General features: G+C 35.4%; 2 long non-coding RNA genes and 1 pseudogene across 3 annotated transcripts; 1 reads left to right on the forward strand and 2 right to left on the reverse strand.

Moving 5' to 3' along the window:
- Positions 1-16,847: 16,847 nt before the first annotated feature.
- Positions 16,848-116,425, forward strand: LOC309659034. The gene is made up of 3 exons (XR_014262527.1): positions 16,848-23,816; positions 23,851-26,389; positions 113,389-116,425. It is a non-coding gene; the product is annotated as an uncharacterized lncRNA (long non-coding RNA).
- LOC309659070 lies at positions 23,608-33,812 on the reverse strand. The gene is made up of 2 exons (XR_014262565.1): positions 33,756-33,812; positions 23,608-33,443 (listed from the first exon to the last, which is right to left on the reverse strand). It is a non-coding gene; the product is annotated as an uncharacterized lncRNA (long non-coding RNA).
- On the reverse strand, positions 48,214-52,881 carry LOC309659006 (non-histone chromosomal protein HMG-14 pseudogene; annotated as a pseudogene). The gene has a single exon. The product of its transcript is annotated as a non-histone chromosomal protein HMG-14 pseudogene (transcript).
- Positions 116,426-144,179: the final 27,754 nt, after the last annotated feature.

Raw genomic sequence — 144,179 nt, forward strand, 5'->3', positions numbered from 1 at the left:
TGCAGAACTGATCCCTTCACATTCATTGTAAAATGAATGGCTGTTTCCAAATCTAGGTATAACTATGCTAATTTTAGATACTTCAAGTTGCAGTTTTCAGAGTGGTGTTTGTCATACTGAAATATTAAAAATCTATCTAAGAACTGTAGTCACTCAAAGATTTTCTAATTTGTCATTATTCTCAACCAAGCACAAGTTACATGAAAATATTAATTACAGCAAGAATTATTTTTTCTGAAATTAAAGCAAAGAACCCAGTTTAATGGAAATATAAAACAAAAATATTAATTATGTTTTTATTATTCATCCAAATACCACCAGAATACCCCCACATGTATAATAATCTTTAAATTCACTTGTTTAGAATATTTTACCAAGTTTAATTCATAATAAAACCATAGGTATTAAAAGATTATTTTGACATTTATAGATTGTCCAGAAAGAAGGATAAAACGTGTTTTACTTAAAATCTGTGGCTTAATTCATAACTCTTAAAGATTTAGATACATAAGTTTCTATGCTTAGGTTTTTGCCCAAGGCTCTGCAAATTCTAAAGGTAAACCTGCCTTATATCTTAGTTTCCTTAGTAAGAGTGGTGAGTTTGATATTCTCTATCTGTATCATATATGTTTTTTGTATTCATAAAAAGAAGAAAATTACCCCTGGCCTTTCCTGGAAGGGCCAACCGACTCAGGGCTTCAAGCTTCTCATGGACTTAGTAGAATTTTGGTTAGTGCCAACTAGGTAATGATGATTAAACTCTCTTAATCTTGAACATTTCTGGTTCTGCAAAACACAATCATGCAGTTAATTGGAAAAAGATTGCCTCTAACATTTTTTTTTCCTGGAAATATGATGGTAAACATTTTCTGTCTTGATATTTTTATCTACTTTGGAATAATCTCAGATCTATTTCTTTAAGTCCATTAAGTAGTCTCAAATCATTTGCTGCATTTGAGTTATTTCAGGTACAATAAACAAACTCAGCTTCAGATCTCTGCCCCATACTATGCCTGCTAATAATCACTACATGTAGAACAAAGTATGATCTCACTTCAAAGGGTAATGACAAGGACTTTTACACCTCAGGTATGTGTAAAAGAAAGATTTAAATGGGGTGTTTTCTATCAGAGACTGCGTCTCATTCTCCAGCTTCCAATTCTGGAAACAAACAAATAATCAATGAGATTTTCTTCTTTGTTCAAAGTTACTGGATCCTCCTGGGATATAGTTGCGTAGTTTTACTATCAAGCAAAATGCAGGAATAAGCCATTTTCTTTGAGTATGTCGATAGAGAAATAACTAACTTCTCATTGTGGAATAGCTTCAGGACTCTTGACACAGAGGGAATTTTCTGATTTGCTGCCGAGAACAGCATCTGAATACATCTTAATACCCACTGAATGGATCCAGTAGTTGCAGATGTTTCCATTTTTATTATTTGAATTTTTTAATATCATTAAGAGACTACAAGTATTTTTTTCTTGTTGTTTGAGATTATTGCACTGCTCTGATGATTGAAATCACTTGCACTTCAGCCTTTACTCATGTAAATATTCTATGGAGACAGAGGAAGGCACTTGCTGTCGATGTCTTATTGCTCAATTATGAAGCACAGAAAATGCTCCTGTGTGGGTAGTGCAAGAACAAAATGGGCTCATACATAATAAATCAGGACACAGGCCCTACTCATGTTGGTAGAATTCACGTACAAAACACAATCATGCATTTATTTTTTCTTTACAGAATCTGAATGAAACTTTGAAAATGAGAAAATATATATTGGTACTGAAACACTGATAGATGTATCACTTTGTAAAATACAGCTTAAATTAACAATTATGTTCACTGAAGACTCATTAAGAAAGAGATGAAGAGAAAAAATAAAGATGAATTCATATCTCACTTTAATTACATTAAACTACATCACAAATATGACCAGACTCTTAATATCAGAGCTATAATCTTCTAAAATCAAAAATTTTGCCTTGCAGACTTCCTACTAGAAAAGTTCTGGAATGGAATACAATCATCTTTCAATGAGGTCTTCTCATGAACTCATATAAAGTCTTATTTATTACCTTATTTTTGCCTGTTTGACCTGAAGCAACTTCGAAGAGAACAATTTCAGCTGATTTTTTTTTTTTTCCTATCATGCTCAAAGAGATAATGAAAGCCTTTTTTTCAGTCATGCAACTTACTGGAGACCTGCAGGTTTTTTGATCTGAACAAAATTAAGCCTGGCCTAAACTGAATTATAAGCTAGAAACTCGGGAATCCTTTATTCAAGTTATCAGTTTCTTTGCTGACACTTCCACCAGTATTCAAATATTATGTTCAACTGTCTGTACTGATAATCAGCATTTTTTCCCCATAGTCGTCGTCAGGATCATGTCTATTTTTTGTTCGTTTGTTTGTTTATTATTGACTGTTCTATCTAATACAATGTAAGCTCAATGTCTTTCTGTTCATACCAAAATCATAGCACTTGGCACAGTGCCTGGCAGTGATACATTGAATAAAGTGAGTAAACAAATAGGATTGTTAAAGCTACAATAATATTTCCTTAATTTTCAACACTTTCATTATACTAAGATTTATAGCTATGTTTCACTTGAGAGAATGAATCCAGAGTTGATTTTTTGACACTGTTCCTTGGTCTTAGGCTTTTCTATGTATTTACAGTTGGGTTGTTTCAAGGCTTAGGCATTTTATGAGGGGAAGTTCTCCCTGGCACTGCATGATAATGAGACTGCATGGGGAGCATAGGTTTTTCCTGCTTACTAAGAGAGTATCTCCTTTTATATTGATGAAAGCTGATGAAATACTAGAAATGTTTCTATTTCTTAGAGTTTGGAAGCATGAGAACTTGAGAGGAGATTTTCATTTATAAACTGAAGCTTTCATGTTCCACACAAACAAAGCATAAATGATGTTAATCAGTGATGACAGTACATCCCCTACCACTGAGAGGATATTCCACATGAGAAGGAATTTGCTCTGACTCTTGTGATGTACCACTATATTCAGCTCATCTATCCCATTCGATAAACTCAACTTTATCCTTGGATCAGGCTAGACCATTAAAAAGCTTTGGATTTATATTGCACCGTTTGAGACTTTCATCTAATTGCTTTTATCAAATTGAGTTCTGGTTTTATGCTACCAGCTAACACTGAAGGGTGTGAAAAAAAGTAAATACTGTCAACTAGTAATTAGGTCTATTGTGGAGATGTTGTTGAGAATACCCTGCAGTGTCTTTTTCCCTATCCTGAGAAAAAATACACTGCAGGGTCTTTTTACCTCCCATCCCCCCATCCAATAGCGCTGGTACCTCCTTTGTTCTCCTACAGTATGCTATATTAATTTCCATCTTATCATTGATAAAGACACTTTAATAAAACTTTTCCACCAAGTCTTTCTTTCTCTGTCTCTAGACTATAAACTCGTTGAAGGCAGAGGTTAAATTTTTGTGTGTCTCTTAAAATCAAGAAACTTTGTGTAACTCCTGGCATATTATGCATATTCAATGTGTTTGTCATATGAATACTGGGTGGATGAATGAACGAATGCATTATTAAATACTACAGAGTCTGTGTTAAGCATTACAGATTTACAAAAATGAAACTAGAGAGTAGATGATTGATTGCCCATGCTGTGCTTCCTCTTTCAGTCTGTGGAGTATACTATATGAAAATCATAAGAACTATGGAATGCTGCTAAATATACTATGTCATATATTGAAAGAACAAATGTATCTGCCTAATTTCCAAATTTAAAACATGAAATAAAAACTGTATTTGTGAATATATACATGCTGAAGTGTTCAGTTGTTATAAAGATGCCAAAATTCATGTAAATGTAGACAGAATCCACCTATTACTAAGGTTGTTTTGATTTCTTGGGGCCTCACCACCATCATATTTTTTTTAATTAATTTGAAATAATCATTAGGAATGATGCTTTGACACATGTCACTGAACAAAAATTTAGGGCTTTGAAACTCAAATTAAATATTTGGGGTAAGGTCAATCCTTAGGTAGAAAGAAATGATACACATAAGTAGACCTAAATTTTTCATTCTATAGATAACTTATCTGTATTCAATTATTCTGATTTCCAGCGCTTTCCAGTTCTTCTGTTTCCAGATTCGAACGAGTAGATGAGACCATCAATAAGTAATTTTTCAAGAAATTTTTATTTTGGGACTTCCCTGATGGTCCAGTGGTTAAGACTCCACACTTCCATTGCAGGAGGCATGGGTTTGATCCCTGGTTGGGGAAGTAAGATCCTGCATGGTGCAGAAAAAAAAAAAAAAAGAAAAAAAATTTATTTTAAAAGCATTCCAGGAAGACACTGGAATGAACTTAATACTTACTGTATGCTGGAAAACATAAAATTACCTTTCATTTGAATTTATACTTTTGTTCTAATAAATGTGATTTTTATAGCTTTCAACATATGTAATTTTCAGACTCCTTTAGTATAACCAACACTCTGTATATGGCAGCTCTTTAATCATGAAATTATATAATCTTACATTATTCTATATTAAAGGGATCTTATGAATCACTCTAGTCTAACCCCCTTCATTAATATTGATTTATGTCCCAGATAATTAAAGCAACTGGCCAAATCTTTCAAAGATTTTATAGTTTTGACAAAAAAAAAAGTAAATTCCTAGCCATGGATAAATGCCTTAATTTTGCTCATATGATAATACATTAATCCATTCTTCATTCATACGGTAGTATATTAATAAAATTGCATCAACTGTATAAATCAAATGATCAATATATAATTGGGACAATAGGAGGAAGGATAATAAAGTACTGTTCTCACTAATACAGGATTTATAGAATTGACAATTTATATTAATATATGAAAGGTACCTATGTAGTGGCTCTCCATTTTGTCAGGATTAGGTTGTTCAGTCTTTCTTTTCACATGTTCTTTGAAAATTGAAAAATCTAGGAAATGTGATTAAAACTGTCAGTAACTATTAAGCACACACTGAAACATTATTTTGGATAATAAATTAAGTAATTACAATAAGTATAATTAAAGAAGTTAATAGATTAGAGGATTAATGCCTATATAAGATACTTGAAACTGGAAACCAATTATATAGACTAGCTCCCCAGTATTAGTGATGGTCTTATATTTCCAAGTATATTTTTCTTTTATTCCTTAGACCTATTAGGGCCATTGCAATTATGTTAAAGAAGGAAATGAGTGTAAAATTCATATAGTTTAAAATTTTGTGTTTAAAAATATCATTTTTAAGCAGTAAAATATTAGAACTAATAAACAAATTCAACAAAGTTACAGGACACAAAATTTACACACAAGTCAGTTGCATTGCTATACAATCATAGTGAACAGTCTGGAAGGAAAATTAAGAAAACAATTCTATTTACAATAATATGAGAAAGAATAAAATACTTTAGGAATAAATGTAACCAAGGAGATGAAAGACTTGTACACTGAACTAGAAAAATTACTGAAAGAAAGAAGACATCCCTTGTTGCGTAGATTGGAAGACTTAATATTGTTGATAGTACTCAAAGTGATCTACAGATTCAATTCACATGGAGTCTAAAGAGACCAAAATAGCCACAACAGTTTTGAAAAAGAAAAAGTTGGAGGACTCAAACTTCCTGGTTTCAAAAAAAACTACAAACCAACAGTAATCAAAGCAGTATGGTACTGGCATAAAGACAGACAAATCAATCAAAAGAATATAATAGAGAGTCCAGAAATAAGCTCATATTTTATATATAATATATATATAATCATATATATATATATATATATATATATATATATATATGACTTTCAACAAGGATGCCAAGATCACTTAACAGGGAAAGGACAATCTCTTCAAAAAACTCTTGTTGGAGAAAACCAGACCTCCACATGCAAAAGAATGAAGATGGACCCTTATCTTATAACCATATACAAAAATTAACTCAAACTGAAATAAGACCTAAGTGTAACAGCTAAAACTATAAAAATCCTAGGAGAAAGCATGGGGGAAACCTTTGTAACATTGGACTTGGCAATGATTTCTTGGATATGACACAAAAAGTATAGGCAACAAAAGCAAACATAGACAAATGGGACTATATCAAACTTAAAAACGTGTGCTTGAAAGGATACAAAAAATAGAAAAGACAACCTATGGAATGAGATAAAATACTTGCAAATTATATATCTGAGAAGAAGTAAATATCCAGAATATATAAGGAACTACAACTCAAGAAAAAATCAAATAATTGGATTAAAAATGGTTAACTGGTCTGCACAGATATTTCTCCAAAGATGTACACTAATGGTCAACAAGCGTATGAAAAGATGGTCAACAAGCGTATGAAAAGATGCTCAACATCACTAATCATCAGAGAGATGCAAATCAAAACCACGAAAAGATATCACTTCATGTGCATTAGGATGGCTAGATATCAAAAAACAGAAAATAACAAGTGTTGACAAGGATGTGGGGAAATCGGAATGCTTGTGTACTATTGGTGATACTGTAAAATGGTGCAACTGCTGTGGAAAATAGTATGGAGGTTATTCAAAGAAAGAAAATGAGAGCTATGTATGGTGTAGCAATCCCACTTCTGGGTATATAGCCAAAAGCATTTTTGACATCTGGGTTTTGAAGAGATACTTGTACTCCCATGGTTACAGCAGCACTATTCATAATCACTAAGATGCAGAAGCAACTCAAATGTCCAATGATGGATGAATGAATAAACACAATGTGGTATATATACACAATGGAATATTATTCAGATGTAAAAAGGAGAGAAAACCTGTCACATGCTACAACAGGATGAACCTTCAGACGTTTTAAGTGAAACAAGCCATTCACAAAATGACAGGGTATTATTCCACTTACCTGAGTTATCTAAAGTGGTCAAATTCATAGAAGCAGGAAGTAAAATGTTGGTTACTAAAGGCTAAGGGGAAGAAGAAACGGAGAGTTGTTTATTGGATATAGTTTCAGATTTATAAGATGAAGTTCTGGAGCTCTGTTTCAAAACAGTGTGAGTATATGTAACACTACTGGGCTGTACACTAAAAAGGGATGATGGTAAATTTTCTTATGTTTTTTACCATAATTTTAAGAATTATTTTTATACATAAACCCTCTACACATTTCCCCCTTAATTCAAAATCACTGTTTTCTTGAAATATCCAATAATTAATATGCAATGAAAATAATGATTCACCCTGTATATACACATCACAGTGTAAAATATATGGCACAAAGCTTAACATCTGAAGAAAACTCAAATAGGAAAGAAATAAGTGCATCATAAATTTTGTATCGTATACGTTGAGGTTCCAAAAGTCTTTTTACAGTATGTTCAGTTGCTTAGAAAAATCACTGAAAGAGTCCTTAGCCTTTTTGTTTCACATGCAAAATAGAAATGGCTAATATCTGGAAACATGATGAAATTATAAAAGTAATGTGAAAAGCATAGAGAAGTAACTTAATTTTACACATACATGCACATAAAAGTTTTTTAAAAATCAGCATCAGGTACACGAAATAAAATTGTAAATGGAAAAATAGGTAGCAAATTTGTTAAATGGGCTGTATCAAATTTGCCAAGAAAAAATATTTATAAATTCCTATTTCAAACTTCAAATTGTATGAATATCAGTTTCCTGGAAGTAATTCGAAATTTGTTATTTAAAGGTTGACAGACTTTTAGAAATCCTTAACTTTCTTCCTGAGAAGGATTTTATAACAGGGAACTCTAAAAACAATGAATTCTGAAAATATAGACAATGAAAGAAAATTTAAAACGTGGTATTTAAAACCATACTTTCTCTGACCTCCCACCTTTCTAATGCTTATTGACAAGAATCAAAGCTCATTTAACAGCATTTAAAACCTCCTTTCACATTCTGGCCATTTAAGAAAAATGTTTTTTTTTTCCATTTGCAAATGGATTTCATGTACAATCTGTGCTATGAAACTTTTTAAAATAAAAGTGAAACCTCTAATAGATAGTCCATAATGAAGGTCATTGCTTCTAAGAAAATCTTTCTTATTTTTAATCTCCCAGCATGAGCTCCCTGTTAGATGACTCAGTTAGTGCTAATTCTTATCAATACATTGAATTGCCTCATGTTCATCCAGTTTTCTTGTATCTTTGTCCATTTATTTTCTATAGAACAAAAATAAACTTTTGAACTAGGTGGAAGTCACACCATATTTTTGGTAATCTATTTCTTTTTTTTTCTTATTTTTTTTTTTTTTACTGGAATATAGTTGATTTACAATGTTGTGTTAGTTTCTGCTGTACAGCAGAGTGAGTCAGTTATACATATACAGTATGTACACTCTTTTTTAGATTCTTTCCCATAAAGGTCATTAGAGTATTGAATAGAGTTCCCTGTGGTATGGAGTAGGTTCTTATAAGTTAGCTATTTTATATATAGTAGTGTGTATATGTCAATCCCAATCTTCCAATTTATCCTTCCCCCCACCTTCCCCCTTGGTAACCATACGTTTGTTTTCTACACCTGTGACTCAATTTCTTTTTTGTAAATAGGTTCAATTTGTACCGATTTTTTAGTTTCCAAATATAAGCAATATCATATGATATTTGTCTTTCTCTGTCTGACTTCCCTCAGTATGAAAATCTCTAGGTCCATCCATGTTGCTGCAAATGGCATTATTTTGTTTTTTTTATGGCTGAGTGATATTCCATTGAATGTACGTAACCACATCTTCTTTATCCATTCCTCTGTCGATGGACATTTAGTTTGCTTCCATGTCTTGGCTATTGTAAACAGTGCTTCAGTGAACATTAGGGTGCATGTATCCTTTCAAATTATGGTTTTCTGCAGATATATGCCCAGGAGTGGGATTGCTGGATCATATGTTGGCTCTATTTTTAGATTTTTAAGGAACATCTATACTGTTCTCCATAGTGGCTCTGTCAATTTACATTCCCACCAACAGTGTAGGAGGGTTCCCTTATTTCCACACCCTCTCCAGCATTTCTTGTTTGTAGATTTTTTGATAATGGCCATTCTGACCGGAGTGAGGTGATATCTCATTGTAGTTTTCATTTGCATTTCTTTAATAATTAGTGACGTTGAGCATATTTTCATGTGCCTCTTGGCCATCTGTATGTCTTCTTTAGAGAAATGTCTATTTAGGTCTTCTGCCCATTTTTTGATTGGGGTGTTTTGTTCTTTTTTTTTTCATATTGAGCTGCATGAGCTGTTTGTATGTTTTGGAGATTAATTCTTTGTCGGTCACTTTGTTTGCAAATATTTTCTCCCATTATGTGGGTTTTCTTTCCACTTTGTTGATGGTTTCCTTTGCTGTGCAAAAGCCTTTAAGTTGAATTAGGTCCCATGTGTTTATTTTTGTTTTTATTTCCATTACTTTTGTAGGTGGATCAAAAAAGATGTTGCTGCGATTTATGTCTCTTCAATTTCTTACCTTTATTTTTATTTATTTATTTTTTAACATTGTTATTGGAGTATAATTGCTTTGCAATGGTGTGTTAGTTTCTGCTGTATGACAAAGTGAATTGGCTATATGTATACATATACACCCATATCCCCTCCCTCTTGCATCTCCCTCCCACCCTCCCTATCCCACCCTTCTAGGTGGACACAAAGCACCAAGCTGATCTCCCTGTGCTATGCAGCTCCTTCCCACTAGCTATCTATTACGCATTTGATAGTGTATATATGTTCATGCCACTCTCTCACTTCATCCCAGCTTACCCTTCCCCCTCCCCGTGTCCTCAAGTCCATTCTCTACATCTGTATCTCTATTCCTGTCCTGGCCCTAGGTTCTTCATAACCTTTTTTTTTTTTTTTTCAGATTCCATATATATGTGTTAGCATACGGTATTTGTTTTTCTCTTTCTGACATACTTCACTCTGTATGACAGACTCTAGGTTCATCCACCTCACTACAAATAACACACTTTCATTTCCTTTTATGGCTGAGTAATATTCCATTGTATATATGGGTGACATCTTCTTTATCCATTCATCTGTCAATGGACACTTAGTTGCTTCAGTGTCCTGAGTATTGTAAATAGAGATGCAATGAATATTGTGGTACATGACTCTTTTTGAATTATGGTTTTCTCAGGGTATATGCCCAGTAGTGGGATTACTGGGTCGTATGGTAGTTCTATTTTTAGTTTTCAAAGGAACCTCTGTACTGTTCTCCATAGTGGCTGCATCAATTTACATTCCCACCAACCGTGCAAGAGGGTTCCCTTTTCTACACACCCTCTCCAGCATTTATTCTTTGTAGATTTTTTGATGATGTCCATTCTGACCAGTGTGAGGTGATACCTCATTGTAGTTTTGATTTGCATTGCTCTAATGATTAGTGATGTTGAGTATCCTTTCATGTGTTTGTTGGCAATCTGTATATCTTCCTTGGAGAAATGTCGATTAGGTCTTCTGCCCAATTTTTGATTGGGTTATTTGTTTTTTTTGATATTGAGCTGCATGAGCTACTTGTATATTTTGGAGATTAATCCTTTGTCACTTGCTTCATTTGCAAATATTTTCTCCCATTCTGAGGGTTGTCTTTTTGTCTTGTTTATGGTTTCATTTACTGTGCAAAAGCTTTTAAGTTTCATTAGGTCCCATTTCTTTATTTGTGTTTTTATTTCCATTTCTTTAGGAGGTGGGTCAAAAAGGATCTTGCTGTGATTTATGTCATAAGTGTTCTTCCTATGTTTTCCTCTAAGAGTTTTATAGTGTCACAACTTACATTTAAGTCTTTAATCCATTTTGAGTATATTTTTTGTATGGTGTTAGGAAGTGTTCTAATTTCATTCTTTTACATGTAGCTGTCCAGTTTTACCAGCACCACTTATTGAAGAGGCTGTCTTTTCTCCATTGTATATTCTTGCCTCCTTTATCATAGATAAGTTGACCATATGTGCATGGGTTTTTCTCTATGCTTTCTATCCTGTTCCATTGATCTATATTTCTGTTTTTGTGCCAGTACAATACTGTCTTGATTACTGTCGCTTTGTAGTATAGTCTGAAGTCCGGGAGCCTGATTCCTCCAGCTCCATTGTTCTTTCTCAAGATTGCTTTGGCTATTTGGGGTCTTTTGTGTTTCCATACAAATTTTGAAATTTTTTGTTCTAGCTCTGTGAAAAATGCCATTGGTAATTTGATAGGGATTGCATTGAATCTGTAGATTGCTTTGGGTTGTATTGTCATGTTCACAATGTTGATTCTTCCAATCCAAGAACATGGTATATCTCTCCATCTGTTTGTATCATCTTTAATTTCTTTCATCAATGTCTTATAATTTTCTGCATACAGGCCTTTGTCTCCTTAGGTAGGTTTATTCCTAGGTATTTTATTCTTTTTGTTGCAGTGGTAAATGGGAGTGTTTCCTTAATTTCATTAATTTCTCTAATGATTTTTCATCATTAGTGTATAGGAATGCAAGAGATTTCTGTGCATTAATTTTGTATCCTGCTACTTTATTGAATTCCTTGAATAGCTCTAATAGTTTTCTGGTAACATCTTTAGGATTCTCTATGTATAGTATCATGTCATCTGAAACAGTGACAGTTTTACATCTTCTTTTCCAATTTGGATTCCTTTTATTTCTTTTTTCTTCTCTGATTGCTGCAGCTAAAACTTCCAAAACTATGTTGAATAATAGTGGTGGGAGTGGGCAACCTTTTCTTGTTCCTGATCTTAGTGGAAATGGTTTCAGTTTTTCACCATTGAGAATGATGTTGGCTGTGGGTTTGTCATATACGGCCTTTATTATGTTGCAGTAAGTTCCTTCTATGCCTACTTTCTGGAGGGTTTTTTTTTTTTTTGTCATAAATGGGTGTTGAATTTTGTTGAAAGCTTTCTCTGCATCTATTGAGATTATCATATGGTTTTTATCCTTCAATTTGTTAATATAGTGTATCACATTGATGATTTGCCTATATTGAAGAATGCTTGCATTCCTGGGATAAACCCCACTTGATCATGGTGTGTGATCCTTTTAATGTGCTGTTGGATTCTGTTTGCTAGTATTTTGTTGAGGATTTTTGCATCTGTGTTCATCAGTGATATTGGCCTGCAGTTTTCTTTTTTTGTGACATCTTTGTCTGGTTTTGGTATCAGGGTGATGGTGGCCTCATCGAATGAGTTTGGGAGTGTTCCTCCCTCTGCTATATTTTGGAAGAGTTTGAGAAGTATAGGTGTTAGCTCTTCTCTGAATATTTGACGTAATTTGCCTGTGAAGCCATCTGGTCCTGGGCTTTTGTTGTTGGAAGATTTTTAATCACAGTTTAATTTTCAGTGCTTATGATTGGTCTGTTTATATTTTCTGTTTCTTCCTGTTTCAGTCTTGGAAGGTTGTGCTTTTCTAAGAATTTGTCCATTTCTTCCAGGTTGTCCGTTATATTGGCATATAGTTGCTTGTAGGAATCTCTCATGATCCTTTGTATTGCTGCAGTGTCAGTTGTTACTTCTCCTTTTTCATTTCTAATTCTGTTGATTTGAGTTTTCTCCTTTTTTTTCTTGATGTGTCTGGCTAATGGTTTATCAATTTTGTTTATCTTCTCAAAGAACCAGCTTTTGGTTTTATTGATCTTTTCTATTATTTCCTTCATTTCTTTTTCATTTATTTCTGATCTGATCTTTATCATTTCTTTCCATCTGCTAACTTTGGGGGTTTTTTATTCTTCTTTCTCTAATTGCTTTAGGTGTAAGCTTAGGAGGTTTATTTGAGATTTTTCTTGTTACTTGACTTAGGATTCTTTTGCTATAAACATCCCTCTTAGAACTGCTTTTGCTGCATCCCGTAGGCTTTGGGTCATTGTGTTTTCATTGTCATTTGTTTCTAGGTATTTTTTTATTTCCCTGTTGATTTCTTCAGTGATCTCTTGGTTATTTAGTAATGTATTGTTTAGCCTTAGTGTGTTTGCATTTTTTACACATTTTTCCCTGTAATTGACATCTAGTCTCATACCGTTGTGGTCGGAAAAGATACTTAATACGATTTCAATTTTCTTAAATTTACCAAGGCTTGATTTATGGCCCAAGATATTATCTATCCTGGAGAATGTTCCATGAGCACTTGCAAAGAAAGTGTATTCTGTTTTTTTTGGTTGGAATGTCCTTTATATATCAATTAAGTCCATCTTGTTTAATGTATCTTTTTTTTTTTTTTAAAGAAAGAAGGTTGTTCTTTTCCACTTTATTTTTATTATTTTTTTAATTAAGTAATTTATTTATTTATTTTTGGCTGTGCTGTGTCTTCGTTTCTGTGCGAGGGCCTTCTCTAGTTGTGGCAAGCAGGGGCCACTCTTCATCGCGGTGCATGGGCTTCTCACTATCGCGGCCTCTGCTTGTTGCGGAGCACAGGCTCCAGACGCGCAGGCTCAGTAGTTGTGGCTCATGGGCCTAGTTGCTTCGTGGCATGTGGGATCTTCCCAGACCAGGGCTTGAACCTGTGTCCCCTGCATTAGCAGGCAGATTCTCAACCACTGCGCCACCAGGGAAGCCCCTAATGTATCTTTTAAAGCTTGTGTTTCCTTATTTATTTTCATTTTGTATAATCTGTCCATTGGTGCAAATGGGGTGTTAAAGTCCCCTACTATTATTGTGTTACCATCGATTTCCCCTTTTATGGCTGTTAGCATTTGCCTTATGTATTGAGGTGCTCCTATGTTGGGTGCATAAATATTTACAATTGTTATATCTTCTTCTTGGTTTGATCCCTTGATTGTTATGAAGTGTCCCTCTTTGTCTCTTGTAATAGTCTTTATTTTAAAGTCTATTTTGTCTGATATGAGAATCGCTACTCCAGCTTTCTTTTGATTTCCAGTTGCATGGAATATTTTTTTCTATCCCTTCACTTTCCTACTATATGTGTCCCTATGTCTGAAGTGGGTCTCTTGTAGACAGCAGGTATATGGGTCTTGTTTTTGTATCCATTCAGCCAGTCTATGACTTTTGGTTAGAGCATTAAATCCATTTACATTTAAGGTAATCATCAATTATATATGTTCCTATTACCATTTTCTTAATTGTTTGGGTTTGTTATTGTAGGTATTTTCCATCTTTTGTGTTTCCTGCCTAGAGAAGTTCCTTTAGCATTTGTTGTATAGCTGGTTTGGTGGTGCTGAATTCTCTTAGCTTTTGCTTGTTTCTAAAGGTTTTAGTTTCTCCACTGAATTTGAATGAGATCCATGCTGGGTAGAGTAAACTTGATTGTAGGTTTTTCCCTTTCTTCACTTTAAATATGTCCTGCCACTCCTGGCTTGCAGAGTTTCTGATGAAATATCAGCTGTTAACCTTATGGGGATTCCCTTATATGTTATTTGTTGTTTTTCCCTTGCTGCTTTTAATATTTTTTCTTTGTATTTAATTTTTGGTAGTTTGATTTATATGTGTGTGGTGTGTTTCTCCTTGGATTTATCCTATATGGGACTCCCTGCACTTCTTGGACTTGATTGACTATTTCCTTTCCCATATTAAGAAAGTTTTCAACTATAATCTCTTCAAATATTTTCTCCATCCTTTTGTTTTTCTCTTCTTCTGGGACCCCTATAATTCGAATGTTGGTGTGTTTAATGGTTCCCAGAGGTCTCTGAGACCTCCCTCAATTGTTTTCATTCTTCTTTCTTTATTCTGCTCTGTGGTAGTTATTTCCACTATTTTATCTATCAGGTTACTTATCCATTCTTCTGCCTCAGTTATTCTGCTCTTGGTTACTTCTAGAGAATTTTTAATTTCATTTATTGTGTTGTTCATCATTGTTTGTTTGCTCTTTAGTTCTTCTAGGTCCTTGTTAAACGTTTATTGTATTTTCTCCATTCTATTTAAATGATTTTGCATCATCTTTACTATCATTACTCTGCATTCTTTTTCAGGTAGACTGCCTATTTCCTCTACCTTAGTTTGGTCTGGTGGGTTTTACGTTGCTCCTTCATCTGCTGTGTATTTCTCTGTTTTCTCATTTAGGTTAACTTACTGTTTTTGGCAGGTGGAGTTTGGGGTCTCATTTTCGCAGGCTGGGAGTTCATAGTTCCCATTGTTTTTGGTGTCTCCCCCCAGTGGGTCAGGTTGTTTCTGTGAGCTGTGTAGGCTTCCTGGGGGAGGGGACTGGTGCCTGTGTTCTGGTGGATGAGGGTGGAACTTGTCTTTCTGGTGGGCAGGACTGCATCCAGTGGTGTGTTTTGGGGTGTCTGTGGACTTATTATGGTTTTAACCACCCTCTCTGCTAATGGGTTGTGTTGTGTTCCTGTCTTGCTAGTTGTTTGGCATGGGGTATCCAGCACTGGAGCTTGCTGGTCGCTGAGTGGAGCTGGGTCTTAGTATTGAGATGGAGCTCTCTGGGAGAGCTCTGGCAGATTGATATTACATGGAGCCAGGAGGTCTCTAGGGGACCAATGTTCTGAACTCAGCTCTCCCACTCAGAGGCTCAAGCCTGACACCAGGCCAGAGCACTAAGACCCTGTCAGTCACATGGCTCAGAGGAAAAGGGAGAAAAAAAAAATGAAAATGAAAAAAAATTAAATAAATTTATTAAAATAAAAAATACTAAAATTAAAATAATTGAAAAGTAATTTAAAAAAGAAAAGAAAGAAGAGAGCAACCAAACCAATAAACACATCCAGCGATGATAACAAGCACTAAAAACTGTACTAAAAAAACAAAAGGAAAAGAAAAAAAAAAAAAATGGACAGAACCCTAGGACAAATGGTAAAAGCAAACCTATACAGACAATGTCAGACAAAGAAGTATACATATACACACTCACAAAAAAGGAAAATTATATATATATATATATATATATATATATAAAGTAAAAATGGAAGAGAGCAACCATATCAATAAACAAATCTACCAATGATAATAAGCTCTAAATACTAAACTGGGATAAACATAAAACCAGAAACAAATTAGATGCAGAAAGCAAACGCTAAGTCTACAGTTGTTCCCAAAGTCCACCGCCTCAATTTTGGGATGATCCGTTGTCTATTCAGGTATTCCAGAGATACAGCATACATCAAGTTGTTTGTGGAGGTTTAATCTGCTGCTCCTAATGCTGCTGGAAGAAATTTCCCTTTCTCTTCTTTGTTCGCACAGCTCCTGGGGTTCAACTTTGGATTTGGCCCTGCCTCTGCATATAGGTCGCCTGAGGGCAACTTTTCTTCTCTCAGACAGGACGGGGTTAAAGGAACAGCTGATTAGGGGGCTGTAGCTCACTCAGGCCAGGGGGAGGGAGGGGTACAGCATGCAGCGTAAGCCTGCATCGGCAGAGGTTTGTGTGATGTTGCAACAGCCTGAGGCACACCATGTGTTCTCCCGGGGAAGTTGTCCCTGGATCAGGGGACCCTGGCCGTGGCAGGCTGCACAGGCTCCCGGGAGGGGTGGTGTGGAGAGTGACCTGTGCTTGCACACAGGCTTCTTGGTGGCTGCAGCAGCTTTAGCGTCTCATGCCCATCTCTGGTGTCTGCACTGATAGCCACGGCTCGCACCCGTCTCTGGAGCTCATTTAGGCGGTGCTCTGAATCCCCTCTCCTCACGCACCCTGAAAAAATGGTCTCTTGCCCCTTAGGCAGTTCCAGACTTTTTCCCGACTCCCTCCCCCTAGCCGACTAGCCCCCTTCAGGCTGTGTTCATGCAGCCAACCCCTGTCCTCTCCTTGGGATCTGACCTCCGAAGCCCGAGCCTCAGCTCCCAGCCGCCACCTGCCCTGGTGGGTGAGCAGACAAGCCTCTCGGGCTGGTGAGTGCTGCTTGGCACCGATACTGTGTGCGGGAATCTCTCTACTTTGCCCTCTGCACTCCTGTTGCTGTGCTCTCCTCCGTGGCTCTGAAGCTCCCCCCGTGCCACCCACTGTCTCTGCCAATGAAGGGGATTCCTAGTGTGTGGAAAATTTTCTTCCTTCACGGTTCCCTCCCAGAGGTGCAGGTCCCATCTCTATTCTTTTGTCTCTGTTTTTTCTTTTTTCTTTTGCCCTACCCAGATACATAGGGAGTTTCTTTCCTTTTGGGAAGTCTGAGGTCTTCTGCCAGTGTTCAGTAGTTGTTCTGTAGGAGTTATTCCACATGTAGATGTATTTTTGATGTATTTGTGGGGAGGAAGGTGATCTCCACATCTTACTCCTCTGCCATCTTGAAGGTCCCCCTTGATTTCTTACTTTTAGAGTAAAGTTTATCTTCAGGACTCAGTTACTTATAAAGTTTTGTAGGGAAAGAAATCGATATTGTAAGAAAGAAATAAGCCAGGGCACCTGAATAAAGGTTGCAAAAGAACTCTCACCTCCTAGAGCTCTGTCTTTCCTATATTCTCAGAATGCAAAGTTAAGGAATGCAAATTTTCCTCCTGATTAATTAGTTATTCCCTCAAGAGATGCTTAAAGCAGTCCTTTACCTCCATTACCAAGTCATTAGAGGGAATTTATAATTCCCAGGCCTTTAGATAATAAGCCACAGGCCACTTAAAGGTACTACTAAGAGTAGAAGTTTGGCATCAGAATATTCAGTCATAGATGGTAAATGGAATGTCCACTGTCTACTGCATCTTAGATACAGAGATTAAATCTCTGTCTCAAATTTGTCTCCACATCTCTTAAACTATTTTTTGTTCTACAAAGTTTATTTTGTTCTGCAGCATTTGAAGCTTCTGAAGGGATTGATACTTTCTCATTTTCTGGGGAGGAAAAGTGATACAGATTGCTTTGTAAATGAAGACTCATCCTGTTATTGTCTACAGTTTGTGTAGTCATGTTAGATTATACAGCATTGTGTTGTGGGCTCCTTATTAATTATGATGCTTCCTGCTGCCATGCTGATTCATTTTTTCTGATGGCTTCACTATGGGAAGCACAGTTTCTTTTAAAGAAGCCCATCACAATGCAAGCAGCTCATTAACTTCAGCCTTCCTCCCAGTTTCCTATGACAAGCTGAAGAACCTTCTCTAACTAACTTTAGAAAGAGATAATAAAGTTTTATTTCCCTTTCACAGCATCTCAAGGGCAGTTTAGCATGTTCTCTTCCTCCAGACAGAATTTTGAACAGAAGCAGAGGGAATCAGACTTTATTTTTTAATGTTCTGGATGTCACTAAATTAGAAGTTACTGTAAATGGCAACTCCTTATACTTAGTAGTTTCCATATTTTATTTAAAAAAATGGTATATCTTTGCATGTTATTTGCTTCAGAGAGAAAAAATAAATGAAATTATCAGGACTATCTTTCCAGATTCAAGTTCTGTGACTGTTTTTCTTTAGTTTTCTTTTGTTTTTGTTTGCTAGCAAGGAAGAGAGTATTTGCCTAATGTGAAACCCTTCAAGTATGAATATTCTTTAATTCTCTCAAATTCCAAATATCCACCATTAGATGTTCTTTCTTTTGGTTTGTCTCTCCAGGCATTTTCTAACACTGCAAATATCTTTGGAAGCAGGTACATATCTGGGTGATTTAGTGAATACACTTTATTCAGTCAGAATAGGCTATGTTTTGCTGTAATAATAGACATCCCCTAAAATCTCACTGCCTAAACACACACAAACATGTGTTTCTGTCTCTTGCTACAAGTCTGATGTGGGTTGGCAGATGGCTTTAGCCATCATGTTCATTTAGGGATGGAAGCTGAAGGAAACTCCATCTCCTCATGTATTTTTCCATGACTGATGGAGCAGGAAAAAGAAAGATATTGAACACTGCCTTTCAAAATTCCTCCAAGGAGTGGCACATGCCACTACTCACAGTTGGTCAGCCAAAGTGAGTCCCATGACCATTTATAACTTTAAAAAGGTGGAAAGGTATCTTCCTACCCAGAAGGAGAAGGAAAAGCACATTTGTAAACAGCCCCAATGATCAACAGTACACTGTTGTAAATTGTTCCTTATACCCTTATACCACATTCTGGCTGATGGCTAGTGGGGTGAGAACTGGAAATTTGAATGCCTTTGGAGCATAAAAAGCAAACCTAGGAGGCACAGCAGAAACATGGGGCTAGGCACCTATCTCATATGCAGAAGCAATATTCCAGCTCACCAACCTTTGGTGTTCTTCACTAAATATGGTAATCCTCAACCTAGGTAAATTTTCTGAATAATAAAGTGTAATGCACTATTTCAATAAGATACCTGTATACAATCAATACATAATAAATGCCATTTATAAGGCTTTTTAAACCGGACCTTTCTTGAGAAGTAACACTATAAACTGTTGATGATGAAATCGTTGGAAACTCCTGACCTACAGTATAAGATTTAGTGTTCCCTAGAAACACAGGCTGTGTCTTACATCTCTCTGTGTCTCCATTTGCTAAGTTACAGCTGACAATATTCATTGTAGAGGGTACAAAAAATACTGCGGGAACTAAGTAGCCTAAGTTTCTGTCCTTGCCTGACTACTTACTTGCTGAGTAACTATGAACGAGTAGCTATTGCTTTTGCCTACTTAGCATCCATCTCTCCTTCTGTTAACAGTGTCATAATTCCCCACCCCCAGCTCTTGGATGACCCCTAACACTTATTCAGTCTCTGTGATTCCATTGGAGTTGCATCTCCCAGCTTCTGGGATAACACATATCTCACCTTATAACCCACCCCTGTGGTCACAGTGATTGTTTCAGAAAGGGATACATATGCAACATTTTCCATGGGAGATTTTTTTTAACCATTAGGAAAGAAAAGTTCTATTTTTATCTATGGCTGCTGAAAGAATATGATGCAAATCTGAAGGGTTTGGCTGCCATATTACCCCCAAAAGGGAACATCTATCTGAGAAAGGAGGCAACACAGAAAAACTCTAAACTGAATGGTAGAAACCAAGAGATGGAGAATATATGAGTAATAGATAGACTAAAGTGATTGAGTGAGCCCTGCATGATTTGACTTTGTGCTTTCAATTATAGGACACTATTCATGTCCTTTTTATTATACCTAGTTAGAGTTAAGGTGTTTGAAATACCAAGCATCATGACAAATTAACCTTCCTGAGCCTGCTTCTAAATGTATAAGATGAAGTATTGCCATAATATGTGGATTTCCCTAAAATAACTATACATCCTTAAAAGTGCTATATACAGTAGATTTGTGGATGAAGATTATAAATCCAGTTTGTTAGAAATGTTGGGTTTGAGACATCTGTGAGTTGGGTATCCTTGTCTGCAGCTCAGGAAATAAGTACTGGAGGGGGATAGAGATTTGGGAGTCATCAGCAGAGAAATGGTAATCAAAGCCAAGGTGATAAATAAAAGTACCCTGTCAGAGTGTGTGTATACTAAAAGGTGAAGAAGGGAATACTGTATAGTTTAAATTTGGTAGAATGTAAACCACAGTGGGGCCTGGGACAAAGATAAGTTTGATCTAAGGTTGGCAAGGAAATGCAATGGCCAGTTTATATATGACCCAGACCTGGTGTGAGTTGCTAAGGAACTTATCGTTTATCACTTAGGCAAATAAATGGGAGTCAATCCAGGGTTTCAAGCCAGAGACAAAATAGCATTTTGACTTTTATTAAGATCACTCTTGTGGAAGAAGAGACAATGGATTATAGGTGGAAGTGAATGATGTCAGAATTACTAATTGATTATTCCAATTCTTTAAGCAAAAGATAATGAAGACCTGAATTAAGGTAATGGCAATGAGAATTAAGATGAGGATAAGGTTGGAATGAGATTTAAGAGAGAGAATCTTACACTATTAAAGGTATTTGAGGGCTAAGGGAGAGAAGAAAATTCAGTATAAAGATTTTTACTAGAATAATTGAGAGAAAAGTAACAATTCAATTAAGAGACAATAAAAAATGAGTAGGTTGGAAGCAAATTTCAGTTTTGAGCAGGGTGATCTTAAGACCTGAAACCAAGAGAATTTAGAGTTGATTTGTTAACAAATAGGTAGTAAAACCCCTGAGATGAATAAAAAAGCCTAAGAGGTGTTAGAAGATGACAAAATGATGAACTCTAAGGCTGAATCCCTAGAAACAGCCAGGCTCTGAGAACACTTAAGAATAAAAGAACATAAAAGTAGAAGGTGAAACCAAAGGATCTGAATGCCCCCCAAAAAAGGGAGAGTATCAAGTATGAGGTAGTGGCTGGTTGGCCACTGTCTATCTAGATCCTCAGTAAGATTTAAATTGGGAAAAATTTAAGGAACCAAGCATTAACTTATAATGCAGGTCATCTTTAAGATAATGATACCATTCTCAAGTACAGTTTACTCACTGTGCATAAATTTCTTTAAAATTTTAATTAAATCTGCCTATCGATGAGAAAGGGCTGTAATTCTATAAACTATGAGATTTTATATCACATTTCTCTAAGATATCACTCAAATTTTCAATCCTCGTGAAAGCCCCTGCTTGCTCTTCTGCCCACTGGATGTTAAATGTCCCTTTACCTGGGTTCTTAGAACCCTCTGTGCATACCTTCTTCACACTTAAGCTCTTGATTTTAATCACTGGCTATATTATTTTACATTTCTAACAAATCGCGAAGTCATTGAGGATACGATTTCTTTTCTTTCTCCATCCATTCATGGCCCTATGCTCCTGGCCTAGCTGAGAAGAATGCTTATAGAATGCGTCACCCTAATATCTACCATTCCTTTTCTAAGTGTGGTGTCCATTAACCTACCAGTCCGTTAGAAGACCAAAATTTCCTATTTCTGACATATTAGCTCTCTGATGCGTTCCATGTCATAAGTCGTTCCCACCACTTATAATGGCCACTAGTCTTCATGTTGTAGACCACTGAATAGCTCAACACTCTTTCTTCCATTGAGCCCTGAAGAAAACTGGATGGAGCAGAAGCAAGCCATTTTATCATGTCAAATTTCACAAGACCAGTGATTGAACTGCAATTCAAATGTATTATTATTCATTAATAATACATAGAACTACAATATAAGAGGAACTAGGTAGAAATTCTAGTTAACTTAAACTTTTCCTAGTACTGCATAAAGGTAGAAAAAATTTTCTTTTATTGAACTGTAGTTAACTTACAATGTTGTGTTAGTTTCAGATGTACAGAAAAGTGATTCAGTTAAACATTTATATTGTTTTTCATATTCTTTTTCATTATAAGTTATTACAAGATATTGAATATTGTTCCCTGTGCTATACAGTAAATCCTAGTTGTTTAATCTATTTTAAATATAATGGTATTTATCTGTTAATCCCGTACTCCTAATTTATGCCTCCCCACCCTTTCCACTTTGTTAACCATAAGTTTGTTTTCTATGTCTGTGAGTCTGTTTTGGTTTGTAAATAAGTTCATTTGTATTATTTTTTAGATTCATATAAGTGATATCATGTAATATTTGTCTTTGACTTACTTTACTTAGTGTGATGATCTCTAGGTCCATCCATATTGCTGCAAATAGAATATTCCATTCATTTTTATGGCTGAGTAATATTCCATTGTATATGTTTACCACATCGTCTTTATCCATTCATCTCTTGATGGACATTTAGGTTGCTTCCATGTCTTGGCTATTGTAAATAGTGCTGCTATGAACATTGGGGTGCATATATCTTTTCAAATTAACGTTTTCTCCAGATATGTACCCAGGAGTGGTATTGCTGGATCATACATAACTCTATTTTTAGTTTTTTAAAGAACCTCCATACTGTTCTCCATAGTGTCTGTACCAATTGACATTCCTACCAATGGTGTAGGAGGGTTCTCTTTTCTCCACACCCTCTCCAGCATTTATTATTTGTAGCCTTTTTGATGATGGCCATTCTGACCAGTGTGAAGTGTTACCTCATTGTAGTTTTGATTTGTATTTCTCTAATAATTAGTGATGTTGAGCATCTTTTCATGTGCCTCTGGGCCATCTGTATGTCCTCTTTGGAAAAATGTCTGTTTAGGTCTTCTGCCCATTTCTGATTAGGTTGTTTGGGTTTTTTTGATATTGAGTTATATGAGCTGTTTGCTAGGAGATTAAGCCCTTGTCAGTTGCATTGTTTGCAAATATTTTCTCCCCGTCCATAGGTTGACTTTTCATTTTGTTTATGGTTTCCTTTGCTGTGCAAAAGCTTATACATTTGATTAGGTCCCATTTGTTTATTTTTGCTTTTATTTCTATTGCCTTGGGAGAGTGACCTAAGAAAACATTGATATGATTTATATCAAAATATTTTGCCTATATTCTCTTCTAAGAGTTGTATGGTGTCATGTCTTATGTTTAAGGCTTTAAGCCATTTTGAGTTTATTTTTGGGTATGGTATGGTATGGTATCTTTGTGTATTTTTGTGTATGGTATGAGTGTTCTAATTTCATTGATTTACATGAGGCTGTCCAGCTTTCCCAACACCACTTGCTGAAGAGACTATCTTTTCTCTGTTGTATATTCTTGCCTCCTTTGTCAAAGATGAATTGACCATGGGTGTGTGGGTTTATTTCTGGGCTCTCTATTCTGTTTCATTTATCTACATGTCTGTTTTTGTGCCAGTACCACACTGTTTTGTTTTCTGCAGCTTTATAGTATTGTCTGAAGTCTGGGAGGGTTATACCTCCTGCTTTGTTCTTTTTCCTCAGGATTGCATTTGGCAATTCTGGGTCTTCTGTGGTTCCATATAAATTTTAGGATTATTCTAGTTCTGTGAAAAATGTCATGGATAATTTGATAGGTATCACATTAAATCCATAGATTACTTTGAGTAGTGTGGTCATTTTAACAATATTAATTCATTCAATCCAAAAGCATGGGGTATCTTTCCATTTTCTTGAATCATCTTCACTTTTCTTTATTAATGTTTTATAGCATATAGGTCTTTCACCTCCTTGGTTAGGTTTATTCCTAACCTTGGTTAGGTTTATTCCTTGGTTAGCTTTATTCCTTGGTTAGCTTTATTTCCTCCTTGGTTAGGTTTATTATATTTTTTGATGTGATTTTTAAATGGGATTGGTTTTTGATTTTTGTTTTACTTTCTCTTTCTGATATTTCATTGTTAGTATAAAGAAATGCAAAGATTTCTGTATATTAATCTTTTATCCTGCTACCTTGCTGAATTCATTTATTAGTTCTAATAAAGTTAAGAAAATTTAAGACAAGACCTTCACAAGAAGAATGGACCTTATGTATTCTCAATTCCTTAGGTCTGCATGCCTCTACTGATGTACCTGTCTCTTCAAATTTCTTTGTCCAGTAGAATACATGTCTACCTTATTCACAGGAATAATATCTTGGGTTTCTCCTGAATCTGCATCCTAGGCCACCACCTGGAATTCAGCCAGATGGTAAGTTGTATATCCCTCTAATCATCTCTCACATTCCAGGGAGATTTTAGGCTGTGAACAAGCAGAAAGTAGGATCTCAGATTCTTGTTCAGTTTTTCCACCAATGAGTGTCATGAGTCACTGATTTTGTTACCTGGTAAATAATTTACACTCTCCAAAACACTGAATTATTTTCTTCTGAGACATCACAATCTAATTTCATTTTTTAAGGATATTTTTCACATTAACAAAACTCTGGACAGGTCATTATACAAAAAGGAGTGTGAATGGCTTCTTGTCTACTCTACCTAGCACTTTAACATTTAATGCCTATGCTATTTATTGGCCATTTCCTCATCAAAATCTATTCCAATTAAATTATTTTGATTCAGGATCTTGCAATAATGTGGAGACAGTTTGACAAATATGACCCCTGAGAATGAATGAATGAATGGATCTTTTTTATATGAGATGCATCTTATCACATTAAATAATTCTTATATACCTACATCCACTGTTCTTTTAGAGGTTGCATGTGATATTGGCACACCTATAACTCATTTAGCTGTAAGTACTCTGTCTCTAATAAAACTGGATTTGGCTCCTTATAGAAAATGATTTAATGGGAGGGGACAGTTATTACACATGAAAGCACACTTGCCTGCTGGGATTAAGTATTTAAAAAGATGAGGCAACTGTAAATGTTTACATGTTTACATTTAAATGTTTACATTTACCATGAAATATTTTCCCAGCCCTAAGGACACAAGAGCTTTATGTTTAATGTTTTAGTCCAGTGTAACAGATAATTTCAAAAGAAGTTGTTTTTTTTTGTTTTTTGTTTGTTTTTTTACTTCAGTAACTTCATATTTATTATTACCATCATTGCATCAACTATTAACTACAAGACAGAAACCTAGGATTTATCCATGGCTCTTTGCTTTCCTTTCCACCCTTGTCTATCATTATGTCCAGTCTGTTTTATTTTTTTAATGTCTCTAGAATTGGTAACCACCTTCATCATCACTGGTCTACTTAATTTCATGCCCTTATTAATGACACCTGAATTATTATGATATACTATTAACTGGCCTCCTTGTTTCTGATCTTATACATTTCAAGGCATTTTTCATACAACCTGATATTACTCTCATATAAATCCTTTAATTGCTTACTGTTGCCTTATGAATAAAATCTAAACTCTTCATTATCTGTAGCAATCCTTTAGTCCCCACCTTTGACCTTGTTCTCCAGCCTACCAACTATGTGCAGTTGTCACACTCCTGTGTCTTTACAAACACTGTTTTGTCTGGTTGACTCAGGCTCATCCTTCCTCTATACTTGGCTGACTTTCTCAATCTTCAAGACAGTTCAGCATCATTCTCATTGAGAAGGTGTATCAGACCTCCTCCTTGGTCCTTCCCCAGTATTCTGCATTGGCCTCTGTCTTAGTTCTTCCACCAATATTGTAATTACCTATTTACTCCTCGATATATGCAGTAGAACCTTTAGAGCACTAGAGTTATGTCCTATTCCCCATATAGCAGAGAAGTAGATATTCAAAAATGCTTATGCATGAATTCATGAGTTAAAGAATGAATACTTTTTAAACATTTTTTTTGTTTTCTTTTAATTTATCAATGCTAAGACGATGGAACATTTGTTTTAATCCATTTAAATATTCCTTCTCACTGGAAGATATCTATGAAGATCTTTATTTGAGGAAAAGACAGCAGAAGAATACAGAGTAGATAAAATTTCCCTAATTTTATGATGCTTCCTAATATGTTTGTATATCATTCTGAATTCATCTTTCCATGAACATCCATATGGAAGTTTAAACCTTGTCCAAGATTTCTATAAATTGCTAGAGGGACCTATATTCTCTTAATGACGTCAAGTTCAAATGTCTCCTTCTGCCTCAAAAAGGTTGTGTATTACATCTCTGTCTTGAGAGTTCTGTCTTTGTTTCATTCTTTGTGTAAATTTTAAGCTTTGTCTCAATTTCTTTTTTTTTTAATAAAAAGCAAGTTTCTTTTTTTTTTAATTTTTAAAAATTAATTAATTTATTTATTTATGACTGTGTTGGGTCTTCGTTTCTGTGCGAGGGCTTTCTCTAGTTGTGGCGAATGGGGGCCACTCTTCATCACGGTGCGCGGGCCTCTCTTGTTGTGGAGCACAGGCTCCAGACGCGCAGGCTCAGTAATTGTGGCTCACGGGCCCAGCTGCTCCACGGCATGTGGGATCTTCCCAGACCAGGGCTCGAACCTGTGTCCCCTGCATTAGCAGGCAGACTCTCAACCACTGCACCACCAGGGAAGCCCTGTCTCAATTTCTTAAAAAGCTTAGATTCACAGGGCATTTGTGAATAGAACAGACTTCAGTGAAGTTATTTTTATTTTCAGGGGAGGTGGTGGAGAAGAGGGATCATAAGAATGTTTTTGTTTTTTAAGAAAACATATCAATGCAGATTGTAAACAAGCCTCATATGAGTTCCTTCAGCCATCCCTCCACTATAAATATTTATTCTTTAGTTCATTTCGCTCTAGATTGTTGCTCCATCTTCATGTCATTTCGCTAACTCATTTCTTCTGTCATTTCTATTCTGTAAATTACCCAGGAATTCAAATTATTTTCTTTGCATTTTTCAGAGTAATTAATCTTTCTCTAGTTCCTACTGCTAAACTATTTTCAAAACACACTTTTGCATATTTAAATCCATTGTGAATCTCTGTAGGAGAATGGGGATTTTCATTAAACAAAGTCCACCCTTGCCTTAACTAAGTTTCAACGTAAGAAAACTACCCTAGCTGTGCTACGCAGAGAGGGATTTAATATAGGAAATCAGGTACTTACACAATCTTTGGAAAGAATGGAGAAATGGGCCTTAGACTGAGCCTTAGGAATGACTGAGAACTCTACAGCACTAGCACACCAGGGAAACTACATTGACTTAAGCTTCCAAACTACAACCATAGCAATAACAACATATTCTTACCTAAAGTAAGAAATTATGTATCACCAAATAAAAGCATTCACCATTTCCCCAAAATGGGCTACACAAAGTACCAATAGTAAATTTATTCATTTCTGACTGATGTCCATCCCTCTTCTGTTCACAATAATGCCTTTATATCATATTACTTAGAGTAAATAATTAATTTAATGACTCTACACATACAGTATATAAAGCCACTGGAGGGGGAGGAGAAAAGTTGTTAAACATATAAATATTGGAAGGAGCAAGGAAGGAAAAATACAAAGCAAAGGTGAAGACAGCAAGAAACAGAACATCGTTATAAGTAAAAGTCCTCATGTTTGAAAATGGTCTTGAGGGCACAGCCAGAATCGCCATATATAACATTCATCTTCTACCCCTTTGCTGTTCCCTTCACCTGCATCTAGAACCTCAACTGATCAAGGTTCTCTACATGATAGTCTACCAACTTGTTTATTCTGAAGAAGAATGAGCGCTTGGTATCTTTCCAGTTTGTTAATTCTCTAGAAGTATGAGCACTTGGTATCACTACATTGTGATAGTCTTGCATTAAATTTGTCACTGACTGTGGACACATGAGAGATTTCCTAGAGAACTAACTGCTCAAGAAATATACATTATACTCCTCCCTGCTCCCATATGTAGCAGTAATGGTATTTTCCTCTGATGGTTAGAAGCAATCACCCCACCGTGACACTACTACTTTTAAAAAAAATCAATCTGTGGATTGAGAAGCATAGGAAAGTCCAAAAGACCAGATAGAACAATTGTTGTTACCTCTTTGAACTCACTCTGACCTTGAATACTAACACCACTAATGCAGAAAACCTCTAAATCACAGAGACAGAAAGTAACAATTTTGTGAATAAATTATTAGGTGTAATAGTATGACGGGACATAGTCACATTCCCCTAAGAATTGCAGATTACTTATCTACCTCAGCTATCCTTATGGATATAATCATTCTGATTTTGTTTCCTGTTGAATACCTATTACAAAAATTACATGCACAACTCCCCTGCTGGTTAAGTTGCTATTTGTCTTCTAACATTCTAGAGTCTCCCATGCACATTGAAACAGAGATGCCTATTTCAGTGGTAGCATTGTTTACCCTCATCCCTGGCGGATAGAGGACAGACACTATGGTGCTATTCAGGGATGCTAGTGCACCCCTCACCAGTGTATTTTTTTAGTGCATTGGCAAAATAATTGTCCTTTTTACCTTCTCAGGAAATAAATAGGCAATGGAACCATTGAACCCCTTCATTCACACTAAACATATGAAGTTTTAGGTTCTCAAATCCATTTATTATAACCATAGTTAGTGTTTTTTTTCATTTTTATTTTTCTGTTATAGAAGCATAGTTGCTGTACAATATTATGAGTTTCAGGTGTACAATATAGTGGTTCACACTTTTTAAAGATTATACTCCATTTATAGTTATTTTAAAATATTGGCTATATTGCCCATTTTGTATAATATATCCTTATATCTCGTTTTATACCTAATAGTTTTTAATAGTCTTAATTCTCTACCCCTGTATTGTACCTCCCTCCTTCCCTCTCCCCACTGGTAACCACTAGTTCGTTCTCTATATCTGTGAGACTGCTTCTTTTTTGTTACATCCACTGGTTGGTTGGTTGTATTTTTTTGATTCCATATATAAGTGATATCATATAGTACTTGTCTTTCTCTGTCTGACTTATTTCACTTAGCATGATGGCATCCAAGTCCATCTTGCTGAAAATGGCAAAATTTCATTTCTTTTATGGCTCAATAGTGTTCCATTGTGTGTGTGTGTGTGTGTGTGTGTGTTATAATCACATCTTCTTTATGCATTCATCTGTTGGTGGGCATTAGGTTGCTTCCATACCTTGGCAATCGTAAATAATGCTGCAGTGAACATTGGGGTGCATATATCTTTTCAAATTTGTGTTCCTGTTTTTTTCGGATATATACCTGGGAGTGGAATTGCTGGGTCATATGGTAGTTCTATTTTTAGCTTTTTCAGAAACCTCCATACTGTTTTCCATAGTGGGTACACCAATTTACATTCCCACCAACAGTGTACAAGGGTTCCTCTTTCTCCACATCCTTGCCAACATTTGTTACTTGTCTTCTTTTTGATGATAGCCATTCTGACAAGCCATAGTTAGGTTTAAATTTCAGTTAACCTATGAACCGAAGTTACAACTACTACAGGCTGCTCTAGCCACATCTTGAAATCTAGATTTTCTGGTAATGTTATCTATGTAGATACATTAGATTAAACCCAACATTATGTTCCTTTTTCCCTAGTGCCTCATTCTTAGGATCTATTCCCACACATGTTCTCCAGCATTCTACTAATATATTACAGTCTTACAACAACTCTTTGGATGTTTAAGCCTTTGGTTCTTTAATCATGCTAGTATCTGATTTTAGTTTAAAATATGGAAGAAATGGGATATAGTACAGAAAGAGCATTTAGGAAAATGGAATTTGTTTACAACCTAATTATGTCAGGTATAATCATTTTGGGACCTTTAGACAAGTGAGGCCCAGCCTCAAAAGATTGGAGGCCTGAGGGATAGAGAGTGAGAGGCTGCTTCTGCCTGCCAAAGAATTCACTGGTTTTGAAATATCAGACTGTATATATTCATCTTAATTTACCCAATGTTTCATTCATTTCATTTCTGAGAGCTTCAGTCATTTCCCAGTTAATACATTAAGTTTTACATAGGAAACCTGGGAAGAATATGAATTAAATTTGTGTCTGATTTCCAGCTACATCAGTTTCTGTGACTATAGAGATAAGAGATTACATTAGTATAGTCACAGTAGCTCCTTGGACCTCTGTGTATTTCTCAAGCCAAGAATTTAAACCCCAGCCAGGACATTTTCTTTCTGTAGGTTTCCAGGGCCATCAAAAGTTGCCTGCCCATCCCACAGCACTTGTAAACACCATTCCTACTCTAATGATCTGTTGCAACAGCCACTTGGTTCACCAATGCTTTGTCTTTAATAGGCACTTCATTCCGGGTGACTACTTCATTCCGGGTAAGATAATCTAAGAAACTCATCAGCCTTCTTATGCTGTGGACTTCCGGTATAGTGTACCATTTTCCCACGAAAAGCAGCTCAACACTATTTGTTGCTAGAAAATATTTAGTACCAAGCACTAAATCAGTCAGGTTTAGTAAAGAAAATAGGAAATACTTTATGTATTTTAAAGGGGAGACAGATTTAATGTAGGAGTTGGGTATTTACAAATGTATCAGAAGGGCTGGAAAAAATGAGTTCTAGCCTGAGTTTCACACTAACCACCTCAACCCTTTTTAAGACAGGTAGGTATTTTAAGAACAGGATTTCTCTCCCCACCACTGAGTTGCATATTTTAACATATCCCAAATTGTGACACATCACTTCTGAAAGGTTGTTATTAAGTTGATGGTGTCTTAGAGTCATAGAAATGTGTCATTTATCATCTAGTCATCACTTAATTTCCATTCTGTCCTCAACGAGGCTGTATTAAGTGGCATTCATCTTGGTTTCTCGAGTAGCCAGTTTGGTTAACTTCTCCATCCGAGGCACAGCCTTAACCTTCTTAGTCTTCAAATGACCTGTTAATTTAGGCTTTTACCTTTCAACCTCTTATCAGACTCTATTCCACATTTATATTAATGTAGAAATTAAAGAAGAATTCTTTAAATATTCTCCAAGTACAGTTTCATTTTGATGTTGATGAAAGTGTAAGGTTAAATTTTAATTATGAAATATCAGATGACCTTTGTTTACCTCTAAAATATATAAATCTTATTATATTAGGCTTTAGGATTTTCACTTGTACTGTGAATTTCTGATGTAGATGTTATTTTAATAGCTGTTTCCAAGTAAAAGGCATATCAGTATAGAAAAAAATCTAAAACTTTGTTAAGATAATTAGACAAAGGATATGAATGGGCAAGTACATGCAGCAAGGAAGGATAATAAGGAAACTGTTCTTTGATCATAATGTTCCTTATTTGGAAGTCTTCAATAGATCCCATTGTTTAAGTGTTTTGGAAGGAACTTGAAGCTGTAGGCAGAAGAGTCAATCTCAGATGCTGAAAGTGCTGCCTCAGGAGGGTCATAAAATTTCTCCAACCACCACATTCTTCTTCATTAAAAATGGCAATAGAAATATCAACTCTGAGTTGTGTTATGAAATGCAATAAAATGGTTGTAGAAGCTGACATCATGGTGTCTAGTAAGCTTAGGAATACAGAATACCTCTGTTCTCCTAACCCGTTTATATTTCTAATACACATCCCTAAAGGTAGGGAAGAAAACAAATAAGTATTTCCTGCTGATATGAGCAAGATATTTAATGTTGGTGAATTCTAAAAGTGGTGTATATATTTGTTGAAAAACCTCATTTCCCTGTGATGTACTTTTTGTTTGTGCTTACACAGTATGCATTTAAAATTCTACAAACAATAACAAGGGACAAAGGACAGAGGTAATATTGCTTTAAAATTTGCTTCTTGACATTTTTCCATTAATAAACAGGGTGAAGCCCACAACTTTCAAAAGACTGACGTGGACATCTCCTTTCTATGCAAATTTATATCATGAAAGAATGATTGGCTTAGGTTTCCCACTGTGCAACAAATTTGTTAAGTGGAACATATTGAAAATATCATGGCATTTCCCACAGACATAGGACTTGTAAATCAGCTTGCAAATTATAATGCGATCACAAAGAATCATTTGGAAATGATTGACTGAAGATTAGAGGACCAAGTGTGAAGTGATGGGCAGAAACTAAGTGCCAGCTAAGACTCAAGTAAATGACACACACAGAGACCCTGAGCAATAATTTTTAATATTATCCTATTTCTGTATTATCCTGAGAAAGGATCTGTGCCATGCACTGTCCTAATGGTTTACGTATATTAACTCATTTAATCCTTACAATAACACTGTGAAATAGGTGCTATTGCTCCCTGTTTTTAACATGGAGAAACTATAGCATAGATAGATCTGTGGTGATTTCATGTATTTACTTACTCACTTCCTTACCCTTTGCCTAGATTGATAGTTCCTCAAATTTAATTCTGTTCCTTTTGAGTTCAACTATATTTGGGGGAATTCATTAATAAAATACTGATCCATTGAGGAGTAACAGGTATATCTATTGATTTTTTTATGTACACTAGTTGTATTTCCCTAATCATTTCTTTATTACGGACTCTTATTTTTCATTCCTATTTTAATTTTGTCTTCCTTTTTCTTGAATTTTGAGTTAATTTCCCAGAAAATGAAAAGTCTTACATAAAATTTTTAATAAGGAAAGCATTCTTTTTTTTGTCAGCAAAATGAAGTGGCTCAGAGTACTGGCCATGTAGATAGAATACCTGGAATTTAATCTTCACACCAACATTTAGTTGTGTGATGTGTGATCCTGAGCAGGTTGTTGGCCTCTCTGTACTTCAGTTTCTTTATCTGGTAAAATGAGATTTTAGGAATTATATGTAACAAGCCATGCAGAGTACCAATTGCTGAACATATTTTATGTTGCCTTTGCTGCCATTGTTTGGGGAAAGATAGTCATTTTACTAATTCAGAGAGTGGCCTGGTTAAAAGAATTACAGAGAATATAACTGTACCTTTTGAAGGTCTGTAGATAAAAGGTGAGTGTGTGTGAGAGAGAGAGAACTGAGTCTACTGAAGTAGACTGGTCATATATAAAGAAAAGATTCTGAATAATTACAAAGCTCTAATTATTGAATAGGCTTCCTCACAAATTTATTGAGTTTTTATTAACAGAGTTAGTCAAGCAGGATCCAATTACCACTTTCTGGTGATTTTGCTGAAGGGAGTCATGCACGTAAGAGGGTTGGACTCAATGATCTCCATGATCCATTTGAATTAAAAGATTCTGTGAATTAAATACACATAGTAACCAACTGTTCTACCAAAAAATTCAGTGTCTCTGGCTCTTCTCTCTTTTATCACGCATTAAATCAGAGATGCAAGCTCCCTCCAGGCAGACTGTCATTACCTCTTCTGAATCGAGTTAGGAGATGAACCCTCAGCTCTTGAGAGTTGGAGTCCAGTGTCATAGCTCCTTTGCAGTGGGGGCCACCCTGACTACCACTTGTGAATCTGGCTTTCACAGAATGATAAACCCAGTGGCTGTGCATTTATTTACTTGGTGATAAAATTAGAAATTTTAGTAATTATTGTATGTCAATTACATCTCAATAAATATGTAAAAAAAAAATCCTGGGGCTTCCCTGGTGGCGCAGTGGTTGAGAATCTGCCTGCCAATGCAGGGGACACGGGTTCGAGCCCTGGTCTGGGAAGATCCCACATGCCACGGAGCAACTGGGCCCGTGAGCCACAATTACTGAGCCTGCGCGTCTGGAGCCTGTGCTCTGCAACAAGAGAGGCCGCGATGGTGAGAGGCCCGCGCACCGCGATGGAGAGTGTCCCCACTTGCCACAACTAGAGAAAGCCCTCACACAGAAACGAAGACTCAACACAGTCATAAATAAATAAATAAAAGAACGTGAATTTCTTAAAAAAAAAAAAAAAATCCTGGAACAGCAAAAAAAAAAAAAAAAAAAACATGGTGTGAATAGAACCTTTTTGGGTGTCTTTGAGTGTGAGCTTATCAAGCACAGTGTATTGTCATGAGCATTAAAATGCCTAAGCCCATGCCAGGAGCAGAGGGTCTGAGATTCATGGCAGGTGGGGCAACATTGAGAGGTATAAAAGAGAATTTGGTCCTTGGATGAAGAGAAGGGAATAAGGTGTCTCATAGTGCTGATTTGGGCAGCTAAAAAGCAGCATAAAGGAAGGGGACCACTGAGGAATGGAATAACACATGGGACAGTGTGGGCATGGGAGACAAGGCAAGAAGAGGAAGAAAAGGGGGGAAACTATGCAAAAGGTCCACAGTAATTCCAAACTCGTGTTTCTATTCTTTTGTCCTGGATCACTCTAACAACAAGAGATAATATCCTTCACACTTTCTGAAATGACTCCTGGAAGAGAGGTATATAGGCATTGGAACTGTACTTATATAATCCGTCTAAAGATGGAGTACACTTTTGAGCGAAAAGCTGGAGAAATTTTAATCTGTAATCTATTTTTACCACCAGACTATGGCCCAGTGTTTAGATTTATAGCTGTTGTAGCTGTCATAACTCCTTGTAAATGTATTGACTCTCAACATAAAAGAGAAGAATCTAAAATGATAACGTTTGAACCTCATATGGGAATGGCCATATCATTCAGTTTATTCAGCTCAATAGTGTCAAGTTATTGTCTTTAACTAGGAGACAGACCTGCTTAAGTTATGTCTTAGTAAAGTGTGTTATTGGTCATTTCTTAAAATACAGCAGATGTTAAGCAGCATAAAAGTTAAAACGTCAGGAAATTGAGATTCTATTTAAATAGAGAAACTAAGATCAGTTTCAAGCAGGATGTTTATAACACTCATTCTGCTGTAATATGGCCATGGACGCCCCCTTTATAGTAGGTGTTCCAAAGCAGTTCCTCATGTAAGCTACATCTGTGGGTCCATCAAAGTCCTGTGGGTCTTGTTTTATGAAATTTCCTAACCTCTTCCAACCTCCTTCCCCTCCTGCTCCCAGCAGTGTACCCAGAGCCTCCTCCTATAGAAGTTCTGTTACTCTAAAAAAAAGTTACTCTTTTGAGTGGGGTAATTTTAAGTTGGCTCAAACCTGGTTTCCTTTCAAACCATCCACCTAACCCAATGGAAAATCACAGAGTGGAAGTACAGGCTGTTCCACTTTTGCTGCTTTCTCTCTTTTCCTTCCTGTTAAGAACTACTCCAGGCAGCCTTGGACTTCCAGAATTTTTCAGGCAAAATGTGTCAGTCTCAACACTCTCATATATCCCCCAGCCTCCAAGTTTTCAGTAATTCTTCCACTGTGCCCCAGTCCGGTGGGAGCCCAGGGATATGCCTTTGCATGTCAGCTTTATGGAAAGCATGAAGCCAATCTCATCTGACTGGCACTGGCAGCCTTACTCATTGATTCTTTTGGAGCCTCCCTCTCACTGCCCTCCACCCTCTGCTAGATGTGTTTTCCTGAAACACAACACTAGCTACCATGCCTACAAAACAGTCCTCCTAAGTGCCCCCTACTTTAGTGAAATGTCTTCTCAGGTTCATTTTATAGACTGGCTTGGTTATTGAGTATAAGGATAACAGGTTTGGCGATGTCCTAATAAACTTAGAAGAATCATCTGGCAATCCTATGGAGCTGTCTTTAGAATAATGGTCTTTAGAATAAGTATTCCAAGAATAATATGTCCTGCTTTCCTTACTTTTGGTTCTTTAGAGAAATCATGAGAAAACAGGGGGAAAAAAAGAAGACGCTTTTGGCATCATGTTCCAAGTGCTTTATACTATTATTTAGGATTTTTTTCTCTATCAGTTTCTCATAATCATATGAGACAGTGTTGAGAAATACATTGTTTTATTCATCTAAAATGTTCATTAAAAAATAAGTAAATGTTTTGTCATAGCCCCATTTTTCTATGTAAAGTAGAATAACCAGAATTATGAAAATAGAAAGGTGTGACTTGGTCATGACGGAGGATTCATGGAAGTCAATAAGGGAAACCCTAGGGAAAAAGAATAAGCACAATGATAGCAAATGATATGATTTTACCCTCTGCATGAATAGTAGCCAATCTTAAGAGAATGAATGTGATGTTAGGTACTGGAAACCACTAAGTGTGTAATAGAATCCTGTACTAGATTGAAAACATAGCTGCATTATTTTATGGCTTCTCTCATGAAGAGATGATATCTGTATCTCCACCCTTTAAATCCAGGCTTGTGTTGTGACTTGCTTTGACCAACTGCATGTGGTATAAGGGGCACTGCTGAGTTTCAGGAATGCTGCTCTGAGACCTCTATGTAAGGAAGACAGTCTAGCCTACAGGACGATAAGAGACCATGTGGAGGAGACACGAGGTACCCTAGCCAGCAGGCAGTGTTAACTGTCAGACATGTTCACATGAGTGAATCTAGACAAAACCAAAAAACAAACTGCCAAGCAACACATAGAATCATACATAATCACACATATTTCCATACATATAAATAATACCTACCAATGTACATCAGAAGATGTATATCAGAATACTGCCTCAAGACATTAGGCAATCAGAACCAGCCTATATGGATTTAAAGTTAGTGGTGGTTCGGGAGGAGCATGGTTTGGGTTCTTTGGACCAACATCATAATCACTGACCCTGGTGCTATAACAAAGTCAGAGACCTTCTTATGTGACTCACAATTCTGAAGGAGACAATCTTCAGAAGACAGAATGAGTGGTTCTCCTAATATCATGACATATATATTTCATTTGATCACCCATTTATACATTTGCCAAATTTGTGTACTAGATACTTTTCCTATCTATGGGCTTAACTGTCTAGTGAGGAGGCAGATATTTAAGTCAAACAAAGTGCAGTATTGTGCAAGTGTTATGCAAGAGTTGGACAGAGTGCCAAGTAAGCCTGGAAAAGGGGTTATTAAACTCTAGGACATTAAATAATGCTTGCAGAAATGTGGTATTTAAGGTTACTTTTAAAGGATGATTATGACCTTAGTCAGTCCATGCTCGTGGGGGACATTAATTAGCCATGCTCGTGGGGGACATTAATTAGGTTAAGTCTATTTGACATAGAATCCACACATCTGACCTTATTTTATTATGTTTTTCTTCACTGTCAGACTAAATATATGTTTCCATAGCATAGATTTCTGGCCAAAATCCTATTCAGATGTCTTGGCCTAAGACTTAGTAAATCCTGTGAACTTTAGATAACACAAAAAACTACTAAAACACTAAATCTGAACATTTAATGTATATTACCGTATTGATGTATCTTTATGCTTTCCACTGAAAGAGATCAAATATCTGTATCTTTTTTTCATGAAAGATTACTCATGATAGCTTAGCAGGCTCAAGATATAAACTGTAGGTCTGCTCTTAAGTAACACATATTTATTATGTCGGTCTCAAAATAGCTAGATCAATTTTACTTTACTAATTGCCCTAACATCACGTATTTGCCTAGACGTTTTAACTCAGGTAGAAGTAAGCAGAAAAACATTTTTAAATGATGTAAGCTTAGATCCACAGAAATTATTTAGTTATAGGAACTCATTTGTTATTTATAGTTTAAAGTATTTGGGAACATTTTATATTCATTTACTTTAAATGTACTCAACTTCACCAAAAGTGATTTATTTTCAGGTTTTAATTAAAACTTTCCATTATAAAATCCTCTAAAATATTCTAAAACTTCTCTTTACTAGGAATCAGTGAGCAAGGCCAGTACATATATTCAGATCCTCAACCTTATATTGTCATGCCCCATTAACAACTTCAGAGCGCTCACTGAATTTTTTAAAATTGTTTCAGAACACTTTTTTTATATTAATCAACCTGTCCCTCAAGCAGATCATTCAAATTACTCATACAAGTCAAAAATGATCTTCTACGTTAGAGGCAGTAAGTACATAAGAAACATTTGCCATCCTTTGAATGCAAACTGTTTTTAAGTTCAATAAATGATTATGATTCTCTTCTTCCAATTATAGGATTTATAAGCTGAATTGTTTTTCCCTCTTCACCCACTTGCATTTTCTTTTTTCCTTTTTCTGTATTTCATCCTTCTGTCTCTTAATGCACACATGCATGCACATGCACATTATTAGGTTTAAATTTTAGAATTATCTTTGTTTTAGTCTTTTACCTTATAAAATTGTAATATATTTTAAATACATTTAATAGAATGTATGTATACTTACAAAATCACATTAAGACACAAATTTGACTTGGAATCCAATATTCTAATTTTCATATTAGAAAACATAGTCTGTTAAATGCCAGCAGCATCAAGCCATTTTACATAGAAATTTAGCACTATTAACTTTGAGAATATTCTAAAACAAAAACAAGCTGAAATACTCCATGTATGAGGAGCTGAGAATTTGAAGCTATGTTAATCCCAATATATATTACATATGTAACATATATATAACTATATATAAGTGTGTACTTATTACATTAATATATAATACATATACATGGCTATAACATACAGTATATATATTACATATGTAATGCATATATATGACTATATATAATTATATATAACCACATGTAGTTATGTATGTATTATGATGAGAGGAGAGTGTCTAAAAATTAAGAAAATGCTAAAAATTATTAGCAGTGCATATTTAGGCTGGCTGTATCTCAAAACTCTTCTTAAGTTTCAGCTCCAGTAAATGTAGTGCCATCTCTTCACACCTGTGCCCCTACCAAATGACCATGTCTGATTTTGTATTTAAAAAACTGAAGCAAAACTAAAAAAAAAAAAAAAAAAAAAAAAAAAAAAGCTAATAGAAAACTCTGTGACATACTGGCTTTAATATGCAAAGTGAGATGGTTATAGCCTATTTAGAATACTTTAGTATTAGACATCTCCTAAGATTGCTCTTTCATCTTCCATCTTTCATCCTTAATACTTTTGGTCAAACCAGGCCTGTCATTTCTATCATCTCTTACTTTTATTTCCCTTCTGGGAATTAATCTTTCTTCTTCCAGCTACAGGCCAAAGCCCAATTGTACTTACTATGCACATTCACCTTATGAAGATTCTAAATCATTATTTACATATTTCCAGATTATTACACTAGTGACTTCACCAGTGACCCAAATGATACAGTTAGTAGGAAAAGGTTAAAAAAAGTCAATAACAGGATATTTTGTTTTTGTTAAAGTTGAAACTTTTAAAAAACACTTTCTTTTATTTGTAGTCTTTTTTTTTAGCCATTTTTTTCATGTCTATTTAACTTGCAGATTTATTACGCATAAAACATATTCTAGCAAACCAGTGTTGTTTTAGCGGACAAAAAATACTGAGATCAGATATTTCCCCACTTCTAACACCACTAATTATGGTTAGGAAATGTGGGAGGAAGCAGTGATTTTCATCCTCCAAACACATTTTATTTACTCATTGGGACTAACCATGAGGTTCCTAAATTTCATATCAAAAGAAATTGCTTCCTAGGTCTCCTGTAGGCAATTTCTTTTAGAGAGGAAATTCTTTTTTGTTTTAAGATATAAACATTTACTATTATAATATCATGGGGTGGCTCAAGCTTTCTATTACTTATTTTTGAACATGAAGAAGAAAACTCTGGGTGGAGAAAGGAAAAGGAAAGGCTAAAATTTCCTTCTCTTCAGCTATAAATTACAGAAATAAATTCACTACGTAACAAGGAATACTATATTATTCCTGTAAGTATTTAACATTTTCCAAAGAACGTACATAAAAAGAAAACCAGAGAGTTACACTCTTAACTACATGGCTGGAACTCTAATGCTTTAAACCAAGAAGAGGAGCATTAAAATTACTGTCACTTGCAGATTATCTTGATAGCAATAACCATTATTATTGTCAACAGTTTAAATACAAAATGAGCCATAATCTAAAACCTTCTAATAATGGAAGCTATAGTGCCCCAAGCAAAAAGCACTCAGCAAAGCATCACTAGTTAAACACGTGCTCTCAGCACAACTCTGTGAAACATCAAGAATAATTGCATCCGATTCCTATTTATTATGCTTATAAATGTAGCTCTCTACACATTGTACTCATTATAGCCACGTGCTGTAGCTTAAATAATAGGTAAGGAACATAGCAAGAGACTTAATTTTCACAGATCATAATAATTATACACTTTCTGTTGATACCTGATCCACTAATTAACCATCAAAATTGCAGATCAATGTCTGCTGCCTGGATTATTTTGATACCTTCTCTTGGCATGTTCCTGTCAGGACGAAAACAAAACATCAACAAACCTCAAAGGAAACAACTTTTCAGGTGTTTTGAGTTGCCATTTAATAGTTCCCTATAGCTTCAGAGAAAGGAAATTACAGTAGACTGTGACTGTTTTTTGAAGAAAAATGAAGGAGAAGGGGACAGAAAGTGAGTGAAAAGGGGAGGGAGAGAAGAGGAAGGAAGAGAAAAAAAGAGGGAAAAAAAATCCTATTATTACATTGCTATGCCATAAATATTTGCAAGATATGTCTTCTATTTTTTTTAATGCTCTCCTGTCATTCAAAGACTTATTTTATTTTCCTCCTTCATTGATTTTGATCAGTCACTGACCATCAGGGCAATGACAAAATTTAATAGTTTCCAATCTATACATTTATACATATCAGTGTAGTAACTGGGTTACTGTCTATAGAACAGTATGATTTCAAACCAGTGTTCTCAACTGGCTGTTAAGTTGTGCTGAAGGTCTGATGAAGGAAAGGGAAGCCTAGAGGGGTTTATCATTAAATAGACACGTTATTTAACAACTGCAGAAAATCAACTGGTTTCCCTAAACTCAAACCTTAGTAAAAGAAAAAGAAATAACAGATCTCTCAAGACTGTGCTTACTATATTTTTTTTTAAATTTTAAGGATGTAGATTGATTTCAATCTTTTTATTCCTTCTTTACCCTCCCTTCTTTAATATTACAAAATCAATGCCATTTGGCTTTCCTTGCCTCTCTTTCCATGATTTCACATATTTACATTTAGTATAAATTGAGGAAGAATGTGTTCCCAGAGATGTTTCAATTTTAAAGCTTTTTAAAATTACCTGAGTAATAGGAATTGCCTTGTTCCACAATGTCAAAATTTAGGCAGGAGAGATGGATGTATTTTAGGTAGTCACATGTCTTTCCTGTGATTCCTGAATTCCTATCATAAAGGCAACCACTTTCCAATGGAAGTTCACTCACTCATCAGCAGTAATCATAGAAGTATTCTCCATATCGGGGTTTATTCTTCACCCAGGAGAAAAATCATCACTAACCCAATATCCACAAAGGCTCAGTAATGTTGTATGGAGATGGGCATTAGAACCCCTAAGAATATGAGGTGGGATATTTGTTAGAACAGTGCTGTGTCATAATGCAGAAAAGTAAAAGGATGGCAAAGAGTGAGCCATCTTTTCTCACTAAGAAAGTTGTAAGCAAATGAAAGGAGGCCTTATGCAGCTAACATCAAGGATATACCTCCCGAAATTATTTTATGTATGCCTTCCTCACCTGTGCCCCAAGTGGCAGGAATAGTGGCCTTGCTGTTAAAATAAATGATAACTTCAGTATCACACACACACACACACACAAATTTACAAAGAAAAAAATGACAAGGGAGTAGTATTTGCCTTATCTGCTTCAGAAATGTTCATATTAAAAATTCAGAAACTAATATAATCTGTACATTATTCTATTTCTATAAATTCACAGAATATGTTGCTGAATTCATAGAATAGGTTTGTCTCTACTGAAAAAAGTCTGTTTATAAAAGAGCTATTAAATACTAGAATGCTTAGATAACCTGATTACTTACATTATATTTTCTCCCCACTTGGGAACTGCAGGAATCACACTCAGCTCTGTACTATTGGGCAGTGATAAAGTGCTCAGTGCTATAATGTCTATAGAATACCATGGACTATCATCATCATTATCTAAATATTTAATCTCTGTGACACACTGTGAAAACCTCTAAGAAAATAAGTGAACCAGAAAGATTTTTATTGTATACCAAAAACTAAAGCATACCATCAATATTTTAAACTATGGAAAGAAATTAGACAAGTTGAAAAAGCAGCATAATCTCAATAAACAAGCTCAAAATAAACAGCTACTATATAATGCACCTGATAAAATGCCAGTGTTCTTTAGATTGCAGAATAAGTAAATAAGATAAATAAAACAGTCACTTCCTTTGTTAAGGAATAAATTTATGGCCATTATATTGATAAGCTTATAATGTTGGTTAAGGTGCCATTATCCAAGCCATAGAAAATGACATTTCTTCTTAAGTATTTTTACTGTTGATCTATTTTCTGACATTTAAAAAAAGGTGTCCAATTGGGAAATTACATGAGAACAGATCATTTTAGAATTTTTCCACAGAAAAAAAATTTTTCCCCAAGTATTAAATTCTAATTCAATTATAAATTAATAAAACCGAATTACTGAAGACAAGTAAATTTGACATGCATTTTATTCTACTACAATTGGTTGCCAGTTTTCATTATATTTGAATGCAGCTCACTGTAGAAATTTCATTAAAATTAAATTTTAAAGGAGAAAAATATGCATGCTCAGCCTTTGAGTTTTATTATTTACTTCTCAAGAGAACCTTCTTTCATGTACGTCTAGACCAAAACTTTGCTAAAAGTAGGGCTTTTTTAAAATAGCTTAGATTTAAATAAAGAATTTATTGAATAGTTTAAAGATAAATCTCATTAGACATTAAAACTATTCACCATGACTTTTTCTTGTCATACATATTATTTTTGTGATTCTTGATTATTTAAACATACAATCCCTATGTACTTTTGAAACAGTGCCACTAGGGTTGTAAATAATAGTCAAAGGCAGAACATACTGAATGTAAGAGAATCCAATTTCATATTTTTGTCCCAGACAGTTGTAGCAAGACCGTATTTAGATTAAGGCAATTTCTTTTTCTACTCTGATGCACACAACCTTTTAAAATGCCTGCAATAGAGCTACAGTCTTCAATATGAATTGCAAATGACCTTTTAAGGCTTTACACTATTGCTTATATGTCTTAAGCCATTGCAAAGTTTCACAATAGGGAAACTTTTTGCTTTCCAATGTTCTTTACATTTATATTCATGTATTACTTTGAATATCTAATATTCACGTATGCACATGTTCATTGCCTTTTAAGAAGGTAAACATGGAAACAAACTACAAAGTATTCTTCAGTGACTTGGATGCCCAACAGAATCCTCTAACTCTGAAAATGACCCCATGAGGTCTCCTGAGAACATCACAGCCAGATGCCTACATCACAGTAGCAACTGGGAGACAGAGAGCCTAGTTAGCACCTGCCCAGTTGTAATTAATAGACAAACTCATCTGCTTCGATTAGGATTCAAGAAATAATGTGTCTTATCATAGGCAGAACAGAATATAAAATTTGAACAGCTAAAAGGAACACTTTTTCCTCTTTCCAATAACCAAAAATGAAAGGCATTTTTAAAAGTTGCATAGAAACGTTTATAGATACAGTAAATACATGTGAATGCTCTTTGATAGTATTTTAATATCTAAGTATCAAGAGGAAGACTACAAAGTATTTCCACCCATTATAACTATTAATACCTAGATTAAATAAAGCAGTCATCCCATTAATTGAAAAAATTTTTAAAACACTGTAATTTCTGTATATTGATCTAAAAACATTGTGTATTACATGTGTGATGCTAAATCCAAAAAAAGGAAACACGCAAGTCTTGTTAAATATTTTATGATGTCATTTTATTTCAGTTAAATTTGCCAGTTCTGGAGAATTTTATTTTAAAATATTAGTGATCTGACCATTTTAGTAGGTTGTAATAAAGAAGCTGACAGAATACAAAAATTGGAGGTGCTGGAATTAGGAAAAATATTTTTATAACAGTAGAAAACACTATACTCACCACTGATGTAAACATTTTAAGTATATTGTCTCATTTATTACAACAGCCCTATAAGAGAAGTACTGTTATTATCCTTTCCCTTTTAGAGATGAGGATTCTGATACTAATAAAGGTTATATAACAGTTCTCATGGTTAACACATTTGCAGCATGAGTATTTGAATTCAGGCAGCCTGGTACCAGAATCCATGCTCTTAACCTCTACACCACATTCATCCTGAAAAAGGTCATGTAAAAGCATACAAGGAAAAATAAAAGGGGCGGGGAATCGAGGCCCCTGGATGAGACTGTAATAGGCAGAAGAGTGACCACTTCTCTTTGGAGAAGAGATAAGAAATGATTAAGTGATGATACGCAGACACTGTGGAGGGGTTTCTGATTGTTGGGATTGATGAAAGCATGACCTCAATTATCTATGAGAAAATTATTTTTGGTTTGAAAAAAGAATAAGAAAGATGGAGAACCCACAGACCCTGATTCCACACCTAAGTACTGTCAGAAAAGATTTGAAAGAGCCGCTATGGAGAATACAATTGGGAGAAAACAAGAAATAAATAAAAGAATAGCTAGGACGTAGTGAGGACTTACTTGGAGCTGGTAAACAAGATGTAATAGTGAAAGGGCAGTAAGGAAATACGTGTGACTTCCCAGCACCAAAGTGCTGGGGGTGACCAACCATTAAAAAGGCAGATATTTGATTAAGAGTGTTTTAAAATTTTTTTAAATCAATGATTTTAATAGTTAAAATAGACTTTATTAATATGTGATAATGGGGGACATAAAATGAGATCTTGGAATCTGAGTCTTTTTGAAAGAATGATGGGGAATTTTAGTCAAAGAACTTGACCCATCAAAGTGCACCATTTGCCATCAGTGTGAATGATACACAGATACTAAGACAATAAGGAAGAAAGGGAAAAGGGAAACCCAAGTGCTACAGTGAGGTAGGTAGAGGGCACTGCAGACGTTAAGAAAACCGGTGATGCACATGTGGAGAAAGCTGTGATGTTCATGCTCTAAAATGTAGTCTTACTCCGTGGTAGAAGCTGGGACCTCACAAACAATCCTTTGCGTAACTAAGAAAACAGAGCAGTGAGCTGGAAACTCAGGCCGTAAGAGATTAACCCTCTCTTGGGACAGTCCTGTGGGGAAGTGCTATTTTGGAAGAGATTGTGGATTTCAGACAAGGGAATGTGATGAAATAGATGATGGGAGGACTATTTCTAGAAAAGAAATGTCATTCTCCAAGGGTAGGAGGTGAAGTGGGGAGAGTTTGCTCATGTATGATAACAGGTTCCCTGGTTTACAGCAGAGAAAAGGGGTAAAGAGACTCATCACAGAAGAAATGACAGTTCAGGGAAAAGAGCGAAGGACTAGAATTGTGCCAAAGGGCAAGTATAGCCAGTAGTGAACAAGCACAACTAGAGGTTGGGAGATGGCTGGAGAAGAGATAGGAAAAAAATAGTCTGGCCAAAATGTGTTCATGGTGAAAATTGAAAGAGTGAGTGGTTTCCATTTAACTGAAATATTCAGGTGCCAAATGTTGGAGAGGCAGCGAGAGTGATGGTATCACTTGGTAAGACTAAAGTACGATAGCCTTGGACATGGAAGGTTACCTCAAAATATTTGAAGAGGGAGAAAAAGATTGGCTAATGACTATAGTGACATTACAGTGAGCTATAGAAGTTTGACCTTCCTGTAATTCCAAGTCACCAGAGAAAGAACTAGCCAATAGTGACTTTAGAATTCTTTAAAATCATCTTTCACATTCATTAGTGTTTTAAATATTTTAGGTTTAGGTGACCTTCTGATGCTTATACTCTAAAAATGTCCTTTGTCCCCAAAATAGTCAGTTGGTACTATATCCTATCATATGTGACATCAGTAAATCTGACTGCATGATAAAACGATTGCTATACATTCTTTTTTACTTTTCACCTCACACAGTATGTAATCCTATATAGAAGTAGTTTGATACAAGTACAAAAGAAAATTTATTTTGAGCAACATTATTTCCACATTTTATTTGCCTCTGTAAAACATCAAAGGAGGAATTTTTCATCATGGCTTCAATTTTTCTGTGTGGGTTGTTTCTATGTTTGCCCCTAAGGCTCTTTAAAGGTTTTTTTTTTTTTTTTTTTCTCTCCTCTGCCTCTGCTAATCTTTTGAAATTCTGTGATTTCTGTCACCTAACCCATGTCTACATGACAGCAAACAAATGTTTCAGCAGGAATAATTGGTTCCTAGAGGAATATAGCACCTGATTTCCAAACAGAATCATTAAAACAGTTCTTTGCATTTGGAAGAATTGAAGGGGATATTTCTGAACCAAATATTTTTATAACATTTCAATAGTCAAAAATATTATATACTCTTACCATGAAGCCAAAACAATTGCATACAGAATTGTGAGCTCTCTGGATCTGCCTACTCTACCTCTCCTACCAACATGATCTCTAGAACTTCTCTGGAAACACCTATCCTTCTCTCTCCCACTCCACATCTTCCTTTAAGATTCCCAGTACTAAACTCTGCCTCAGAGCCTGAATTAAGATTTTAAATTTAGTTAGTAGAACAAATAGCATGAATTCTTCGTTATTTTGACAGGATTGAATTGCTCGGTGATTCATTAATCAACTTATCAAATATGGAGTGGGATATGAATTTACTAATTGAAAGTCAAGAAATAGAGCTTAATTGTTTAATGTCAAAAGCTCAGGGACAGATTTCAGGTAATTGCTAGGAAGCCTATTCACGTGAGTTTTAAAATATAAGCACTTGATCTAGGTTAAACTAAAGAAACTTTCTAATTATTTGGAAAGGGCTTCTCGGGCACACACTTCAATTTGGATTAAATAGGTAACTTAAATAAAATGACATGCCTGATTGTGAATAAAATTTTAATTGAAGTCTGGTACAAAAGTGAAAAAAATTACATGTATGCAAAAAAGAAAAGACATTTCTCTGTTAAAAGCAAATTATATTCTCAAAAGAAAACAGTGCCTATTCCTAATTTGAGGACATAATTTGTTTTTAATATATACTTTAGAGCAACTATTTATTGTTATATCAGTAGCACATATAAAGATGATAATGTCTCTAAACTTTAAAACTGAACAGAAGAATTTAAACATTCTTGTCTGAGGCCTTAATTTCTGTTGAAACACATAAAAATGGCCTGCAGGATTTTACATTCTTTGCTTTTTTTTCCCCCTTCAGTCATAAGTCTAGGAAATGAAAGTCCTTGAGAACTTTGAAGGTTAGGGAAGTAGTTTTAAAATACAAAATCCTAAATGGCTTCAACAGTCACTTATACTGAGAATAACTTCCATAAAGTTCTGATATATTTCTGACCATCAAGTTTCACATTTCAACCAGCCTTATATGCCTTTCCACTAGGATGTCTTGCCAGCACATTGATTTTAACAGGTCCCAAAATGAACTTTTAACACAGCTCCTCATCCAAACCTGGCCCTCTACTCTCATTTTTTTTTTTTTTTTTTTTTTTTTACCGTATTTCTGCAAATTGTACCACCTCCTAGGTATTGAGACTCAAAACCTTGGCATCATTTGTGTGAATGTATGTTTGTTTCATTTTTAACAGACTTTTTAAAAATTAATTTTTATTGGAGTATAGTTGATTTACAATATTGTGTTAGTTTCTGCTGTATAGCAAAGTGAATCAATTATACATACATCCACTCCCTTTTAGATTCTTTTCCCATATAGGTCATTACAGAGTATTGAGTAGAGTTCCCTGTGCTATACAGTAGGTTCTTATTAGTTATCTATTATATATATATATAATAGTGTGTATATGTCTATCCCAATCTCCCAATTTATCCTCCCCCCCCACCTTGGTAACCATAAGTTTGTTTTCCACACCTGTGACTCTATTTCTGTTTTGTAAATACGTTGATTTGTACCATTTTTTTTAGATTCCAGATATTAACGATACCATACAATATTTGTGTTTCTGTGTCTGACTTACTTCACTCAGTGTGACAATCTCTAGGTTCATCTGTGTTGCTACAAATGGCATTATTTCATTCTTTTTTATGGCTGAGTAATATTCCATTGTATATATGTACCACATCTTCTTTATCCATTCCTCTGTCGATGGACATTTAGGTTGCTTCCATGTCTTGGCTATTGTAAATAGTGCTGCAATGAACACTGGGGTTCATGTATCTTTTCAAATTATGGTTTTCTTTGCATATATGCCCAGGAGTGGGATTGCTGGATCATCTGGTAGCTCTATTTTTAGTCTTTTAAAGAACTTCCATACTGTTCTCCATAGTGGCTGTACCAATTTACATTCCCACCAATAGTGTAGGAGGGTTCCCTTTTCTCCACACCCTCCTCAGCATTTATTGTTTGTAGATTTTTTGATGATGGCCATTCTGACCAGTGTGAGGTGATACCTCATTATAGTTTTATTTAGATCTTCTGCCCATTTTTTGATTGGGGTGTTTGTTTTTTTTTGATATTGAGCTGCATGAGCTGTTTGTGTATTTTGGAGATTAATCCCCTGTCAGTCACTTTGTTTGCAAATAAATATTTTCTCCCATTCTATGGGTTGTCTTTTCTTTTTACCAGCTGAAGAATAAAAACCATATGATCATCTCAATAGATGCAGAAAAAGCTTTTGACAAAATTCAACACCCGTTTATGGTAAAAACCTCTCCAAAGTGGGCATAGAGGGAACCTACCTCAACATAATAAAGGCCATATACAACAAACCCACAGCAAACATCATTCTCAATGGTGAAAAACTGAAAGCATTTCCTCTAAGATCAGGAACAAGACAAGGAAGGATGTCCACTGTCACCACGTTTATTCAACATAGTTTTGGAAGTCCTAGCCACGGCAATCAGAGAAGAAAAAAGAAATAAAAGGAATCCAACTTGGAAAAGCAGAAGTACAACTGTCACTGTTTGCAGATGACATGATTCCATATATATAAAATCCTAAAGATGCTACCAGAAAATTACTAGAGCTCATTGGTGAATTGGGTAAAGTTGTAGGATACAAAATTAATACACAGAAATCTCTTGCATTCCTATACACTAACAACAAAAGATCAGAAAGAGAAATTAAGGAAAACACTCCCATTTACCATCACATCAAAAAGAATAAAATACCTAGGAATAAACCTACCTAAGGAGACAAAAGACCTGTACTCAGAAAACTATAAGATACTGATGAAAGAAATCAAAGATGACATAAACAGATGGAGAGATATATCATGTTGTTGGACTGGAAGAATCGATATTATAAAAATGACTATACTACCCAAGTAACCTACAGATTCAAAACAATCCCTACCAAATTACCAATAGCATTTTTCACAGAATTAGAACAAAAAATTTTACAATTTGTATGGAAACATAAAAGATCATGAATAACCAAAGCAATCTTGAGAAAGAAAAGTAGAGCTGGCAGAATTGGGCTCCCTGACTTCAGACTACACTACAAAGCTACAATAATCAAAACAGTGTGGTACTGGCACAAAGACAGAAATATAGATCAATGGAACAGGAGAGAAAGTCCAGAGATAAACTCAAACACCTGTGGCCACCTAATTTATGACAAAGGAGGCAAGAATGTACAATGGAAAAAAGACAGCCTCTTCAATAAGTGGTGCTGGGAAAACTGGACAGCTACATATAAAAATGAAATTAGAACATTCTCTAACACCATACACAAAAATAAACTTAAAATGGATTAAAGACCTAAATGTAAGACTGGATACTATTAAACTCTTAGAGGAAAACATAGGCAGAACACTCTCTGACATAAATTGCAGCAAGATATTTTTTGATCCACCTCCTAGAGTAATGAAAATAAAGACAAAAATAAACAAATGGGACCTAATTAAAGCTAAAAGCTTTTGCGTAGCAAAGGAAACCATAAACAAAATGAATAAACTTTATTTTTTAAACAACAATATTGATCAGAAGGTACAGAGGTTTCCCATTTTCCTTCTGTCACCACACGTGCATAGCCAAACCCATTATCAACATCTCCCACCAGAGAGGTACATTTGTTATAACCGATGAACCTGCATTGACACATCATTATCATGCAGTGTCTATAGTTTATATTATGGTTCACTCTTGGTTGTATATAGTAGGGATTTGAACAAATTTATAATGATGTGTATCCACCACCATAGTATCATACAGAGTAGTTTCACTGCTTGAAAATCCTCTGTGTTATGTCTATTCATCCCTCCATGCCTTGGCAACTGCTGATTTTTTTTTTTTTTCACTGTCTCCACAGTTTTTCCCTTTCATGTATGTTATTTGGTTGTAATCTTTCAATATATAGCCTTTACAAATTGGCTTCTTTCACTTAGTAATATGTATTTAAGTTTTCTCTGTGTCTTTTAATGGCTTGATAGCTCATTTTGTTTTAGTGCTGAATAATATTCCATGGTCTAGATGTACCACAGTTTTTCCTTTCACCTACTGAAGGTTGCTCCCAAGTTTTGACAATTATGGATAAAGCTGCTATAAACATATGTGTGCAGGTCTTTGTTTGGACATAAGTTTTCACTTCCTTTGGTTAAATACCAGGAAGCCCAACTGCTGGATCATAGGCATCATTTTCATAATTTAGTTTGTTGTTGAATGTTGAGTGAAAAAAGATGTAGATGATTCTATGCATGTTTATTTAAATGTACATTAGAGATATCAAATATTACAGATATAGATACATGAATTACATATATCAAACTCATGATAATTACTACTAGGAGGGGAGTGCAATGCAAACTTTAGTTTTATGTTATGCTTTAGGAAGATAAAAAATAAAAGATCAGTTCTAATGTGTTTTATATCTTTCTATTTTTTAATATAATTTTCCCAAAGCTAAAGAGTTATATATATATAAGTATATATGTGTATATATATATATATGTGTGTGTGTGTATATATATATATATATATATACACACACACACACACACATATACATATGTATATATATGTAAGACAACAGTGTCAAAGGATAAAAAACAGAAAAGGGAACGGAAGAATGGGAAAAGCTAGTTAATCCAGGACAGAGTTAGTATGCAAAGTATATAGCAAAAGGCCCTGTACAATGTAAACCATACAGTTGCCAAGTTCCTTCTCTGTAATTTGTTTGATCTTTACGGGTTGTCACCATTTCCACTTCCCCTATCCTGCTTTCCAACCTTATTTGTTATCTGGACAGTGGCACAAATGCTTCCAATAGATCACACTGTTTATAAATTCTCTTCAATCCATTTCAAGCTTTACATGATGCTGGATTATACTATTTTATATATTTTACAAGCCTAGATTACAAAAGGAATGAATATCTTACTTTTATCTAAATACTCAAGGCCTATGATGATCTGGCACATGCCCTCCTTCAATCCTTTTGTTTCTCCCACCTCTGTCCTTTTCAAAACTACTGCACATTGTTACCCAGATCCATCCTATGTTTTCTATTTTCTCTCTCGTTAGCTATCTACTGTCCTCAATCATGAATGCCTTGTCCTATGTCTCTGTATCAAGAGAATCTATCCATCTTTTACATTTTAAAGTTTAAAGTTCAATTCCGTTGCCACCTCATCTGTAGAATCTTTCTCAATTTCAAGTAATAGAAGTAAAAGCTCCCTTCTGGTTTTATATAAAAATTCATCTATAAGTTTAGTGCTTATCAGTGTCTGCTTCATAATGTAATTGTTAATATATGTAACTTACCTTTATTTTCTAGCATGTGAGTTCTTGGAGGATGGTTTTTGTATGGATATATACAATTTACCCTCCCTATTGGAAGGTGTGGAACCCAGGGATGCTGAGGGCCAACTGTACCACACCATTTTATATAAGGGACTTGAGCATCCGCGGAGTTTGCTCTCCATTGTGAGTCCTGGAACCAATCCCCTGCAGATACTGAGGGACAGCTGGACTTACATATCACCCACAATGCATAGTACAGTCTGTTGTATTTTTTTTTCTTTCATAATGAGATTTTATTGGTTGTTTTGAGGATCCGTACACAGACATTTCAATTTGAGCACAATTCTTAACATACATACCAAAAATCTAAAAAATCATGTAGTTGTGATTCTTTTCTGAAGTTATTCCAGTGACTTTCCAGCTTAAAATTTGGAGGCAAATTTTCCTTAACAGGACATCAAGTACCAATATCTTCAAATATTGATATGCTGTTACATCATAAGTCCCACTAATTCACAATTTAATATCATATACACTACATACTCAAATCGTCAATCATTCACAACACATTAACAAAGTTACTAGAAGAACTGGACTACCATGGCCAAAGATGTTACAGAGTGCACGAAATTCTGACAAGGAGAGCCAAGATCAAGGAGTGAGTCATTTGCTTTAGGATACAATTCTACCAAAAACAACATGGGAAGAGAAGTAATTTAAAATGTTCAAGACATTAAATGCACAACTGACTCCAAACTGCCATTTTAGTATGCTTTGTATTATAGGATATAAAAGCTACCCCCCCATCTATGGAATCTTAAACTGACACCCAAGACAATCAAAGCCTCCCGTATTCAATATCCCACTATTTTCTGTTTGTACCAAAAAATAAACAACTAGCAAATGATTTCACCTCTTAAAAATAAACATTTACACTTAAAAACTGGGATGAGGTGGGAATCCCTCCTTTTTAAAAATGTTTCTAGAGCTACTAAGAAACTTGCATTTACAAAATAGTTTATAAAAATATTCCTCTGGATTGTACAAGAAGGGAGACAGGGACCGCTGATAGGACCGGGTGTGTGGTATTAATCAGACTTGGCTTCTTTCTCTCCTGCTTCATCAGAGGCGGGGCTCTCCTCGTTTTTAGTTTCTCCGTTTTCTGTAGGTAGGTCTTAAGTCTGTTGGTTAGTCACTTCGGCCTGTTTTCCCTTTGCTCCCCTTTTCCCTTTTGTTTGCACTTTTTTGTCTGAAGATTTATGCTTTCCTGCCGCCTTGTTTGGCTTCTTTTCCACTTTTGCGGGAGCCGGTTGAGCGGGCAACCTCGCGGAGCTCCTCTTGGGCTCCTCGTTCACGGCGCCCTCGGCAGAGCTGACCTTGCTCTTGAGCATCCTGGTGGCCGCGGCGCGCCGAGAGCCTTCGCGAAGCTGGGCTGCTTGGCCGCTGCGGCTCCTCCCGCCGCCCGAGCTGCTGGGACCCGCCACGTTGTACTTATTAAGTGATCAAATATATGTTCATTACCCATAGCTTTCAGGAAATATTTCAGGATTTAGGCAAATGTCACGCTTTCCATAATGCCTTTTCCCGTGACAATCCAAGCAACATATTGAGTTCTGGTCCACAACAAAGTCCATTGACAGCCTTTCACATAGTGGAACTTTTGTACCCTTTTCTGCTCGTCAGTGTCGGTAAAGCCCTTCCTTGCCAATGACTAGAAATATATCAGTGACCGTGAAACTGAAAAAAGAAAGTGGGAAACTATCAACCCTTTTCTCCCAAGAGGCTTTTTGACCACCATGCACATTTGCCCATAGGGTCCCTAAAGACCATGAGTTGTGGTATGGTGCGACTTTCACCAAGCCAAAAAGCCCTACCTAGTTACATGTGGTTTTAGATTGTAGACACATTGTTTTCCCAGTAATTATGATGATCCTGTCATCTTCTCCGGTTTCCTTTGTAATTAAAAAAAAAAAATTCAAAACAGCCATTGGAAATTAGACATTTAGTCTGTGAACAGAGAGCACTGAGACTACCCACGTGTCCTCTGTTATCCTTCCCACATGTATATATAAGGTTATTTAAAAAGAATAATTTTGTTTAACTCATGTTCACCATCTGAGACATAAAACAACACTTAAGTCACTTCTCCGCTAGAATAGTTAGTAATGCATCCACTAACACAAATGTTTTTTTTATTTTTGTAAGGCACTACTCTGTGTGTCTCACAACAGCATGAATTAGGTAGGAGAGCAATGACATTGACAAATGGGGAAGATCACAAAAAGAGAGTTTAACTGACTTACCTCTGTTTATTAGTCGTAGCAAGGTTAAGAGAAAATACTGCCTTGCATTTTAATAACAATTATAGCGTCTGCTCAGTCTTTCGCTCTATTTTCTTTTTGATATGTTGTCTTGTCACTAGAATATAATCTCCTTAAGAGCAGAGATCATTTTTATCTTTCCCAAAGCGCTATGCACGTTGGATAATTCATTAATTTATTATATTAAGCATAATAAATATATTAAGCATGTATATTTCTCCCGTATTATCTTCAATTGACTAGGGAAGATAAGTGCTTCTTTGGCAGCTAATACAGAAATCTAGTATCCATGTCCCGACGTTATGTCAAAAATATCGCAAGGATTTATTTAAAAGGCTTGTATAGTTATTTTTGTTTGTTCACAAGTAAAAACATGTAAAGTTATGTGTATAAATCTATACAATATAAATAGAAAATCACCTTTACACCAAGTTATGTTTTGGGTTCACATAGGATAGTCGTTTTGTCTCTATGTAAAAATATATATTTCTACATTAAATTTGAATCACAATCTGTATATCATTTTGCAACCTACCTTTTTTTTTTTTAACATCTTTATTGGAGTATAATTGCTTTACAATGGTGTGTTAGTTTCTGCTTTATAACAAAGTGAATCAGTTATACATATACATATGTTCCCATATCTCTTCCCTCTTGCATCTCCCTCCCTCCCGCCCTCCCTATCCCACCCCTCTAGGTGGTCACAAAGCACTGAGCTTATCTCCCTGTGCTATGCGGCTGCTTCCCACTAGCTATCTATTTTACGTTTGGTAGTGTATATATGTCCATGCCACTCTCTCACTTTGTCACAGCTTACCCTTCCCCCCTCCCATATCCTCAAGTCCATTCTCTAGTAGGTCTGTGTCTTTATTCCCATCTTGCTCCTAGGTTCTTCATGACCTTTTTTTTTTTCTTTTCTTAGATTCCATATATATGTGTTAGCATATGGTATTTGTTTTTCTCTTTCTGACTTACTTCACTCTGTATGACAGACTCTAGGTTGATTCACCTCACTACAAATAACTCAATTTCGTTTCTTTTTATAGCTGAGTCATATTCCATTGTATATATGGGTGACATCTTCTTTACCCATTCATCTGTTGATGGACAGTTAGGTTGCTTCCATGTCCTGGCTATTGCAAATAGAGCTGCAATGAACATTGTGGTACATAAATATTTTTAAATTATGGTTTTCTCAGGGTATATGCCTAGTAGTGGGATTGTTGGGTCATATGGTAGTTCTATTTTTAGTTTTTTGAGGAACCTCCATACTGTTCTCCGTAGTGGCTGTATCAATCTACATTCCCACCAACAGTGCAAGAGGGTTCCCTTTTCTCCACACCCTCTCCAGCATTTATTGTTTGTAGATTTTTTGATGATGGCCATTCTGAGTGGTGTGAGGTGATACCTCATTGTAGTTTTGATTTGCATTTCTCTAATGATTAGTGATGTTGAGCATTCTTTCATGTGTTTGTTGGCAATCTGTATATGTTCTTTGGAGAAATGTCTATTTAGGTCTTCTGCCCATTTTTGGATTGGGTTGTTTGTTTTTTTGTTATTGAGCTGCATGAGCTGCTTGTAAATCTTGGAGATTAATCCTTTGTCAGTTGCTTCATTTGCAAATATTTTCTCCCATTCTGAGGGCTGTCTTTTCGTCTTGTTTATGGTTTCCTTTGCTGTGAAAAAGCTTTTAAGTTTCGTTAGGTCCCATTTGTTTATTTTTGTTTTTATTTCCATTTCTCTAGGAGGTGGGTCAAAAAGGATCTTGCTGTGATTTATGGCATAGAGTGTTCTGCCTATGTTTTCCTCTAAGAGTTTGATAGTGTCTGGCCTTACACTTAGGTCTTTAATCCATTTTGAGTTTATTTTTGTGTATGGTGTTAGGGAGTGTTCTAATTTCATACTTTTACATGTACCTGTCCAGTATTCCCAGCACCACTTATTGAAGAGGTTGTCTTTTCTCCACTGTATATTCTTGCCTCCTTTATCAAAGATAAGGTGACCATATGTGCATGGGTTTATCTCTGGGCTTTCTCTCCTGTTCCATTGATCTATATTTCTGTTTTTGTGCCAGTACCATACTGTCTTGATTACTATAGCTTTGTAATATAGTATGGAGTCCTGGAGCCTGATTCCTCCAGCTCCATTTTTCGTTCTCAAGATTGCTTTGGCTATTTGGGGTCTTTTGTGTTTCCATACAAATTGTGAAATTTTTTGTTCTAGTTCTGTGAAAAATGCCAGTGGTAGTTTGATAGGGATTGCATTGAATCTGTAGATTGCTTTGGGTAGTAGAGTCATTTTCACAATGTTGATTCCTCCAATCCAAGAACATGGTATATCTCTCCATCTATTTGTATCATCTTTAATTTCTTTCATCAGTGTCTCATAATTTTCTGCATACAGGTCTTTTGTCTCCTTAGGTATGCAACCTACCTTTTTACTTGTTCACCTAGTAATTTATAATCATTCTAACCTGCTATTATTATAGCAACATACTAACAAGGAAAGTATTTAAGGGTACCTATTGGAATACAGTTTCAGTTTGTACTTTTCTGACTAGTAATCAAGCAGAGTCAATTCATTCTATTTGCTTTTAATAAATAATTTTTCTACTTTGTAGCAGGATGGCACAACATTTTGGCAAGAATTAGTAAGAAATGAAAGTCTGGGATACACAATGCAAAATAAATCTGCCAGTATTTTAAAATAATTATAAAAGGTGATCAAAATAAAAGTTTTTAAAATTATGAAATAAATCACAGATTTGAAAACTTATATAATTATTTAAACTAGAAGTTCAGAAGTAAGATATTTTAAAAAGTTCATGATAAAATTAGTGAACTGTAAGAACTGAAGAAATTATCTAGAATACACCTCCAAAACCAGTGTCAGAAGATAGAGGATTTACAAAACTTGGAAGATAGATGAGATCTAACAAGTGAGGGAAAAGACATATTTTAGAGGTAACAGCTAAACATTTTCTGTTGAGAGACATGCACTCAAAATCAGCAAAAACAATGAATGCAAAAAGAATCAATAAAAAATAAATGTACACATCGATATATAATTTTTGTACTAACCACCAAAGACAAAGAAAAGACGTTAAAAGTGGCTAGAGGCAAATGATAAATTACCTATAAAGAGTTAACTGTTTAGGGGCTTCCCTGGTGGTGCAGTGGTTGAGAATCTGCCTGCTAATGCAGGGGACACGGGTTCGAGCCCTAGTCTGGGAGGATCCCACATGCCGCAGAGCAACTGGGCCCGTGAGCCACAACTACTGAGCCTGCGCATCTGGAGCCTGTGCTCCGCAACAAGAGAGGCTGCGACAGTGAGAGGCCCACGCATTGAGATGAAGAGTGGCCCCCGCTCACCGCAACTAGAGAAAGCCCTCACACAGAAATGAAGACCCAGCACAGCCAAATAAATAAATAAATAAATAAAATTTATTAAAAAAGGAAAAAAAAAAGAGTTAACTGTTTAGTTTACAATAACAGAAACAGAAATGAGAAGATAGTAGAATAATTTTTCAAAAGGCCAGGAGAAAATGTCCACTGGAAAGAAACTTCTAAAAAATCTTTAAAATTTTGAGTGAAATAGACAATTTTAGTAATACCAGAATGTAGAAAAGTTTAACAGCAATGAATCTCATTTTAAAAATCTTCAAAACTGTGCTTTTCAAGGAGTAGGAAAATAATTTAAAAGGAAGTTCTGACATACAAGAAAAATATGGCAAGTAAAGAAAGTGGTAAATACTTGGGTAAATCTAACCATATATTGACTACAAAATATAGCAATAAGAGTGACTAATATCTTAAAATAAAAAGGTAAAAAAAAGATAGAACTATGGTATTTGATTAAAAGGATATGTGAGTCAAGAAAAGGAGCACGATCAGAGACAGAGCTTTCTATAGTCCTTGAATTATTTACAAATATGAAAACTTTAATAAATTTATCCTGTGTTAAATAATGTATGGAATTAAAATACCAAAGATAACCTTTGAAAGAATAGAAACAGAATGTGTACCTTACAAATAAATTTGGGAGTAATATTATATTTTAAAAAAGTGTTTTAGTCAACCATAACTTAATAAAGCAGCTTTTTAAAAAAAGAATATTTTCAAAAAGGCCAAAGAAGGCTTGACAATGTGATAAAAATGATATTTTGGGTTATATCTATGATAGAATAGCTGATATCAAGCTAACCTCCCCACAGAAGATAACACAAGGTGAATATTAGATAAAAGAATAGATGATAGATTTATACATATATAAAATATATGGAATAGTATATTTGTATATATAATATATGTTTAAATGCATAAATTTAAATATAAACTATATATACTTTATTCAATATATGTATAACTTATGTTTATAAGTATTATATATCATATATACATGCATCCATATATGCATATATGTACATATATACATATAAGGAGAGGTTTAAAAATTATTAGGAAACAACCATGACAACCAGACCTAAGAGGCAAGAACAGGGAGAAAAACTCATTGATGTGAGCCTCAAATTCTCCTTGAGTTTTTCCCCTTGGAACCTATTTGAACTGAGGACATAAAAGCTAAAATGAAAGGATCACAATGGTATCACTAGCCTGAGGTAACTAAAAATTACACTTCAAAGTTATCAAGCATTCAGTATTTGAGGAATCAAAAACTCTGAGAATTTATGTGCAATTTTTCTTCAAGATATTTGTCAACTTCTAAACCAAATGATAACTTTAAAGGAAAAAGTAATAAAAGTTAAAAATAAACCTCTAAATAGGTATGGTCATAATAGAAATCATAATAAAAATTAGAAAATTCTCAAAATTGAATAATGAAAGCTTCATATATAAGAATCCAAGAGATGCAGCAAAAATGGTACTGCAGAAGACAATGCTAATTTAGGTGCTGTATTAGGGAAAAAATAATAGAGTTTAGAGGAGAAATTAATGAAATTAAAAATAAAGATAAAATAGAATTAACAAACCAGAAAGCTAGTTCTTTACAAAAACAAATTGTAGCAGCAAAGAGAATGCACCTCACATACCTCGACCTATGAGCATGTAATCTATCAATAGTAACAGCTGCTGTGCTCTGAAATCATCGTCTTGTTTACACCAAGACCACGGGCTTCTCCCAGTCAAAACTGGGATCATAATGCAAGCCTGATCCTGGGAGACGTGGGACTCCTCTTGTGGCAGACTTCAGCTCAGGGACTTTTCAAAGGCCTTGCCATGTCTGTTTTGATTGGATAGCTGTATAAGGCACTTTACCCAGCCTTTCCTCCATCTCTTCTCTTGCAATCAGACTTGCCTGTGGTCTGGTGGCTCTCTTAGATCTTCACCATCTTCCTCTCTATTTTCTCTTACACCAGCATTTCCCTTGATGAAACCTTTGCACATTTAATTCCATCTTGGTACCTACTCCTAGTAGAACCCAGGCTGATACATAAAAATAAAATAGCTATTCAGAAATTAATAAGAGAGAAAAGAAAGCACAAGTAAATATTAGAAATTAAGATATGACATAATTGTAGGCACAACACATTTCTAAAAGATAACAATTGTGGACAAATTTATACAAATAAAATTCTAGGTAAAAATCACAAAGTTCAGGGAAATATCACTAAAACTGGCTCGAGGAAGGTGGAGGGAAGACCTGATTAGCTGTAAGCAGTCAAGATATCAAATAGTTTTTAAAATCTATGCCAAAAAGGAAGAAAAACCGAAATAATTTTACTGAGAGTCCTGTCAAATATTCAGGAACAAGATAATCCCAGTGTTAGAAGAAATAGTCCAAAGGTTGAAAGTGGGGGACCAATGGGCAGAAAAAAATGCCAGGCATATGCAACAATATTACTATTATTTTGATGATAACTGTATTTTAAATTTAGATCTCATATATATTTTAAGTTAATTTTTGTGAAGGGTGTAAATTCTATGTCTAGATTCCCTTTTTTGTTTGTTTGTTTCTTGTGAATATCCAGTTGTTCCAGCACTATTTGTTGAAAAGATTATTTTTTCCTCGTTGTAATGTCTTTGTTAATCAGTTGACTGTATTTGAATCTATTTCCAGGCTCTCTGTTTTGTTTCACTGATCTATTTGTCTGTTCTTTTGCCCATACCACAATTTTTTTTTTTTGTAATTGTTCTTTTCTTTTGTTTTCATTTTAATTAATTAATTTATTTATTTTTGGCTGTGTTGGGTCTTCGTTTCTATGCGAGGGCTTTCTCCAGTTGCGGCAAGCGGGGACCACTCTTCATCGCGGTGCACGGGCCTCTCACTGTCGCCGCCTCTCTTGTTGCGGAGCACTGGCTCCAGACGCGCAGGCTCAGTGGTTGTGGCTCACGGGCCCAGCTGCTCCACGGCATGTGGGATCTTCCCAGACCAGGGCTCGAACCCGTGTCCCCTGCATTGGCAGGCAGATTCTCAACCACTGCGCCACCAGGGAAGCCCCCACAATTTCTTGATTACTGTAGCTTTAGAGTAATTCTTTAAGTTAGGAAGTGTCAGTCTTCTGACTTTGTTCTTCTTCAATGTTGTGCTGGCTCTCCTGGGTCCTTTGCAAACTGGAAAACTTTTAGAGATAACAGAGGAGAAAAATCTAGATGACCTCTTGGGTATGGCAAAGATTTTCTAGATATAACAACAAAGGCACGATCCATGAAACAAATAACTGATAAGCCAGACTTCAGTAAAATTCAAAACTTCTACTCTGCGAAATTCACAATCAAAAGAATAAAAAAAGAAGCCAAAGACTGGGAGAAAATATTTGCAAAGGACATATCTGATAAAGGACTATTATCCAAAATATGCAGAGAACACTTCAGACTCAATAATAAGAAAACAAGTAGCCCAAATAAAAAATGGGCCAAAGACCTTAACAGACACCTCACCAAAGAAGCTACATAGATGGCAAGTAAGTCTATGAAAAGATGCTCAACGTCATATGTGGTCAAGCAGATGTACATTAGAACAATATACCAATACACACCTATTAAAATGACCAAAATCCAGAACACTGACAACACCAAATGTTGGTGAGGATGAAGTGCCACAGGAACTCTCATTCACTGCTGATGAGAACCTCAGATGTTTTGGCACATAACTTTATGCAAAACTTTGCACTAAGAAATGACCAAATCTATCATTGCTTCTAGCAGCATAAGGCTGTGTCCCTAGGACGACCTGACCCCTCCGTTAAATGGCTGCCTGAGAAAGCTCAACACTGCCAGGAAAATGTGCTGTTCCTTCTAACCAACATCTGAGGATAGGTCCCTGACTTCCCTTTCCTACAGCATTTATTTAAAATGCCTTACAATTGTGAACATGTATCTTTAACAACTCAGAAGTATCTTTCTTAAGGACCTGAGAACCATTCCTTTGAAATGTAATCATCAGAAAGGATGGGGCCTCTTTTTCCCAGTGTCCCTGGGAGGGGTAGAATCCTAACTTCAATAACTGACAGCTGGCACACACAGCTGTCCTCATCTTATTTACACTGACCAACCCTCTGTACAGTAAGTCCCCTGCATATGAACCTTCAAGTTGTGAACTTTCAAAGATGTGAGAGTGCGTCCGCATGTCCAGTCACGTAAGTTAGTTCACGTGTCTGGCGTACATTGTCACGTGCATGCATCCTCTACAAGTAGTTGTGCTTTTGTATACTTTACTGTATAGCACGCTATAGAGTACAGTAGTACAGTATCTTTATTTCAAGCCCAGGATGTCCAGAAGCAAGTGTAAAAGCAGCGGTGATGTAGCTGGTACAGTACTACCCAGACATCACTGGATCATTTTTTCAAGAGGATAGAATTGAATCCAGCAAGGAACCAGAACCTGTGCCATCAATGTCAGGCGTGAGTGAAATTGCAGCTTGCCCTCCGTCTCCTATTGCTGACGATCCTTTGGCTCTACCATCTCCCACCTCCTCTCCCTCCTCCAGTCAGTAACTCTTTTGTCTGTTCACTCGATGCCAGCCCCTGTATGCCAGCTGTTATACTGTACTACTGTACTTTTCGAGGTACTGTACTGTAAGATTAAAAATGCTTTCTTTATTTTTTGTTTTTTTAATGTATTATTTGTGTGAAAAGTATCATGAATCTTGTACAGTACTGTGTAGCCGATTGTGTTAGCTGGGTACCTAGGCTAACTTTGTTAGACTTACAAATAAATTGGACTTATGAACGTGCTCTCGGAACGGAACTCGTTAGTATGTAGGGAACTTACTGTAACTTTTCACCTCTCTGACTCTATTAAGCTCCCCTTACCACCCGCCATCCTCCCTTTAAAATGCCCTATCACCTCTGCACAAATGGGAAAGGAGCTCAGCTCTCTACCCTACTATCAGTGCTTACTAAATAAAATTTGTTTTTACCAATTTAGCTAGCATCCAGCTGTGTTTATTTTTCACACTGGAAGTGCAAAATGGTACAGACACTTTGGAAGACATTTTGGCAATTTTTTTACAACAAACAAACTCTTACCATACAGTCCAGCAGCCATGCTCCTTGGTATTTACCCAAGTGAGTTGAAAACTTATATCCTCACAGAAACCTAAACCTGTGTAGGTTTTGGCAATTTATTTATTATTGCCAAAACTTGGGAGCAGGCAAGATATCCTTCAGCAGGTGAGTGATTAAATAAAGTGTGGCGCATCCAGACAATGGGATATTATTCAGTTCTAGAAGGAAATGAATTATCAAACCATAAAAAGACAGTGAAGAATTTTAAATACATATTAAGTGAAAGAAGCCAACCTGAAAAACCGATGTATTATGTGATTCCAACTAGATGACATTCTAGAAAAGGCTAAACTATAGATACAGCAAAGAGAACAGTGGTTGCCAAGGAGTAGAGGAGAGGAAGGGTTGGATAGGTAAAGCACAAGAATTTTAGAGTAGTGAAACATTTCTGTGTGATACTGTAGTGGTAGGCACATATCATGATAAATGTATTCAAACCCATAGAAATTACAGTACCAAGTGAACCTTAATGTAGACTGTGGACTCTGGGTGATGATGTGTCAATGTAAATTCATGGATTGTAACAAATGTACCACTTTGGTTCTGGATGTTAATAGTGAGAGAGGCTGTGTGTGTGTGTGTGTGTGTGTGTGTGTGTGTGAGTGTGAGAGAGAGAGAGAGAGAGAACTCTCTGTACTTTCCACTCAATTTTGATATAAAGCTAAAACTGCTCTAAAAATAAATTCTATTTAAAAATATTGTAAAGTGTGACAAATAATGTTATACCAATTAGAAGAAAAAACAATGTTGCCAATGAACTAAGATATAAGTGCTTTGATAGCACTTAGTTTTATTACTTATATAATTTTTTTTTAAATCAGAAGCTCTTGTGATATATCACTCTACTACCTTGCTATTAAAGAATACACAATAAAAATTGTAAAGGATTTCTGTCAGCTCCTCAGAATCTGCCTCAGTTGCAGAGGTTCAGTGGGATGAATGCTGTGCCCTCCCCAGATGAATGGGTGAGGCAGTGGTATGAAGGCACAGCCAACATGAGATTACAGTGCCACACCCTCTCCAGAGCCCCCACTGTGGTGGCCAAGACCTTGAGGGCTTGTATCACCATTCAGTTTCTGCTTTTGTCCAGTCCTCCTTTTTTTTTTCTCCTGGTCACAATTGTTGATCTCTGGTCACAGTTGTAAATAGCTTGTCTCCCAAAGTCTCTCTCATTTTCTCTCATTGTCTGCCTCCAGATGATATTTCCCTAAACAGTGTGCTGTTTAAATCATTTCTGTTTAATATAAATGTCTCAACACCTCATATAATGCACTTAAAAATGTGTCCTATTCAAGTGTAAAGGCACAATAAATGTATATTACATTATCTTACTCAGGCTTCCACCAGCTACTGGTATTTAAGTAGGACCTAGAAAAAGGATATCCAGTTTGATAGGTCTAGATGGAAGAGGGAAAGGTGATACAAGTGACGGTCAGCAAAGGCCAGGAGGTAGGAAGGTGCAATGACTATGAGGCAGTAGAAAGGAAGGCAGTTTTTCTGGAGAAGGATGCAACTGGAAAGGGAAATTGGGGCAAGAATAGATTGAAACGTGGAGGAAAGGCCATCAGAGAGTCAAGCTTGCAATAAGGCTTTTACTAAGTGCTCAGCTTCATGCCCAGGTACATGTTAAAAAGTTGCAGCTTGTATTTGACAAACCATTGTTAGCTTCCATTTAAAGTGGTAGGTGGTGTAAAATGTTTATTTAGAGCAGTTACCACTTGGTCAAACTAAATGCCCCCTAATCTATTGAAATTGAATCTTTTGTTTATATAGTGGGATTGTTATTATCTACCTTTTCCTTACCATATTTGCCAAATTATATACTAATCATCTATAGATATATTGCAAAGGTTCTTAAAAAAATAGTATCTAAAAATTAAGTCATTTACATTCTCCCACTTGATGGTCTTTAAAGCTCACAAAATATATTGTTAAAGTTATGTTTCAGATAGAGAGGAAGCAATAAATGTGAAATTACCTTTAGACAACTGAGCCACCTGGTGGATCTTGTACCTAAGAACTTGGCTTTCCTCCTTCAAATCATGTTTTCTTAAGGACCACAAAATTCTCAAAACCACCAGCAGATTTCTTAAAATTTACTTGACCAGAAAACAAAATCAAATTAAAGGGCAAACATGAAGTCAGTGAAACAAAGATAGCAATGCCTTCCCTTTGTTTTCCTTGGGCAAACATGCCATGAAATGAAAGATCCAGTATCTTTCTACACATTGACCCACACAGCCCTGCTACCTTGAAGGCAGCCACACCACACTCAGAACTGTTGAGGAAACGCTGCCAAAAGTGCAGAAGGCCTTGGCAGCGAAGAGCAACGTTTTGCGTATTTGTACTGTGCCCATCGCAGTGACAGCTGCTGAGACAGATTTCAAAGTCTTTTACACCGCCAGTTAGCCACGTATTTCTGTCCTTGGCACCTCTTTCAAGAATAGCAAATGCCAGCTGTTCCTTCTGGCCTCCGATGTGGTGCATAGAATTGCTTCTGCCCCCAAAATAAATAAATAAGAAATAAATAACAGCAACAGTAAGTAAAATCTAAGCTGAGACAGGGGATAACCAACCCAGAATTTCTATTTGCACTTCCAACTAGCACATCAATACTTTGGCTCATGCTTTATCCAAAACATCATGCCACTCCTAATCTTTCTTGAAAATACAAACAAAACTGAAAAAAAAAAATCTGCTAATAGCCTGAATGATGTGTTATTTGAGGGCTTGGAGGAATTTCAGTATGCTCCTTAAAGAGTGCCAGAAAATATCAATATCCTATAAATCTCAGTAGTCAGTGCAGTGGTTCCTATCCAAAACCTTGTTGGTTTCATAAAAGTTTTTAAAATACTATGACAATTATATAATAAAATCTAATTAATGGGGAAAAAGACTTCTTAAAATATTTGGGGCATGTGGGAAAGACCTAGATAAAGAAACCTGTTTATATATAGGTTCATTCTTATTCAACATAAACATAGCACTGATAAAAAATAGAGGATGGCATCATGTTTAATTAAACCTTAAAGTACTTATCTATTATTATAAGACCTCCATAAATACTTAATAAGCTTTCTAGTTCCCCTTTTATAAATTTTTTTCATACTTTTTATCTTTTTTATTTAAAACAGACTCATAAATACATTAGCATAACATTGAAAAAAATCTATTTTTACCGAACTCCTACAGTCTGTCAGTAAAAGAAGAAAAAATTAAGTTAAACTTTCCTGTTGGTTTTAAGTTCTGCATTGGAAGTGCATGTGTTTTTAATTATTTTGATAACATTTCATAAAAGACATTGCAATATTTGTTCAAATTAACATTTAAACTGATAAGCATTCTGAAGCTTTCCCATCTCTGATTATATAAGATTTTGGTACAATGCCTATCATTATATGTGAAGTGTTGGTCTTAAATTGAGAGGAAAATCAGGACATATTGTTTTTCATTTTTTCTAATTTTTGGTTATACTAAAGGAATATGTAAAATAAGGAGATTCAACTGATGAGCCAATGGCCCAGTAATATGAACAGCCCCTTAAGAAATGATTGTGCTACTCATTTAATATGTTTTAAACTTCATTCTAATTTAAGGTGGATTCAGGAAAGTAGGAGAATATATCATAATTCTTGTACACATGGGATTAAAATCACACTGTACATTTAAAAATCTACATAATATCTGAGTCATGACAAATATGTGCTTCTCATTCCAGCTACTTTCTACCAGGTTGTTACTCTTTCATGTTTTTACTTTTTCATAGAAATTAACCAGTTCTTTCAAAGGAGTCAAACATTCATCCAACACCCAATTTATTCTTTCTACTCTTTAAAACATTTATTCATTTCATACATAGGCTCTTCTTCTTTCCCTTCAGAATTGAAAGCTTGCCTGTTCCATCGTGTAATGGTTAGCACTCTGGACTCTGAAAGCTTGCCTGTTTCTCAATTTGATTTTATAAAATCTATCATGTTACATTTGAAAGGCAAAGGATTCTCCACCTAAGTCCTTTTATTCCCATCAATGATTTTTATATAGACACTGAAATGATTCCTCCTCTCTTTCATGTCCCCCAATCCAGCCTCCTCTCAAAATAAGTAACGTTTCTAAACCTTATATTCTTTCCATTTGCAAGCATACAAGCTACAAAGTTGAAGCAGTTGGTTTACAATGTCCCTAATATTACAAATGTAGGACTATTCACATATTTGGTATTATCAGAAATGCCAGCTCTCAGATGGTGCTCTCATAGGATATCATACAAACCTGGCCCATAGACACATTCATTGTTTTGACACTTGAGCCGCAAGATTAGCATCCTACATTCAGGGAGGTTTATGTGACCTTCTTTAAACATCTTTTGGGATGTGTTTTATTATCAAATTTCCCTTAGCAAAAATATTTTTTAAATAAAGCAGTCAGTACAGTAAGGCCCTTACATATGGATGAGTTCCGTTCCAAGAGCGCATTCGTAAGTCCAACAAAGTTAACCTAGATACCCAACTAACACAATCGACTATATAGTACTGTACTGTAATAGGTTTATAATACTTTTCACACAAATAATACATTTTAAAAAACCCACAAAAAAATAAAGAAAACATTTTTTTAAAATTTATTTATTATTTACTTATTATTTTTAGCTGTGTTGGGTCTTCTTTTTTTTTTTTCTGTGCGAGGGCTTTCTCCAGTTGCGGCGAGCCGGGGCCACTCTTCATCGCGGTGCACGGGCCTCTCCCTGTCGCGGCCTCTCCTGTTGCGGAGCACAGGCTCCAGACGCGCAGGCTCAGTAGTTGTGGCTCACGGGCCTGGCTGCTCTGCGGCATGTGGGATCTTCCCAGACCAGGGCTCGAACCCGTGTCCTCTGCATTGGCAGGCAGATTCTCAACCACTGCGCCACCAGGGAAGCCCAAGAAAACATTTTTAATCTTACAGTACAGTACCTTGAAAAGTACAGTAGTACAGTACAACAGATGGTGCTTCTTAGCAGTACCAGCTACATCACTGCTGCTTTTACGCTTGCCTCCGGACATCCTGGGCTTGAAATAAAGTTACTGTACTACTGTACTCTACACAGTACTGTTCGGTAAAGTACACAAAAGCACAACCACTTGTAGAGGAGGCACGCACATGACAATGTACGCCATACACGTGAACTAACTTACGTGATTGGACATGCGAATGCACGTTCGCATCTTTGAAAGTTCGCAACTTGAAGGTTCGTATGTAGGGGACTTACTGTATAGGATTAACTTAAGTTTACTAAATACATAAAGTTTAGAATTTTGATTCCCTTTTTTTCTGAAATGATAGTTTAAGACTAGAAGTCCTATTTTGTTCCTGACTCAAAATTTACCCTTTGAGAACTGGAAGTAAGATTTTGTTTTGTTTAGCTTTTGTTTTGTTTTTGGTACAAAGTGTTTTTGTTTTTTTTCACATGGTTTCTGGCTTTTGCTCCAGAGGTTCTTTGTCGGAGTGAGTACACATGTATCTTGGAGGAATTTGATCTACCACCTTTGGAATTTATTCTGTAGATATGGCATCAGGAAAACTCATCTCTAGTTTCTTGGTTGAGAATGTCTAAATAAACTTACTAAGCTTGTGTATCTTTGCCTTCAGGTTAGAATCTGATTTTTCACTATGTCTTTGTATTTTTAATACTTTTGTGTTTGTGGTTTCTTTAATAATTTAACAACTATTTATTTAGCAGCTAGTACATAACAGACACATAACACATTATCTCTAAAAATTCATAACTACCCTGCATTTTACAGTTAAGGACACTGAAACCCAGAGAACCTAAGAGATTTGCCCTAGAAAACATAGCTTAGCAATATAAAAACAGGCTTTGAATTCACACTTGCCTAGTTTCACAGAGTGTATTTTTTTCTCAAAATTACTACCATACCTTCTGGTTTATTGTTAAATTTTTTAATCTAAATTTAATATGGAGAGGGGAACTGGATTTAGGGGTAGGTTGTCATAGGAAACTTCAGCTGTATCGGTAGTAATTAAGACTTTTACAAGACATATATTCATGTGTTGTTGTTTATTAAAAATAAAATATGTACTTTGAAATGCAGTTGGACTTCAAGGTTATGAAGTTTCTATTTTAATAGCTGAGTTAGAAAAAAAAGTACCATTAAACTCTGGAAAAAGAATTAAGTATTTTGTGGTAAATCATGGACTAGTTTAGTTATAATTATCTGTTCGATTGTGGCAAAGCTGAGGTCTGGCGTTAGTTTTTTATCAGTAAAGATTCTGCCTTATGAGGAAATTTTAAGAAGAGTGTGTTTTTTCCTCAAAAAATAGATGTGAAAAATAAGAAGCAGTTATTCCCTAGGAAAGATACAACTTGAGACCTAGGTCTTTGACTGGGATTTTTTGCTGTGTTGGTCACCTAAGACATACTTAACTCCCCAAGCATTTCATGTGTTTCTCTACTCAGAAGTTTCTCTCCTACATGTAATTCCCTGGATGTTATTTCCCAAGTTCTTGAGCCAGTCTAGACCAAGAAGTTTGTGTGTGTGTGTGTGTTTTGGAAGGGACTTTTGATCTTATTGTTTGATATGTCTTAGAATTACACTTAGTCACAAGATTTTTCACACAAGAAACATTATACTATGCTATGTAATAAAATCAACTAAATAATGAATACTTTATTAAAGTGAAAATTATTTGCAGCCTTCTTGGGAATCACTGCTAGGCCCCAACAATACCAAGCCTCTCATTATCAAAGATATTCAATAACAAAGACATGTCTAGAAAAGATTTGTAATACACATTTTTGGAGGCAGAAAGGATAGATAACAGCATATGCCCATCATATTGACACCTAAGTTTGTATCAGTCCCCTTATGGGAAAATTATGAGTGTATCAGAACATGAAATGCTTCCAGGAGAAAGCAAATTACCAAGTATGATAAATTTCATGATGGCAGATCAGCAGGTGATAGACGCAGTAGACACAGCAACCAGGATGCGGGCGTATTAGAGACTGTTGACCCTGCTATAAGCTTCCTCTACTGATCATTAGCCCTCAAGGATCTGATGTGTTCCTTTGGCCTGGAACATATATCCACAATCAGTATAGAATTTTAGCTACAATTAGTTGACTCAAGAAAATAACAGAAGGTAGTCCAAATCAAGAGTAAAGGACATCAAGACAACAGCAACTCTACTTCCAAGTTAGAATTTTAAGCAGAACATGAGGCTTTTTCTCACTCTTAATACTATTCAAAAAAAGTTTCTGAGACATTCAGCTTTTTGTGCAAAAAATATTAAAAGTTCTTTTCCTTAGCTATATGCTTTATGGAAACTTGAGTTTTTGTCATAATTAATTACACAATGGCTTTAATAGAAATATATGAAAATATAGATTATCCCATATCTGAATAAAAACAAATTTGAAATTTAATGCATTAGAAAATAAAGCTGAAATATGAAATGTTTGGAATGGGTTTTCATTTCTTATTCCCTTATGCTAAATGTACCTTGTAAATTCATTTGTGGCTTTTCCTTTAAGGATGTGACTTATGTTTCAAAAATTGTAAGATTTTGTTTGAAATGTCATCACCACCACATAGATTCCTGAAATTCAGTTCACAAGCAATGATAGTTCCATTTGTTCAAGGATGTAGAAAGAAGACAGCTTGATTTTGTAAAGCTAGACTGCTGAGCAGCAAAATAGCTATGGTTTAGTTCATGATTGTATCTAAATGGAATCAGCAGTTAGAGAATAAGCAAATCAGACTAGGCACCTTTAGAACACCGTGTGAACTCATTCGTGAAAAAGGCCAGATTTACATCCTTAGGAGCAAGCTATTGTTGATTGTCTCTTCCTATTGCATAGGATGACATAAGGAACTTGCAATATGTTCATTAATTGCATGTGTGGTGTACCTCAGAGGTTAATGTACAATAGTAAGATTAAAAGTAGCCTGAGAATAAAATGAAATCCAAGTTTCAAGACCTTTGGCTTTACAGCCTCACAATATGCTAGTGGAAAATCAAAGTGATTGTTATCCATGTTTGGCATACATGTATACTTAACAGGAATATTTTCCCCCATCACACATCAACATGTTAACAACTATTATTCATCAGCCAGTCTCATCTAGCAGTATCCTACTTACCTGCTGATTTATTAAATACAGCAAAAAAATTGATACACTTCAAACGTTTTAAGCAACATTTGAAGTTAATTCAAGTTAACTAAAATCTCAGTGACATTGATCTTACCTACTCTAAGTAACTACACATGAAAAGTAAGAATGGATCCAGTGAAATCGAGAGTGAAGTTTAGTGTTTACAGAAATAAAGGTATGTAAAAAAATGATAGAGGGAATTGAAGCCATAGATTAAACACTTCTCATCTTCCAGTAGCAGTAATTGAGAATCTTTTTCAGTATAAAAGTCTCCTTGAATATATGATAAGTATATGGAAAAATTACCTAGAAAAAAATTTACCTGACCAGCATTTAGTATTGTCATTGTTTTCAGTTTTAGCTACTTTAACAGGTATGTAGTGGTATCTCATTGTTTTAATTTGGAATTTAATAATAACATATGAAGTGGACTGTCTTTTCACATGCTCGTTTGCCATCTGTATACCTTCTTTCCCCTGCAATCTTGAGGAAGTCAGTAAACTTCTCTGGATCACAAAAAGTTTAACAAGCAAATTAGTTCCTATACTGGAGAAGTAAGATGACAAGAAGTTCATGAAGATAATAATGAATGTTTAAAGTTATTTTCAAATATGAAAGGACAATGGTAAATATTTACATGATTGGGATTACTAAACCCAGAATGTGGAAAAGTTGATTGTATTCAGTAATTGTAACTTATATAGTAGACCAGTTCTTTCAAAACATGGGACCCAGTGTTCTTTATACTGTATCTTGTCAGTGTGATGTTATTATCCACGCTTTCCTTGCTCATTTGCATAACTTCTCTGACTTATCACCTCTATTTTTTTTAATAAATATCCATATTAGAACCTTATATTCCATTGGATTTTCTCATGGTCTCAAAATTCTTGATTACTGGAAATATATTATGATCATACAGTTCCCCTTTCAGTATATAAAAAGAAGGCTAAACGTTTCTGCTCCCTACAGTAAAAGTAGTTCACATTGGAGCAGCTGATGATGCTTCTGCATGCTGGGAAAAATATTTCACTGACAGTCTCTGTCATCTGGTTTACTGAAAATGACAATGAGGCAATTGGTCTAGTAAGTTTCCAGACACATTTCTGACAAAGCCAATCATGTGAATATGTCAAATCAGTTGTGCCACTATTTTAACTTTGATCCCAATCCTAAAATAGATTCCTACTATTAGGATTTTGTAGTGTGTATAAACAAAGTGAATAAAGATTCTGCATAAAGATTCATGGAGCTGTTGGGGAAGCTAATTCACAATAATGCACTATTATTACTAACTGATGAACTTTTGTCAACTTACCTTCTGCCATTAGTGAAATAGCTCTTTGGTGAAATGTATTACCCAAATCACTTTTTCTGTTTCAGTTTAATTTCTAATTCTGTGTCAGAATATAAATGCTTGGTCCCTTTAAGCGGTATTTTCTGTACTCTATATCCTGATTTACTGCCATTGAGGTTAGGTTCACTCCCCTCTATACTCTTCCTCCAGACAATGCAGACATGGGAGTTGTTGACAAGATAACAGTGTATTCATTGTGGTAAACAATACCTTTTGGAGTCTGCAAGGGGAACACAGTCACTGATTTATTCTTGCGCCTATAAAATATGTCAATTAAAGATATAGGGTGCAGCATAAGTGGAGGAAATAACACTTGACAGGACTAAGTTTGAAATACAGGGAATCACAGAACTGAACACTAGAAAAATAGAGAGGCCTGTGAAGCTGTTGAAAGAAAACTAAAGACCTGTTTTTTAAAATAAGATGTTGAAATTTTAATGCATAAGATACAAATCAAGAAAATCACTGGACTCACTTAAATTTCAAAGTAGGTATAAGATCAGTGTGTCTTATAGTTATATAACCATATGCTACAACCTAACTTCAGCCACTTACCCTTTAAATATACTTTATAGGTTTTTTTATATTTCAGCATTTTTTTTTCTTTATAATGGAATAATTCCTCTCCTCTTTCTTCTCTGAGAGATTTCTCTAAAGTTTCCTGTACTTAATTCCTGATTTTTCCTTCTTCCATAGAGCAAGTTCTGTTCTCTATTTGAACTCCTCTCATAATATACCATGCTGTGTGTCTTTCTCCCTCATTTGGCTGTGAATTTCTCAAAAGCCAGTCTATGTCCTATTTATATTTACATTACATTCTGTCCTCTACCACTTATTACAGTCTGACATAAAAAATCTTCCAATAACAGTTCTGTTCTCTCCATAAGGGAAGAAAATTGTGAACCTTTACCTTCCAGAAAGACAACCTATAAATTTTTTTTTATCGTAATTATGTATCATGTATAAATACAAAGAGAGACATATGAGTATCTAGAGTCTGAAGTTGGTAACAGGGTGTCCCTTGCCTCTTGGCCTCAGACTCCACAAAAATTCTGCCTGTGTTATGCAGTATACAGTGGAAGCATTTAGAAACATCCATGGAATGATTTCCAACCGCAACCTTCAACTCAAGCAACATGCCCAGGACCTGCTTTGAATTAACAGTGAGTCAACTCAGTACTGTACTATTAGGGAAATTTTTTCAGGATCTGAGTAGAAAGACTTCTCAGAAATTCTAATTCCTGACTAAGGGGAAAAAATAAGGAGAAAAAAATTTTTAACTAAATTAAAGTCTCATGAGTTGAGATGAATAAAGTATTGACTAAACTTCTGATTCTCCCAGCAAAATTTCTGTGAATCCCAAACCCTGTTTAGGAAAAGCTAAATTTTTCTAGTGACTTAACATAAAAAAAATGATAACAGCATAAATAATGTGTTTTGATTTAGATAACAGTATTATTCATTTGATACTATTTAAAGACTAATATATTCTAATACACCAGTAGGGACTTGTTTGGGGGAAGTTCAGATGGATAGTGGAAAATAAACTATGGAAAGAGAATTAAAACATGAAAAGGTCCCAACCTTTCTTTTTGCTACCTTCAAAACTGAGATGATCTAACTGAACAATTAATTATGGCAGTATCCTAAGTTTTATTGGAAATAAATCGTATGTGACTATGTTTTGAATCTTTCTTGATTCTCATAGCTCATGTTATCTAAAGTGCTGCCTGCTAAAAATAAATGTAATAACATTACCAAAGAAAACAGTAGTTTTGACCACTGAATCATTTGTGTATTTAGCATTACAATCTTTGCTATTTTCTAGGAAATGGTCAACATACATTCTGAAATATTTCCTTATTTTTTTCCATATTACTTCTAAGTAGAAATATATCAATTGTTAGACCTCTAATTAATAAATTTGGTTCTCATAAGAGGGCTTCTAATTCCTGCAAAGCTGTTACTAAGAGACATGACAGAAACCCCTTTGACTGGTAATTGGGTGAGATGAAAATATTGACAACTCCAGTTTGTCTACTTAGGAGACTACTACTATATCTATTAGAAGGATCAAGTACTGGCTGACATTTCCTCCCTTCACACTGACTCCAGAGAAGACCTAAGTTCATCAAATCCCTCCCAGTCTCCCAGGGTTACTAAGAGGACCCAGTAATAAGGGCAGTGGGGAGAGAAGTAAGGTACAAAATGACTAATATGCCTTGCTGCCTAAACCGTGGGATCTTTGCTATTGAGCATTTTCATTTTGTCTATTAATATATCTTTTGGTGAGGAACAGAAAGATCTAATGCTTATTGGAATCATATGATTATTCAACCATGGCATAAAATAGATAAAAGAGAATTGTAGGCTGATTTGTTAGAGCAATAGCAAATGACTTTCTCATCATCTATTCGTGCAACAAACTACCCTAAAACTTAGTGGCTTAAAACAACTATAATCATTTACTTTTCTCATGAAATCTGCAATTCGGGCAGGGCTTGGTAGGGAAAGCACATCTCTGTTGCATTCAGCCTTATTTGGGGTTGCTCAACTGAGAACTGAAGAATGTACTTCCAAGGTGAGTCACTAACATGATTGGCAAGTTGGTGCAGGATTGGGCTGAGAATACAGCTTGGACTGAAGGATAGGGCTCTTGATTCTTCTCATGTGGGTTTCTCTCTGTGGCCTAGACTTCCTCACAGCATGGGGGCTGGATTTCAATATCAAACATCCTAAGAGAGAGTCAGCAGAAGATCTATCACTTTCTCTGACCTAAACTCAGAAGTCTCAGGAGTCACTTCCATCCTGTTTTATTAGTTGAGGCAATAGCAAAGACCTCTCCCAGTATTAAGAAGAGGGGGAGATAGACTCCAGTAACAAGATTTTGACAGGGCATCTGGGATGAGAAATATTGTTAAGGTCATTTTTGGAAATTGAAATCTGGCATAGAACCACTAAGAGTGATAAAAGGGATTTGTTATGTAAATTAGAACTTAAGTAATGGTGGCGCTGGTTAAGCAGGTGTTGTAAGTCTGGACCCCTGAGTTCAGTGGTGGGGCTGAAGTCCGGAAGGGAACATGGAATTGGAGTAGGTGAGTGTAGGTGCACAGTGAAACCCATGAGGATGAGCCAGAAACTTAAGAATGAACTAGAACTTACGTCAGTCTCTGTGCAGAACCTGCGTAAGTCTCTCACTGCTTCTAGGCCTCTAAATTTGATGGTGAAGGTAAACTGCAGAGATGGTGATGCCCTTTGCCAAAGACCTGTACACAAACTGGTCCAGGAATTAGCAGAACTAAAAGAAGTAGCATAACCAGTGTGAAGTGGAAGAGTTAATAACCCAGCTGCTACCCAAATGCAACAAAGCGAGCCAGCACATCCCAGACCTGTACTTGAGCTATGCTGACCTGAGTGAAAGCATGTCTGCTGTTTCAAGTCCTTATTCCACCTCTTGGAATATTTTTCTTGTGCCTAATCCTAACCCAAAACCATCCAGGAAAGGGCACTGTGGTTCCAGCTTAGCTAAATTAACATAGTACAGAGCTGTTATTATAGCTTAAAATATGGTCCGTTTTCTTGAATGTGCCATATACTCTTAAAAATAGGCTATATTATCTATTTTCAAGATCAGTTACATATCTATAAATCTACTTCTGCTTTGTTTTTTGGTCTTGTACAAGCTTACTATAAAATTTTTTCACTCGCTTGATCTTGGGTTGAAAGAATGTATCCTGTCATTAATATGTTCCTGTTTTTGCTTCCGTGGTTTGTTTTCTGGTTTAAGAATGTTATTGGTATGTTAGTGGGTTTATAAATATTAATAAATATATTGTCATTGTGAACGTAGCCTTTAAGATTATATCACGTCCCTTCCCTCTTTGTTTTTTTAATACTTTTTGTCTGATTTTTGTCTTATTAGATATTAGTATTATGACTTCCTCTTTCTCTTGGTTTGCATTTCCCCTGTATAACTTTTTAATATTAATGTAATCCTCTAAGGTTTTAGCACTTCTGTCTTTAAGCGAGCCTCTTATAAATGGCAGAATGTTGAATTAGCTTTGTTAAACGATCACCAATCAGAAGATCTTTTTTTTTTTATTAGGTGACTTAAGCCAACTTACATTTTTATACTTGGTCACTTATGCAATATTTTTAAATTTTTCTCTCTCCTTTTGAGGAGGGTTGTGTATATATATTGATTTTTAGATAGAGTTTTATTTTTGATCCACTTGTTAATTTGAGACTAAAAATTTAATATAACATCCTTAAATCCCTCTTTTCTCTCTATTGTTGTAGCCCTAATATGAATTTATACATTGAAATGAACTAGTAAACTCTTCTTATTACCAAGTCCAAGCTTATACTGCTTACTGCACAGCAGGCCAATAAATTGAGAGACAAGTTGTAGGGGCAACTGCTGAAAAGCCAGCAGACCAATAAGATGGTGGACTCATGTCCCAAAGAACCATCTTGCCCGGGTGCAGATGGTAGTTTCTTTTATAGAACAAAGAGGGGGAGGTGAGGAGGTAAAGTTAATAAATAATAAATAAATAAATAAATAATTTTAAAAGGCCATAAGTTATTGCAAATATTTCCTGGTCCTGGCCAGGCTCAGGAGGGGATGTGTTAATTTCTTCTTTCTCGCAGCCATTCATAGGTGGACCTTGTCAGTATGTTTCCTGTGAGCTAAACAAAGGTATTTTAGTTTAACAGTATTTTAGCTTAACACTCAGGCATGGGAAGCAGGGTTCCAAGAGATGGGCCATTATGTATACTTTAAGCTATAGGCAACATCACTTTAGTGATTAACTTGTAGCAAACGCAGTAGAATGCAAACTTTAAAGTAAAAGAAACAGATCCAATATGGAGTCAGATTTGTTCTGCCCTGTTACATTCTTTCAACATTACTCTGATCTGAATTGAAGTAATAGGCTTATTATCCCATTTCATACCTATATATGCTCCCCCTTCTTTCTTCAATTCTAACAAATTTAGCATATGCGCCATTGGCAGAGGATACAGTATTCCATGCTAAACTATCTTCCTTATAACAATAATTTACTCTAAGGTAAACAGGTAAAAATACATTTAATGTTCATCATTCCTTTTTACATCAGTGTCTCCATTTTGTTTTTGTTTGCCTGAAATTTGTAGATTCTTCAATAAGGAGTTATGGGAATATCTTTGCATATTCAGTTCAGTTTATCTGAAGCCTACATATTGAAAGTTCATTTTGATTAGATATAAAAATTTATTCACTTTGTTATAAAGCAGAAACTAACACACCATTGTAAAGCAATTATATTCCAGTAAAGATGTTAAAAAAAATTTATGGCTCACATTTTCTTTCATTAAGTATTTTTTTTTAAAGGAACAGCTACATGACTGAAACTGCTCTTTTTTAAAAATTATTATTTATTTATTTATTTTTGGCTGCATCGGGTCTTAGTTGCTGGCATGCGGGATCTTTGTTGAGGCATGCGGGATCTTTCACTGCAGCGTGCATGCAGGCTTCTCTCTAGTTGTGGCGTGTGGGTTTTCTCTTCTCTAGTTGTGACATGCAGGCTCCAGGACACGTGGGCTCTGTAGTTGTGGTGCTTGGGCTCCAGAGTGCGTGGGCTCTGTAGTGTGCGGCATGTGGGCTCTCTAGTGGAGGCACACAAGTTCAGTAGTTGTGGCATGCGGGCTTAGTTGCCCCACGGCATGTGGGGTCTTAGTTCCCTGACCAGGGATCAAACACACGTCCCCTGCATTGTAAGGTGGATTCTTTACCACTGGACCACCAGGGAAGTCCCTCATTAAGTATTTTAAATATGTTATTTCAGTGTCTTCTAGTATAAAGTGTTGCTGTTGAAAAATATACTGACAATCTAAAGTTCTTTAATTTATAAATGTCTTGCTCTTTATACTTAAATACCCAAAGGATTTTTTTTTCTTTTTCCTTAACATCTCATAGTTTGACAAGTTTGACAGTAATATGTCTTGCCATTTTGATTTTAATGATGCCCTTTGAGTATGTAGTTTCAAGTTGTCTTTTATGTCAGGAAATTTTTCTTGAGCTATACTTTTGTTATGTTTCCTTGTTTTAGTGTTGTTTTTCTTCAGACTGATAGACATACAGAGACATCGATCTCTCTCTCTCTCTCTCTCTCTCTATATATATATACACATACATATAGTGTTTGTAATACATATAATATATATTGTATTTATATAATCTTTCCCTACTTCTATATCTAAATTTTTTATCTCTTCATTTTTTTATTTTAAAATTTTTATACTTTTAATCATTTATCTTTATATATCATCCATTTATTTACTACTATGTTCCTTCTAATTTAGTTTCAGTTTATAAAATGAATGTTTATTTTATGAGGTTATCTCATCAAATCTTCTTTTACTCTAATCACTTTATTTCTAAATTGATTTATGTTCTTTCATAATATCTATTATTTTTAAATTAGTTTTTATCATTTTGAAATATTAGATTATTGTTTTCATCTGATCTATGAACAGGTTTTTCTGGTATATTTTTTTATTGCACATTGGGATGTTATTCTGCTCCTTGTTCTTTTTCTTTCTCATCATAAATTATATATGGAATCTTACTGAAACTTTTCTGTTGCTTATTAATTACATGATATTATTGTTTCTATACTTTTAGGACATTAGGGTGGCTCAGGACAGCTTCACTTTTTGTAGGATGAGAAATAATAAATACAATACAGGATCCTCGATAGGATCTCGGGACAGATAAGGATAGTAGATGAAAAATTCATAATATTTGAGTATGCTCTGTACTGTATTTAATAATAATATATGAATATTAGTTTCCTGTTCTTAATAACTGTATTATAGTTATGTAAGCTCTTAAAATTAAACAGCGTAAGGAATATAAATGAACTCTGGCAATTTAAAAATTTTTTTTTAAATTGAGATATAATTGACATATTGTGTTAGTTTTAGATGTACAGTGTAATTATTTGATATATAGGTATACTGCAAAATGATTACTACAATAAAGTTAGTTAACATTCATCACCACACATAGTTATAAATTTTTTGTGCATGTGTATGATGAGGACTTTTAAGATTTACTCTCCTAGTAACTTTCAGATGTACAGTACAGTATTGTTAACTATAGAGATCATGCTGTACATTACATACCCAGGATTGATTTATCTTATAAGTGGAAGTTTGTATCATTTATTTATCTTATAAGTAGAAGTTTGTATCCCAACTTCACCTATTTTGCTCACTCCCACCCTCTGCCTCTTGCAGCTACCAATCTGTTCTTTGTATCTATGAGTTCTATTTTGGGTTTTTTTTGTTTGCTTTTTGTTTTTTTAGATTTCACATGATGTCATATAGTATTTGTTTGGGTTTTTTTTTACTTATTTCACTAAGCATAATACCCCTAATGTCTATCCATGTTGTCACAAGTGGCAGGATTTCATTCTTTTTAATGGCTGAATAATATTCTGTTTTACGTGTAACCATATTTCCTTTATCCATTCATCTGTCAGTGGACACTTAAGTTGTTTCCATGTCTTGGCTATTGTAAATAATGGTGCAGTTTACATGGGGGTACAGATCTCTTCAAGATCATGATTTCATTTATTTTGGATAAATACCCAGAAGACCCAGAAGTGAAATTGCTCAGTATTATGGTAGTTCTTTTTTTAATTTTTTGAGAAACCTCTGCACTGTTTTCCATAATGGCTGCACCAAATTACATTCCCACCAGTGTACCACAGCACATAAAGGTTGCCTTTTTTCCACATCCTCACCAATTCTTATTTCGTATCTTTTTGATAATAGCCATTCTTACAGGTGTGATGTGACGTCTCCTTGTGGTTTTGATTTTCATTTCCCCAATATTTTGTGATATTGAGCACCTTCTCATGTACCTGTTGGCTTCTTTGGAAAAATATGTCTTCTTGGGAAAAATATCTATTCAGTTCCTCTGCCCATTTTTTTAATTGGATTGTTTGTTTTGCATCTACTGAGTTTAGGAGTTCTTTATATAATTTAGAAATTAACCCCTTATCAGATATATGATTTGCAAGTATTTTCTCTCATTCCACAGGTTGCCTTTTCACTTTGTTCATGGTTTTGTTTGCCATACAGAAGCTTTTTAATGTGATGCAGTCCCACTTGTTTGTGTTTGATTTTGTTGCCTTTGCCTTTGAGGTCAAAGACCAATCTCAATGAGTATACTGCCTATGTTTCCTTCTAGGAGTTCTTTAGTTTCAAGTCTTACATTCAAGTCCTTAAACCATTTTGAGTTGATTTTTGTATATGGTGTAAGATAGGGGTTCAGTTTCACTACCTTGCATATGGCTCTCCAGTTTTCCCAACACCATTTATAGAAGAGGCTATCTTTTTCCCCTTATGTGTTCTGGGTTTCTTTGCCATAAATTAATTGACCATATAAGCATAGGTTTATTTATGGATTTTCAGTTCTGTTTTTATCCAATACCACACTCTTTTGATTACTATAGCTGTGTGATATAGTTTGAATGTGTGTTAGACCTAGTGATTTGCTTCTGATGAATAGAATACTGCAAAAGTAATGGGATGTCATCTCTAATATTCAGTTATAAAATACTTTGACTTTCATCTTCCTGGTATTCTTTCTCTCATTCTTCTCAAATGCTTGCTCTGATATGGAGAGCCACTAGCAAGGAACCAAGGGTGGCCTCTGGCCAGTGCCTGCAAACAACTGAGGATTTCAGTCAACAGCCTGCAAACAATGAAATCCTGACAACAAATACTGAGTGAGCTTGAAAGGGGATCCTAATCCAGTAGAACCTTGAGGTGAATTTGGCCCAAGACAAAACTTTGATTACAGCCTCCTGAGACCCTGAATCAGGGGGGTAATGCCAGATTCCTGACACATAGAAAGTGTGAGATTTTGTTGTTTGAAGCTGCTAAATTTTGGTGTAATTTGTAATGCAGCAATAGATAATTAATACTGTAAGAATAAAAAGGAATGAGATAGCAATCTGGACCCAAATAACAAGAATTTACAGTCGAAGGATGAAAATCACAGGGAAAAAAGGTAGTGTTACCTTGGGTGCAATTTCAGTAGTACCTGGAGGAAACTCTGAGAAGACAAAGTTCTAATCTTTACACACACTCATAGCTTAAAATTGACTCAACCAGACATCAAATAAATTACTATATACAATGCACAGTCTGGTACTTAAAAAATAATTTTTTGAGTCATATTTGAGTTTGATTCATGTTCTGTTTTTATTGTAAATAAAATAAATGTATTGCAGTTACACAGGTTTGGATATGAGTACTAGTTCTACAGTATACAGCTTTCAACTTTTGGTCCCTAAAACAAGAAGAAAGACTGAAAAAGAAAAAAAATAAACTTTTTTTATCTTAAGTTATTATGCTTTTCAAATTTAATTCCCTTTATTTTATTTTTATTTATTTTTTTTTAAATTTATTTATTTATTTATCCTTGGCTGTGTTGGGTCTTCGTTTCTGTGCGAGGGCTTTCTCTAGTTGCGGCAAGTGGGGGCCACTCTTCATCACGGTGCGCAGGCCTCTCACTATCGCGGCCTCTCTTGTTGCGGAGCACAAGCTCCAGACGCGCAGGCTCAGTTATTGTGGCTCACGGGCCCAGCTGCTCCGTGGCATGCAGGATCCTCCCAGACCAGGGCTCGAACCCGTGTCCCCCGCATCGGCAGGCAGACTCTCAACCACTGCGCCACCAGGGAAGCCCCTCCCTTTATTTTTAAAAATTTGATTCATTTTCTTTTTTTCAATTTTGGATTATCTTGGCTATGTCTAGATTGTTAGGATTTTTCTCCTATCTTAAAAAATAATCTAAGCCAGGTTAATTAAATCTGTACAATATATATATGAATATCTATCTACACTGTTACTAAATTTCATTACATACTTAGCCATCATTAGGGGAAAAAAGACATCAGGAAAATACTAAACAGATAAACAATGTGGAACAATTTTCAGTTTCCCATGTAATATCAAACTTTGCTGATCATCAATTTTTTTTCTCTTGGTGGTCAAAATATAATCCTAACCTGGGCTAACAATTTTAAAGGCTCTTAGATACTAGGGAAATAATGGGAGAGCATATGGCTGTATTGACACACAACTCACACCACTTTAGAAAGTCTTCTTGAGGATAGGCATTTATATAAGTGGACATAAAAAGGATAATATGCTTTACTCACCTCTTACTATAATCCTTCCTGAACCTTCTACCAAACTATAAATTCACATTGATTCCTTGTACAGGTGCTCTATCCAGCATCAAATGTAACCCTCAAGGATGTTTAATAGTACAGAGAATTGTGCCCTCCCACCCTAAAATATAATTTAAAATTGATCCATAGCAAAGAATACCTCCTGATTTTAAAGCATTCATTTTAAAACATTCTAAAATTAAATTTACTATCATTGTAGTTCTTCGTTAAGAGCGTAATTCTTTTGTTAATGACTCAATGCTCTTTTTATGTACTAATTCTCATTGAAAACTAAAAGTTGCCATTATTGACTCTTCCAAATCAAGCAAAAATTTGGTATTTGTTCATATTTTCTCATTAGTTTTATATGCTCCTCCATACACCACCATGCACTTTTTTTATTTCTAGCAAAGGCCTCCACTGCTCCCACTATCCTTCTTGTTTCAAGAGGAAATGCCATTTGAGCACAATGTTGTCCAATCCTCCAGCTACAGTTGACTGGATTAGGTGTGGGGATTGGATCCACGCCGAGGCAAGGAGTACATTCCTTATGCATTTGAACTTGGTACTCAGAAAGTCAAGTTAGTAGATATGTAACTACAGGTTAGCTATTAACCTATGTGGCTCAGCTTTCAACTGTGTAAATTGGTGATAATAAAAGTACTTCCCTCTTTGGTGTCCTGTGAGGATTACATAGGATAACATAGAGAGAATGCCTGGCACTTAGTACATACTCAGTAACTGGTTACTGAGTTGATGGTTTTTGTTGTTATTTTTGTTTTATTGTTGCTTAGAAATATTATAGACCAACAAGTAGAGTACGCCTACCTACATTTAGAAAACATAAGTCAAGAAATTAAAAAACTGATGGCATTGGAGTCCTTGTCTTCAGTTGTCTTCTATGTCTAGTGAATTCCTCTCCTTAGTTTCCAGGAGCTTCTCCAATAATCTCATAATAAAATTCCTTTGAGTTTAAGATTATTTGTAATAGATCTACTTTCAAGCAGAGGAGCCATACATAATGGGAGAAATTTACATATATCCAGAATATTATCTGCATTATTAATTTATCTTTTATTACTCTTTTTTGTTTTTGTTTTGTTTTGTTTCATTTATATTAATCTATAATTTTCTTTTATTACTCTTGTGGAAAAAATAACAAATATCCTATGACTACTTAGAAAGTTTTATCATATTTAAGATAAAACTAAAACTTCAAGTAACAGTTGGCCATAGCATTGTTTGTTGCCCCTTTAACAGTTAATGTACACTTTTCTATTTAGACACTAGAGTTATTCTATCCATCTTCAAAGTTCATTGACCCTGTCTCAATGGAGCAGCTAATGAATGGACACTTGTGATGGTGATAAATTATTTGGCAGCCTACATAGTTTTAATAAGCACATCATTTTAAACCTTTACCATCTGTCCTTTGCTGTAATTATAGTTGCAAGATGACTATAATTATGAATTATGTCACAGAATAAGGCACAGTGATTTAAGTGTTTTACATTTTCAATCAGTGCTTATCAACTAGTATATTCATTTTTTATAAGTAGATAAGAACCTAAAAATGAGAAACATCTTCAATTTCTCATAAAAAAGAGCATGCTTAAACACACATTCAAATAATTTACTATGGAGTGACTAATAATGATGCTACATACATAGATGTTTTTGAAATAACTCAAAATATGAGAGTTAAAAATAAACCCCTGTTACTAAATGGCTTACTTTTATGAGAAACATACATATACTTCTGTGTGTGAGTGTGTGTGTGGATGTGTGTATTCCTCCAGAAACCGATCCTGAGAAAATGATTTCAGTATATGTAAATTTAAGGGTGTATTACTTATCCATTGTGTAACCCATCACCTGAAAACATAGCATCTTAAACAACAAATATTTACTATCTCACACGATTCCTGAGAGTCAAGAATACAGAGATGGCTTAGTTGGGCAGTTCTGATTCAGGGTCTCTCCTGAGGTTGCAGTCAGGATGTCAGCCCGTCATCTGAGGACATAACAGAGGACCGCTTCCAAAAGGTCTCACACACATCTCTTAGCAGGAGGCCTTACTTTCTTGATGGCTGTTAGCAGAACATACCATCATTTCTGCTACATTCTCTTCATCAAACCTGTGTGATTAATTCCAGCTTACCCTCAGGGGGAGAGGATTTAGGCTCCACCTCTTGACAGGCGTATCAAACACTGTAGATTTATCTAAAAACCATCACGTTAATTCAATCTCAGGAAAGACTGATAGAGGAACAGGGATATGAAATATGGAGTGGAAAGAATTCAAAACATGTTAATGTGCAAGTTAATAATTGTGGACAACCAGGCTCAGTTACTCCTGGGAAGCCCTGGGAGAGAGTGTGGAACACACTTGTGGTTTTTCTGAGAAGTTGAGATTAAGATGAGCAGTAAATTTATTGGAGGAATTCCTATGAAGGATAAAAGTGAGGAAGAAAGAACAGGCAGGGAAAAATTTGGAATACAATATAGGTATGATACCTATGAAAGGAAAAGGGAAAGGAAGGAGAATTTGACCAGAAGAGTCTCACACAGCAGTGCAGTTCTGAGTTTCAGTTAATTGGGAGTGCTCATTAGAGTTGTCCCAGATACTACAAAGGGGGCTGGCATTAGTAACCCGCCATCCTCAGTCATTCGCTTACAGCAGCCCTAGGAAAGTGTGGCTGCGGCATAAATGCAGTGTTGGGTCCAGAAAGGTGGCAGTCAGAACTGTTGGTCAACTATGATCCCTGCAGCATAAGACCTGAAAAAGGTTATTTTCTGCAATCCATTCATTGTGCTGCACAGATCCAGTTCTCAATGAAAGTTCAAAGAATAGCTTCACCATGGTTGTCATGGCCCTCTCTTCTCGAAGGGAAACTTAGAAGAGAGGGACCGATGATGCCAGCTACAGCACCTGCCACTGCAGTTTGTCTTAGGGTCATAAGTCATATTCATCCTCTCCTCCACTCTCCATTCTAAGATCCCCTCACTCTCAGCTATTACCTTGGCAGGTTTGGATGAATAACCTTGTACTGTGACCCAAAACTTCATTCCTGAGGGCCTAAGCCCTTGGCAATCATGGCTTCTTTAGCCATGGTTGCTACAAATGTTCATTCATAGTTAAAATAGGCATGAGATTACTGAGGAGCACATGAGGAGCACATATGGATCACCCAGGTTTCATAAATATTTCTACCTGCCCCAGTTGTATAAAAGCAGCTCTGTTGGGCTTCCCTGGGGGCGCAGTGGCTGAGAATCTGCCTGCCAATGCAGGGGACACGGGTTCGAGCCCTGGTCTGGGAAGATCCCACATGCCGCGGAGCAACTAGGCCCGTGAGCCACAATTACTGAGCCTGCGCGTCTGGAGCCTGTGCTCCGCAACAAGAGAAACCGTGATAGTGAGAGGCCCGCGCACCACGATGAAGAGGGGCCCCCACTTGCCACAACTAGAGAAAGCCCTCGCACAGAAACGAAGACCCAACACAGCCATAAATAAATAAATAAATAAAATTTAAAAAATAAATAAATAAATAAATAAATAAATAAAAGCAGCTCTGCCACCTCCTGCTTATGAGCATCTATTACTCTGGCCAAGATGGTGACTCCTTTTTTCGCCTGGAGTCCAAAGTGCCCTGGTGGCATCTGTAGCTTATAATTTAATGGTTTCCTTGCCATGCCAGTGGCATCCTCTTTGCTCATAGGATAATCAGTTGGCCCATCTCAAAACTCCATCTTACCTCTTATTTCCTCTAACTACTCCTGGCACTACCTTTGTTTTAGATTTTTTGAAAAGCAGCCAAGATAGGATTTGATATAAAAGAGATTTATTAGGGAGACAGCTGTGAGGAATAAAGGGGAGGAGGAGGAATTAGAAGGAAGAGTGCTCAGACCACAGTGCAGGTCTGTGCAAAAGGAGGGGAAGGATAGAAGATTGGGTGAGAAAAAGGCTCAGTGAGCTTTGTCAGGCTAATGGCAAATTCTCCACAGCCTTTGTTCCCCTTTAGAGGAGTCCACATCTCATAGGAGAAGGCGACCACAATACCTTAAAGTCACCCCCCCCGAATTTCAAGAAAGCTGAGTTCTTCATCTTTTAATGCCCATCATTATTGGCTAAGGACTGCTCCCTGGGGAAGAAAGAAAGTTCTCAGGCAGAGCATCATGGGTGCTTTCAAAAGGATACCATGGGCATTTATCAGTGAGGATCTAGGGAATATTTTAGGGGAACCAGTGAAATTTTTTACAAGTATGCTCATATACACATATCTTTAGGAAAAGGAAGGTCTAAAAATTGTAAACAAAAATGTTAACAATAATGGTATCTGACTGGTTAGATTTTGTGTTTCTATTTAGCTTTTCAATATTTTTTGACCTCTCTGATAATCTAATATTTTATAATAAACCTTAGTGATAGAAGTTGGGTTTAGTTACGGTTAAAATGCTATAGAGCAAAATGAAAACTACTTGTGATATATTGTTCATGGGAATCAGGAGAACTCAAAGGACATAGATAACATCTATGTTAAATATATTTAAGCAAACACATAGGGAGGGAACACAAGTATTACAGTTATACCCTATTATTATGGTTATTGTTTTTATTATCACAAACAGGAAATTTACTGACACAGGTAAGGAAAGAATCTATTTTTAGAAGTTTGCACATTTAGCAAATATAAGACAGATATATATATCTCACAAGTTTCCATTATTACTTTACATTTTACTTCAATTTAAATGCAGTTTGAAAGTAGAATTGTCCAGTGAAATGTTTGACAATTGAATTTGCTTTAAAGTGTAATATTAATTCAAATGTCAACCTAATAATCACATTTGGAGTAGTCATAAAAAAAGATTCCAGTTGAAATATAGTAATGCTGATGTTACTACAAAATTTCTGTGTTAAACACAACTGAATTAGCATTTCAGTAGCCACAGAAGAAAAACACCAACGTGGGCTACTACAGAGATAACCCTTCTGCAGAACACCATGAAGGCTCTATTTCCACCGTTCTCATACTTCTCTGCAGGAAGATCATATAGTTAAGGTCCTTTCTTCTCTCCTGCAAGGCAGTGCCTTTTCTTTTGGCAAAAATGAGGAAAGCATTCTGCTTTGTGGTGCTAAAAATAAGAAAATAATAGAGAATGAAAATCATCCCAAGTTTAGATAAAAGGCAATTCACATCAAAGACAAAGACTTGGCTGGCAAACAAAACTAAATCTCCAAAAAATAATTTTGAACATATTTGACCTTTTCTTCCCACTTTAATTTGTTTTGGATTCTGAATTGACTAGAATACTCTTCTCTGAGCTCTAGTTATTCTGCATTAGGTTCTAACCACAGCCCACCTTCAATTTGACTCCAGTCTTCCTTCCAGCCTTATCCCTGAAATGAGCACTACCTTTTATTTTCCTTTCTCTAAGGGAAGAAAATAAAAGGACCTGCATTGTATGTACAGTTTCATAGTTTTCATTTTTATACATTCTGATTCCTCGTTCTTTCAGACATTTTTCCCCTAAATTTCTCATTTGTTTTGATACTCTATGTTTGGAGAATTCTGTTTGTTTTTATATTTTATTTGTTTTATTTTTTGTGACATTGTCTACTGATGTGTATTTAGTCCGATAGGTGGTAGCTTCTTAAAGTATTTTTTTTTCAGTACTTTGTTTATAACTGAGTTGATATTCTTCCACTGAGTTCTGATGCTCTCTGAGACTTTCCAAGCATATTTTTAGATATCTTTGAGTATTCAATAATAAAACCCTAAAAAAATATTTTTAGTATATATTGGACCATCTGCCTGCCTAAGACCAGATATCACTGTATTTGAGTGACTACATTTGTGTTTATTATGTGACTGACTTGGCAACAGTACCTCTATGTCAAAAGCTAATGAGGGGGGAAAAGAAAAGAGTGGACACAATAACACAATTCAAACCAGAACAGTAAATGGTGTCACTGCTCTACATACAAAAATCTTAGTACAGTTTGAAATTGAAAATTTGATGACAGTTTGGAAGAGCCAGTGCCTAAAAGCTACTTTCACATCTTGAAAGGCAATTTTAGCAAAACATTACTTGTCAAACAAAACTGATATTGTTAATTTGAATTTTATTGTTTCTATAGTTTACCTTTAACTTGTAAAATTGTATAATTTTGTAAGAGATATAAGCATAAAGGTCTTATATCTGATTTTATTTTTCTACCATTTTAAGTACTATTGTAAGTACCATTGTAATATAAATATTTTATGTCAATACTATAGGTTCATGATTTTTTTTCCTTTAGAAGTGATAAGCATATTTCTCAAGTATAAGAAACAGTGGATTAGAATGTAATGATAAGTGAAAAATTCTGAAAACCCAGAGTGGAAATAAGATAATGAATCCAATAATGCACGCATTTTACAGATTTCAAATGTTTCTTTGTACACTCTAGAAAATCTGTGGACAGAGATTTCTTGCCCCTAATGCTTTTCTCTGATCTATCTCAGATTCTGAAGCCCATAAATTCGCGAGCTAGTTACTCTTACAATGTTGTCAGATTATTTTCTTCCAATTAATGACTAGATTTATACTTTCATCTGTACCTCTCTATTTCTAACATGTTTGCAGAGTATTTCTCAGAAACCGTTTTCACATTTTGTTTTCTATGCACTTGTTCAGCTGTCACTGCTGCTCTTGATAAATAATGGTTGGTGATGAAGAGGTCATACTTTAAAGATATTAGGTTCATTTTATTTATCCCCTGTTAAGGCTTCAAGGTTATCAGGTTGTTTCATGACTCATAGAAACGTTTTAGAATACAGTTAACCCCTGCTTTTTCTCTGGAGCATAAATAAGAGAAGATTATTCTTCTCCAAAAAAATATTTATTGATACTTAAAGAATTATGTTGTTTTCCAAATATTATGAAGTGATGGGTATAAAATCTCAAATGGCAGCACTTTTATTTTAGCAGAATAGATCAAGAATGACTTGGAGAGAGTAGATTAATACAGAAGAGTTTGTTCACTGTAACCCATTAGGTACAGTCAGGGAACAAAATACCACTATTTCTTTTCTCAAAATATTTGCATCTCATGAGCCCACCTCACTGAATTTTTCTTCATTAGGCACAAAGCATACTTCTCTCCTGAAAATCTTTAGCATTGTTTGCTCTGCAAATCATATGGTTTAACAACATAAAAAGAGAAAAACAGCATAATTACCTAAACCATTGGTTGGTTTAGGTAAATAAATAATGCTTTTATTTTCATAACCAATTTAGGGTCCGAGGGAAAATTTTAAATCAATGAAGAAAGATCAGTAACAAGAATCTTATCCCTTTGAAAGCACAATGTAGAAAATGGCATACGTATCTGAATATAAAATCTTCCCCAATTAAAAAATATGTGTAAGGAGAACTAAATCGTTTATTTTAAAAAATGAAAAATGGAGGCAGGATCAAGATGTCAGAATAGGAAGACACTGAGCTCACTTCCCGCCAGGAACACATCAAAACTACAACTACATATATAGATCAACTCTTGCAGAGAATGACCAGAGGACTAGCCAAATGTCTCCTCTACAAGCAAGCCTGTAAAGAAAGAACCACACAGAGTCTGGTAGGAGGGGAGGAGAAGCGATTCTAGTCAGGACCCACACCTGTAACAGGTGACCCAGAAGAGGAGGGGTTTATCACAGGCTCAGGGATCCTCCCTAAGGAGCAATGGGTCCAAGCCCCGTATTAGGCGCTGCAGCCCTGGGGCCTGACACTGTGAAGCTGAGCCCTTTAGCTGGTTTGAAAACCAGTACGTCTTACTGGAGGGCTGTAGGAAACTGAGACTCCACTTTTGAGGAGCTTGTACACATACTTACTTGCTCCTAGTCCCAGCACAGAGGCAGGAAATTGAAAATTGCCTTGTGCTCTGGCCAGCTTGCCAGGACCAGCGTACTCCCCTGCCCTCACTGGACTCTTGCTCCAGCCCCTCCTGCTCCTGCACTGCTACCCTCTAAGTTGGAGACCGCCATTGCTATGGTGCCCATGCACTTGGGAAAAGCAAAGCCAGCTCAGAAGTGCAGCTACAATTCTAATGGCTCTAAGCCCACCTACAACCAAGGGGGCATGTGCACCAGGGGAAAAAGTGGAGCCAGCTCAGAAGTATTGCTCCAAGCCCACAGCCTGGGCCATGCTCCCAACCAAGGAGGAGACTCCCATCATGCTGGGAGAAGCCTGACTCCCTCAGGGCTCCTACTCCAGACCTTCAGGCCCAACCTACACCCTCCCACAGAGTGCGACCACCATTGAGCCTAAGAGAAATCACAGCTTATGCTTGGCTCTGGTGCTAGCCCTTCTGACTCCAACTCTACCTTCCCCCAAGACAGCAGCTGCTAGCACACCCCAGGAGAAGACAGCCTGCACTCACTTCAGGTCCAGCTCTCCCACCAAAGCCACCAGGCACACACTAACTGCATAGGGACACTCCCACACAAGGACATGCCTTCAAGATGGAGATAGGTAATTGTTTTCCCTAATTTCATAGAGATAAACAGAGTCAAATAATTTGAGATGACAGAGGAGCATGTTTCAAATAAAAGAAGATAAAGCCACATGCAAAACCCCTGATGAAACAGAGATAAATAATTTACCTGGTAAAGAGTTCAAAGCAATAGTAATAAAAATGCTAACAGAACTTGAGAAAAGAATAGAAGAGCACAGTGAGAACTTGAGCAAAGAAAGAGAAAAAAATTCTTTTTAAAAACCAGAACTGAAGAATATAGTAACTGAAATGAAAAATACACTAGAAGGAATTAGCAGCAGATTAGGGGATAAAGAAGAATACATACCTGACCTGGAAAACAGAATAATGGAAATCATTATATCATTATATGAGAACAGTAAAAAAAAAAAAATTAAATGAGGAGAGTTTAAGGGACTTCTGGGACAATGTCAAGAGTACTAATATTCATATTATAGGGGTCCCAGAAGTAGAAAAGAGAGAAAAAAGGGAAAAGGGCAAAAATGTATTTGATAAAATTATGGCTGAAAACTTCCCTAACCTGAAGAAGAAAACAGATATCCAGGTACAGGAAGCACAGAGGGTCCCAAACAAGATGAATCCAAAGAGATCCACACCAAGGCATATCATAATTAAAATGACAAAAGTTAAAGAGAGAATTTTATTTAAAGGCAGCAAGAGAAAAGCAAAGAGTCACATAAAAGAGAACCCCCATAAGGCTATTAGTTGATTTTTCAGCAAAAGCTTTGCAGGCCAGAAGGTAGTGGCATGATATATTTAAAGTGCTGAAAGGAAAAAAAAACCTATAGCCAAGGATACTCTACCCAGCAAGGTTTTCAGTCAAAATTGAAGGAGAGAGAAATAATTTCTCAGACAAGCGAAAACTAAGAGAGTTTGTCACCACTAAACCAACTTTACAAGAAATATTAAAGTGAATGTTAAGTGAAAAAATAAAGTCTATAACAAGAAATAAGAAAATATTAAAGGAAGAGAAAATATACCTGGTAAAGGCAAATACATATTAAAGGCAGTGGATCAACCACTTAGATAAGTTAGTATAAAGGTTAAAAGATAAAAAAAAAAAAAAAAAAAAAAAAAAAAACGTAAAATCACCTATAATTACAACAAACATTTAAGGGATAAACATGAAGATGTAAAATATATCAAAAACCAAAAACATTTGCAGGGGTAGATCTTTAAGAATGTGTTAGACCATAAATGACTACCACTTTAAAACAAGTAAATATATTTACAGTTTGACCTACATGAACTTAATGGTAACCACAAATCAAAAATCTACAATAGATAAAAAAAAAAAAAAAAAAAGAGAAAGGAACCCAAACACAGCTCTAAGGAAAAACATCAAACCACAAGGGAAAAGACTAAAAGAAAGAAAAAGAAGAATTACAAAAATAATCTGAAAACAAGTAACAAAACCAAAGACACCACAAAAAAAGAAAATTATAGGACAAAATCCGTGATGAACATAGATGCAAAATCCTTGATGAAATATTAACAAATCAAATACAGCAATGCATAACAAGGATCATACACCATGATCAAGTGGGTTTTTATTCAAGGGATGCAAGTGTGGTTCATTATCCACAAATCAATCAATGTAACATACCACAATGACAAAACAAAGGATAAAAAAACACATGATCAACTCAGTAGCTTCAGAAAAAGCATTTGACAAAACTCAACAGCAATTTATGATTACAAACTCTCAACAAAGTTGGTATAGAGAGAACATACCTCAACATAATAAAAGCCATTTATGACAAACCCACAGCTAACGTTATGCTCAATGGTGAAGAGCCTAAAGCATTTCCTCTAAGATCAGGAACAAGACAAGGATGCTCACTTTCTTCATTTCTATATAGTATGGTATTAGAAGCCCTAGCCACAGAGGTCAGACAAGAAAAAATAATAAAAGACATCAAGATTGTAATGGAAAAAGTAAAACTGTCACTATTAGCAGATGGCATGATACTATATGTAGAAAACCCTAAAGACTCCACCAGAAAACTTTAGAACTGATAAATGAATTCAGTAAAGTTACAGGATACAAGATTAATATGCAGAAATCTGTTGCATTTCTATATAATAATAATGAATTATCAGAAAGAGAAATCAAGGAAACAATCCCATTTACAATCACATCCAAAAGAATAAAATACCTAGGAATAAATTTAACTAAGGAAGTGAAAGACCTAAACTCTGAAAACTATGACATTTATGAAGGAAATCGAGAACAATACAAATAAATGGAAAGATATCTCATGTTCATGGATTGGAAGAATTATTATTGTTAAAATATCCACCCTACCCAAAACAATCTACAGATTTAATGCAATCCCCTCTGAATTCCCATGATATTTTTCACAGAACTAGAAAAAATAATCCTAAAATTCATATGGAACCACAAAAGACAGAGTAGCCAAAGCGATCTTGAGAAAAAAGAACAAAGCTGAAAATATCATGCTCCATGACTTCAGACTATACCACAAAGCTACAGTAATCAAAATAATATGGTACTGGCACAAAAACAGACACATAGATCAATGGAACAGGATAGAGAGCCCAGAAATAAACAAACACACATGGTCAATTAATCTGTGACAATGGGAGCAAAAATATGCAATAGGGAAAAGACAGTCTCTTCAATAAGTGGAATTGGGAAAACTGGACAACTACATGTAAAAGAATGAAATTAGACCATTTTCTCACATTATATATAAAAATAAACTCAAAATGAATTCAAAAGATCTAAATGTAAAACTTGAAACCATAAAACTCTTAGAAGAAAACATAGGCACTACAGTCTTTGACATCAGTCTTAGCAATATTTTTTCTTGGATATGTCTCCTCAGGCAAGGGAGACACAAGGAAAAATAAGCAAATGGGACCTAATCAAACTTAAAAGCTTTTGCACAACAAAGAAAAGCATCAACAAAATGAAAAGGCTGAATGGGAGAAAATATTTGCAAATGACATGTTTGATAAGGGGTTAATATTCACAATATATAAAGCATACAATTCAATATTAAAAAAAAAAAAAAACCATTTAAAAAATGGGCAGAAGACCTGAATAGGCATTTTTCCAAAGAAGCATACAGGTGGCAAACAGGCACATGATAAGATGTTCAACATCACTGATCCTCAGGGAAATGCAAATCAAAACTAGAAAGAGATTTCACCTCCCACCTGTCAGAATGGCTATTATCAAAAAGAGAAGAATAAACAAGTGCTGGTGAGAATGTGGAGAAAAGGGACCGTAGTCCACTTTTGGTGGGAGTGTAAATTGGTACAGCAACTATGAAAAACAGTGTAGAGGTTGCTCAAGAAATTTAAAATAGAACTATCATATAATCTAGCACTTTCACTTCTGAGTACACATCTTAATTTGAAAAGATATATGCACCCCAGTGTTCATAACAGCATTGTGTACAATAACCAAGATGTGGAAGCAACCTAAGTGTCCATCAACAGATAAATGGATAAAGAAGACATTGCATATATATACACAGTAGAATGTTACTCAGCTGTAAAAAAATTTTGCCATTTGCAACAACATGAATGGACCTGGAGGTATTATGCTTAGTGAAATAAGTTAGAGAAAGACAGATACTGCGTATTTTAACTTATATGTGGAATCTAAAAAATAAAATAAAGGAATGAATGTAACAAAACAGAAACAGCCTGACAGATACAGAAAACAAAGCAGTGGTTATAAGTGGAGAGAAAGGTGGGGAGAGGGGCAAGATCGGTGTAGGGGACAGGGACTAAGATGCAAACTACTAGGTATAAAATAAATAAGTTACAAGAATGTAGTGTATAACATGGGGACTATAGTAAATATTTTAAATAACTTTATATGAAGTATAATCTATAAAAGTATTAAATCACTATGTTGTACAACTAATACAATATTGTAAGTCAAGTATAGTTCAGTAAGAAAAAGGCAATTACAAAAATGAAAAATGTAAAACTTAAGAAATATTAGAGAAAAGCAGTCAATACTAGTACATCCAAAAATAAACTTTTAAATATCCCTGTGAAAAAATATATTTTGTTGAAATCTAGAGACATAATAATAAAATTAAATTACTGATCATCTTAGTTCCACTAAGGTAAATCTCTACATGCTGTCTATTATATAATAGCTCAATAAATGTTCTCATGTTCTCAGCTGTTTGAATTATAACAGGATAATTGGTGTTTATAATGATAACCCACCAAGCACTCCCAGAGCTTAAAGTATAATTTTCTTGATGCAATTTTTACCTTTCATACTATAATTTTAATACTAAATGTCTTCTGTTGGATATCTAATACATGAAAAATCATTAACATATAGCAAGTCTGTACACCAAAATAATTGATAAACCAAAATGCCCTATTCTTGGTTCTTCTGATAAATTTAGCTTACAGTGATCTGACTGTATTTGTAGATCTGGAAAGGTAGACGGTAAATACCACTTCTTTACTGAGAAAACTGAATTTCCAGAAAATCTTTCTTAATAGGTCCTTTCCCAGAACGAATAAAAAACTAGGATTTCCCCAATTCTGTCAGTATATCTCAAGCTCTCACTACTTGCAGTGCATTGTTTTGTATGTTTTAGGGGTATAAAGATAAGATAACATGATTCCCTTCCAGAAGGTTGTTGTTTAATGGGTGCAAGTGAATGTCTAAATATAAACCAGTAAGACCCAGGAATCTGCACCTATCCCTGGTCTTCCCATGGTACCTTTCACACCTACTGCCTCACCACTGTCCCAAAGAGATTCTCCATACATAGACTTACACTGTGTTTGAATTATCATAATCTAGTAGAATTTTAGGGAGATTGCAATTAATAATCCATGTTCATGTGAAAAGCTCCTTTTACTGAAAACCTAAAAAGAGAGAACAAAAAGATAAAATCAAATGACCAAGACACCAAATACATGGTGTAATGCAGGTACTCAACTGATATTACTAGAATGGTTAGCTGTTAACTCAGTTTGTTAGGATATGATGCACTGGATCAAGTTCAGAAGACTCTTCCACAGTTCAGAAGTAGTATGCATTCCAAAGCCAGCCTAATATAAATGCATGACCTTATCTAAAGGAAATCTTATGAGGGCCATTAACAATACACCAAGTAATCCGAACCATCCCTGACTGTAGAAACACAGAGTACGTGCACTATTACTTGTGTGTTGGAAATATTGATACTTTCACTTAAAACAGACATTACTTCCACACTAAGATGACAAGATTGTCAGTCATGTCACAGAATAAATCATAGGACTAAGAAATTCTGATACACAATGATAAGTGGTAGCTAAACATTAAACATGCCAGATTTTATTTCTTAATTTCTTATTTAGTAAATAAGCTGGCATCTGTAGGTTAAATGTCTTGATATTTTTTTCTTTATGTTGGTGAAAGGAACATTGTTTCTTTATATATTCACCAGCAGAAGTGACAGAAAAGATAAGGATATTCTAAACTCACATTTTCTTTAAGGAAACAAAAAAGAACAACAGTCAGATTCTGTGACGCCACACTATTTTAAAAACTCAGACACTTGCCATTACTCTGTGCTTCTGCAAATTCTTGTATTTATTAATAATAGGAAGGTTACTGTTACACCTTTGGCAACAAGTCACATTTTTCTGTCTCTGGGAAACTGAACCACATTTTAAAAGAAACGGTGGCTCTGCCAATATAAATTTTCTGCATGTATCCATTTTTTTCTTTCACAATATTTTTAAGACAGCTATTTGCCAATTTTATGCCTCAGTTTTCTCAAATGCACTCTTTTCCTCTACATTAACACCATGTTCTAAGTAACATTTGTCTTCAAAAAATAACAAGGAAAAAATGAATTGTACTACAAAGGGATGGAATGGGTGCTAAATGAGACAGATGGAGTAAATGAGATTATTTTTTTTCCCCAGTTCTTTCCCGCTATTTCAGACAGAAGTAAAGCTATAAGCCTAGTATTTTGAATAGCTACTATAATATGATATCATCTTTCCAATAATGAATACTTGATCAGTTTGTAATATTTTCATAAGTCCTCTTATATCTAATGGATTTACAGTCATGTCTTTTTTCTAGTGTTAACTGTATAACATACACTTCAGTTTACAACCCAAGGCATTTGTGAGAAAGAGATAGACTGCCGAACATGGAGAAAAGGCTGTCTATTAAGAGTCAGAAAAGGCTGTGAAGCCTAAGGGCCACAGAAACCTAATGCTTTGGACCGCCGCTGGAAATGTGCAATTACCATTGGAAGCATAATTTCCAAAGAGCAGTACAAAGCATGCAACTGACGTATGGTTATTTTTCAATATATATTCTCTATCTAACAGCAAAAATAGGGACATATGCAATTAGAGTTTGGCAGTTCCCGGGTTATTTTGTAATAAAAGATTCACTCTTTTCTATTTAAACTTAATTTATTATCGATATTAAACGTGTGTAGTCAAATCATCATGGGAGTAAGTCACCAGTAATTAAAAATAACTTTTTCAAGGGTTTCTTCCTTTTAAGAAAACAGAGTATAAATAAGGAACACTGCTTATCTCTCTTTGGAAAAAAAAAAAAAAAAAGGAAGGGAGAGAGACGAAGGGAAGAAAGAAGCGGGGGGGGGGGGGAGATAGAGGGAAGGAAGAAGGGAAGGAAGGTTAAAAAGAAGGGATGAAAGGAGGGGTGGGGGGAAGGAAGGAGAGAGAGAGAGAGAGGAAACAAAAGAGAAAAAGAAACCACACTTAAATGCTTTGTTTTTCCTGAGCCTATAAGCCTCACTTATAATCCAATTATATTTCAGAAGTCAAGTAAAATGAGTATAGATTACTAGCAAACTTCACCCAATTCAAACATTCACTTTTCAATCACCAAAATGAACACTAAAAACAGTAATGTTCAACAACTTAACAGCCTTCTATCAGGTCTCCTACACCTGGGAAAACTAATGCCAGGGATATCTTTTTATTTTTATTTACTACCACTGAAAAGCAAACTAAATTCTATTATTGAATGAACCTATTTAAAGGACAACATAAAAATAAAGTAGTGTGTTCTATCTTCATCCCAAGCTCTATATGATGATTTTCCTTTGTTTTCACCTGGAGAGAAGAATTATTTCAAATTTTTCCTCAAGTTGGAAAGTCTGATAGGAAATAAATGACAATTAAAAGAAACAACTCAAATTATATTTTTCCTGGTGTTTACCATATTCTTTATATCAAAGGCTTTTTTGCTCTGAAACTCAAATCTATAAAACAGCTTCAAATATTTAAAACAGTAACAAATGTAATTTTTATCCACTGCATGCATTCTACAATTTGCCCTCTTACCCTGTTATTCTGCTGTTTATTTAGCCATATGTTCACGTAACCTTCAAGGGAACAATCCAACTTCACTATATGAATCATAATCTTAACCCTGCCATTTTTTTTTTTTTTTTTTTGCCCTCCCTGCAAAAGGATTTTACTTTACCTGTGGCATTAATTACCCATTTATGAGTCTTTTTTTTTCTCTTATTTTACCCATCTGTAAAGATGATAGATATTAAGTCATGGCAAAACATTCTATTTTCACATTACTACCTGAGCAAGGTACTAGATCGGTCTACTTTTATAGATGAGAAAACTAAGGCTAAACGTGATGACGTAAATATTGTTTCCTCGTTTCCTGAGGTATGGAGCTGGTTTTAGAGCCTGTGTGACTCCAGGGTTTGAGCTCAGCACCACGCCCATCCCTCCCACGGCATTAGTGTCATGTATCAGATGCATCCGATCATGCGTCGTGTGCAGGGATATCTTCTTCCTCTTTGCGCATCTTCCATGGCTCTTTCCGTATCATGTGCAATAACATTCAGATGAAGGAATGACTACATGAGTAATTCTAATGTACCTACTTTTCATGCTTAGCAGCAGCTCTTAGAGAAACATGGTTACAGCTCTCAAATGCCTTTAGAAAACTGCCTTTTCAGATTTTTATCAGGCATGTTTGAATGTCTCTTAGAGTGGAAGTCCCTTGCATAGAGAACTTGTTTAAACACAAGTTTTATGAATAAACATGTAAGCCTCAAACAATAACAGCAAATGACTCAGAGCAACACTTGATATATTACATCTCATTACTTAGGAAATGATAATAGATTTTTACTTCACATTTAAATTTGAATTATAATCTAAATGATCTTAAAAATATTAAAGGCCACATCTTCCCAAACTAGGTGTTTATGCATAGCCATAAGGGGTTAATCGAGCAAAGAAAGCACACACTTGAGACTCTAAATTGAATAATTTGATTTGTAAACAGGTACTTAGTGTACAAGAAGCCATTACACATGCAATTATCTGCCTTCAATTAATTGTGTGCATCTCTAAGGAGTGACTTTAAAATGTTTGTTTCAATTTAACTGGCTGTAAGGCCTGATATCTATAAACATTTATTTTACTTATGCTATAGCTTTGAACTTCAGAAAAGTACATTGCTAACAGCAATTATTATGTGCCTATGAGGAAACATTGGGCCTGGAATAATCACACCCTGAGTTTAAGTCTTATTCCTCCAGTCTCCACTCTCCCCATATGAGACATACGCGCAGAAAGAAAATCAGGCCTCTCACTAGTCTAGTAAACCATGTATTAAGAAATCTTTATTTGTAAATATAGAATTGCCCTTAGTTTAAAAGCTCTTTTTACTGAATGCATACTCCTTCCAACTGTCGGAATAGCAGAAACCTCATTATTGTTGCTCGTTCCTATGCTATTACTCCTATAATAAACTGGATATCAATTGTGTCAAAGCTAAAACAAAGGTAAGACACAATATGTGCCTTTGAAGAAAGCTTCAAAGCATCACTTTAGGGCAGCCTTTAGAGAGAGCACCGTTCTCTTCCATCTCTTCCTTGTTTAGCCCCTAAGAAACCCATTACTTTCTGTGTTTCTGTTTACTTAGAAATCTAGTTCTACTAAATGTGAGTGTTTGATCCTCCTCTTCCTCCCTGTTCTCATCTTCTTCCACCTCTACCTCCTCCTCAGCCTTCTCCTTCTTCCTCACAATCATGCAAAGCTGGGAATTACAACTTCAAAACAGGTAGAAGGAGAAACTCCATGGACTATACAGCCCTCCTAAGCAAGGCCAAGGTCTTACTTATCTTCCTACCCCAGCTTTTAATGAGTGATTGGCACATTCATAATAATCAATAAATCATTGCTGAATGAATGAATATTTTTTCTCTTAAACATCAAAATGTTGATATACTTCTGGGAATCCTTTCTGAAATGCCTAGTCTGTGTGTGCTGCCCTTCAATTTGCTCTTTTATTTTCTGTTATTTTCATCTATTATATATAAGAGCCATGGCAAAGATATGCAGGAAAGGCTATGGGACCCTCATACAAATATGTACCAGGTTGAATTATTATAACAGTAATTATTTTACTACTACACTAAAAAGACCATTCATTCATGCAACAAACATTTTTTGAACTTCTACTATGTTGCAGGCATGGTTCTAGGTGCTGAAGTATCAAGAGTGAATGAAAAAATATTTGCGCCCTTGAGAAGCTTATAATTTAGCGTGGGAGACAGAAAATAAACCTGCTAAATATGTAAAATATTATATTCTAGATAATATTATATTCTAGAATATAAGTGCTAAGGAGAATGACAACCAGTAAGGAAGTATCAGAGAGGGATTAAAATTTTATGTATGGTGACCATACATAAACTCATCTTAAGATGAGTTTTGAGTAAAGACCTGAAGGGAGGAATGGAGATAGCCATGCAGATGTTGCAGGGAATATCATTTTAGGTAAAGGGAACAACATGTAAGGGCCCTAAGATGTGAATAGCCAAGCTTGCTCAAGTAACAGCAAGGAGGTTAGTGTTCTGGATGAGTGTTGGGATGGGGAGTGGAATAATAGAATATGATGTCAAGAGAGGAAAGGAGTTGGGACAATATAGATTATGTTGGTCATAGAATTTTATTCTAGGTCAGATGGGAAACCAGTAGAGGGTTTTGAGCAGAGTACCAATGGGAAAATTCTGGCTGTTGTGTCGAGAACTGACGGTAAGAAAGGGCAGAAGTAGGGCAGACATTTAAGAGGCTATTGCTTTTCCAGACAGGAAAAAGATGATGCCTTGGACTAAATTGGAATCAGTAGGAGTGGGGTCACTCTTATAGGCTGAATTGAGTCCTTCTAAAATTTGTATGTTGAAGCCCTGCCCCCCAGTACCTCAGAATGTGACTCTGTTTGGAGATAGGACCTTTAAAGAGGCAGTTAAGTTAAAATGAGGCAGTTAGGGTGGACCCTAAACCAACGTCACTGGTGTCCTTATAAGAAGAGGAGATAAGGACACACAGAGAACACCAGGGATGTGGGCTCACAGAGAAGAGGTCCTGGTGAGGACACAGTTAAGACGGCAAGCCAAAGAGAGAAGCCTCAGAAAAAACCAATCCTGCCCGCATCTTGATCTCGGACTTCCAGCTTCCACAATTGTGAGAAAATAAATGTATGCCACTTAAGCCACTCAGTCTATGTTTCTTTGTTTTGTTTTGTTTTGTTTTTTGTTACAGCAGTCCAAGCAGACTAATACAGCCACTAAGGATGGAGATGATTGGTCAAATTCTAGATGTATTTAAAGTAGATGCTACAAGATGTTCTGATAGTCAGTTTGAGGTATGAAAAAAAGGGAATCAAGAATGACACCTCGGACTTTGACCCAGCAACTGATAGAACTGGAGTTGTCATTGACTGATGTAGGAAAGACTCCAAGAAGAGTGGGTTTGTAGGGGAACATCTCAGTTTGGACTGCCTTGACACATGAGCATTTGAGTGCAAGTAGTTTATTTGGGAAGTTTAAAGAACAAGAGTAGGGAAGTGTGGAGGTGAAATAAGAAAAGGATGCCACTGTGGATGTTCTGTTAAGCCAGCTGACAACAGAGAGTGTCTGAAGCTTAGCGCTGTGAGAAAACTCTGGGAAACAGAGCACTCCGTTTCTGGGAAACAGAGATAATTCCGAATTATCCTACCTTGGCAGTGAGAAAGGGGAGGTATTTATCCACTCCCAGTCACTGTTTGGATGGTGTTGATTCCGTAGCACTTTTGGCTTCATAGTGGGTTTCTATAGTTGGAGAAAAGAGTCCTCAGGCACAGAAATGCAGATACTGGCAGTTGGAAATGGGAAGTCAGCCAGAGCTTTTAAATGAGTGAGTTTAAGCAAGTTTAAGTGAGTGAATGGAAGACATGGGAGAGGAAATGACAGTGATTACTACAAGGAGCTTGTGTGGACCAAGTGAAGCTTGAGGTTCTATTAAACATCCAACTGGAAATGTCAATAACAAGTCTGGATTTCATACATAACTGCTAAGAAGGGAGTGAAAACATTGTCAAGATGACATATAGTGCAGCACTTTTAACCCAAGGGGTAGAAAAAAGAAAGAACTGAAAAAAGTAGTCTCCTATGAGGTAACTGAATTTGAGTCATAATACGTACTGTTGAACTGAAGGTAAATCGAAGTATTTACTCCACATTTATAAAAACATTGAAAGGCCAAATTCTGTCATCTTTATTCAAGATTCCGAATTACAGCTATTTGTCCTCTTTCATTGTCAAGATTTTAAAATTACAGCCTATAATATCTAAAGGATTTTGTTGAGGATTTGTTTATTATTTATTAGAAGGTCAATTGCTTAAAATGGATAAATTGTAATGACTCAAGTTAAGATGTATATAAATCCCTACCATCAATACTCATAAAAGCTCGATAAGAAAGAAGTCTGAAGCATTGTATGGATACTTCTAATTAAACATGAATCTTTCTCGATATGGGTTCAAAAGATTCCATAATAGTTTATTATGTCCACAAAGTTATTTCATAAACGTCAGGGTAAGAATATTGCTTTTAAAGCTAGTTTTCCTAATTTTTCATTGGAAACAAAACTTTCCTACAATTAGAGATAGACTTCTGGAACTAGATATTCACAAGTACCTAAAACATAACATGTTTAAATATAAACCCAATCTGTCCCATAGAAAACCTGTTCTTCCTTATGGGTTACTTATCTATGTCATGCTTATTACCGTCCACTCAATATTCCAGGCAAGAATATTGGGAGTCATGCTTCCTTTCTTCTTTTGCCACCTCAATAAATAGCACAATCCTCCATCCAATTACAAGAGTCAAAAATCTAGGAGTCTTTCCATTTTTGCCACATACAGGGCATCAGTATGCCCTGTCAACTTGACCTCCAAAACATATCTAGTCTAAATCCAGAAAGCTACTTCTTTCCATCTTTACTGCTACCATCCTTGGTAAATTACCATCATTTTGAATGCATTATTGCAATATCAGTCTATTTATCTCTTGTAAAAATAAAATACAGTGTGTGTGTGTGTAAAAAAAAAAAAAATCCTAAACCCTCCAGCAAATGTATAATTCAATATTTCGAACAATTTTAGTATTTCATTGTCACATAAAATATGTAAATAGCTAAAAAAATAATAATAATAAATAAATAAATAAATAAATTCCAGTGATCAAACAAATGGGCTCCAAATAGATGAGATTATTGTGGCCCTAACAATATTAAAGCCGTCAGACAAATAGTAATGCTAAATGGATGAAAACCAGCTTAGAGAAGAGTGCAAACTTTTAAAATAACATAGATGAAAATTGACCTGCTGAGAAAATTAAAATGCAGCATCTTTTTTGAGTTACATGCTAAAGTTTTGCATTGTTTGCAACAATCTGACTTTTAAAAATTATATTTTAATTGTATTTTACTTAAGTTAGAAATTAAAAATGTTCACCTTCAACTGTGAGCTCTGTACTGGCATTTACAATCACATATTGATAGAACTTCTTCTGAAAAACATGTTAATCCGTTGGTGATTTAAGAAATCCTAAGGGAGTTTTTCTCAGCTTATGTACTAATATTTAAAATATAGTGCTCCCAAATTACTGTATTTGTCAACTAACGGCACGCTTCATTGAGTAGAAGAGAAGCTGAGGAAGACTGCAAAACCCTTTGGAGATTTATCATTACAGAACAACTGCATATCTGTATTTCTTTCTGTGTCTTAGTAAATAATAACATAATGATAGCAAATTTTATTATATATTTGTATCACAGTTGCTTTATAATAAGAATATATTTGAGCTTAACAGTAATTTATGGATTAGATAGGGCCAGTATTGTTATCCCTAAAGAAATTGATGTTTAAATGTTTGACTTGCCCAAGGTAACAAAGCTTGTACATTTTGAAATTCATATCACTTGTAGATCCAGAGATTTACAATGTGATAGGCATGTAGAGGGAAGAAGCCAGGCTTATTGTAGTGAGAACTGTATTTGCACCTTTTTTACATTCAGAGACAAGCACTATAAATAACTCCTGCTAATGCTCTCAGGGTGAATAGAGATTCCACAGAGTAGAAAGAATCACAATATAAACTAAAAGGAAAAGACATGTAAAACAACCTATGAGTGGGAAGTTAGAAATGGATGTAGAGGCGTATTATTCTTCAGGAACAAAGAAAAATAAAAAGAAAACAGGATAAGTGTGGGTTATAGACTTGCACATGGTAATAAGCAATACAATTTAATAAAACCATAAATAAAAGCAGCATGACCTGTGGATGCAATTATCTCTGCCTTGGAACTCTACAGCATTACCTCTTCTGATGAAATACAGCTCACTTTATTTTAATTGAATGAATCTGCCTAGTTGGAAACACTTCTCTGACAGTTGTTCTGTTGAAGTCTCAGTATCTTTGTGAATTAACTGAAAGATGTGTCTTGGAAAGAAGAAACAAGGAGACAAGGACAGGAGAGATTTTGGAAAACTGCAGTGATAAGGAAACAGGCCAAATAAAGCTTACTGTCCAGATGTATTAACCACTATTGGACTGGAGAAAATATGTATATTTGAATGCAATCTAGAAGGAATGTAATTATAACAAATTCTGCTATTTTATTACATGGAGTGAACAGAGGTTCAACTTACATTTCTTGTCTCCTTATATTTCCCTTATAAATCCCTTTCTGGAGGTCTTGGGGATCCAGTTAAGTTGACAGATCTGATCTTATCTCCAGCTTTCAATCAAGAACTAAATGCAATGTAAGTCTAAAGTGATAGCTAAAGAAAGCTAAACAGGGCTTAAATATCAGTGTGCATGTGAATAAACAGACATCAGCTGTGTAGGAAGAACTCTATGTGGATCACTGACAAAGAGAACTGAATAATACAAATGTCCTAGGCTCATTGAAAACCAATTACAGAAAAGCAACACTGGGTTCTCTTGAGCTGGAAAGTAGTATTTAGCTACCGTTAGAACATATGAACTATGAGAAGTCAGTACCTTAGGACCTTATTAAAATCCTCTGTCATCATATTTTAAATAAGTAGCTAGGTAAAACCTAAACATTTGGAAGATTTTTACATTACAGTTTATAAAAAGGAAGATTTAAAGTTTACACTCAGATCCTAGTAGCAGTTCTGCCACTTACTAGTTGTGTGGCGTTTAGAGATTCATTTAAATTCTGTGGCTCTTGGTTTCTGCCTCTGTATAATAAGGCTGGTTTAGAACCATATTAAGAATATAAAAACTGGTTAAAATAAATAAAATTCAAATCAAAGAAAAATTGGTGATTACACAATGAGATCTGTGTTGAAGAAGTAAAGAACACTTCATTTTATTAGACTTAAATCACATATTGATAGAACTTCTGAAAAACATGTTAATCCGTTGGTGATTTAAGAAATCCTAAGGGAGTTTTTCTCAGCTTATGTACTAGTATTTAGAATATAGTGCTCCCAAATTACTGTATTTGTCAACTAACAGCACGCTTCATTCACATGTTCATTTTTTCATTCATTTAACCAATATTTATGAAGCAGTGTCTGTGTTCCAGATACTCTACTATGTAATGGGCATATGGTAAGGTGCCCTGCTGCCTGGATCATAGATTTTACTGGGAGAAGCAGAGAGTAAGCAAAGAAAAATCAAAACTGTAGTTACACATGATGAAAAATGATTAGAAGAAAAGATGCTTTGAGAGGTAATAATGGAGAATCTATTTTAGATTTGGAGACAAGGGAAGGCCTACCTGAAAATGAGAAGAGGCTGTCCAGCAGCCTAACTGCAGAAATGAATGAGGCCCCAGGTGAGAAAGTTTGAGGAAGTGAAAGGACAATGTGAACTAAGTGTGCTGAAGAGAAAGACAGCCTAAGAGGAGAAAGAGAGGCAGATAAAAGAGCTGTGTAATGTATAGAGTATTTAAATTTCCTTAAGGGGTTTAGCACGCTACTTAATGGCAACTGAAAACCATTACAGCCTTTTAACCTTGGGAGTGGTGGAAAGTGATTTACATTTTACAAAGCTCATCAAGAAAGTTGGTTAAAGATTAGGTAGCCAGGAGGGAGCTAGACATCAGGAAAGAGAAGTTAGTTGATGGCAGTGGTAGGGAAGAAGATGGAAGAAAACTTCACTAGTATTAAGGAGATGATGGTGCATTTATACTAAAACCAACTTCCCCAGTTGTGGGATTCTGTTTAGGACTGATTAGTTTTCACCAGAATTCAGTTCATGGGTCCAGGCAAGAAGAAAGCAAAGGGCAGAAGGCATTTGCAAGGGTATGATTGTATGGATCATGAAATAGGTAGGGAGGCAATAGAGGAAGGAGGAAATTGATAGACAGTAAGTGGTGGGATTCATGGACTCACAGTCTTGATGCTATAGAATTATAACATGGGACAAGGACATTTGTCCCTTTCAAATGGTGAAAGGCATTAAAAGAAACTATCAAGACCGAGGCATGACTGTATCAGTGGATGAGTGAACGTAACATGGGACTTATATCACACTTTTATCATGGTCTTGCTCAGCTCTGTGCTTTAATGATACCTGAGCAGTTTATAGAAATGTCTGTTACTCAAAAGACAGGCTCAGGACTTTTAAAAATTAACATTGAGGTGTGATTCATATTAATTTTACTGCCATATCATGTTACTGAAAAGCTGTCAAAATTAGTATAAATTAGTGTTAATGCAGAATTTTCTCAGAATTTTAATAACATCTTTCCAACAACCTTTTAAATTGAACAAGTTGTTAGCAATGTACTGGCCTGTCATTTAAAAAAAATCATTTGGCTCATTATTTAAAAGAAATAACTTAGGAAGTTTGAAAATATGGTGGGATGACATAATGTATGTGAGAAAATTATCTGTCATTCAGATAATTAAGTTTAAAAGAATCTGAAGCCCCATTCCATAATCAAAATATGCTAGAGTCTATAAATTTATATGCACAAAAGTTAGTGCATTCAAAGCTAGTTCTTCTGCCCACAAGCTGCCACCTCTTCAATATAAATGATATGTAACAATTATCTTTGACCACATTTTAGAATCTGCATACATGCAAACCTTTAAGATTTAAATATGCATGAACATGCACTTATGTACTGTGTTGTAAATTAAATTTAAATAGTATAATAGTTGTGATTTGGTTATTTAAGGATCATCGTCAGAAATGTAAAAAAAAAAAAAAGAGTTTAATGTGAGATTAGACTTAACTTAGAATTATTTTAAATTCAAAATAGAAAAAGATTTTTGAGTGTCTTCTATGTGCTAGGTTTCCTGTAAGCATTAATAAATAAAACCAGTTACTTTCAAGAAATTCACAATGTATTACAGATTTTTTTGCTTAAATTTTTTTGTTTCCTTTATTCATATGATGTTTTGGAATTTCAAGAATATAATATTGTGATGTTTACATTGAATCAATGACCTGCCTTTTCATGTTGAACTAAAATGGAATAGGCAAGCTTTAATATAGAACTTCCTTTACAGTGGTATTTTCTCATGAAATCAATAAATTATTCATCAAATTTATTTTTAACACAATACTGTAATATTATAAAGATTGTCCACACTAAGTAAAAAATTTTGCACCAATCCTTTGAGAAAGCAACATTAACATCATTTCAAGAGCAGCAAACTCACACACTAATCTCAGAACATGAAGGGAAGGGGCACTGCTTTTAAAAAGTGGTATGAATTTTTTTTATAAGCTAATCTCTAACCCAGGCTCGTCATTCTCCCTTCCCTTTAACCAAACTATCCTTTAAGAATCAATTTCAGTCTCATCTTTTCCATTGAATCTTCCTGGGCAAAGAGATTTCCTTGTTCTGAACTCACAGCTCTTTCTGGACTCATTAACCATGAAATATTCTATATCATATATTACATTTGTTATTTAACTTCTCATGGCTCACAATGTATTTCTATAATTGGATCACAAATTTTGTAAGGACGCATACCATGTATTATATTTGCCTTGAAAGTAATTTTTCTTTATTAAGACTATGTTTTTTTTGAGTAGTTTAATGTTTAAAACAAAATTGAGAGAAAGGTACAGAGATTTCCTATATATTCCCTGTATTGTGTACTGTGTACACATGCATAGCCTCCCCAGTTATCAATATCCCCCAGAGTGGTACATTAATTCCAATTAAAGTACCTACATTGACATATCATAATCACCCAAAGTTCATAGTTTATATCAGCATTAACTCATGGTATTATGCATTCTATCAGTTTAGGAAGATGATAATGATATGTATCCATCATTATAATATCATACAGAGTATTATCACTGCCTTAAAATCCTTTGTGCTCTATTCATTTCCTCCCCTGACCCACAACTAGTAGCAGCCACTGACCTTTTTACTGCCTCTAGAGTTTTGCCTTTTCCAGAATGTTATATAGCTGTAATCATACAGTATGTAGCCTTTCAGGTTAGCTTCTTTCACTTACTAATATGCATTTAAGTTTCCTCTATGTCTTTCCATGGCTTAATAGCTCATTTTTTTTAGTGCTAAAAAATATTCAATTGTCTGGATATACCAGACTTTATTTATCTACTCACCTACAGAAGGACATCTTGGTTGCTTCCAAGTTTTGGCAGTTATGAAAAGAGCTTCTATAAACATCCATGTGCAGGTTTTTGAGAAGATAAATGTTTCAACTTTTTTGAGTAAATACCAAGGAGCGAAATTAATGGATCATATGGTAAAGGGTATATTTACTTTTGTAGGAAACCACAAAACTGTCCTCCAAGTGGCTGTACCATTTTGCATTCCCACCAGCGATGAATGAAAGTTCCTGTTGCTCCATATCCTCACCAGCATTTAGTGATATCAGTGTTCCAGAATTTGGCTATTCTAATAGGTATGTAGTAGTATCTTCTTTTTTTTTTTTAATTAGCAATTCCTTAATGACATATGATGTGCAGTGCCTTTTCATAATGCTTATTTGCCATTCATACATCTTTTTTGGTGAGGTGTCTGTTCAGGTCTTTTACCCATTTTAAGCCAAGTTGTTTATGTTCTTATTATTGAGTTTTAAAAGTTACCTGTGTATTTTGCATAATATTCTTTATCAGATGTGTCTTTTGCCAATATTTTTTCATAGTCTGGCTTCTCTTCTCATTCTCTTGAAATTGTTTTTTGCAAACCGGAACTGTTAATTTTAATGAATTCCAGATTATGAATTATTTATTTCACAGGTTGTGCCTTTGATGTTGTATTCTAAAAGTCATGCCCATACCCAAGGTCATCTAGGATTTCTCCTATATTATTTTCTAGGGGTTTTATAGTTCTGCATTTTACATTTATGTCTGCGATCCACTTTTTGTGAAAGGTGTAAGCTCTGTGTCTAGATTCATTTTCTTTGCGTGGGAATGTCTAGCTGTTTTAGCTTTCCATTTGTGGAAAACACAATCTTTGTTCCATGATATTGTCTTTGCCTCTTTGTCAAAGATCAGTTGACTATATTTATGGGAGTCTATTGCTTAGCTCTGTATTCTGTTCCATTGATCCCTTTGTCTGTTCTCTCACCAGTACACACTGTCCTAATTATTGTAGCTTAATAGTGAGTCTTGAAGCCAAGTGTTGTCAGTCTTCTAGCTTTGTTCTCTTTTAATATTGTGTTGGCTATTCAGGGTCTTTTGCCTCTTCATATAAACTTCAGAATCAGTTTGTCGATATCATAAAATAACTTGCTGGAATTTTGATTGGGATTGCATTGAATCTATAGATCAATTTGGGAATAACTGACATCTTGACAATGTTGAGCCTTCCTATCCATGAACATAGAATATTTCGCCATTTATTTAGATTTAAAAAAAAATTTTCTTCTTCAGGGTTTTATAGTTTTCCTCATATAGATTTTGTACATACCTTGTTAATTTTAAACCTAAGTATTTCATTTTCAGGGCTGCTAATGTAAATGGCATTGTGTTTTTAATTTCACATTCCACTTGTTTATTGCTGGTACATAGGAAAATGAAAATGATTAACTTTCGTTTTGAGTTTTGTTCCATAACATTTTTATTAAATGTGTATGCTAAAAGAGGAATGCGGCAGGGAATAAAAGTTGCCCCTCTCCATTAAACCACTGATGTCTCTGTGGCTGACTCCAGGCTCTTTCTTCAGTCTTGAAGCTGGGCAAGTACAGGCCTTGCAGGCCTGCAGGGTGCAGCCCAACAACCCTATATATTCCTTCACTGTACTGTGTATTCTTTCACCAAACTACATTTTTATTTTTAAATAGAATTCCTCTGGGCAAGTTCATTTCTAAGTTTTAATTCTTTTGTCTACTTATTGAGGTTGGTGATACCTGCTCCTGTCTGGCCTTGGTGGCTCTCTTCCTGTGGTGTCTAACATCTACAACTCTTGGTCAGTAACTTTCCAAAAAGCAGGGTACTCTGAGAAAAGCACCAAATAACCATGGAATCGCTCATGTTGTAGGATGCTCTCCCTGAAGCCAAAACTGCTTTGGATTTTAAACATCTGTTGTAAAAAAAGTTGGCCAAGTAATCTCTGGACAGGTGGATTGTTGGGTTCTATGAAGCTGTTTTGAAGGGTTGGATCTCAGTCCCCACCTGCTTTTGGCTAGCGTATAGTAGGTTTATTTAGAATTTATGGGGTATTAATTAGGCTCCAGGCTTTTCTACATTAAAAAATAATAATAAAAATGCTAAAAAATGGTATCTTGAGTTTTAGCTTGGAGGCATTATAAAGAAGGTGAAAATTAAATTTAAAGACACATTAAATTTTCCTTATATACATGAAATTCTAACTGGCAAGTATAGAAGCAAGTGACTTCACTGCAAGAAGACTATTTTATGTGCCTTTATATTTGAGACACCCTATGAACTGAAGAGGAATGTCAGGAGAATGCATCTTTTGTGCAACTTGTAGTTTGGGGAATATTCTCTAGGAAAACTGCATTAGCATCAAAGTGGCAACATGCACATTGAAAGGTTATTATAATGGTTTGCAAGTCTTACCCTCCTTCACTTAAGAACATGAAGGCAGCACCAGAAGCCAGCTGTGTTGAGAGTTGTTGGTCGTCTAAGTTCTGATATTACTGCTGCTGAATGCAAAGCAGAAAGGCAAAAAAAAAAAAAAAAAAAAAAAAAAAAACCAACCTTGTGTATGCCCTCCAGCTGAAGGCAACACCAAACTTGACAAGTCAAAAGATACCATTGAATTATAGGTATTCAAAACCCACTTAATAAGTAACTGGGATTAGTGCTGTCTCTTAAAAATGCTGGCTTGAATTCAGGGCTCTATTTGTGGAAGAGAAATGAAGAATAAAAGAAGCTTCTCCGTAAATGATAAAGAAATAGAAAATAGAAAATAAGAAAAAAAAAAAAAAAAGCCTAGATCCCAAGGCAGGGAAGTTGGCTTAAGGCTAAATCATAACTTTCCTTTCATAACCAATGAAATGTATAAAAGCCATTTTTCAATGTCTCTCTATATAAAATGTACCAATGTTATGCCAAGCTATGAATTTATAATCAAAGGTAAGTGTGGTGATAACATGATGGTTTTGAGGCTTACTGCACTTTGCATAGCAGAAAAACATCTCTAATTTAGAGCACTGATTAATAAACTAGATTTGTCTGGAATATTGGGCATTCACAAATGCACTGATCTCTATCCAAGTCGGTCCATTTTTTCAGTGGGGAGCAAAGACTCTTTATCTTGCTATTATATATAGTGAAAATAATGGAATATTGGAGCCAACTTCCTAAGAATCTGACTTGCTTTCTGTTAACCATTTTTTCTAGTCTTATTGAGATATTATTCACATACATCAGTGTACAAGTTTAAGATGTACAACATAATGGTTTGACTTACATATATTGTGAAATTATTATTGCAATACATTTAGTGAGCATCCATCACCATTAATCTTTGAACCCCGTTCCCAGTATGCTTATTTTTTTAAATTAATTAATTTATTTGTTTTTATTTTTGGCTGTGTTGGGTCTTCATTCCTGTGCGCAGGCTTTCTCTGGTTGCGGTGAGCGGGGGCTACCCTTTGTTGCGATGCGCGGGCTTCTCACTGTCGTGGCTTCTCTTGCAGCAGAGCACGGGCTCTAGGTGCGCGGGCTTCAGTAGTCGTGGCACACAGGCTCTAGAGTGCAGGCTCAGTAGTTGTGGGCACGGGCTTAGTTCCTCCACGGCATGTGGGATATTCCCGCACCAGGGCTCGAACCCATGTTCCCTGCATTGGCAGGTGGATTCTTAACCACTGTGCCACCAGGGAAGCCCAGTATGCTTGGTTTTAAGCATAGTGTACTTCAGTCCAGATAATTCTGGGTCACTCCCAACAGAATAGATTAAAAGCACTATCTTGCCACTTGGGGGCCAGGCTGCAAAATAATATAATAATAATTTATATTATTTTAAATAATCATGACACATTTTTAATGGAGATGTAGTTTACAGCGTGCTATCATTTGCATTATTTCATTTGATTATAGGCAGGTTTGCCCCTGTGTGTCTTGCATTTAATAAGAACTCAGGAAGTATTTGTGGATTGATTAACTATATAATCTTCTTGCTAATGCAAGCAGTAAAATATTCAGTAACCCTGGTTACGTCATTACCTCAGCTGTCTGGTCCATTGTGGTAATTTCCACAGGGAAACTGCCTCCAAATACCAACACTACAGTTTTACTGAAAAGGGGGAAGATTTAGCCTGGAGATTAGATAAAGGTGTGGCTTTCTGTGTTATACAAAAGCAAAAGCTGCTGCTTTGTTTACCTGGTGTACCAAATTCTACACACTTGCAGTCACTTTGAAGTCATGGCTTGCCCCATTAATATCCCAGTCCCAACGATTTGTTCTTGCAACATTTTTCATCATGTTAAGCAATAATTAAGTATGCTTTGGCTTTAGATTGCTTTTGGTTTTTATTCCATAATGGTTTTATTAAATGTGTATGCTAAAAGAGGAATGAGTCAGGGAATAAAAATTACCACTGGAAAATTATAGGCAGGCAGGCTTCATAAATAATGCCTTGTTTTTACTACTGATGTCAATCCAGCCCAGCCTTTCAATGCCTATCTTTGTTATTCTGAATGCCGAGTTTGCTAGCACCAAGGCTCACTCCCTCTCACTCTCCCTTTTTGTAAGGAAACACAGATAGAAGGATTGCAGATGAAACCATTACTGAAGATCAAAAATGCATTTTGTTACAAAAAAAGAAGACCTCAGGATGTGAATAAATGCAAAACGGAGAACATTATAACTTAATTTACTGTGCCCATAATAGTAAAAAAAAAAAAAAAAAGGAAGAAAAGAAAAAGAATTGTAAGCTAACTGGAATGTTTTTTTTTTTTAATTAATTAATTAATTAATTAATTTATTTATTTTTGGCTGTGTTGGGTCTTCGTTTCTGTGCGAGGGCTTTCTCTAGTTGCAGCAAGCGGGGGCCACTCTTCATCGCGGTGCGTGGGCCTCTCACTATTGCGGCCTCTCTTGTTGTGGAGCACAGGCTCCAGACGCGCAGGCTCAGGAGTTGTGGCTCACGGGCCTAGTTGCTCCATGGCATGTGGGATCTTCCCAGACCAGGGCTCGAACCCGTGTTCCCTGCATTGGCAGGCAGATTCTCAACCACTGCGCCACCAGGGAAGCCCGCTAACTGGAATGTTATTCTTACAAAATGCAGTAAATGAGTTAGTAGCACTTGTATTCAAATAGCTAAAAAATATTTCTGAGAACGGAAGTCCTTTAGTATGTCTCGAACCATTTGGGGATGCATACTTTAATACAAAAAAAATCTCACGGGATACATTAAATAATATATGCTTAGTTGTCAAGTGATCACGCTAGGTCATTTAATCATGAGATTGGAAGGATATGACAGACACTCCCAAGGTGACCCCCCCCCCATGAGTCATACCCTTGTATGATCCCTTCATCTAGCATGCAGGAGGACCTGTGACTTGCTTCTAGACTATAGAATACGGCAAAAATATTTCTTTTTACGTAACATACTGTTTTAGCAGACTGGATCCAGAGATTCCCTTCTTGGCCTTGAAGAAGCAAGAGACCATGTTGGAAACTGCCCAGGAAAAAGACCCCATGGCAGGGAACTGTGGGCAGCCTCTAGGACCTGAGAGGGCCAGCAAGAAGGCAGAGCCCTCAGTCATATAGCTGCCAGGAAATTAATTCTGCCCACAACCTGAATGAGCCAAAAAGCAGATTCTTCCCTACTTGAGCCTTTAGATGAGAACACAATCTGGTCAAAATCTTGATTGCAGCCTTCTGAAGGCAGAGGACTCAGCTAACCCATGCCTGACTCAACCCACAGAAACTGCGAGACAGTAAATGTGTACATTTTAAAGCCCCTAACTGTGTAGCAATTTGCTAAGTGGCAATAGAAAATTGATAAACCCAATGCCACCAAATTGAACAGAACTACAACATAAAAAAAATTATTTTTTTCTTTTTCATTTTTGGTGAGGACATTTAAGTTCTACTGTCTCAACAATTTTCTATTTTACAATACAGTGTCATGACAATACAGTGCTATTAACTCTAATCACTGTGTTTTAAATTAGATCCTCAGACTTTATTCATCTTATAGCTGAAAGTCTGTACCCTTTTACTAACCTTATCCTATTTCCCCCAGCCCCCAGCTTTTGCAACCACCTTTCTACTCTTTGTTTCAATGAGTTTGGCTTTTTATTAGATTCCACATATAAGTGACACCAAGCAGCATTTGTCTTCCTCAGTCTCGCTATATCATTTAGCATAATGCCCTCAAAGTCCATCTATGTTGGCTCAAATGGCAGGACTTCCTTCCTTCTTTCTCATAGCTGAATAGTATTCCCGTGTGTGTGTGTGTGTGTGTGTCTCACATCATCATTATCCATTCATCCATCCATGATGGTCACTTAGGTAGTTTTCATATCTTGGCTATTATAAGTAATGCTGCAATGAACATGGGAGTGCAGATATCTCTTTAATGTCCTGTTTTCATTTCCTTTGGTTATAAACTCAGGAGTAAAATTTCTGGATCCTATGGATCGTTTCTGGATCGTGTCTATTTTTAACTTTTTGAGGAACCTCCATACTGTTTTCCATAGTAGCTGTACCAATTTACATTCCTACCAACACATCATCATCAACATGTGTTACCTTTTGTCTTTTTGATGATAGCTATTTAAACAGGTGAGAGGTAATGTGTCATTGTGGTTTTGACTTGCATTTCCCTGATAGTGATGTTGAGCACATTTTGTGTACCCTTTGGTCATTTGTATTTCCTCTTTGGAAAAATATCTATTCTATTCCTCTACCCATTTCTTAATCACAGTTTTTTTTATATTGAGTTGTATAAGTTCTTTTTAGAAACTAAGCCCTTTTCACATATATGATTTGCAAATATTTTCTCCCATTCTGTAGGTTACTTTTTCATTTTGTTGATTGTTTCCTCAGCTATGCAGAAGCTTTTTAGTTTGATATAGTTCCACATGTATACTTTTGTTTTTTTGCCTTTGATTTTGGTGTCAAATCTAAAAAATTATCACCAAGACCAGCATCAAAGATCTCACTGCCTATGTTTTCTTCCAGGAGTTTTATGGTTTTAGGTCTTATATTTTAGTCCTTAAATGGATTTTGAGTTGATTGTTGTATGTGATGTAAGATAGTGATCCAGTTTCATTCTTTTGCATGTGGCATCCAGTTTTCCCAGCATCATTTATTAAAGAGACTGTCCCTTTCCAGTTATATATCTATCTATGGCTCCTTTGTCATAATTTAATTGATTACTCATGTGCTTATTTCTGGGCTCTGTATTTCTGTTCTATTGATTTCTGTGTCTGTTTTTATGACAATACCATACTGACTGATTACTATAGCTTTGTAATACAGTGTGAAATCAAGATGTGTGATTCCTCCCACTTTGTTCTTCTTTTTCAAGATCACTCTGACTAGTTGGGGTCTTTTGTGATTCTATAGAATTATAAAATGTATGGTATATGGAGCCTTGCTACAGCAGTACGGCAGAATTTTGTGAATGTTTTTTTCCAGAACAGGTTGAGTTTTCTGCAAAGTAAAATAAATGATAGTACTATTTTGAGGTTAGAGAAGATAAATTCTAAAAAGTAGAATTACTCATAAGTTTTTAGCAAAATGAGACTAAAGTATTGGGAGTTACACATTATAAATTAAATGATAACGATAGAATATTACTATTTGAAAGCTAAATCAATATATATTATTGGAAAGAAGGAAATAATGTGAACTACTAGATGTTTGAAAAGCTTTATTGACTAAAATTAAAAGCTGCAGAATCTTAAGACTAAATACAGATGCATAATAACTAAGAAAAAACTGAATTTTCTTTAGTATGCATCATTATATATGAAAGGATTGGAAAAATTCAGAACAAATACTCCCAATTTTTATGAAGGGTAGATATGAAGGATTTCGTTTTAAATTTTCATGAAATAAAATCTGGTTGGAAAAAAAAAAAATCTGGTTGGACATGGGGAAGAAAGGCTACTGACAACAATATTTGCTAAAAATTGTAGAACAGCTGCAGGGGGTGAAGAATTGCTGTCTGCTGAATGTAAGAATGAATCAGTTACCATGTATCTTGGGTGATACGTAAATCTACTTCAACTGCTCTGGGATCTGGGGGCCCTGTTGTTGCTTCACTAGAAGTGCTGCCTACAGACACTGAAGCAGCAGCTGAGGCTGGTTATGGAGCACAAATTTCGGTGCTTCAGGTCTTGGCAGTGTCTGGAGGTCCTTGTTGCTGTCCCCAAAGCAGTGCTCATGTCATAGCCACCTCTGCTGAGCTATCAAGGGCTGGAGTCAGGTTCTCCTAGGTCTGGAGACCAGCCCTCGCATGGGCCTTGGGGAGAGCAGTTAGGAGTGGGCTGCTCACCCTGGAAGCAGGGGATTCTCCTTGGTGACACCTACGTTGGATGACCTGGTACAGTAGGGCAGGGGCTATGGTGCCAATACCTGGAGGGCATTGGGCTCCCGTGTGCCTCACATCTGCTGGACATAATACATGGGTTGGTGTCTCACTGCTTTTGCCCCTCACAAAGAAAAATATCCAATTTTTACTTTCAAAAGTTTTGGTGACAAATTTCAAAACATACTTAGACAAAATGGTCTATCTCAAAGAACTGAAATTTTCCATTGCCTTTTTCATGAAAATATTTCTTTGGTGGAACTTTTGTGTTTATCTGTTGAAAACACTCATGGCTTTGAATGAGCTTGATGAGCTTTTTTTTCACAGCCTCCTATCCTCCTTCCCATCTTGATTTCAGACTCTTTCCCATGTTTTCTTAGCTCTGTTATCTTGGACAAATTACCTCCCTCATTTCTCTTTTCTCAAGTACCTCATCTGAAAATGGGGATAATATCTCACAGAAATGTCAATATAAAACAGGAACAGAAATATATAGTACTCAACTTTTGCATCTTTTTTTCTCCCGTAAGTATACAGTTTTACATTATGACAGAGTTCTCCACAAAGGTCCAAATTTTAATCCCTATAACTTTTTATGAGAGAGACTCCAGCTTTCTTTCAGGAACCCCCAGAAATATGTTTTACTGAACCACAGTAAATTCAATGAAATAGGGACTCTCACATATTTTCCACCCTGACATCTTTTGAACTTTTCAAGAATTATCTGTAAGCCTAAAGAAACTGCTACTGACCTTTGCTTATACCTCAGATTTATAGTTAAAGATTTGGAAGGTCAATGGTCCATTATTTTTCCACTTTTTCTTTTTGGCTAGGTGAACAATTGTAAAGGTCTAAAAGTGGTAAAAATAAGAGGACAGGTTAAAGTGTCTGATACTGCTCTGATGTACTGACTCTCACAAAGTCAATGTATGAAGCACTATATTTAGTTGAAAGGCTAACTACATCTTCTCTTTCAAGCACTCACTGTCATCCCCACCACATTTAATTCTCTTAGATATTTACACAAGTGTATCATTTAGTAATATTTGAGTTATTATACTGTATGTTTTACTCTTTTCCTCATGATGCTGGTAATGAGATAGAAAATAAAAAAATTTCTCCAAAAACTGTAAAGATAAGTAGACTGTCATCAGCCAACTAAGTTATAGTAAATATAGGAGGAGTTAATGTCCTATGTCAGTGGAAAGTCTTATGGTATGGCTTCAGATAATGAAGATCAGCAAAGCACTTTTCCAAGATGTAATTCTGATTAGGTAAAATGAGTAATAATTAGTGTTCTAATCTCACTGGAGTTTCCTAAGAATAGCCTTCCCAAAAGTCTAGTAAAGTTCAGTTGACACAGTGGTCCTGGAACTTTTCCATAACTTCACCCAGTAAAGTTTGATTGACTTCCTGTGGCTTTAATCTAGCTGGAAAGATATGCCAACATAACTTCTGTAATATAGAAGAAAGAAGAAAGCTGCAATTTCTAAGCATTCTTCTTTCATGTAACTTTGAATACATAATTTGTTTGTTTCTTACTGTTAAATATGGCCTCTCTAATGCTGGATCTAACCATGGACCAGAAGCACAGATAGGGAATGACAGAGAATAAATTGCTCTCTGCACTGGACATGGCAATATTTGGATAAGGAGGAAATGAAACACCCTGGAAGTACTTCAAGACTAGCATGACAAGGGCTAAAATGACAAGGCTAAAATTCTGATTGGTGATACCACTTTTCCCAAATAAAAGTTTTCTTCATTGTTGGACTCTTCAGTCTATGAATCCATTTTTTATATTGAGCCCATCTGTTTCCTTGGCATTGGTTGGGCCATTTTTCCTGCAGTATAAACATATTAAAGTTTGAAGATAGTTCTCAATTTCCTTAAATTTTTTGTTCAGAGATTTTGTTAAATCTTTGAACCCTTTATCCATTTTCCAATATTCGTTTTATATTCTTTAGTATCTTCCTTAATTTTAAATTTGTTACTTCATATATCCACCTTGTTTCCTAATTAAAGAGGGTTGTAAAAGGGGAAGGAGGAGAGAAAGAGACAGATCTTGTGATTAGGGAGATGAACAAAGAAATAGAAAATCAGGTCTTTTTTTTTTTTTTTCTTTCAGTTTTGTATCTTATTTGGAGTAAACATTTAACTCCAAATTCTTTTTTGGAGGGGAGTGGCAGTGCATAACAGGATCATTGTCAAACCCAAGGAAGTAGGAAGAAAACATGAAAAAGTAAGAAGAATTGGCAGAATTGGCAAAGTGGAAGGGAGGAGAGGGGACAAAAAAAAAAGAAAGTTAGGTAGTAAAGTAATAATAACATCCAACATTTGTTGAGCTTTATTTATGTTCTGATCCTTTACTATTCACAACAGTCCTGCAAATACTGCATCTTTAACTTTGTAGATCAAGATATTGAGTCAAAGAGGGTTAAATAACCTTACTATGTGGCAAAACCAGGATCTACAAATATGGCTGGCTGATCCCAATGTGCAGGAGTGCCATCATCAATTACAATACAGTGGCTATTCTGATTTTCTGAAGAATCTTTTTTTTTGTTTGTTTGTTTACTTTCATGGTAAATACAATTTCTTCAGGGGTAAAGAATCACACAGCTCCCAGGAATAAGCGCCAAGGCACATAAATGCATGGTTGACTTTTCATGTAACACTGGCTATAAATTTACATAAAGTAACAGCCTAGTTTTAAATTCTTAGGCTTTAAGTTTGATAAACATTAATATTCTTTCACACCTGAGTGTATGCCAGTCATTTTAGGAAAGAGAATTGAATTTTAATCAGCTGATAGACCCTAAAATTATATTATCCAAAATTTAGAGTTCATTATAATTAATATTAAGACAATTTAAGTGCGATGGGCCTTTTCTAGCCATTCAGAAAATACGCTTGTTAATTCTTTAAGTAAACCACAGGGCAAAATTAAAACATATACTTGGAAATAGGCATTTCAGAAGTCCATAATAAATTCAGCTTTTAAGATTTACACAGCTATCTCTATGCATGTTAAACAATGAAGAACAGATTGGGGAAGATTTTAGATTTATCAATTAAGTGATAAGTGAATCTCTAAAGATTTCATGGAGTTTTGATAAGCATCCAGGGTTTCTGTAAGTTATTAAAATTTTATCTCAAACCACATACATTTTTAGTTAAAAAATAAATTAGAATGTCCTATGAGACTAAGCTTTTACATATAAACTGTGCAAGTCTTACTCATAGTTGGGATGACAAATGCTTTTTTGTACTGGTAATCATTTACTCCTTGACTACTAAATAGCTATAGTGTGACTAGCATAAGTCTCAGGCAATGAGAACAGATATAAATCAGACACAGCCACTTCCTGTCAATTAAGTACACAGTCTTATAAAAGATACGACCATGTGAAAAGTAATTACACTTCTGAGAAGTAAGTGCTAAAAGAGGGTATGAGTAAGATCAAATTTAGAGGATGAAAGTTTCTGCCAGGAGTTGTGGTCGAGGAAAGAGCATTAGTTGGGAAATATTCTGGCGAAGAAAGAGTGTCTTAGCAGAAAGTTTGAGTAAATTAACCAGATAAAATATGTTTTGTCCAAGAATCCTTCATTGTTTGGTGGTATCCTCAAAAGAGACTCTTCAAAGTCCTGTCTTCTATTCCCTCCCTGCACTGCAGCTTGGCATTCTGGGAAGCACTTTAAAAGCTGTTTTTTGTTGTTGTTGTTTTGTTTTACTTTTTAATGAGATGATATAATGCTTGTATTACTTTCCATGGAAAAGTCACTGTTTTCCTCAAATATGAAAATTTCTTTTTGTTAATCAAAACCCTTAAAATACGGCATTATTTATCCACTATAAATTGAACTTCTGAAATAAGAGGCACACAAAAGCCTGCGGGAGAACACACAAGAAACTTCTGACCTTAGGATTTGCTTAGAAGGAACCTATAAGCAGTTTTCCACCGTCCCAAGAAAGAAGCATTATGACCTGTCCCCGTATCTATTCAGCCTTTCTCAGCTTCTTGTATACACCTACACCACTCTCCACTAAGAACATACCTTCATTCACTCAACCTCCATCCCTCCCTGGATCACATTATATTTTTGTCTCTTGGCTTGTTTCAGCTAAAAGACTAATAGAATTTCCCCTACAATGGCTCTCATAACTCTATGCCGTTTCTGCTCCATATAAATTCAGCCAGACTGTCTGAGTTTGTAGGCGTGATTCTGGAGCCTTGAACTTCTAGAGAGTTTTCTTCTCCTTTATTGGCTCTAAGTGCATTCAAAACAGTCTTTAGCATAGCTACAAATGCATCTCAAATTTTATTCTTTTGCAGAATTATGACTTTTAGCTTCATTTTTATTTATTTTTATTCCATTTTTATTGTTATAGGGACACAATAATAAAGATACATTGAAGAATTTCTTCAAGCTGTAAAAGATGAGTTTAAAGAAGTTCACTTTTACAGCATATTAAATTGTCAGAAGACTAAACTGATTAGCAGAGTCATGGGATTTCAGAACGTCATAAAACTCAATATCATTTTTCCAACCTTTTTCTGTTGAGGATAGTAAAAGTGAGACTCGGAGTTTCTCTACCCAAAATTTTAACTTCTTTCCCTTTTTAAACTTGGTAACTGGTTACAGCATGATTTTCACACTTTCTCTGAATGCATTTAATTTTTTGAATCCAAATTTAAAAAATAGTTGGTAGTATTTCCCCTGACATTTTTTAAGGTTTTTCAGTTATTGGCCAAAAACAAAAGCAAAAACACATAAAAGTACCCCCAAACACCTGATTTTAAAGAACAAGTAGAAAGTTCTCCTTTTTCTAATAAATTACTGAGTACTTTAAATCTATCTTACAGATGGATAGCTTAGCAGCAACCCGTAGAGAAAAAATATACATAAGCAAAATGTTAAAAATTTGTAATACGTCTAGCCTGATAATTGAGATGTCTCCTCATTAGTTTTTATTGCTTGCCCAGCAAGAGAAAAGATGATGCTTCCTTTCACCTATTCGAATCAAAGGATTTGAATTAGTTTGCTAAAAGACATGGAGAAAGAATATGTCAGAAGAGAGGAAAGCACTTTTCTAGGGAAAATGAAGGAGGGACAAATACAGTGAAGTTGGGCATAGAGCAAGTCCCCATAATGCATGTCTTAACATGACTTATTGCAGTTGAGAGCAAGACCTCTGACCTTCCATTTTTCCACTTTTAGTAACATTTACTCACAGGTAAAATCACATCAGGTTTTAGTGCAATTGACCAAACAGTGTTCTTTGAATTAGCTTTCTGCTACTTTCATTTTTAATCAACACTCAGGAAAAAATTGCTAACTCCTTTTAGTTGCAGGTTTACTACATTTTTAATATGAAAAAGGAGAAATTTTCCTACTGAGTAGTAATAGTTATCCAGAGAAAACCATTTACATTGTTTTCATAAGCAGTCAAGAGAACTCTGAACAACAATTTATCAGAAAAGTTAATGGAATAAAAGAGTACTATCAATTTATTTAAGACATAAAATCCACACTGCCTCTGCCTCTGCCTCAGCATGGCATCTCCAGCGTGAACCTTTTTATTTTTAAATCACTAGTATCATTATGTTTTTGTCTACAGATGACAACCAGAAGAACAATTAAACAAATGACAATATATTTTTCACTCTCTAGAAAATGATGAAAAAAATTCAGATACCTACTATCACATTTTATCTTGGCTTTTTCATATGATATGAACATTTAAGTCTATTCTCTAATTGATCTTTATATTTACCTGTTAATGTGAAACATTTCTAAAACTGTAATAAGCCAAACATTTCTTGTAGATGTTGTGAAAATTGAAAACATTATCAAAGAATGATGGTTTTCATATCAAATTAACATCAAACAGTAAGATACCACTTAGTTTTTATGATAGGGTGTGCAGATGGGAAGAAGACCTAATTTATTTTTCAATAGGAAAGGGGAAAGCTGTGTCAGAAAGTGTGATTAAAATGTAACACTTGCCTGTTAGTGAGACTTTGCAGAATAGATGGGAATTTGAAAAGTGCTGGGTGAAAACCTATTATTCATATGCTCTCTAATTTGCCGTGCTCAATCATTTTCAAATTGTGATCAACCAAAGTAAAAATGGAACAGCTGTCATTAGTATCCAGTGGTGTGCAGGAAAAAAAAAAAAAAAAAAAATTTGACCTCAGGACTGTAAGAAGGCTAAAATCTAAGCCTATCTTTATAAGTTTCAAAATTTAAACACATCACTGACTAACAAAAACTTTAATGAAAATATAAACATCATTTAATCCTAAAAATCCAAGATACATAATACTGAGTGGATCTCTAATATTATCAAATAGCTATTTTTTAATGCTGTGAAATGGAAAAATAATACTATATATTTGATCAGAAACAAAAGAGATGTTTCAGGGAATAGAAAAATTGATTGTTTATATGATATAAAATCAGCATTCATGGCACAATAAAAATACCAATTATTTGAAAGGCTTGTAGTGATAAAATGTAATGTTATCAATTCAACACATATTTATTAAGTGCTATATTAGTTTACTATTGCTATTTAACAAATTACCACAAACATAGTGGCTTAAAATAACCATTAGCTCACAGTTCTCTAGGTGAGAAGTCCAGGTATGGTGTGCCTGAGTTTTCTGCTTTGGGTCTCAAAGGCTAAACTAAGGTGTGTATGATTACACACACTCACACATATAAATGAGAAGATTTATTTCGGGAATTGGCTCACATGATCACAGAGGCTGAGAAATCCCACAATCTGCTCCCTGGAACCAGAGAACCAGAAAAGTCTATGGTATAACCCAGTTCAACTCCAAAGGCCTGAGAACCCAGGGAGCTGATGGTGTAAGTCTGATAATAATTGGAAGGCCAAAGAACAAGGAGCAGTGATGTCTGAGGGCAAGAGAAGATGGATGTCTAGCTCAAACAGAGAAAGGGAATTGGCCCTTCCTCTTCCTTTTATTCTATTGGGGCCCTCAGTGGGTTGGATGGTGCCCACCCATGTAGGGGAGAACGGTCTACTTTACTCAGTTCATCAATTCAAATGCTGATCTCTTCCAGAAACACCCACACAGGCACACCCAGAAATGTTTTACCAGCTACCTGGGCATTCCTAAGTCCAGGCAAGTTGACGCACAACGTTAACCTTCACAAGTTATCAACTTGGCTGAGTTCTCCTCTGGCAGCTCTGAGGAAGAATCTGCTTGCAAGTCTAATACGATCATTGGCAGAATACAGTTTTTTGCTGCTGTAGGTTTGAAGTCCCCATTTCCTTGCTGGCTATCAGTCAAGGGTGATTCTCAGCTCCTGAAGACTGCTCTTATTTCTTGTCACGTGTCCCCTCTCCATCTCCAGACCTTGGGACACGAATAATCAGAGTTTGGAATATAAGCAGAAGACTGAAAAGGATTCTGAGTAGTGGCCAAAGACGTAGGAAGAAAACCATGATAATATGGTGTCATTGGCGCAAGTGAAACAGGCATTTCAAAGAAGAGAAGGTGTTATAGTCTGTCAAATGCTGGTAATAGATCAAATACGATGAGAACTGAGAACTGACCATTGGATTTGGCCATGTGCAGAACAGCGTTTACCGTAGCAACAGCTTCAGCTGGGATGGAGTAAATTTTAAAGAGCAGGGGAGAAGAGAAATTGAAGATAAAGCAGGTGTGGAGACAACTCCTTTAAGAAGTTTTGCTGTAAAGGGAATCAGAGAGAGAGGTATCAGAGGGCAGAGGAAGTGCGGTTAAAACAAATTGTTTTAACGTGAGAAAAATAAGAGCATATTTGTATGCTAAGGGGAATCACCCTTTACAATGTGAAAAACTGATGCTTTCGAATGACATCCTTCAGTAAGCTAGAGGGAAAGGGATCTTATACACAAGTGGAGGAATTAAGGAGAGTCCCTCCATAGTGATAGGAGTGAAGGTAGAACACTGATTATCCAGGAACAGATGCTGGTAGCTAGGAGGATGTGGTAGGTACTTGTGGATGTTTGTTTCTGATTGCTTTTATTTTCTTGGTGAAATTATATTATCAATTAGCACTTTGAAGATAGAAAAACCTAGTGTAGCAGAAAGAGCACCCCTTAAAAAATTAGGAGGATTGTATTCTCATACTTTGCTGCCCTGAAATGACCCCATGGTTACTTGGGACAGCCATGCACAGCCTCTGTGTCTCCATCCTTCTGTCTGCAAAGGGTAAGGGTTTAGCTAATTACCTTCACATCTTTCCCAGTGCTGAAACATTAATACTTTATAATAATAATAATATCTTTATTATTTTTATGGGCATATTTAGTTTTAATACTTCACTGCAAAACTACTGTACATTTTTTAACAGACAACAGGGAAATGTGCAGAACATCATTTCAGATGAAAAATTCTTCTCTAATTAGGACACAGATTATTTCTATTGCAAATTGTCAGGGTGGGATTTATCTTTAACACAAGGACTATATAAGTCAATTCTCCTCACTTATACCTTCATGAAAAATGCTATGGAATCATAGATTATCTAGATAAGACTTGGTTATTTAAAAATGAAAGAATTTAAGCATAGAAGAGACCTTAGAGATAATAATCCAGGACCTTCACTTCTCAAAGGAGGAAACTGAGACCTAAAGAAAATGAAAGAATTGGTCCGAAGTGCATAGATATATCTCCACTCCGAGACAGGAGCCAGGTCTCCTGGATGCCAAGTAATAGTCTTTTTTTTTTTTTTTTTTTTTTTAATTTTTGGCTACATTGGGTCTTCGTTGCTGCGTGCGGGGGCTACTCTTCATTGTGGTGTGCGGACTTCTCACTGCAGTGGCTTCTCTTGTTGCAGAGCACGGGCTCTAGGAGCATGGGCTTCAGTAGTTGTGGCTTGCGGGCTGTAGAGTGCAGGCTCAGTAGTTGTGGCACATGGGTTTAGTTGCTCCGTGGCATGTGGGATCTTCCCGGACCAGGGCTCGAACCCTTGTCCCCTGTATTGGCAGGTGGATTCTTAACCACTGTGCCACCAGGGAAGCCCCAGTAATAGACATTTATTCCCCAACATAGCTCTGCATTTTTCTTCCTGTATTTGGATAAATTTGTTTACTGTTTAGAGTAAGAGTGAAAGTTTCTGATAAATACCTTTCCATTTTTGCTAATTTAAAAGAAGCGTTTCTCTTACTCATTAAACAATCAACAAGTATTTATTGAGCATTCACTGTATGCCCACCTCTATTTTAAACTGAGAGATACAGAAATAAACTCAGTATATGATGTCAGTGCTCCCATGGGGCTTAATTCTAGTAAAATAAACATATCCTTATTCCAGGAATAGATAAATCACTACTCTCAAGAAACATTCTTTCATCTTTTCACCTATTCCAAGAACACAGAGCACTGGGCTAGGTGCTGGTGGATAGACACAAGCATAAGGTGTGATCCCTGCTCTCAAAGAGTGATAGCATATCAAAGCAGACAGAAATGGAGGAGGACAACTGCAGTTGACATTGATAATTGCTGGCACAGGAGTGTGCACAAGGAGAAACTCTAATTAAGACTAAGATGTCAAACTCAGCTTCCTGGTAGAGCTGATACCTGTATCCAACAGGATTAAACACGCGTGAAGAAATTAACCCACTAAAGGTGGGGAGTTAAACAGCTTTGCAAGTCAAGTGAAAGGTCAAGAAGCAAGGGAGTAGATTATACAAGGTAGGAAATGGAAGACTTTCCGCTGAATGAGCACACCAGGCAAAGAGAAAGAAGAGATTGGCATGAGATTTTTGTTTTGTTTTGTTTTGTTTTGTTCATGAGTAACTCTTTATTTAAATGTTCCAAGGGTCCCAAACCCCATTTAAAAATCAAAATTGCACAGCACTCCAATAAAAGAACATAAAACCCTCATAATTAGTATCACAGTTCATGATACAGCTCTTACTCTGAGACAGTTTATTTTACCCTTTATTACGAAGGCACAGAAGTCATCTGAGACCTCAGATATTAACCCCACTGTATACTAGGTTTGGAGAAGGACCTGGAGAGGTAGTAGATGGGAGTTCTATATGTTAGGCTTTCATGGTGTGCCAGGAATTGGAGTGAGCCCTTGTTGTTCAAAACAATCTTACAATTCTGCTTAGCCAATTATTTTAGCCCTGTTTAACAAGTGAGGAAAATGAGATTCAGATAGTAGCCACCCACACTACAGTGTGCATAAGAAGTGGTGTTGAATGAAGGTCTTTCTAATTTCAAAGGCAGAATTTAATTATTACCCTAAAACATATTTAAATTTTTTATGATCTGTTTTTTGTTTTATTTGCTTTTGCTTATTTATATACACACACACACACACACACACATATTTTTTACTGATGGCAAAGGGAAGCCTTTAATGTTTTTTAGTAGGAGATTGACATGATTCAACTAAATTTGATTTTTTTGGATTCTAAAATAGTCTGGCTGCAGAATGGATTTAGAAAGAATGGATGGGTGAGAGAAGACAATATTGGCGGTAGAGAGATGTTTTGGAAGGCTTTTTTCTGAAGGCTCTAAAAATAATGAGGATCTAAATTAAAGTAATATTACAAGCTATGGTTAGACTTAGATACGTTCAAGAAATACTAAAAAACTCGAGAATACATGGTGACTAAATGTGGAGAGCAATGGGCTAAGATAGATATTCCATCACTAATACTGGGAATATAGGATGGCAAGTGTGGTGGGTTGAATTGTTACCCAAAAAGATATATTCAAGTCCTGACCTCTGAATTCTGTGAATGTGATATTATTTGGAAATAGAGTCTTTGTAGATATCAAGTTGAGGCCATACCGCATTAGAGTGGCCCCTAAATCCAATGACTGGTATCCTTAAAGAAGACAATAGGACACACAGGAAAACAGGCCATGTGAAGATGGGTATATAGATTGGGGTGATGCAGCCAATAGCCAAGGAACACCAAGTACTGGTGGCAACTGCCAAAACAAGGAAAGAGGCATGGAATGAATTATCTCTCAGAGCTTGCAGCAGGAACCAACCCTGACAACAATTTGATTTTGGATTTCTAACCTCCAGAACTGTGATACAATAAATTTCTATTGTTTTAAGCCACCTAGTTTGTGGTCATTAGTTATGGCAGAACTAGGAAAGTAATACAGCAAGCAAGATTATTGGTAGGGGTAGGAGGTGTTAATGATTCAGATTTTCATTGGTTATATTTGAGGTCACTGTGAAGAAATCCAGAAGGAACTGAAAATATAAAATTTTAAGATAAGGAAAGATACATGAGCTGAATCTATAGATGAAGAATTTTCTTAAAACTTCCTTCTATTAATTTAAAATGACTGGCTCCTTTATTTCATTCAGTTCTCAGATTAAATATCATTTCATCAGAGAGACCTTACCAGATCATCCAATCTGAAGTAACAATTCAATTATACCTATCTGTTACATATTTTAATTCACTTTATAGTTCTTATTGCTCAACATTTTTCTCTTTCCTTTCTTACATTTTTTTTTCCCTTCCTCATCAGGGGGCTTTGGGGTGTGGGAATGTTAGAATGGGATTATATATGGCCTGAGAACCCATCACTTCACTCTTTGCCTTAGGAGTTGCCGGAGGACACTGCCTTCACTAAGGAAATGAGAAATGTACTAGTGATGGTGGTCCCAGCATCACGGAGATGCTCAGTAGAAGCTGACCTCTAGAGGCTGGCAGTGATGAGGCTCCTATCAAATATCAGAATCTAATGGTAAACCCAGATGGGAGAGGCTAGTTGTGAACTCATAGCTATAAGCTACAAGGTAGATGCAATTCCATCGATGGACAGCAAGATTAAAGTGACAGTTAGGGTGCATTGACCCACAAGCATCTACAGCAATGGGTCAAGTTGGTCCTAGGGGTAAAACAGATGAACAGCCACTTAGTGTGTTAATTTATTTATATAATGAAGAAATGGTGACGGCTGATGCCAGTCCCTGAAATCAACTCTTGCAGCCCCTCTTGCTGTATCTAACACAGTTCTCATTCTCAAATGGGCTTCCCTCACTAGTGCACGTGCACGCACACACACACACACACACAAAAAAAATGAGGATGTTAGTGATCTCGAGTAAAATTGGGGGAAAATTTAGAAAATATATGTAGTATGAAGCATTTCTAAGCTAAGAAAAAAGAAAATGAGTAGTGTAAGAGCAGGGACACAAGCTATGTCTTAAGATTTAGATAGGCATTTGACAAAAGTGAAACTAAGTGAGACTGTGTTTTAAGCTTTAAGTAACATTTTAGCATAGAATAACCTTTTACTTTTTCTAGTAAACAGTAATAGAATAACTGACTCAGACTTCAAGTATATTACATATTGGAGTGTGGTTTCAATTTGTGCAATATTTTGCTGAAAGATCAAGTTAATCAAGATAGTCATATATAAGAATTTGTCTACTCAGTGTGTTCATTAAGTACACTCAGGTCCAGGTCAAATAATGGCAAAATTAAATATAAGCTAAAATGGAATACATTTCAGTACAACCTTCTGTAAGAATAAAATCGTTCCAATTCTCAAGATGACATCAAGTGCAGGAAACTTTAGATGAATACTATAAATGATTTCTAGGAAGAATGATTGTCAGGATGAACTAAAGGTAAGGACAGAGAGCCATATAATTACTTGTTAGAATTCACTGCCACTACTTACAGTTATGCTCTTTTTAAATATCTTACATCACAAAAGTTTGTAAGAACAACTTACCTTTGGATATAGTGGAATATTGAGCGAGTGTCGGGTATTTCATAAGACGCTCTGGTGTTTTCCTCTGTTGAAAATTGAAGCCAAGTTGTCTTGGCTTCTGCATTAATCTGGCCCAGAAATGTATTGGTTTCACAATTTGGATATAATTTTAGATAAATAAAAACGTAATATTGCAAAAGATAATAAACATGACATTAGCCTTTTTCTCTAGCAGTACAGAACTGGAGACACGTTGGAATTAAGGTTGGGTATTTCTAATTGGCCCTCAAATCCTGTACATATAGTGCCCCTGCAAGAAGCCATAAAAGACAGAGGAATTAACAGGATTCTAGTGATAAAATTCTGCCCCATATCCCTACCATACAGGCGCCCCAATTATACTACCATTTTGCAATCAATATATTTTGCATGAAGGCCAGAGGTGTTACTGCATCTAGGGTTTCTTCATTTACATGTCTCCTACTGCCAAAGGATAGGGACATGGTTGCTGGTATTAACACAAAACCCTAACAAAAAGTTTTAAACCTGAATCTACTACTAATTAGTTATGTCATTTTAGTCCAGGTACACCCACTAAGCTCCAGAGTCCTCATCTGAAACATGAGAGAAGAATTTTAGATAATATAATAACTGTAGAAATCTTTTTAAAAATTATCAGTAAATATTCACTGTTCAACAACATCATGGAAATACCATATAATAAATGGTATGTTGTTGAAATAAGACCACACTAAAGATCATTAATTTGTCTTAAGGACTCTCCTTACTTTACACTCTGTTCACCTCCATACTATTAGACTTCTATGTCTGCTGTATAGAATATGCCAAATTCTATGGCCAAACTCTCCCCATATCTATTATATCTAATGACTCATGAACTGCTATCTTCAGAGTCCGTGACAAATCCAAACAAAATTTGAAACCTCATACAAGGGTTTCTGTTCCATATTGAAGTAGTTTCAATTCATGATTTCCTTGTTGCTTCTCCATATCTGCAAACCATTTAAAATCTGACCTGCCATCTTGTTTGGCCCTCTGTCATCTTTGGCCATCATGATTTGTAAGTGTTTTATTGTGTGTGTGGCTGATCATATCTATATCCTACTTTTTGCACACACTATATTATTTTTTTTACTTCTATTCTGATTTTAATCCTTTCATCATGCCAGTGTTACCCCTGAGTTTTCTACAGCTTCATGCAACAGTTTGAGTCTAAGAATTACATAAATGAAAATAACTTTAGATCTCTACATAATTAGTTCCCTTACAAGAAGTTGTATCTAGTCCTAGAAACAATCTTCAATCACAGAATCATTTTGTAAATTCCTGTTTCAGCACTAGTGTTTGTAGAAGCTTATTTACCGTTAGTTGGTAATGTCCCCTAGTATTACTGATTTTAAGAACAGTAGATCTTAAATTTAAATAGAAGTAGATTTTCAAAATTATAAAAAAAGAAATTCTGTAAATTGTTTAGATAAGGGATTAATTTTCTTATACTAAAAAAAAAAAAATGTTAGTGAATGAGTCAACCTTTGCCTTATAACACAGCCAGATAATGACTTTGGGTTCTTGTAAGCTGACACATTGGCCTGTATGTATCACTTGATAACATAGAGTATATTTGTTTAACTCTAAAATATTTCCCTTTTAGATATATTTCAGAAATCCTTCATATACATGCGAAACTTTTAGAATTGTGCTAAAAGTAAATAAAAATAAGTAATTGAAAATAAATTAAGACAATCTTATTACAGAAAGGACTAGTTTAAACTGCTAGAAAGTTCACTGATAGTTCAGGAATTATCACTTTTTGACAAGATGAACAATATGTGTGGCATGAACCAAAGCTGCTAAAGTTTCCTGTTTAGCCTTTCATACAAGACTATATTTTTTTTTTTCCTGTTTCTCCATATTTCTCTTTCCAAGTGCACCTTTTAGCAGCCATCTGTATTCCCTCTGTCTCGTGTCTCTTTTTACTGTTTCTGTGCTTCACCCTTCTCTTCTTTTTCATGAACTGGCATGTAGTATATAATGTAGGTAAATATTTTAATGTTGGACTTGCTTACAATACAAAAAGCATTTGGAATGTTTTATTTTTCTAAAATAAAATTATTTTTTTCAATAAATAAGTTGGTTATGTAAGCAAATGTTCTTGTATTACTTTTGGGCTTCTAAAATTCTCCCATTGTGATACCTAATCTTAGACTGATCACCCTGGATGAATGATTCAGCATAAAAGCTATGAGAATGGTGACTAATTTACCTAGACACTCATGTTTGGGGCAGTTGAACTTGAGGTACAGAAAGAGATGCACAATTAATAGCAGGAGCAGAATCTACAAAAAAATGCAGAAAAGGAGACAGCTTTCCCCTGTTTCCTCAAACTAGGAGAGCAATATGACAAGACCAGTGGTCTCCCTCATAATGTAAAATCTTGGCATTTAAGTCCTCATGGATTCCTAAGGATGATTCATAGAGCATATTTTGAAAACCAGTCTTTCAGTTGAAAACAAGTGTGTGTGTATATACATATTTAAATACAAATATATATAAATATAAATAAATATATATATATATATAATTCTTTCCTACGGTGCTAACTGTAGCCTTAAAAAAATGCACAACATGAGAGTGGTGAGTTAAGTTTTATTTGGGGCAAAATGAGGACTGCAGCCCAGGAAACAGAATTTCAGATAGCTCTGAGAAACTGCTCCAAGGAGGCAAGGAGGGAGCTAGGATATGTAGGAGTTTTGCAACAAAGGGCAGGTAGTCGGAACATCAAAAGATTGCTGTTAATTAAAGAAACCAGATATGTCAACTTAAGGAATTTAGTGCTTCTCTATGTATGGGAAGTTGCAAGAGTCTGGGTTCACTGAAATCATTCCTTCGATATGCACCTCAGCTCTCAGGGGCCAGTATCCTGTATTTTCACATCCTGAGTCTCCTCAGGGCTCACCATAGGGAGTGGCTGCAGTCTGATGGCTGCTAGATGGCAGGTATTGTTTCCTTCCTGAGTTCCCTCAGGGCTCACGTTGGAGGGCTGCAATTGCTGATGACTGTGACATCCTTTGTTTACTGATATGGCAGGAAATATTCCATTTCTCAGTGCATATCAATCAAATTAGTAACCAAATGAGGCCATCTATACATTATCTCTTTAAGCATTTGGTATTTTAGGTAAAGAATCAATCATTTATTCTACCTCCTAGAAGTACTTTATTTCAAGGTGATAAATTAGTTGATGAAGGGAAGTATAGTAATACTATAGAAGAACTCCAGGTATTAAAGATAAAAAGAATGATAGAAAAAATCACCATTTTAAACCCTTACTGAAATAGTCTATGCAATGATTATTAGTGAAAATTCAGCTCAATAAGTAAAAGGTTGATGAGAAATTTAATAATCAATAAATAAGGCTGTCAGTATCTGAATCCACTGATTAGTATTTGCATCCCTAAAAGTTTCAGGTGTACAACATAGTGATTCAGTATTTTTTCAGATTATAATGCATTAAAAATTATTATAATAACTGTGCTATGCAATATATACTTGTTGCTTATCTATTTTATATATAGTAATTTGTATCTCTTAATCCCATACCCCTAATTTGCCCTTCCATCTCTTCCTTCTCCCCTTTGGTAACCACTAGTTTGTTTTCTATATCTGTGAGTCTGTGTTTTTCAAATACATTCATTTATATTATTTTTTAGATTCCACATATAAGTGATATAGTATTTGTCTTTCTCTGACTTATTTCACCAAGCATAATATTCCTCTAGGTCCATCCACATTGCTACAAACGGCAGAATTTCATTTTTTTATGGCTGAGTAATATTCCATTTTGTGTATATGTGTGTGTATGTGTGTATGTTTTTGCTTCTGTTGCCCTTGCCTGAGGAGACATACCCAAAATAGTATTGCTAAGAATGTACACTGATGGTGGGAATACAAATTGGTGCAGCCACTATGGAAAACAGTGTGGAGGCTCCTGAAAAAAAAATTAAAAAAAAGAAAAAGATCCTTTGAAATTTTACTTCATGTTGGGTTGAGGAATAACTGTGTAACTGAGGTGCTTATTATTTTGTTTTGGGTATAGTCATTTTCATCCAGGACAGCTTCATGTATTTTGACTGTCAGTAAGGTATATGTCTTTCTCTAGTGTAGAAAATAAGAATGGATATTTGTGTATTCCTTGATTAAAAATGCTATTAAATCTTTAGAAGATGCGCTGCTAAACCAGTAGCTATTTTGCTACTTTAAATCACTGTGTATGTGAGTAAACCTCTTTAAAGTAACTGAAAATATAAGCATTCCTTTTCTGAAAGTAGCTCTTAAAATGACTTTCATTTTCACAAAGCTACTTATTTCATTAGCAAAAGTAAAGGCAAATCAAATGAATTAAAGAAATATCAAGTTCCTGATGTTGGCACACTGACAATATTAAATAACATTCAAAGGCTCTTTTTAGTGACAAGGGAAATATCCTTTTCAAGGTTATAAATAACTTTGGAGAGTTCAATAATATTTTTCTTTGCTCTATTAAAAAAGGCATAATGGATAAAGTTCTGACAGGAATAAGTATTTCTAATAAAAAGAATAGAACACAGAATATTGTCAGGAGTACTTCAGGAGTTACAATGAACCTGATTGCGTTAGGGAACCTGATGCTTGTTTCTTCTATAGGCACGAAATATCATAACTTGTCCAAACACCAGCATATAACCACTTCATAATAAATTCAAATCATGGAGGAACTTTAAGTATTCTTCCGGGAAGAGCTATTAGAAATACCTCTGCTTTGAAAGGTTAATGATTCTATGAGAAGTCAAAAATATTGATGTAATATTAGACTAAATCATGTACTGCATTGGTATTCAGACATGTTTGAATCATTAAATATTTTAAAATGAATTATTATTCACAGATGGTCCAAAATTCATGCCTTAGCTTTGCTGTGATATTTGTAGTTTACTGAAAAAGAATATGTGGGATTTACTACCAAGAATTCAAGTCACATAGAATTAGTCTAGAACGCCAAAATGTATCTGAAATACAATTTTAATTAGTTCAATATCAACTTTTTTCCGTTAATTTATAGCCTTTCCTGAGTTTTTAGAGAAATCATAAATAGTATATTTCTAACCATACCGCTTTATTGAAAATCACTTTCGGTATGATTAGAAGTCTCTAAAATGTATTTTTATTTTATTCTCTTTTAGCATTTATGGTACACACAATGTTCAAACCTTGCATATATTTATTATTAGAAATAATTGAAATACAAAACAAAAAACAAGAAAAAAACTTCCTGAAGCTTACAGAAGAATTCTAAAAACAAATTAGTATTAAAGTTAGTAAATAAAATTAGTAAATTATATTAAATGTTAATCAGGAAACAATTTCTAAGATCTCAGGCAGCCTAAATACAATAAAAATTCAATGAAGTTGTACAAATAATAGGGAAAAAAAGCTATGCTTTGAGCACTAATATTTTAATTCATACCAATGTAAAGGAAATATTAGAGAAGCAAAAAATATTAACATACAGACATTTCGTGAAGTGCCAAAAGGTAATGCAGTTAATTGGAAATGAATAATCCTTTTAACAATTTCCTCTACTATATCATATTTCTTATTATTTATCTCTCCTTCATATATTCATAGGAAGTTTCATAAGAACTTTCTTCTCTCCAATCCCAAATTTACATAAGTGGAAACAAAGGTTTAGAAAGATTACATAATTTTTTCAAGATCTCAAAATTTAATGTGGTATAGTGGGTCTTCTTTCATACCAATACCAGTGATCTTAATCACTCTACTAGCATGCCATTGCCTATGGACATGAGCTGTACTCTGTCACTCTAACTACATAAAAATCCTTAGATAAGCTGTAAATTTCTTAGTGTTAAAAACATGGTAACAATGTGACTCTCCACTATTAGAGTATAAGATGATTTAAATCATTGCATAGCTTCAGTGGTGATTAAAACTGTATAATTGTTCATAGATTTTTCTGATCATCGTTATGGCAGATTATAAGTTTTGGAATGGACATTCAACGGCTTTACACTTTTTTCCTAAATTTACTCTCATCTCCCTCACAAATCTTGTACTTGAATTCTCAAAGAGATTCATTTCATCTTTAAATAAATTAGACAAGGAATACATTTTCTTATGTGGAATTAATGCTGTTTCTCAGTGGTATGCATGGGTTTAGTTTATATTTTATCTAATGGGGCCATCTAGAAGAGATATAATTCCTATTCCATATGACAGCCCTGAACATTTCTTTTCCATACTAAGCAGCCCTGCTTATGATTCTTAGTGTAACATAGGTTCTAGACTTTCACCTTCCCAAAATGTTTCCTTATTTAAGATGTTTTAGATTACCTGAAATCCTTTTGATATATGGTTCCCAGAACTAAACACAATGTGCTTAGCCACACTCAATAGTTCATTTACTTTAACATAAATGGAATTTTACAGATTGCATTATTTAAAGGAATAAAATGAGATGTTACTTTGAGGAGTTTAATGTAATGGTATTGATCTGAATTTCAATTTAAAACAATTTAAAAATTAAAATACAGTCTAAGGTACAATATGCACAATAAATGAGTCATAGATTCAACATTAGTATGTTAAAATATTCAAAGATTTACATTGTGGTTCATAAAAAATAGTTTATTATTAGCATGCCCTCACTTATCTTTCTAATTATTAAAATGATGACAATAGGTATAGACTTTTTACTATAAAATTAAAATATTTAGATGGATAATTAATTTGCATATCACTGTCATATTTTTGTTAGAAAAATATTTTTGAAAGAAATTGCAGTGTCATTAAACATTGAATTTCACTTTGTTCAATGTCAGAAATGCTTTAAATGATATACTTAGGAAACAGAATCAATAAGCGTTTAGACAAATCTGAATGAATTGAATTTATTAATATAATTTGCTAATGGAAAATTGTGAACCAGGTAAGGATTCAAAGGAAGATTTTTATACAAATAATTAACTTATTTCTGTATCATCTCAAGCATATATTTGATGCTTCAAATACATGTTTGTTTATAACTCAATAAGTTTTCTGGTGTTGCTCCATTTGTCAGCATTTTTAACTCACTGAAGAATATACTACATACTGTTGTTTTAGTTGACTTTTATAACTGCCCCACTACCTAAGAAATAAATACATTAAATCAAAAAATTGTTAATCTAGTCTTTTTAAGTGTCTTAAAGCTATAACTCAATTTGCTGTAGAATGGATTTCATCACATGTTTAAAATTCATCTTTTTAAAATTGGTGAAACTATCTGAAAAAAACCTGGAAAATATCTGAAAAAATATTCTGTATCATATGGCCAATTAAGAAATAACATGACATGATCAGGAATATTTACTATTTAGCTACTTTTTCTATAACATTGAAAAGTGTTATAAATTTTAAAAATCGAAGGAAATATAATAATTGTGATCCTAAAATGGATACATGTAAATTATCCTGGGAAATTCTATTAGGAATAATCTCACTTCTATAGTTTTTCTTATTCTAATGCTCAGTATTATCACAAAACCTATTTTTTTCTAACCTGTATCTTCCTGCAAATCATCCATTCAATTTTCAGTCACATTGAACATTCAGTAACTTTTCCATTCCTTTGTTATATGATATAGCTATGTTTCACCCATACTTTGTTCATCTTGATTATTTTCCAAGGTAACTCCTGTGAGTTTTGAGCTTTGAGCCTGTATTTTCAAAACTAAACAAATATCTTTTGTCTGTTGAGCTTTCCTAAATGACCCACAAAGATATAGACTTTTAGTGTGGTACTCTTACCTTTTTTTATATTTGGGAATACTTTAATATTCAGAAAACAGATGCAGACTTTGTGCCAGAAAGCAAATCAGTTTACATTTATCGATAAAAAGACACAGAAATTGTGTTCTCACATACAGCTTTCAAGGATGTATGGAGTGGTGACATTGGAATAAATAATTTAATAACAGAATAAATACATCATTAAAATGATTGAACAGTGAATGACAATTTATTAGATATAAATCCTGAAGTTCAATAAGATAATTTGTAAAAGGAAGTTGAGGTCACGAATGAAATTGGATGAAAATATGACTTTTCTCATGTTTAGCTATGGTGAATTAGCTTAAATCAGACTAATCCTTCTGCAGAAAACAAGTCAAGAAGCTATAAAAAGTATATGAGATATCTATTAAAAACCATTAGATAATGGCAACCAGATTTGAGAAATGAAGATCCAAAAGCAAAGTACTGTGATACAAATCCAAGATTCCAAGCACTTGTCTCTCACTCTCCCATAGCCCCCTTGATACATTTGCTAATTTGACACATCCGTTAAGGAGAATGAGATGTTGAGCACAATTTTTGAGAGTTGAATGGGGCTAGGAGACAAAAATTAGAGTTAAGGACCTGGCAAGGAGGAAGGGCTTTGGAAAATACTCCAGACTTTTAGTCACGAAACTTGAAGGTCTATATCCTAGAAGTAAGGGAACATAGTAATATATCATTGCAAACAAAAGCTGAAACTTCTCAGGAGGAATAAGATATAGGAATAGAGAAAACTGGATTATATACTTGTCTTCACAAAGACTTTAACCCTGGTTTAAGTTAGTTCAAACACTATTTGAATCTTTCTTCAGTGTAACTTAATTGTAGAGTTTATGTCTTATCTAATTTTCAAAACTTTGTGTTATAATTAAGGGGCAGAAGTGGGAGAGAAAAGTTCTATTTTTTTACTGGACCACAGTTGGTGTTTTCAGTCAGGTTCTCTTGCTCTTACAGTCAGTAGCCTCCTTAGATCTGGTCCAGAGAAGGGCTTGTCCTGGACTCCATAATTCTGAATTTTCTTCTCATGAGGTAAAGGATTGGCAAGGGCAAAGTGATATGCTCGTCTGGAGCTTGTGCCCTCCTCCACTGTCTAGATCATGCTTAGGGTACTTTGTCCCCTGTAAATCTCTGCCCAGTAGCCCCAAATCTCCTTGTAAAGCCTGTAAGACCTCTTTCCTGGGTCTCCCCTTCCAATGATTGACCACATCTGCCACATCTGCATGTGCACACTTTTGTAGAATAGATGCCCTGGTATAGATAGGAATGAAGTATCCACTTATGTGTGCATTAGGTTGTTGATGAAGAAAAAGGGAGCTGACAGTAGTAAGAGAAGGTGGGGACAGAGCCCTGGCTGGGGATAGAGCCAGGAGGTAGGCTCTCCCCTTGCCTCTAAGTTATACCCTTGAACAACAAAAGGTTTGAGAATTCTAAACTTAAGCCTGGCCCTCCCAATTATTATAATGGTAAGAAGATAAAACATTTTCTTTTTTTTTTTTTTTTAATTTATTTATTTATTTATTTTTGGCTGTGTTGGGTCTTCGTTTCTGTGCGAGGGCTTCTCTAGTTGCGGCAAGTGGGGGCCACTCTTCATCGCGGTGCGCGGGCCTCTCACTATCGCGGCCTCTCTTGTTGCGGAGCACAGGCTCCAGACGCTCAGGCTCAGTTATTGTGGCTCACGGGCCTAGTTGCTCCGCGGCATGTGGGATCTTCCCAGACCAGGGCTCGAACCCGTGTCCCCTGCATTGGCAGGCAGACTCTCAACCACTGCGCCACCAGGGAAGCCCCGATAAAACATTTTCTTTAACAGCGAGCTTACCTTAATGACTTTAAATACTTAGATGTGGTTTATATATTAATTAGTTATCAGTATGACAAATTTCCCCAAACTTAGTGGCTTTAAATCATTATTACTTTTGTTACTTCTCCAACGTCTATGGGTTGATTAGGCAATTCTGATACAGGCCAGGTTTGGCTGATCTGTAGGTGGTCACCTAGCTCCTTGACTGGGGGCTAGCTAGCTTAGAATGGTCTCAGCTGACATGATAAACTCTGTTCCGTGAGCCCATTGCTGGCTGGTGGTATCAGAGTTTGTGTCTTTATCTTAGGCAGCTATTAAGAGTTTAAGGTAACTTCATCTATTTGTTTAATATGAAAATAAAAGTTCAGTAAATACTGAAGTGACTTATTTTACATTATGGTAATTTTTAAACACCTCCTCATAACTGTAGTGATCCAATAACTGCTATTTTATGCTTTAAATGTATATTTAATTTTAGAGCATGCATAAATTTACCTTGGAATGTTGGCTATTCTTCCTATATTCTTACCAAACAGTTCTGATTTTGTGCTTTGAGCATTTTGCTTTTTGTATCCATAATGGACATAATAAAGGTCAACACAGGTCCTTTGCTGAAAGGGGATGTAGCCCAGGGGGTCAGAGATATAATTGAGTCTGAGAGCACAAATCAGTGTCATGACAGAAATTATTCCCAAGTCAATAGTGTTATTATAAAGGCACTACCATTTAATAATCCTTTGTTCTCTAATGTTAGTCAAGTCTGAAAGTAGATAAAAAATTTTTAAAAGGGATAAAATACTGTGAGATGCAATGAGGAAAATTATAATCAACATTTCCTCCAACCTCAGAAAATAAATCTTCAGGAAGTACTTAGAGTTCACTTAAACAAGCATACTTTAAAAAAGAAAATCTCCTAAGCTGTTATTTGAAAGTATTTTACATACATTAAAAAGTTGTTACCTGTTAACTGTAAAAACAAGTCTCTTAAATAATGTATATCACTAAGTTTTTGATGATCTAGAGAGAAAATTCTCACAAAGTAGACTTCTGAAAACAGGTGTCTTTTCATCAACTTGCCAAACTATATGAGATTAATCTTACTTACCTCTTTTTTATTAGAATATTTTACTAGGTATATATTTTTCACAGTAAGTTGTTTCAGTGTTCAGGTACAGTAAAAAGACCACTTGAATTTAGTTTTTAAAATCCATATTAGAATTATTATCATTGGAAATTTGTAAATCTAGTTTATGAATCTAGTCAATTTTAATTTTAAATCTAGTATGTTTTAATATATAATTCTAATAAACTTTATCATCTTTAAGGTAGCCTTAAATATAGCTTGGTTAATTTTATTTCATTAATAATTTATCTGTATTTCTGAATAAAATCTATTCAAATTTTTCTTTATTCTGAATAAAAAACAATCTTCTCAAGTCTTCCAGAAATGTTTAGGTATCAAATAAATTATACTTATAAATATTACCTCTTTTATGATTCTTAAATATTTGTGTACTATTAACAACAAAATCATCTTTCATTTTTCAAATAAAATGACAAATCTATAATAATTACTCGTTTACATATTTTAAATTTGGATCAAAAGAGTAAGCTTTGGGATACTTAAACGTGCCAAATTGTCTTCATCATCACAAATGTACTCCATTAGTTATTTCTGTGCTCAATTCTAAACCTTTTACGTTTAAAAGACTCACTAAAGAACAGTATCACCGTCCCACATAAACTGGACTCTCAGTCACAGCTGTTGTGGGTTATATACAGCAAGAGGTGCTTAGCAGGAAATTAGTAGTTGTTGCCTCCCCACCTCCACCCGACCCCAGGTTGACTGCTATTTATTTTTACTATAAGGAGGATTCTATGTGATACCAAAGGGCTGATCTTTCAGCTCCTGTCCCTCAGAGTTAATTTACATATTACCGTATTTTCATTTGAATCTTCAAGCTCATTCCCAGATTATAGGTGTCATTTTTTGCTAATTATTTAGACCTCTTTTTTTTTTTTTTAACTTAGTTGGCTTTGAGAATATGTTAATGCTTTCTCACCATCTAAAGACTCCTTTCCCTTGTACAGTTCACACCCTTATATATTCTTTCATATAATTTTAAATTCTTTTGCCTCATGTAGCTAGCAAGAACGCTATATTACTTTCCACACGTTTTTTCCTATGTTGCAAGTCCACAACTTTTACACTTATTAAGATCACCTCCCATTGGATTTCACACGTATCTTGTGACTTCTTCTGGCTCTGTGGTCAGACTCTAAAGCTATGTTGATAACAGTGATAAATATTTAGTCAGAGTTGAGACTGAGGCTCAGCTGGTATTCAGGGCGTGCTAGTATAACAAGTACTCTAACAAAGGCTGCCCTGCCAGAGAGTAAAGTTGTATTTTTTTCCTCTTTTCTAGTGAAAGAATTGCCAGACAACTATCTTGGAATCATTAAAGCTAGCCTTCCTTAGAAAGTTTGAGAAAAAAGAGACATAAATTAAACCCTTTGTATTCTGAGAGTTGAACATATCTAAGCTTGGACTAACACAGGGGGAAGGGTTAAGGGCAGAAGCTAAAACAAGTGTTTTCAGAACAGACATTCTGAAGTTTTGACACAAACAGTGCTGATTCAGAGCCCATATGCTGACATATATAATCCAGAGTTGAGAAGTGGTCCTTCTCTGCCTATATGGTATGTAGTTTTTTATTTTCTGTATATTATGATGTTTTAACATCATAAAGCACAAACAAAAAATAAAACAAACAAAGAAAACCAACCTTTCTTGCTGGGAAGAGACTGTCCCTCTCGGCTAAGCAATTCTTAGATATAGCAAAGGGCCCAGTGGGGAACATGCCTTTGATATGCAAATTAACCAGTCTAGAGCCACATCTTCTCTTCCTGGCCTATGCACCGCAGGAGGTGATATTCCTCTGCCTTCATCATCCCAGGGCCAGTTACCAGGCAACTAGAGGCCGTCTAGCCCAAGCCAACTGGAATTATTCATATTAGCCAGTCCTAAACTGTTGACCCTGCCTTGCCTTAACCTTCCTACAGAACCCCCAGTAAAGGCCATGGCCTAAGCTCCCCCTGCTCCTTCCCTTCTGCCTCTTGACCTATGCTGGTGTCATCCCCTGTGGCCCTGAGTCACATACGTGTACTCCCTTCTCTGGGACCTGTGAGTATAATAAACTTTTTCCTTGCAGGCCTTGTTCTCGTTTTGTCCTTTGGCTGGACCAGCTTTAGCATACCATGTCCAACATGTACAATTTGAAAACGGTCCCACTCTCTGCCCCAGGCATCTGCGCAGCTTTGGCAGCTCAGCGTTCAGGGTATCTGCCATGGGAAGAGAGGTATTGCCACTGAAGGAATAGCAGTGACCATCACCAGTCACTGGCATACAGTTCTGCAAAAGAACACAGAACCAGAGCAGATTTCTTTCTGATTCCCCTTAGACAAATTCTAGAGACTCCCAGAAACAACTGGGAGAGTTTTGAAGTAGACATTGATTTCCTCAAATTATGCAAAAAACAAGCCAGCAACATTTGGGAATTTATATTAGTGTGACCTTATTGGACCTATAGGCTGGGGAGGCATAAGGACATTCTGATTTCAAATCAGTTATTAAATATGTATGCACAGTTCAAGGTGTACTTGGTTCTTGCACTTTTCAAGGGTGAATGAATATTTTGTTTTGCTTTGACTTCTTTTTTTTTAACATCTTTATTGGAGTATAATTGCTTTACAATGGTGTGTTAGTTGCTGCTGTATAACAAAATGAATCAGTTATATGTACACATATATCCCCATATACCCTCCCTCTTGCATCTCCCTCTCACCCTCCCTATCCCACCCCTCTAGGTGGTCACAAAGCACCAAGCTGACCTCCCTGTGCTATGTGGCTGCTTCCCACTAGCTAGCTATTTTACATTTGGTAGTGTATATATGTCAATGCCACTCTCTCACTTCGTCTCAGCTTACCATTCCCCCTCCCTGTGTCCTCAAGTCCATTCTCTACGTCTACGTCTTGCTTTGACTTTTTAAACACAATTATTAAAAATTGATTTAAGGGAGGTCACGTGAGTGTGCATAGTTTTCTACTCTACTCAGTGTCATAAACTCTATAACTGAGTATTCCCAATGCTGTTCAAATAAATGTTTATTAAGCTGAAGTGAAATAAACAGGAAAATCCAAAACAGTATAGGGTAAGTGCCCATGGAGGAAAACTAAAATTGTGAACAAGGAAGGGAGTTTTCTTTTTTGTTTTGACAGGAAAAGATTGGTGTCAATTATACATCCCTAATTACTTTAAAGCACTGCTGGCTCATGATGTATAAGCATTAGGTAATACTAGCTAATCTTTATGGAGTGTTACTATATGGTGGGCACTAGATTAGGCCATTTAAATTTATCATCTCACTTAATCCTCTCAACAGTCCTCAGTAGGACTATTCCTACATTCCTTTTTTTTTTTTTAATTTTTTAATTAAATTTTATTTATTTTTTTATACAGCAGGTTCTTATTAGTCATCAATTTTATGCACATCAGTGTATACATGTCAGTCCCAATCTTTAGGCTCTGCTTACTTCTTCAAGTCTCATCTCTCATCCTTCCCTGGCTCCTGTGCCATCACAGGCAACTGTGAGCAGATCCATTTTAATTGCTCCCGGTTCCCAGCTCCCTCTCCTCCTCTCCACCCACCACCAATGTAATGCTTATCCCACTGCATTGGAATTTCCTGCTAATTGTCTAGCCCCCACCTACCAAAATGTATACCCAAGAGAGTAGCTTCCTTTCCTAGCTGTCGCATCTTATCAAGCAGAGCACTAGGTTCACATCGTCTTCCCTTGGCAGGGACATTGCC

This window comes from Balaenoptera physalus (genome assembly GCF_965194825.1).
Source record: "Balaenoptera physalus genome assembly, chromosome: 3".
In the NCBI taxonomy this organism is placed as follows: domain Eukaryota; kingdom Metazoa; phylum Chordata; class Mammalia; order Artiodactyla; family Balaenopteridae; genus Balaenoptera; species Balaenoptera physalus.